This window comes from Xenopus laevis, chromosome 3L, assembly GCF_017654675.1.
Source record: "Xenopus laevis strain J_2021 chromosome 3L, Xenopus_laevis_v10.1, whole genome shotgun sequence".
NCBI lineage: Eukaryota > Metazoa > Chordata > Amphibia > Anura > Pipidae > Xenopus > Xenopus laevis.
This window is the reverse complement of record NC_054375.1, coordinates 134,877,847-134,981,947: the sequence shown is the minus strand read 5'-3', so window position 1 is coordinate 134,981,947 and position 104,101 is coordinate 134,877,847. Positions and strand designations below refer to the sequence as shown.

At 42.2% G+C, this 104,101-nt stretch overlaps 4 protein-coding genes and 1 pseudogene across 12 annotated transcripts; 2 read left to right on the top strand and 3 right to left on the bottom strand.

Annotated features, from left to right (window-relative positions):
- Positions 1-20,668: 20,668 nt before the first annotated feature.
- Positions 20,669-21,808, bottom strand: tcim.L (transcriptional and immune response regulator L homeolog). The gene has a single exon (XM_018253471.2). It carries the CDS (start codon positions 21,724-21,726, stop codon positions 21,436-21,438), a length of 291 nt encoding a protein of 96 aa, XP_018108960.1. The 5' UTR covers positions 21,727-21,808; the 3' UTR covers positions 20,669-21,435.
- Positions 21,809-37,869: 16,061 nt separating this feature from the next.
- ido1.L (indoleamine 2,3-dioxygenase 1 L homeolog) lies at positions 37,870-57,133 on the bottom strand. 3 transcript variants are annotated; one of them, XM_018250523.2, is made up of 11 exons: positions 56,720-57,133; positions 53,789-54,306; positions 50,697-50,792; positions 48,504-48,623; positions 48,021-48,139; positions 45,662-45,676; positions 43,969-44,068; positions 43,735-43,852; positions 41,363-41,414; positions 39,582-39,730; positions 37,872-38,577 (listed from the first exon to the last, which is right to left on the bottom strand). In XM_018250523.2, exons 2-11 carry the CDS (start codon positions 53,861-53,863, stop codon positions 38,225-38,227), a joined length of 1,197 nt encoding a protein of 398 aa, XP_018106012.1. In that variant the 5' UTR covers positions 53,864-54,306; positions 56,720-57,133; the 3' UTR covers positions 37,872-38,224.
- Positions 57,134-58,211: 1,078 nt separating this feature from the next.
- Positions 58,212-76,826, bottom strand: stambp.L (STAM binding protein L homeolog). Its single transcript, NM_001094609.1, is given in 10 exon segments — positions 58,212-58,896; positions 60,625-60,724; positions 62,133-62,245; positions 64,314-64,451; positions 66,177-66,301; positions 68,857-69,199; positions 70,751-70,846; positions 70,918-70,993; positions 73,826-74,073; positions 76,715-76,826. Coding segments are annotated over 9 exon segments (1,251 nt in total). The 5' UTR covers positions 74,029-74,073; positions 76,715-76,826; the 3' UTR covers positions 58,212-58,839.
- Positions 63,240-63,314, top strand: LOC121401744 (annotated as a pseudogene).
- A 42-nt stretch (positions 76,827-76,868) lies between the features above and the next one.
- retsat.L (retinol saturase (all-trans-retinol 13,14-reductase) L homeolog) lies at positions 76,869-99,626 on the top strand. Of its 7 annotated transcripts, none has more exons than XM_041585186.1 (13): positions 76,869-77,004; positions 80,229-80,321; positions 80,633-80,911; positions 84,730-84,912; positions 86,134-86,375; positions 87,173-87,374; positions 93,886-94,083; positions 95,184-95,306; positions 95,680-95,818; positions 97,606-97,715; positions 98,327-98,493; positions 98,792-98,951; positions 99,214-99,626. In XM_041585186.1, exons 3-13 carry the CDS (start codon positions 80,755-80,757, stop codon positions 99,357-99,359), a joined length of 1,827 nt encoding a protein of 608 aa, XP_041441120.1. In that variant the 5' UTR covers positions 76,869-77,004; positions 80,229-80,321; positions 80,633-80,754; the 3' UTR covers positions 99,360-99,626.
- The last annotated feature ends 4,475 nt before the right edge of the window (positions 99,627-104,101 follow it).

Sequence of the window (104,101 nt, the reverse complement as noted above, 5' to 3'; positions counted from 1 at the left end):
TTTATATCTGTGGGCTGATGAAGTGATGAGGTACAGAGTCCGATGCCATCTGGTGCCTGTCTACTTGGCAATTCTGAAGTGCCAAAGATTCTCCCACACGAAACAGGGGAGGACACTAGACAAGTGGAGCTCTGCTGTGCAGTGACTAGGGAACAGTGGGAGTGGATTTTGGGCATCACAAGGCTGTGGAACAATACCAATTTGATTTTATTGTGACTTTTGTGAATGCTGCCACCATAGTTGTGAACTCCCCCATTGCTGTAAATTGCCTCCCACCCCACTACACACCTCATGCCGCAACTGTCCCAAATTTGTACCTTCGGCTCACTCTAAAATCAAATTGGGGCCCAGAAAGGCAGCAGTCCTGGGTCTGTGCGGCCCATGAGGCTGGGGCCCACCAGGTTTCTCCCGGTGCCCCAGCAGTCCATCAGATCTTCTTCTGGTGCCAGTCCTTCACCCCATATTTTTAAAGATCAGTATTTAAATCTGTGGCACACAAGGCATATTATCTGCCATTTTTTAGGCAAGCAGAAAAGCACCTGATTGCGGCATTGCAGCCTGTCCATCATTTTAAAGGACAAGGAAAAGGTAATACAGTTGGTGGTGTCAAAATTGCTAACCTTTTTCCCCATCTTCTGTTTGAAAAAAATTGCAAAACCCAGTGGATCTTAACTGGTGCCATGCCACCATCTTACCCATATTTCCCAAGGCTCCCCTGTGGCTTCTTCTGACTCTCTGACTTGCACATAAACAGGAGCACTGCTTCAGACAGGCCTAGACTGGTAATCGGTAGATGCTGGCAAATGCCAAAGGGGCTGCCGTAAGATGCCATAGTCACTAGTTTTGGTCCTGTGGTAGGTTGTTTGGGCCTGTCTGTTACTGATATGCCATAGCCAACTTTGAATCCCAGTCCTGGGTCAAGTGAAAAAAGTTAGTGTTCAATTACACTAGGGGGTGCCTAACTTTTTTGCACATCCAAGTGTATTACCCTTTCCGTCTCCTTTAATGGAACTCACCTGTTAGTATTGGTGCAAAATATTTCCCAGTTTCATTAGGCCATAGAAACAATCTCATTATCACAGGGCTGGTTTTCGGCAATTCAATAATAATACAAACTGGCACATTACTAAATTGTGTAACCGTTTTTAAATTATCTTTACTGTTGAAATAAGGAACACCCGGTGGTGTAACACTGTTACCCCATCCCCAAACCCTCTTAACTGCTGGGAATCCTGCCAAGGAGCATTGTTAATGTGAGTTCAGACTTGGCTTAGCCAATCTCCTTGCAAGAAATAGGGATCTTATCAAGAGTCCAGCACACAGGTAAGTGGGGCCAGCAGCTGAATCCAGGCAATTTGCAACCTGTGAGCTAAAGGAGGTGCCTGTGTTTGCTCACACCACTCCCTGAAATTGTATAGCTGGGTGGCATAAGAACTGTGTAAATAGTGTTCAGATTTAGCAGCATGGATTCCGTTGTTTGGAACTTAAAGCTACTTAAGTTATAAGGGTGAACAATTATCTAAAGTTTGAATACACAGTTGCTTTATAAGATAACAAATTACGTAATTTTTTTGCAGTTAAAGTGACATTGTCTCTGATGTGAAAAGATTTTATGTTAAGCTCATGTATAGTAACAAGTGTAATCAAAGTACAATTACCTTCATCAGCAGCACACAGACATATGATTGGAGAGAGGTTTGTGAGTCCAGCTGGACAAAAGCGTAACTAGAGGGGGGCGGGCCCTGGTGCAGGACGCGCAGCCGGGCCCCTGCCCCCCTCCGTACACCCGGAAACTGTCCGGGATATGCGCAGCGCAGCGGACTGCCGGGGGGCCCTGGCCCGCTCGCACCCCCTTCTCCCCCGGTAGTTCCGCCACTGCAACTGGAGTCAGTACCACTGACATTGACATGTTTCTAGGAGAATGGGGAGCCCATAAGCTTGCAACAGTTTGGTGTCACATCAAGGCATACCGAGCCACTATAGTTAGGCCCTTCTTCCTCGCTTAGATTCAATATTCAGGATTCAATATTATAATAGGTTCCACAACAAGGTTGTAACCATAGTAACCATCCAAAAGAGCACATGTTCCATAAATCTATATAAATCTCATCACTGGAGGACCACTCACCCCAGCACCCACTCCTCAGTGGTGCCAAAGCTGCCCATCTACACATAAGATCAAACATTTATCTAGTTAATTGTCATTCATGCCCTTGCCTAGATAGGGGCTCTCATTGAGGCCTTCTGGCCGAAGTCACACATCTTAATGGGGTTGTATTCCATTCACCCCTCTAGCAGACACATCCACACCCATTCAAGAAAGAAGTATAGCTCTACCCTAGGCCTTTCTACTATCTGGGTGGACTCACCAGACACTTTTGTTCTAATTGGATTCAACCACTTTTCTCCCCTACATCGCCCCTTAAAAACACATTATAAAGCAACAACCCAAGCTCTGTAGACTACACAACAAGATCCCATCCCTTTCAGACTACACAACAAGATCCCATCCACCGTAGACTACATAATGAGATCCAATCCCCTGTAGACTAAACAACAAGATCCCATCCCCTGTAGACTACACAACAAGATTCCGTCCCCTGTAGATTACACAACAAGATCCCAACCACTGTAAGTTACACAACAAGATCCCTTCCCAAAAAGGCAGCAGTCCTGGGTCTGTGGGAGGGCTGGGGCCCACCAGGTTTTTCTTCCGGTGCCCTGGCAACTCAGTCCAACCCTGGCTCCACCCTCATATCCCCTGTAGGCTACACAACAAGATCCCAACCAATGTAGACTACACAACAATATCCCATCCTCTGTGGACTACACAACAATATCCCAACCAATATAGACTACACAACAAGATCCAATCCCCTGTAGGCTAAACAACAAGATCCCATGCCCAGATGGCTGAAATCAATTTACAAACTGCAACTCTCCATTGCTTAGTTATCAAAGCAGTTGGTTAGCCAGTAGGGTGCAGGCTATATTACCCATTCTGCATCAATCGATTAAGAGTTATAGACAAGTTACCCCAGTAAAAGGCCCCATGTGGCACTCGCACCATGCCAAAGGAAAATTAAATTTTGGATTGCTCATAAACCTATTTCCTTTAATGCAATGAAAGCTGGCAATGATATTTACACAGGCTGACCATATGAGAGCCATACAGATTGCCACAGAAAAGCAGGGTGTATAAATGATTTTGTTCATTAAATATGATTTTGTAATTGGCAGCTATAATCTGGTTTCAATCTTATCTTAGCACTGACTCGCAACTTGACATCTGCTTCAGCTTTTGTCCCAGTTGGCAGTGCACCAGTTCAGTCGGAAAGTCAACTTGGTCACCAACAATGTCTGCTTTTCTTCGAATGACATTAAGAAGCATAGTAAGAAGATTCAGTCCATTTATTTTATGGTTAACTATTGGCTGATTTATTTTCTGAAGAAATCTTTAATTTCCTCAATGACTAAACAATCTATAGTCAAGCACATTCAGTACCGGATGGAGAAACAGACCAAGTATGCTGCTACGGGTTAGGTCTCTTGTATGACATTTGATTTTTCTATATGTCCAAGGCTGAAATACTGTACATTCCAAGGAACACTGAATGTACCATATTTAACAGCAGTCATTTCCTACAGGGGGTTCGGGAGGTGGCATTCTGGGATCTGAGTGATTATGGGATGATGTTATTTCTGATGTCCTGGAAAGCTGAGATGTTTTTGAGGAGCCTACTATGGAATTTTTGTTGAAACTGGGACCCAGCCAATATCTTTCCACTTGGGACCCCCTATTGTCCTGTTCCCCCAGTGTGACACTGACTAATCTAAACCCTTGAACTGAACATGTTGTACTCTATCACTCATGCAAATACTGAACTGAACATATCCTGGTCAAAACAGAATGTTGGTATCCCACTCAATGGGAATCATTAAACTGGGTTCCTAGTGAAGTAGAACATTAAAAGGCCGATGGTTTGTGTGGATGGCGGAAAGACCTTACTGCATCCTGTTGGGGACATGTGCTTCTAATTAAACATTACTCTGTTTGGGAACTAAAATAACTAAGATGCTGGGAAGCATTTGTGATTTCCCAACTCAAGGAATGGCTTATGAATCCTACCCTTGTTTGTTAATGTATTGCAAGGCCCCTGTTAGGTTGAATGTTACTGTAAAGCTCTGCATAGCTTGTTGGTGCCATAAAAATAAACAATGATGATAATGTTAGTAGGTGGTTATAATTTAGTCCCAAAACAGAACTCTCCACTCCGAAATGTTTATGGATCCCTCAACATAAGAGATAAATAAAGATTATGCATAACATTATGCTTCAAAACTCCATAACACTTAGCGATAACACGTGCCCCTAGTTACCACTGGTCTGTGCATCCTGAATTCAATACCTCCATCAACCTGTTATTCCCTCACATATAATATCATATAAAAAGTATTAAATCTTAACTTACTGAGAGAAAAACACATCTTGCTCTGAGAGCACCCTAGTCAAGTTAGAAAGTGGGTTAGAAAGACTGTGTCTCTTAGGGCCAATCAGAAAACCTAATACCCTGAACCAACTCTTGCAGCAATTGGATATCAATAGTGCCACATGGTATAGGTTTTTATATAGGCCTGTTCTGATAATACAGATGGGCTGATGGGAACTGCACAAGCTGGAGCCCACTAGGTGTCAGGGCCCACTAGGAGATCTTGTGATACTTCAAACCCTGGTGACCCTGATTATTTGTTCATTTTATAATCTACATGGAAGGCCCTGACACCTAGTGGGCTCTAGCCATGAAGGCCCCTTAACTATGGAGGCAAGGGTTTGTTTACAGAAGTGACTTGGAGAGCGTCATAACCCAGTGCAAGGTGTTGTAGAACTGGAAGAATACTGACAGAGATGCCAGACTGCAGGGTAAAAGTCATCTTTATTCCTGGCTGCTCTTTCCACACTGTTTGCTCCTCCCCTTCACTTCTCCTGCCTGTGTCCATAACCAGGCCTGGACTGCCAGTCTGTGGGTTCTGGCAAATGCCAGAGGGCTGCTGGAAGTTGCCATAGACAGTCACTATTTATTGGGCTGGTGTGGGCTTTTGTGTAGCCTGTTTGGGCCTCTGTGTACCTGAAATGCCAGGGCCTATTTTGATTTGCAGTCCACCCCGTGTTAAGCTGCTAATACATATTAAAATAAACATTTAACATAACAGGAATGGACAGAGCAGCATTACAGAGAGAAAGGGAATTATTAATAGTTTCCTGTACATACATATATGGAGCTGGCATTTATAGACTATATTAAATCATTTTTATCAGCCCCTATCTCCACTGAAACTGATTTCCCTATCAAAGTCACACAAAATAGTATATGTAGAATACAGTCAATCTATAAGAATGGCTTTGGAATGTGTATGTGTGATCAGGACCGTAGGGTTGCAAGGCAGCAGTTCTTTGTGCCACCGCACCATCCAGATGAGAATGGAGGTCTTAGAAATATTTGATGAGAATGAATCAGTTTTAGTAATTAAAAAGGGCTGTCCAACTTGAGGCCTATGTATGCCAGATGTGGCCCTCTAAATAGCTCATAGCTCAGGTCACCAACAGGATTGAAGAGTTTTAAAAATAGTGTTAGCAACCAGGGAGCCAAAACATGTTCTGCTGGCCCTGTCAAGCTCAAATAAAATGACAGCTAACCAAAACAATTCTCCGTCACAATAGCTCCCATCCCTTCCCTTCTCATCTTTATATTTACTCCCAATCCCGGGACTGCTGACTGTAATGTTTTACTCGAAATAACTGTATCAGCAGTAGGTTATTTTTAAAAGAGTTTACGCAAAGGTAAGAGATACAAATAGAACTAAGGCAAAAAAAGTCATACATTTATGCTTTATGCTATGAATTTATGTGTTATGTTATAGTATATTATTAGAGGCACAGGCATAGGACATTGTTGGGGGCAATAATTCTAAACAGCCTGGCCAACAGCATACTTTGTGGCCAGACATAAACTGGAGTTTCTTATGGTGGCCATACATGTAGAGAGCTGCTCATTTGGTCACCTTGCGAAACAAGCAAAGCTCTCCCCGATATGCCCACCTTGAGGTGGGCAATATTGGGCTGATCCGATCATGGGCCCTAGGTCCCAATGACCAGATCACAATGTTGAGCATACGGGTTGTCGGATTGAGGACCACATCAACAAACCAATGCAGTTCTCGATCCGACGGGATTTTTAAACCTACCAATTGAGATCTGGCTTTTGGCCAGATATCGATTGGAGACGCCGTCGGAGGGCCCCATACAATGCCCAGTAAGCTGCCGACATAATCTGACCCCTCATTTTGATCGTCTTTCATTTTCATATTCCTTGCAAGGGCTGGAGTCATTATTCCTTTGGCCCTCGGCTGCACCCTAGCTCCACTCCTGATCTGCTCTAGCAGAGAAATGTATCAGTAAGTATTGCAGCCACCTTACTTAACAAAATGACCATTGTCCAGTGGGATCAAATCTTTACCGTCAAACATGGGTTACCAAGGTAAATCGTCTAGTTTACACCTGGCAAGACTGTCTTTGGTTGTGGTGAATCCTCAAAATGTTGTAGATTCATGTAGAAACAACTCTACTCTGTTATTTTCTCCTTGCAGTCACTGAGAAGTGACCAGTATCAGTTCCCACCAGCAACCACAACACCCCATGTCCCATTGCCCCAATGGTCCTGAGTATTTCTCTTTACTAATATGTACATTAAACATTCTCAGAGATGTACATCCTATAATTTGGGCCCATGTATGCGCTGATGGCCTCAATGCAATAACAACTACATATTGATGAAAATCAAATAACATTTCAAGATTCTCTTTTCAGCCCTTTGCCAACCCATTCTCTCTAATAATGAAATTCTGTTTAACAATAATCTTGGGTAACCCTGCTATTGAAAATTCTGCATTGTACTATGGCTACAGACATCTCACCCAGTGGCCTTGTGCCTTCATATGGACATGGAAAACCTCTGTGCATTCTAACATCCTTTATTCTTTCAGCAGTGAGTACAATATTCCCTATATATGGCATATCTTAATAATGCAGTGCATAATGTCCCCAGAGATTCCAGAGGAGAATAATTATGTTCATTATCGCTATATATATCTTGGCATGCCCTGCTTCATTTTTAAGGGTTACATGAAGCTGAGAACAAAGGGGAGCTGGTCAGTCTGTCACTTGGCGTCTGCCTGGGACAATATCTGCTCCAGTGACAATAGAGCAGGGAGCTGAGCCAGGAAGCTCGGAGAGTGCACATTCTTCCTCTCTTTGTTTCGCACAAATACAGAGGGAAGGAGACCCTCCCTCCCGCCCGCCTACCCCTCCAAACCTAGATAAATGGGGGGACATCGTTATTAATAGAGCCAGAATGTGACAGTAGATAAGGATGCTTTGTCTGGCCCAGTACCTGCTGTAAATCCTCACACCCTGTCTTATGTTTAATTTCCAAATCAGTGTCTATCAGCTCTCCTGGGAGCCGCTTGTCATATGTGAGTGTGCAAGAGAAATTATCTATTGTCCTGGCCAAGTGATGGTACAATGCAAGTACAGCTGTTATTAGCAATATATCAGAGTCATCTGCTATTACTGAACCAAACAACATATTTGCTGCCCCTGGGCACAAACTGATAATGTCACTGTTCTGGTCAAAGCCTGTGGGCCTGCGCACTCCAAAGGACTGGTCTGTGTTTGCAGTCGCTTGTAAAGCACCCACCACCAGAACTGGCTGTACTGATTGTTTTGCCAAGCCTTCCAGCAACACTATTGTTACGTTCGTTCATTCCATCTTACTCCCAATTTGTACACATTAAAGGTCAGTCTCACAAACTGCTTGCGGTCATGTGACGCTGGGACAGAATTGACTCTGAATGGGCCGATGCTGGGAGTGAAATGCTCCACTGTATGAAAAGTCATTCATTATATTTACTGGTCTCAGCAAGTTACTATACACTCACCATGTCCCTGGCAGTAGGAATTACACCAGTTTGTGGACTACTGCGTATGTAATTTCTGTTACAAGAGACAAAAATAAAACCATGGGAAGGTCTGGGGGAGCAAAGATGGATTAAGATAGATAGATTAGTTAGATAGATAGATAGATAGATAGATGATAGATAGATAGATAGATAGATAGATAGATAGATAGATAGATAGATAGATAGACAGACAGACAGATAAATAGATAGATAGATGATAGATAGACAGACTAACCTGCTTAAAAGAGAAGAACTAAAAACATCAATAGCTGCAGGTAAAAAAGATCTCTGATATCAGTAGTACATCTCGGTAAAATTAATCGACTATTAAAGGAGCTACGATATGACTCCAAACTTTAATGTAAAGGATGAGAATCATTTCCCAGGATACTCAAGACCAATGGTCCCCAACCAGTAGCTCGTGAGCAACATGTGGCTCTCCAGCCCCTTGGATGTTGCTCTCAGTGGCCTCAAAGCAGGTGCTAATTTTTGAGTTCCTAGCTTGGAGGCAAGTTTTAGTTGTATAAAAACCAGATGTACTGCCAAACAGAACCTCAATGTAGGTTGACAATCCACATAGGAGCTACTAAATGGCCAATCACAGCACTTATTTGGCACCCCAAGAACATTTTTCATGCTAGTGTTGCTCCCCAACTCCTTTTACTTCTGAATGTTACTCACGGGTTCAAAAGGTTGGGGATCCCTGCTCAAGACCAACCCTGTCCAATGGCAGATACATTTTTGCTCTTCTTCTGCACTCTGACTTATGCAGACGCACACCACATATATATGTAAATAGATATCTGTATATGTGTATCTCTCATTTCTATTAACTACAGATACATTACTATAAAAAATATATAGGCATCTAAATGTCACCATGTCTATCTCTTTATCCGTTCAAGCATTTATTTCTACCAACGACAAACACTGGTTTGTCTTCTTACAGCGAGGGATTCGCTAGTTACAGTGCAATCCTGTCTGCTGGTAGATCATTATTTCTAGGAAATTAGCATAAATCTAAAATCTTATTTCCTGTCTCTTCATATTGTATCACCTGCCCTGAGGCTCCCTCCTATTGCCACATGCATACGCATCCTTCTTCCTTTTACTGTCAATGTCTCACACCTTTGTTGTGGAGCAGAAACTGATATGAATTTCCTTCATTCGGGGCACTATTTTCTGCAGCCAAAAATGGTTTTACTTGTTTATCTTGTCAGTACAAAAGGAATCGTATGGGCCATTTCCTACTGGCAACCACTGGACTGCCAGGCTCATTCATTTTCCTCTTTTCTCTTTTCCATTGTTCCCTCCCTGTGCCAAAACAGCATTTCCAACTGCTCTCAACAATAACTGACTTTGATAGGGGGGCCACACATGAGTCCTATGTCAGATCAGTTATAGAATATGTCATTTACAGTGGAGGCAACTAAATCAATATGGGGTCCCAATCTCAGCCATTGGCCAGTGATGCCAATACACATGGCAATTGTGGTCATCAGCCAATCAATGTTTCTGTTTCGAGTGATCATTTTTTATACTAATGCTTCCGAAGGAGACATTTAAAATACATTCATGTTTACACCCAAAAATGAAGTGTTTTAAAGGGGTGGTTCACCCTTAAGGTAACTATTAATATGTTATAGAATGGCTAATTATAAGCAACTTTTCACTTGGCCTTCATTTTTTTCTTTTATTATAGTTTTTGAATTTTTTGCCTTTTTCTCTCTTGACTCTTTCCAGCATTCAAATGGGGTCACATACCCCATCTGAGAAATACAAATGTATTGTTATTGCTACTTTTTATTACTCATATTTCTATTCAGGCCTCTCTATTCATATTCCCGTCTCTTATTGAAATCAATGCATAGTTACTAGGGTAATTTGGATTCTAGCAACTGGATTGCTGAAATTGCAAATTGGAGAGCTGCTGAATAAAAAAAATACTAAATAACTCAAAAACCTCATATAAATAAAAATGAAAACCAACTGCAAATTGTCTCAGAATACCACTCTCTACATTATACTAAAAGTGGATTTAAAGGTGAACAACCCCTTTAAAGTAATTACAATACAATTTACTGGTGTGTTTGCTACAGAAAGGCTACTATAGTTTATATAAATAGGCTGCTGTGTAGCCATGAGGGCAGCCAACCAAGTTATAATATTATAATATCATAATAATATTACATTTAACTTGGCTTAGGGCAGAGACAGACGAGAAGATTGAGGAGATTTAGTCGCCCGGCGACAAATCGCCTCTTCTTCGGGCGACTAATCTTCCCGAACTTCCTCCCTGTCGGCTAGAATCGAAATCACCGGCGGAGTGACACTCTGAGTGCTTCATTTTCCGAAGTCGCCCAAAGTTTCCTCATGAGGCAACTTCAGGCGACTTCGGAGAAGAGAAGGCACTAAACCACTGATCTCTGAATATGAGCCTTATATGGGCCAGTTGGGATCCATTATTTGCCTTAGTTCCTCAGCAAATATGGAATATATAAGGAAAAACAATGGAGTCTGGGGGATTCTAGAGTAGTTCCAACAGCTGAAGGGCTGAATATTAGACATCATGGTCTTATGTAATTGCCTGTGGCCCCATCTTGTTTAACATAAGTTCTTTACCTAATGTGCCAAATTCTAGGGAGGATGAAATTTTGCACACATAAAAGCCCACCGCCCTCATGGGACCCTCTGGACTCCTAACCCACAGCAGTACCTGTATCAGCTGTTTCTTTTGTTACATCCCTGAGCCCTTGCAAAGAATGTTGCCTTTTTAACCTCTGTCCATCCCTGCAATCATGAACCTTCTATAACAGTCTCCCGTACACAAAATGCGCAATTAATAAGTAATACTTGGGTGTATTATGTATCTCCAAGACCATCTGTCTGTGTTCTGATTTTGTGCTGATCCTTTGCACCAGCAGCTGTTTCCCCTGTGGATACACGGAAGAGATTCCTACAGACAGGAGTCCTGGGCTAGAGATCCCTGAGTAACATTGTTTAATCTGTGCATCTTGAATATTTCCCAACATGTTCGTCATGCCTTTGTTAACAAGTCGGCTCTTGTTAGTGGCTTCATGCTGTGCTAAAAGGCAGAAAATGTCAGCAGCGCTTCCCACGGCTATTGAGTAAGCACAGGATGTAAAGATCCCGGAACTTAACATTACCAAAAATGGGGAGAAAGGCTCCCTTTTTGGAGAGTTGGCTGTACTGATCTAGCGGCCCGGCTACAGAGCAGTGTATGCACAGAGTAAATGGATTTATTCTTTTTTTTGCAGCGGGGATAGGGGGGGGGAGCTTCAAAACTGTAAATTAAAGGAATTCTGACATGGGAAAACATTTTTTTTTTCAAAAGCATCAGTTAATAGTGCTGCTATTTAAATCTGACATGGGGCTAGACATATTGTCAGTTTCCCAGGTGCCCCCAGTCATGTGATTTGTGCTCTGATAAGAAAATTGGTAGCCAGGGCCCCTTAAACATCCATGCCTTCCCAAAGTCAGCAGCTCTCAGAAAGATGGGGGGCTGGCTAATCAAGTAAGTGTAGCGTGGCCGGGGCCCCTCTTACCCTCGGGCCCCCTACAACAAACCCCACTGCCCCCCCTGATGGCTGCCTCCAGCAGCTCATCAGCAAAACAATGAGAAGGTAACCAGATAGCAGCTCCCTTGTAGATATAAGTACAGCACTCAATAGTAAATATCCGTGTCCCACTGTGACTCTTTTAGTTACATTGAGTAGGATAATCAACAGCCTGTCAAAAAGCAGTTCCATAGTGCAGCACTGGCTCTTTCTGAAAGCACATGACCAAGCAAAATGAGGCTGCAGTTTAGAAGAAAAGTAGTTCCAATAGGCTCCATCATTTTTTCCCAGAGATCCTAGGGCTTAACAGTATCAGTCTCCCCTTGTTCACAACAAAGAGAAAATGTGGACGTAATGGATTGTTGGCCAAACAAGTGGAAACTCTACAGGGGTCAAACGAGTACAACCTCGTTCCATCGGGGATGTAGCTCTCTGCTAAACAGAATGCAGAGGCCTGTACATATTTGCACAATGCCCCATGCAGTGAGCAAAGCGCCAAAAAATTGCCAATTGCTGCCTTTGTAAGACACTTCCTATTATATGATTTTAGCTGTACATATATGGTCAGCTGTACTAGTACTGTGGCACAATGTGTTTGTACTGCCATGGTTCAACATGCCCTTCCTCACCTGCAGTAAATGTGAAAAAGTGTGAGCATGGCAGACGGTGGCTACATCACATGGGAATGGTTTGGTAAGCAGAAATTAAATTCATCTAAATATTGCTTAAGTGCACTTTGGGGACCTGCCCAACTGATATGTTACTGGTCATAAGCTTGATATCCATTAGGCAGGTTTGAATATTCCAATGGGTGAGGACTGCATCAACCTTTTCATGTAGTAGTCTCCTGAATGGCTTTGACAGACATCTATTATGAACTGATTGTTGGCCTGGGGACCAGCCTAATTTGTCCCACCATATGGGCGGTTAAATTGGGCAATGATCTGCTTATTTGGCAACTCTTGTGCATATAAATGTGGCATGCCAAGTAAAAACCTGAAAACTCTAAATTTTATCTGCTAAAAACTTATCACATGAATAACATGGCTATAGTTGACGTCCCTGAGCTGCGTTCTTCATAACTGACCCCAATGTACAATGGAAAGGGGCTTCATAATCTAAGAACTGGCACATATATGAAAGCAGTGACATAATTACATATCAGCAGACCACGAGAATGCAGTAGGTTCAGGATGGGAAGGGCAGAGGGTCCAAAAAGGACCCTAATTCCCTGGGATATTCTGTCCTGCCTCTAATGCTGTGAGATCCATTCACTTTTGTGTGTGGGAGAAGTGGGGTCAAAGTAACATGACTTGAAGGAGGGGGACCCAAAAATTTCTTGGAAGGGGGTTCCTGGAAAGTGAAGTTATACCACTGCATAATAATTTCTAGCAAACACAGCACCAGCAAACAATATAGTGGAGCTCTGAGATGCCTAAAGAAATACATTTGGGTCCCAAGGCATCTGGCAACAGAGGAGTAAAAAGAATGGCCTTGGGGCACGGACACAGCTGGACAGATCTATTTTGAGCACTCATTAAACAAACAGATTTATAAATAAAATACATGGAATGTAAGAAATGTTCTGCATTCTCTGTCATATTCCATTGTGGCCTAATAGCATGACATCATGGAGAATGGCCTGAGAACTGTGAATCTTTTATTGCCCTATGTACGCTGTCTCCCAGAAACCCTAAATCACTATTCAGTAACGCAAACCCCCAGCTTGTCATCCCGACGAGACAGTGTAAGGTGGCAACAGCAGTAAAGTGTTCTCTGAGTATATTTTCCCTCTCCAAGTCACTTGTAAATGTTATTGTAAAAATGTTACTGCTGCTGTCAAACCTAACTGCAGTGATCAGATTGGCATAGTTGTAGTGGGACCCATTAGCCACTAGCCTTTGGTAATGGGGAATGTAGTTTAACAGCAGCTGAATGCAACCTTACAATAAAAGCAATCCCATTGTTGCAGCACCATATGAGAAAAGATATGAATACAAGGGAGACAATGAAGGTTCTTTATTTCTTTATTTAATAGCAAAAATTGTGCATGCGTTGTTATCCAGAATGCTTAGGACCTGGGGTATGCCATATATTGGATTTTTCCATAATTTGGCTCTCCATACCTTAAGTCTACTAGAAAATCATGTAAACATTAAATAAACCCAATAGGCAGGTTTTGCTTCCAATAAGGATTAATGATATCTTAGTTTGGATCAAGTACAAGGAACTGTTTTACAGAGAAAAGGAAAATATTTAAAAAAGAATTTGGATTATTTGGATAAAATGGAGTGTATGGTACACAGCGTTTCCATAATTCTGGAGCTTTCTGGATAATGGGTTTCCAGATAACAGATTCTATAACCGTACATACATACTTATATATCCAGTTTTCCTAAAATTGCACAGGTATGTGATCCAAAAAGCTCTGCATTATGGGAAAGCCGTATCCCATCGACTCCATTCATGGGCATCACTACAAAGGAAGCAGACCCTGCAGATGCAATTCTGGATACAAGGTCCTATACCTGTACTGTGGAGTTGTGCTTTTTGCCTTGCTAAACTTTCTTCCATCTGTCAATGTGCTTTATGGTTCAATGCAGTGAAATATACAGAAGGTTTTAGGATTGGAATCACTTGGTCTGAAGGGTCTTTTCTAAAAATAGCCAGAATCTCAGCCAGGCCCGGATTTGTGGAAAGGCCACCTAGGCCCGAGCCTAGGGTGGCTGGACTTTAGGGGGGCTCATGCTGTCCAACCACACCCACATTGATTCAAAAACACAGGGGATACGCTGGATATACAATCATTTTTTAAATTTCACATGCGCCAATCCCCATTTGCATGAATAAAGGGAAGGGAACAGGGGCGATGAACGGCAGTGGGCCTAGGGGCGCCCAGTATGTAAATCTGGCATTGATCTCAGCCATAAAGCAGGGAAGAACTGCTGCTTACAATGGAAACCAGTTAGGATCTGTGCCATTTTGACAGATTGTTCTGCTGTGAAGAGCCAGAACCTCAGCCATAAAGCAGGACAGGACTGCTGTTTACAATGGGAATCAGTTAGGATCTGTGACAGAATGTTCTGCTGTAAAGAGCCAGAACCTCAGCCATAAAGCAGGATAGGACTGCTGTTTACAATGGGAATCAGTTAGGATCTGTGACAGAATGTTCTGCTGTAAAGAGCCAGAATCTCAGCCATAAAGCAGGACAGGACTGCTGTTTTCAATGGGAATCAGTTAGGATCGGTGCCATTTTGACAGAATGTTCTGCTGTAAAGAGTCAGAATCTCAGCCATAAAGCAGGACAGGACTGCTGTTTACAATGAGAATAAGCTAGTATCTGTGCCATTTTGACAGAATGCTCTGCTGTGAAGAGCCACAATCTCAGCCATAAAGCAGGACAGAACTGCTGTTTACAATGGGAACCAGCTAGTATCTGTGCCATTTTGACAGAATGCTCTGCTATGAAGAGCCAGAACCTCAGCCATAAAGCAGGACAGAACTGCTGTTTACAATGGGAATCAGTTAGGATCTGTGACAGAATGTTCTGCTGTAAAGAGCCAGAACCTCAGCCATAAAGCAGGATAGGAGTGCTGTTTACAATGGGAATCAGTTAGGATCTGTGACAGAATGTTCTGCTGTAAAGAGCCAGAATCTCAGCCATAAAGCAGGACAGGACTGCTGTTTTCAATGGGAATCAGTTAGGATCGGTGCCATTTTGACAGAATGTTCTGCTGTAAAGAGTCAGAATCTCAGCCATAAAGCAGGACAGGACTGCTGTTTACAATGAGAATCAGCTAGTATCTGTGCCATTTTGACAGAATGCTCTGCTGTGAAGAGCCACAATCTCAGCCATAAAGCAGGACAGAACTGCTGTTTACAATGGGAACCAGCTAGTATCTGTGCCATTTTGACAGAATGCTCTGCTATGAAGAGCCAGAATCTCAGCCATAAAGCAGGACAGGACTGCTGCTTTATGATGCTGATTTGCTGGTTTAACACACACTCTCCCCACACAAGCTGACTCAAATGGCATCACTAAGCACCAGTTATAAGTGATGAAATAACAAAGCACCACTTTTGTGCATTAGACATGATATAGTGCAGCCCTGTCTGTACCATACTTCTATACAGTAGCCTGCTGTGTTACTATTTATAGCTGAGCTTGCTGTTCTATATATAGAAAGGAAAAAACAGCACACCCAGTGAAACCACCTGAAAAGAACCAATGAGCCATTAAATTGGCTGCTCTCTCTGTGGTGTGTTCAAGGTTCCCTCCAGCTACTGCTTATTAAGCTGGCCATAGATGTTGAGATTTTTAAAAGATCAGATCCTGATCGTGAGACCACGATCTTCTCAGAATGATCGTACGATGGTACGAATCTACCATCAACTAAAAAGACCAATTTACCAGGAAAACAAAGGGGAGCTGCCTGCTTGGCCCTGCAAACATAGAGAGATTGCACTGGGACCGACAAAGATTTTTTGACCTGGCCGATCAATTTCCCGACAGATGTCGGCCGAAAAATCGTAAGATGTACGATCGTTCGAATACCACTAACCGCACGATAATTTCGAAGGATTGGTCGGGCTTCCCTAAAATCGGTCGTTCGGCAAGAAGAATCGTCGCGTCTATGGGGACCTTAACCCAGTGTGCTGTGTGAGCTCATGAGCTGCTGGTTTAAATGGCCGCCCCTTCCCTCACACCTGAGGGAGTCTCCTGTCAGGAAGAGCAGGAAGTGGTGCAGGGCAGGGAGCTGCTGTGGGACATTTCTTTGAAGCAAAGACACCATAATGTGGGGCGACTTAAATGCCATGAGATGCCTCTGTAAACAATAAACCCCACACAGCCCAGAGAAACAATGTCCTTGTGTTCCCACAAACCATCTTGTGCCTAAAAGTACAGCTCAATGATAGGGAATTTTTCTTTCTCAGAACATGTTTTGACGTCACAGTCTGTGTTCACACATGTAACTATGTTATACCAACGGGAATTCTAGGGTTCTAAAACTCATTTTATTATGAATGTAGCGGCAACAAAATGACTGTATACTCATACTATTTATGGTTAAAACTGTCTTGTATGGTTAAATCTCTTACAGCGTTGCGTGTTTATAGAATGCAATATATATATTTGCCAATATACAAAGCCCTTAGTTCCTCTGCTCCTCACTATACTTCCTTGCTTGATACACGGCACATTGTAACTGCTGATTTGGTCTGAGTCAGCGGCTTACCTATAAGGGGCCCTCCGATGGGCCCTGACCAGCGATATCTGAAAATAGGGCAGATATCATCAGCCAGGTTTGAAAATGTTGTTGGAACTATGACTGAATCTTCTTGTTGAAGCAGTCCTCATCCTGACAGCCTGTATTACCTCATTGTGATGCAATCATTCGGCCCTAGGGCCACCCTAAAGCCAAATGATCATCCTAGCCAAACAATCAGATCAGCCTGATATTGCCAACCTTAAGGTGGGCATATCCACTCGTTTGGCAACCTCACCAAGTGGATCTTTCAAATATGGCAGATTTATTGTATATTCCTCCCAGCCGCTTCCTTCTTACCAGGCCCAGATTTATTTGTGGCAAGGCCACAAAGGGCCGGTCCTAGGGCAGCAAACTACTAGGGGCGGTATGCCGCCCAGCCGCTTTATGGGGAGCTGCGCGTCCCCAGAGCTCTGGTGCTTACACACATGTGCTCATGACGGGGGTCCCCACCGAGCGATAGGACTATGCGGCCTAGGGGCGCCGGCCCGCGAAATCCGGCCCTGCTTATAAAGTCTATAAGCTGGTGTAATGAAAGGTGAATGAAGTGGTGAATAAAGGACACTTCAGCAGCAGTTCTCTGCGCTTCCTGGTGCCATGCCAAAAGATGTGCTGCTGGTTTTCACTTACCTTTGGGTCTCTGTGCACAGGTGCCATGACTCCGGCAGGCCCTACTAGGAGGGGGGACGCAGGTGCAGTCGCTTTGTGCCTGTACGTTATCCACCTGTTTAGATTGTAAGCTCTATGGGACAGGGACTGCCTTTCCACTGTGTGTCGGTATAGTTTATACTTATTTATTACCATGCTTGTTACTTATTCATTATTGTGCTTGTCCTCCCTGTGTGCACTTTTCTATTTTCAAAAGTGTGCAGCGCTGCGTATACATGTTGCACTTTATACGTAATATACATACACAGGGCCGCTATTAGAAATTACGGGGCCCCCCCACCCCAGCCCTCAAGCCCCACCCAAGAACCACCCCAGCCCCCAAGCTGCACCCCAGATCCCACACCACAGTTAAAAGAACACACAGATATCAGTGCCAAAAGCTGTAAACCCCCCCCCCCCACACACACACACACAAAAACACAAGTTATAAAAATCCATTGATGATCAGGGCCCCATTATAAGTTAAAAAAAACTGGCGCCAGGGGCCCCCCATAAAGCAGACCCTGTGGCTGCAGGGGGGACAAGGAGGTATAGGGGGCTCCATGAGGCCCTAATTAATTAGTAATTTTAATATATATTGGTAAAACAGGACAACCTTTGGATATTTTGGGGGCCCTAAAATTATTTGCTGTGGGTGCCCAAAAACATCTAGTTATGCCACTGCGTACATATACCTGGGTTTGAAATTCCTACACACATATGGGGTTACTTATTAAAGAACTTGTTCACCTTAACTTTTAGTATGAAGTAGAGACACATTTCTGAGACAATTTGCTTTTGGTTTTGCTATTTTATTATTTGTGGTTTCTGAGTTATTTAGCTTTTTATTCAGCAGCTCTCCAATTTCAGCAATCTGAATGCTAGGGTACTTTTTATTACTCATCTTTTATTCAGGCCTCTCCTATTCATATTCCAGTCTCTTATTCAAATCAGTGCATAGTTGCTAGGGTAATCCTAGCAACCAGATTGCTGGTCTTGCAAACGGGAGAGCTGCTGAATAAAAAGCTAAATAATTCAAAAACCACAGCAATTAAAACGAATTGCAAATTATCTCAGAATATCACTCTCTACATGATACTAAAAGTTAATATAAAGGTGAGCAAACCCCTGAAAGAAATAATACGGATATTGTCAAAGCACTAGCCGGCACCTGCGGGGGTCATTCAGTTGAATTGTAGGATTTAATCTATAAACCAGTGTAGATAAATGTGCCAGTATGGATTCAACATGATTCTTTGTAGGGAATGTGCATCATATGAAGAGAAAGAACACTCTGTATAGCATGCTGTTAGTGGCAATGCCCTTGGTTATGGCTTAGTATGAATGTACTGCTCAGGCCTTGACTTTTTGTTCTACTGTACCATTTTACTGAAATATTCTTCCTCCTTACAATAGTCCATCATCCCCACCTGCACCAAAGCCCATGTATGGACACACAGACAGGATGGAGGGGACACAGATGTGCATGAGGTCAGAAGAGAAAGACAAGAGAAAGTAGAATATAATGGGTTTCCTTATTGATAAAGGGATGTCCTCCCAAATAAAACGTTCATGCATAATGAAAAGAAAATGTCATGCTCAGCAAATAAAGGTATGGGCAATAAATTAGCCCAGGTATTTCCAAGGACAGAAAGGCAGTAGGTATGGGACCCGTTATCCAGAACACTCGGGACCTGGGGTTTTCTGGATAACGGATCTTTCTGTAATTTGGATCTTCATACTTTAAGTCTACTAGAAAATCATTTAAACAATAATTAAACCCCAAAAGGCTGGTTTTGCTTCCAATAAGAATGAATTATATCTTAGTTTGGATCAAGTAAAAGCTACTGTTTTACTATTACAGAGAAAAAGAATCCTTTTTTAAAATTTTGGATTATTTGAATAAAATGGAATCTATGGGTGACGGCCTTTCAATAATTCTGAGCTTTCTGGATAACGGGTTTCCAGATAATGGATCCCATACCTGTGAATAAAAATGAAAGTTTCTGTCTGTCCTCTCCTCTGTTTGCCTGACTACAGAACCAAATTAGCTCTACTTCACCCAACACTCAAATTCCCACAATGCCTTGCACGCTTCTCTGCTTCTCCTTCTCAGCTCTGCCAATCACACAACCTGCAAGGTATTGGGGCAACTGGCATCTGGGCTGGAGGAGATAGAAGAGCCGGCTACCAATATCAATATTATTAGTAGTCAGGGAAAACAGAGGAGGGGAATCATTTCCTCAAGTAACACAAGGCAGCAGAAAGTTGCGGTGACAGCAATAAATTATTAACCCGTGTATTTGTTCAACTCCCATTATAACAACTTGCAACACTTGATTTCAATGGCAGGAATAGCAGTTTGTGGTGTCCTTTTTTTATCTCCAGTCCCTGAAGAACTACAACTCCCATAATCCCCAGCTCACCCTGCAGATAACCATTACCTATGACCATGGGACCAACTGCAATTTCTATAACAGTCCCCAGATGTGTGTGCACAGAGTTGTACCACTTTTTATTTTACATTATAACACACTTATAATATATATATATATATATATATATATATATATATAATATATATATATATATATATATATATATAATATAATACTGACCTTTAACATCTGACTGTTTTACCACTAAACGTATAACAAATATAGGGGATTTTTAATGTGCACAACTCCCAGATTCCTCTACTTGCCTTGGCAAGTGACTGGGACTATAACCTGAGATGCCTGCGACTTTCTGTTGTGCAGGGAATTATAGTATACGTTGCAGCACACTTTACTCCAACTAAGGATTATGGGACTAAAGTGGGTAATGTAAAAAAGTAGCAAAGGTTGCAGCAGATCTTGTAACCCCTAGCAACCAGATGTCTGCTTTCAATCAGACAACCAGGAAATGCCACCTGACTATTGTTGCCATGGATGGCACAACTGTATAATGTGCTAGAACACTGGTTTGTAACTGATATTGGTTTGCACAGTACATAGCAATTTAGAGAGATTAAGGACCATTTCAAGACCCATTTATAGAAACCCTTTATCAGAGTATAGTGAGGGTTGAGCTGATTATGACTCTGATACAGTGTATTGGATCTATAGCATATTTATAACACCCTTTGTTCAGTTGAAACACAAACGAGAGAGGCCAGAGTTAAAATAATAACAATAATATGAATTTATTCAGGAGATAACACAGTGGAATAAATATCATCACTGATTGAGTTTATAGCACCAGAAGAAGAAAAGTCAATGCGCAGCATCAAGCCACACAGTGCTCTGCTACATATCTGTCTTATTAGTTCTTGTGGGCTGTGCCCCATCCCCCCATAGCCTTCTAATGGGGGGTTCTCCTTTCTCTGCCCGATGCAGCCCTGGGGCATCTCCACCTGCCGTGATGGGCACCAGTCTCTGCAGCTTCTTGAAACAGTCTGGATCTTTAGCTTTAGTGGTACAGTCTGTCAGAGTGTAAGCTCTCTGGCCAAGCATCTCCAAGCTGGAGTGTGAGCTCTTTACTCTGGATCTTTAGCTTTAGTGGTACAGTCTGTCAGGAGTGTAAGCTCACCTAACAAAGCTGGAGTGTGGGATCTCTGGACTCTGGATCTTCAGCTTTTGTGGCACAGGCTGTCAGGAGTGTAAGCTCTTTGGCCAAGCATCTCCATGGGGTGTGTGCTCTCTGGACCTTTAGCTTGTGGCACGGTCTGTCAGGAGTGTGAGCTCTCTGGCCAAGCATTTCCTAGCTGAAGTGTGCCTCTCTGGACTCTGGATCTTAAGCTTTAGTGGCACAGTCTGTTGGAGTGTAAGCTCTCTGGCCAAGCATCTCCAAGCTGGAGCGTGAGCTCTTGGAGCTAGTCTCTGAATACTGGAGCATCATATATCAGGATGCCTGCGGTTAGAGTGTCAGTTCCGCGGGCCAGCCCTTCAGGTGATGACCTTGAGAGGAATCTTGCGGAGCTTGAGGAACTGGAGGATCTTGTCCCTGGTCCTTTGTCTGAGAGCCTGTAGCGCCCGGCCTTTCTCCTCGCTGTCCTGATCGATGCAGAAGATGATGCGAGCTCTGGCTTCGGCTTTTTTGTCGCCGGATTTTTTGAAGAGTCGCTGGAGGGAGTCCTGGTCGACCCCCTGGAAGATGTTGTGCGCGGCCGCCTTGCGGGAGGCGGTGTCGAAGTGATAACCGTGCACGGACGGACTGACTCTCAGAGACACGGACATGACTGACGCTAGTGCTGCTGCTAGTTCTGCACACGACTCCTATGAAACGATAGCACAAGTGCTTGTGAATTGCTCCGTGAGCTCTGCCCGCTTTTATATCCTGTCCGAGCCTTTATGGCTCCGCCCACTCTCCTCCCGGGGAGGGGCCGGGGATCTGGCAGTAACCCTTTCCTCTCCCCAGGGAGTTCTGGATACAATTCTGCGCAAACTCCCAGTATCTTGTGCGAGTAAGAATTTGGAACATTCTTCATCTGCGTTCTTCTTGGGGTGCACAGTTGGTCTCTTCTACTCTTTGCTCTACATTGTCTGTTACATTAAGTATCCCTATGGCAGTTATTACCGCTGTAATATTCCTTATATTGCATTGTATACCTCTCTGTAACATTAGTCTGCCCATTCAATTGCCCCTGTGTATGTGTGTAATATATATATATATATATGTGTGTGTAAACCAAGCTTTACTTGTTATCTATAGAACTCCCAGGGTAATGCTTGTATTGTATTTCTATAGTACTATAGCCTTGCAATATTACTATACTTCTACATAATGCCTATACTTAAGCTCTTCAGGCTAGGATTCATCTGTTGGGTATATGATATTGGAGTGTAAGCTGTGCAGGCTAGGATTCATCTGTTGGGTATATGATATTGGAGTGTAAGCTGTGCAGGCTAGGATTCATCTGTTTGGTATATGATATTGGATTGTAAGATGTGCAGGCTAGGAGTCATCTGTTGGGTATATGATATTGGAGTGTAAGCTGTGCAGGCTAGGATTCATCTGTTTGGTATATGATATTGGATTGTAAACTGTGCAGGCTAGGATTCATCTGTTGGGTATATGATATTGGAGTGTAAGCTGTGCAGGCTAGGATTCATCTTTTGGGTATATGATATAGGAATCTGTTTATTTTGGGAATATAATATTTATAAGTATCTGTTTATATTGAATTGTGAGCTTTGCAAACTAGGATTTTATCTGTTGTTTATCTACACAGAAAGCAGACCCTGCAACTGCAGGGGGGCCCAGGAGAAATAGAGAGGCCCCATGAGCCCCTAAATTATTAGCAGTGTCAATATATTGGTATAACAGGTCACCTCTGGAGATTTTGGGGGCCCTACAATTAATTTGCGTAGGGGCCCCGTAACCTCTAGTTACACCACCACATATGACCCTGCATCAACACATCAATGCAGTCCTTCTTGGACAAGATTTTCAAACCTTCCTAATTGGCATCTGATCAATTTTCAGCCATATGACAGTTGGAGAGGTCCACCAGTGTGTCCTTTACATGGCCAATAAGCTGTCAACACAGGTACCAAGTTATCATCTTTTATTGGACCATGCAAGGCCCCCTTTATACCAATATATCTCCAGATACTTGTACAGTTACTCACAGTCAGCTGCAATTTTAGCCAAGTGTTATCCGTGTAGTGGTTCCCAGGATACTCCATCCTAGGCATCCAATTAAATCTATCAAATCATCATAGAGGGTTGGGAATCATACACTAGGCAGATAATTAACTGCTATTACGCTTTTATTTTTGTCCACACAACATGTTTTGGGCGTTAAAGACCCTTTCTCACTGAGATTTGGGCATATCGGGGAAAGATCCCAAACAAGCGGATCTCCCTGTGTATGACCACCTTTAGGCAATTTATGGGAGGAGCCAAATTGCACTAATCTGATCTCACTTAACTATAGAAGAAACAGACCCTGTAACTTTTTGGGGCACCATCAGACTGGGGGGTCTGACACTGCCACCTCTCCCCCCCTACACACACACCCCCCCCCCCCAATGCGTTCCTTATTTTCTGTACTGTTCTTGATTGGCGCATGGAGGAGATCAGAGGCCGCACAGTCTTATGTGGCCATGGATGAAAGTCTGGACTAGCGGGGCCCACCAGGTTTTTTCCCGGTGTCCCGGTATCCTGGCCCAGTCCTACCCTTGCGTGCGGCCCAGGGAGGTGCTGTCTGATAAGATCATTTTAGTGACATGGATATGCAATGTTAAAATCAGGAACATTAGAACAGGGAACAGACCCTTTGCTGGGGATCTCAGGAGGAATAGGGGACTCAGTATCATTAACTGATAAACACTTTATTTATGACAAATGTATCATTCACAAAATGAATTTGCTGCAGGGCCCAGTTACTTTACTGTAATCCAGAGACTCTCCTGTGTCAAATAAAAAAACATGCTTCAAACCCCCAAATGTTTGACTCTCATCCCGGCAGAAACCACCCTCTCCCGGCAACTTGTTATCAGCCTCACTGGAAACATCTGCTGAGCTTTACTGGTCGGGGTAACGTGTTTAGCAATGTTGAACAAGCAGAAGCTCTCCACTCTACCTTGGCATTCAGCGAATGTAAACTGGCTGCAGTGATTCAATGTGTGTGTACAGTGATTCAACCTGTAACTAAGGAAAACAGGGGAAAAGGAAAAAGATTTAGTAGAAACAGCTGCCATGCTTCATCGCCTGGTCGTCTTGGGGCTGCAAATAAAGAGAAGCAGCGAATAGAGCAGCGGCGTAGGGAAGGTGAGGGGGTGTGGGGAATAAATTCGGTTGGACAGAGCTGCTCCTGTGTATAGGAAATGGCACAACAGCACTAGAAGACCAACTGTATGGGTCCCTGATCATTTTAGTCTTCAGGGTTACAATAAATTGCATCTATATGCTAGAGCTTTCCCTTAAAGGGATACTGTCATGGAAATAACAAATCTTTTTTAAAACGCATCAGTTAATAGTGCTGCTCCAGCAGCATTTTGCACTGAAATCCATTTTTCAAAAGAGCAAACAGATTTTTTTATATATTCAATTTTGAAATCTGACATGGGGCTATTCATATTGTCAATTTCCCAGTTTCCCCCAGTCATGTGACTTGTGCTCTGATAAATTTTAGTCACTCTTTACTGTTGTACTGCACATTGGAGTGATATCACCCCCCCCCCTTCCTCCCCCAGCAGCCTAACAAAAGAACATTGGGAAGGTAACCAGATGGCAGCTCCCTAACACAAGATAACAGCTGCCTGTTAAGGTGGCCATAGACTCAAAGATCCGCTCGTTTGGCGACAACGCCAAACGAGCAGATCTTTCCCCGATATGCCACTAACGGCATGGCTATATCGGGGGTAATTCGAACGTTTGGCCGTATGGCCGAACGATCGAATTACGATGCGCCAAGTGGCTCCGACGGGTCGGTCGGTTAAAAATCAAACCTTCCCGATCGATATCGTGGCCAGATATCGATCGGGAAGACCCGTCGGAAGCCCCAATACACGGGCAGATAAGCTGTCAAATTGGTCCAAACGACCGATATCGGCAGCTTTATCTGCCCGTGTATGGCCACCTTTAGATCTAAAAACAACACTCAATAGTAAAAGCCAAGTCCCACTGAGACTGATTCAGTTACATTAATTTGTTGAAATTCTATCCTAAAGTGTAGGCACAAGTCACATGATTGGGGCAGCTGGGAAATTGACAATATGTCTAGCCCGATGTCAGATTTCGTCAGTGATTTACACTCTAGCCGGCAGGGAGGCAGTTCAGGGAGATTAGTCGCCCGAAGAAGAAGTGATTTGTCGCTGGGCGACTAATCTTCCCAAGTAGCTTTGTGTGTCTCTGCCTTTACACTTCAATATTAGAAAAACGATCAAACATATGTATATATTCATTAGATTGTAAGCTGTATTGAATAACAGGGCTCTCTATACCATCTGTATCGGCCTGTAATTGTACAGTGCTGCAGACTATGTTGGTACTATATAAATACCTGTTAATAATAATAATGATAATGGTATGGGACCTTTAATCCAAAATTCTCGGGACCTGGGTTTTTCCACATAACGGATCTTTCTGTAATACGAACCTCCATATGTTAAGTCTACTAGAAAATCACTTAAACTTTAAATAAACCCAATTGGTTTTGCTTCCAATAAGGATTAATTATATCTTAGTTTGGATCAAGTACAAGCTGCTGTTTTATTATTACAGAAAAAAAGGAAATAATTTTTTCAAAAATTAGAATTTTGATAAAATTGAGTCTACGGGAGACGGCCTTCCTGTAATTCTGAGCTTTCTGGATAACGGGTCCCATACCTGTAACAATAGGGATGTTCATAGTCAGTATATACAATGTGATTTTTCTACTTCAAACAGGGCCCCACCTTACAGTGTTGATCGTGATCTCTAATTTCAGCCCCAGGTGAGAGAGAGTATGTCTTTAAGATGTTACCGAGCTACAAATAGCAGCCTGGCTCTATTGTCCACTTGATGGGAGTGTGAGTAGAAATTAGTGCTTTTTCTTAGAAACTCATTCTGTCTGTAATTGTTACATTTTACCCCAAGAGAACAATAAAAAGAGAGGAGCTCAGTTACGATTTCCTAAAGTAAATAGACATCCCAGGGCCAGCACTTTGATGTATTTTAATCCTACTGAAACAGACCTTTCTGTTGGAATTTAAAGGGTAACTATATTGGCCACTAAATATTGCTAGGAGCTCATGAACATGATAAATGAATGGACATCACAATGGTTTGGGGATTAATCATTTCAGCCTGCTGCTTTAAATGGTTGAAAACTATGCAGTCTATGTCCTTTTGTGTGTGACTGAAGAATATGATTTGGTACAAAATTCGGTCGCGGTTTCCCGTATTTAAAGCCCCAGCGCAGCATTTTTTCCAGAATTTCACAGGCATGTTGCGGTGCCCAATTTCTGCCCCAATGTTGTCACTTCTGTCATGCAGCATCAATAACAGCATCAGCACCGGATTCACGTAGCACAAGTCAGTTGCATAATAAGGCAGTGTTAAAGAAGGATGAAAACCCCCTGATTGATTTTTAGGGCCCCATCCAGAAACACATTTAATGCACCACCTATAAGCTGCCCCCCTTGCCCCCGTCCTGGCCTGAAAAAGCAAAGTAGCACCCAGGCTGGTGGTCTTCATGTCTGGTATAAAGATTCACAGGCTTTCATCTCATGAAGGAGCATTTGCAGTGATTGTTTACCTTTAAGTTAACTTTTAGTATATTATAGACTGGCCAGTTCTAAGCAACTTTTCAATTGGTCTTCATTATTTATTTTTATAGTCTTTTTGAATTATTTGCCTTTTTCTTCTTTTTCTTCAGCTTTCAAATGGGGGTCACTGACCCCAGCTAAAAAACGTATGCTCTGTAAGGCTACAAAGTTATTGTTGTTGCTAATTTTGTATTACTCATCTTTCTATTCACACCATCTCCTATTCATATTCCAGGCTCTTATTCAAATCAGTGCATGGTTGCTAAAGCTATTTGGATCCTAGCAACCAGATTGCTGAAATTGCAAACTTGAGAGGTGCAGAATAAAAAGCTAAAGAACTAGTGATGGGCGAATTTGTTTCGCATCGCCACAAATTCGCAAAGGGCGATTTTGACGCCATCGCCCATTAAAGTCAATGGGTTCCGCTAATCGTCAAAGTTCACGCCGGCATCAGAACGATTGGCGCCATCGAAAAATCTTTGACGCTGGCGTCAGAACCGCCAAAATGTTTCCGACGCAACAAATTCACGCCTGGCGAATAAATTCGCCCATCACTATAAATAACTCAAAAAACACAAATAATAAAAATCAATTGCAAATTGTCTCCGAGAATCTACATCATGCTAAAAGTTAACGTAAAGGTGAACAACCCCTTTAATAATGTACATGCTCCTGGTTGGTGATCAGAACCAGGGAGTTTTCACAATGGACCTGACATGGCCAGAAATAGCAGCCACCAACCTTCTGCTTTACTCTGCTGCTTTACTCTGCTTTCTCTGCCCAGGCATGGGGCATGGGGGCAGTTGATGCGGGAGTATTAGATGCAGTTTAGGAATGGGAAGGTGGCCCATTTATTAATCACCTTTAATACCAGGGTTCCCTTCATAATTAGGCTGGACCAGCCCATTGGCACTCACTTCTGGAAGCTGTAGTCAAACAAAGATGCCGGGACATGCAGTACAAAAGCTGGCGGTCATAGGTTGGACATCCCTGATGTATATAATGGAAATATAGGTAAGCAATGGTTATAATGGGGTGATTCTGGGGACCCAGGGCAAATGCTGTCTCTGCCCTACCCTATAAGCAATTATCCCCGGGGGACTCCTTTCTATATTCCTAATGCCTCATGCAGATAACACGTTTGCCAAAATATTCTGGGCGACGGGTGGGGAGAGAGACTAAATATAGAACAAAGAGGTGGATCAGGATGCAGTGTATATAAAGTGTTTACACACCACGAGGGATGGGAGTAGTTATGTTTAACAAGAACATCAACAATAACACAGGCCTCTCTGTCCTCACGTATAGTCAGCACAAGCGCAGGCACTATGGCGTCTGTAAGGAGCACTCAGATCTTTTATACATCATATATATATACTGTATATATATTTCACACCACAGTGAATAGGTACAGAAGAAAGATGTTGGCACGTTGCACTTTTTGCCGCTCGTTTAAGCCATTTTCTGCTATAAAACTGGTGGATTCTTTGTTGCTGAATTGTGCAAGCAATGTTTAAAGGGGCCCTTCACCTTTAAGTTAACATTTAGCATATTATAGATTAGCCAAGCAACTTTAAGCAACTTTTCAATTGGTCGTCATTATTGTTTATAGTTTTTTTTTATAATGAGGGTCATTGACCCCATCTAAAGTATAAATGCTTTGTAAGGCTACACATAAATTGTTATTGCTACTTTTTAAGACTCATCTTTTTATTCAGATCCTCTGCTATTCATATTTGAGTGTCTTATCCAAATCGGGTGCAATTGCTAGGGTCATGTTGACCTTTGCAGCCAGATTGTTGAAACTGCAAACGGAAGAACTGCTAAATAACTCAAAAACTACACATAATAAAAAACTAAAACCAATTGCAAATTGTCTCAGAATATCACCCTCTACATCATACTAAAAGTTAAATCAAAGGCGAACAACCCCTTTAATTCTTCCATTTTGTATCTTGCTTTACATAGTACGGATCTGATAACAGCTGGATACATATCGGTGCCGCAGAGATTTTGTGATTATGGAAGTCGTTGAAATTTAGTAATAATAGTTTGGGTATTTGTTTTCGCATTAATTTTGGAGCAATAGACTTTTGGCATTTTAGCACTTTAACCCAGGCATTTTAACCCTTCTGTATTATACTGCTACACTGGATCTCTGGGCACCTTAAAGGAATACTGTCATGGGAAAAAAAAATTTTTCAAAATGAATCTGTTAATAGTGCAGTTCCAGCAGAATTCTGCGCTGAAATCCATTTCTCAAAAGAGCAAACAGATTTTTTTATATTTAATTTTAAAATCTGACATGGGGCTAGACATTTTGTCAATTTCCCAGCTGCCCCAAGTCATGTGACGTGGGCCTGCACTTCAGGAGAGAAATGCTTTCTGGCAGGCTGCTGTTTTTCCTTCTCAATGTAACTGAATGTGTCTCAGTGGGACATGGGTTTTTACTATTGAGTGTTGTTCTTAGATCTACCAGGCAGCTGTTATCTTGTGTTAGGGAGCTGTTATCTGGTTACCTTCCCATTGTTCTTTTGTTTGGGTGCTGGGGGGAAAAAGGGAGGGGTGATATCACTCTAACTTGCAGTATAGCAGTAAAGAGTGATTGAAGTTTATCAGAGCACAAGTCATATGACTTGGGGCAGCTGGGAAATTGACAATATGTCTAGCCCCATGTCAGATTTCAAAATTGAATATAAAAAAATCTGTTTGCTCTTTTGAGAAATGGAGTTCAGTGCAGAATTCTGCTGGAGCAGCACTATTAACTGATTCATTTTGAAAACATTTTTTTTTACCCATGACAGTATCCCTTTAAGCTTCCCAACATGCTTTGTAATGAGAGCACCATGGTTCCTGCACTGGCAAATGGCATCTCTTTTGGCACAGACATGCACACGCTACCTGACTATAGGCCACCATGCCCATTTTAGGTAATTACTGGCACATGGGGTGTTTTCAAGAATTTTGATGACTGCATTTCGAAGTAACCCAATAGTAGGGCAACAAAAAAAACATTTCTAAGCAACTATGTTATAAAAAGTGCCCTTAAAATAACCAAGGGTAGCTGTTTGGCCACCCCTAGGAATGAATAGAACACGGGTGAGTTTTTATCCATTAAAATCTAAACTCGCATTTTGATTAATCTGTCTCTCAATATATGATAGACAAAGTTGTGGGTGTATCTGTATTATACACAGAGCAGTGAATGCATATTAAATACAGAGCAGTGTATCAGTATTATACACAGAGTAGTGATGTAAATAAATAATACACAGAGAAGTGAGTATATACATATTATACACAAAGTAGGATGTGTTTCTTTATACACAGAGTAGTGATGTAAACACATGATACAGTGAGCAGTGAATCTATGTGTATTATACACAAAGTAGTAGGTTTATTATAGACCAAGCAGTGAGAGTTTATTATACACACAGAAGTTTCTGTATCATGCACAGATGAGCCAGTCTGGGTACTCTCATTATTCTTTGTGTAACTGGTGCCAGCTCCTATTATTCTCCATGGAGTGTGTACGTGTGTGCCAGCAGTGAGCGGGTTAGGGGTTGTTGAGTGGTGAATTGTACTGGCAGCTGCTGATCAGGAAGGGCAGAGTGGATTCCCTGACAGAAAGACCTTGGACACAGGGAGCTTCCTCAATTGTATTGTGGATGGAGACGCCAAGCTGGGGGGGAGACAGACTATAAACAGACAGATGGATATACTCCTACACTTATCAGACTCTTGGACGGCTTGTTCTAAAATACAGGAAAGCCTTGCAGCAATAAGACTTGAAAGTGCAGGAAAATTTAGTACTACGAATGGGCACCGCGTTTGAACGGGCACAGCTCCTGGCACAGATATACTTACTGGAAACCCCCTTGCGCAGGCCTGTCATGTTTGCATATACTGTATACAAATGCATGGCATTTAAGTTAGTTAATGTCAGAGGCTACTGTGTGCAATGAACTTTTTTCCATGTGTGTGAAAGCTGTTATAAAGATTACTTCATTCTCTATAGATCTCTCCTAAACAGCTGCCATAGGTTGCATATATTGTGCTTTTCTGTTAAGGGGTGGGGGGTGATCATCTTATAATTAATTATGATGTAGTGTAGACAGGGTTGATGATTTGCAGTGGGTCTTCATTTTTACTTTTTATAGTTTTTGAATTATTTACATTTTTCTGTGCAGCTGCCAGTTTTGAGATTTTTAACAGCTATCTGGTAGCTTAATCCACTCAGCAGCCAGGCAGCAGTTGGGAAGTCAGAATGGAAGATAAATACTAGAGGGTCTGAAAACAGATATAAGCAAACCAACAAAAGAATAGTTTTAAAATTGAAGTCTTGTACGCAGTAGCAGTGGGAATATTAGCCTCTGGGAAGGACCGTGGCTGTGGGATAGCAGGTATAGTAGGGGGAGATGGTGCCTATAGTAACAGTGGGATAATAGTCTCTGGGAAGGGAGTGTGACTGTGGGATAGCAGGTATAGTAGGGAGAGATGGTGTCTATAGTAACAGTGGGATAATAGTCTCTGGGAAGGGAGTGTGACTGTGGGATAGCAGGTATAGTAGGGAGATATGGTGCCTATAGTAACAGTGGATAATAGTCTCTGGGAAGGGAGTGTGACTGTGGGATAGCATGTATAGTAGGGAGAGATGGTGCCTATAGTAACAGTGGGATAATAGTCTCTGGGAAGGGACTGTGGATGTGGGATAGCAGGTATAGTAGGGAGAGATGGTGCCTATAGTAACAGTGGGGATAATAGTCTCTGGGAAGGGAGTGTGACTGTGGGATAGCAGGTATAGTAAGGAGAGATGGTGCCTATAGTAGCAGTGGGATAATAGTATCTGGGAAGGGACTGTGACTGTGGGATAGCAGGTATAGTAGGGAGAGATGGTGCCTATAGTAACAGTGGGATAATAGTCTCTGGGAAGGGAGTGTGGCTGTGGGATAGCAGGTATAGTAGGAAGAGATGGTGCCTATAGTAACAGTGGGATAATAGTCTCTGGGAAGGGAGTGTGACTGTGGGATAGCAGATATAGTAGGGAGAGATGGTGCCTATAGTAACAGTGGGATAATAGTCTCTGGGAAGGGAGTGTGACTGTGGGATAGCAGGTATAGTAGGGAGAGATGGTGCCTATAGTAACAGTGGGATAATAGTCTCTGGGAAGGGACTGTGGCTGTGGGATAGCAGGTATAGTAGGGAGAGATGGTGCCTATAGTAACAGTGGGATAATAGTCTCTGGGAAGGGAGTGTGACTGTGGGATAGCAGGTATAGTAGGGAGAGATGGTGTCTATAGTAACAGTGGGATAATAGTCTCTGGGAAGGGAGTGTGACTGTGGGATAGCAGGTATAGTAGGAAGAGATGGTGCCTATAGTAACAGTGGGATAATAGTCTCTGGGAAGGGAGTGTGACTGTGGGATAGCAGATATAGTAGGGAGAGATGGTGCCTATAGTAACAGTGGATAATAGTCTCTGGGAAGGGAGTGTGACTGTGGGATAGCAGGTATAGTAGGGAGAGATGGTGTCTATAGTAACAGTGGGATAATAGTCTCTGGGAAGGGAGTGTGACTGTGGGATAGCAGGTATAGTAGGAAGAGATGGTGCCTATAGTAACAGTGGGATAATAGTCTCTGGGAAGGGAGTGTGACTGTGGGATAGCAGATATAGTAGGGAGAGATGGTGCCTATAGTAACAGTGGATAATAGTCTCTGGGAAGGGAGTGTGACTGTGGGATAGCAGGTATAGTAGGGAGAGATGGTGTCTATAGTAACAGTGGGATAATATTTATACCTCATTGGCTGTGAGTGGCGTCTAATGTGAGAAACTTAGCACTGATACTATGGGACCAATTGTAAAATCTGTGATAATTTGAACCCCATCTGTTATATGATCATTTCACCATTTCATTAGTTCCTCCTGAAATTGGTAACTTCATGTGCAAGGCTTGCGCCAGGTTATTCAATTAGTAATTTACCAAGAAAAAAGAATGGTTTTGCCCTTGCAATCTACCCTATATTACTTGGAAAACCAATTTGTCTTATTTACTGCTAGTTTAGTTTTCCTTGCATACGCCTTGGTTTGGGCTTCGTGTGTTTGTTAATTTAATAATCTGTCAGTTCCAAGAATCTTCCCCATAAGCCGTCCCTAGAATGGTCCCTATCACGTAGCACTTATCAAATCCAGCCATTCTCTCAGAGTTGTCATGATTAGCCCCCTGAGAATAGCTGATTGGTCCGCCAGCCAATATTCCACGCTCAATTGTTATGCTGCTTCTTCTGCACAATGTGGTTTGGTTAAAGGAACATAGTCACCATAATAGAAACATTTCACATTTACCTGAAGTCCTTAAGGTGGATGGACTCATGATGATTCTTTGTTTATTCAACTCACATCACTCCAACATATACAATTTGGCAAAACTGTTTCAAGTGTTCTGATCCACAGATCTCTAGAGAGGTGGGAGGAAGATGTAGCCCCAGCATTTCTAGGTCTGCACCCATACGCATGTGATGATAGGAGCCATCAACAGGCTGAAGTTTTCATCTGGGCTGAGAGACTGATATTTTCAGGCACTAAGCCGTCCAAAATGCTTGACCACATTCCTCCATGGAGGACCATCTTGAGGTGGACAAGTCCCATTCTGATTCCCAGTTTTTTTGCCCACTGGGAAAACTTTGGTTTCTGCATGTGTGGGGGGTTTTGGTCTTCCTTTGTGTTTCAGCATTTGGTTAACCAAATGGGAATGGAAAGTGGAAATTACTAGGGTCTCAAATATCAGTATATATAATGATGCCTGTTTTTTCATTTAGCCAACGACTGAGAGTACTTTGGGCCTCTAAGCAATCAGCCCCACAGTTTGGGGTACCAGTTGCTTAATGCATTAGGATGAATATTACATTTTGTTAAGGTAGCCATAAGATGGCCATACATGAAGAGATCCGCTCGTCTGGCGACATTGCCAAAGGAGTGGATCTTTCACCAATATGCCCACCAACGGCAGGGCTATATCGGGGTAATCCGAACATTCGGCCCTTGGTCTCGGATTACAACAAGGAGCAATGTGCTCCGACGGGTCGTTGACGGAAAAATTAAACCTTCCCCATCGATAACGTGGCCAGATATCGGTCGGGAAGACCCGTCGGAAGCCCCCATACACGGGCAGATAAATTGCAGAATTGGTCTAAAGGACCGATATTTGCAGCTTTATCTGCCGTGTATTGCCACCTATAGACTGAATGGGCAACTCTTGGGTTATTTGGATACATAGCAAAAGAGGGGTTGTAAAAGTCAGTATTTTTAATGATACAGAACAGTGTACCAACCTGGCCCAGGCCCTCCCCACAAAAAACTCTAGAGCAGTGATCCCCAACCAGTGGCTCGTGAGTAACATGTTGCTCTCCAACCCCTTGGATGTTGCTCCCAGTGGCCTCAAAGCAGGTGCTTAATTTTGAATTCCTGGCTTGGAGGCAAGTTTAAGTTGCATAAAAAACAATTGTACTGCCAAACAGAGTCTCAATGAAGGTTGACAATCCACAGGGGCTACCAAATAGCCAATCACGGCCCTTGTTTGGCAGCCCAAGAACATTTTTCATGCTGGTGTTGCTCCCCAACTCCTTTTACTTCTGAATGTTGCTCACGGGTTCAAAAGGTTGGGGATCCCTGCTCTAGAGGGACCTGGAATGTGTGCAGCAATCTACCCACCCCATGCACACTGACAAGCATGCACACATCTGATTGCTGCAGGCGCCCGTGAATTTCCAGGGAAGAGAGCTGCTATAGAGGAAGCAGACCTTGTGCTCCAGGCCCTCCTGCAATTACAGGGTCTGCTTCCAATATAGTTGCACCACTGGAACAAGAAATCATACTACAGAACAATGCAAAGTGATATACAATATGGAATGCCAATAACATAAATGCGTGTTTTTTTTTTGCTGACAGTGGTTTACTTAGGAATCAATTATTTTTCCTAAGTGATATTAGCTAACAGAGCTAAACACAAAGGCTGGAATTCCAGAGAGTATAACAATAACAAGATTGAATTCTGCAGAACTCACTCCCTTTTGGCCAGAAGCTTTTATTAACTTTACCTGTCACGTCCTGGGATGGTGGGAATGGGAGTAAAAATAAAAATAGGATCAATATTCCCTAAAGGCTGCAGTGAAACCCTCATGAACCCAAACTGCCGGACTCTATTACAGTGCAGTGTTGTGTTTACTGGAAGGGGGGAGGCTTTAAAAGCAACACATTTAGTGTACGCTCTATTTTATTGATTTAAACAAAAAAAAAAGGCTCTTAAAAACATCATTAGCTATGTTTATATATTCCAGGCTCTTGAAAACATCATTAGCTATGTTTATATATTCCACTCTTCCCAGGACTTCTGAAAAATATATAGGTAAAAATATCCCCTTAAATAAAGGTTATTTAGAAATAAAAAAAATTCCTAGAAGGAAGGATTGTGTTTGTTTTGACTATCTTTGTAATCGGGCAAAAAATGCCCCTATCCACCTGTCACCTGTTCCCTAGAGCGCTATGGGATAGGCACTGCCTAAAGCGCATGTGGCATTTGCAGTCTTTTTTTAGCCATAACTATTAATGCCTCTCTGTTGCCAAAGTCTATTGTAAGCCATAAGTTGGCCTTATGGAGGCACACTTAATAAATTGATTCGATATTTTGCTAATTGTACTGAGACAAGATCATTTTTGGGGGGCTGTGCTCAGCCAATAAGATGTTCCAACCTGCCTGATCAGTAAGAGACCGATCCCATGTCACTTATCAGTCTATGAGGCATTATTTTGCACTTAAAGAGTCAAAAGGCTGCTGACTGAATTGGCAATCAATATCTGCCTGTTAATGACACCCTTTACTCATTCTACAATGGAAAGCCTTCCTATGCAAGTCAGCACAACTATCTCTAAATAAACCTTGTGAATAAATCAGACCAGGCAGCACTTGTACAGTTTGGATGTCAATGTTGGACGGGGCTTATTTGGGCTCAGCAGTCGGAGAACTGGACTTCAGTGTTCCTCATAATGTATAACAGAAACAAGAAATGATGGAAATTGCCCTTAGCTGTGGCCCAATACGACAGGGGCCATCCGATAAATCCTCTGATACACTGGAAGGCCAGTCCAACCTTGACCGCTACAATAAATGCCATTCCCTGCTTATGTGTCTCATCCATGCCCTGCCAATCAGACTGCAGAGCTCAGCCAGTTGCTTTGATTTTACTGGATATATAACAATTTAATGTTTTGAATGGAAACATATGGAAAGCACTATGGACCCGGGACTCCCTCTACTGGCGACTGAAAACAGCAAATGAAACAGCATGGCAGCTTTAATCTTACTATACAGAATAAAACCTACAGTAACAGGGTACAGAACAAACAAACAAATATATAGAATACATAAAATTAAGTTCAACATATTACAATATTATAATATTACATTATTTCATAATTTTTCTTTCTCATTCTCTATTAGATTACAATGTTATCCTTCAAGTAAAGTGTTAAGTGAGAAAATAATATGTACTAAACAAAAAAAACAAAAAAAACAAAAAAAACAAATACAGGTATCTGTTTTTCAGAGACCTATTATCCAGAAAGCTCTGAATTACAGAATGACCCTCTGCCATAGACTCCATGTCATCCAAATAATCCACATTTTGAAAAAATTATTTCCTTTTTCTCTGTAATAATAAAACAGTAGCTTGTACTCGATCCGAACTGAGATATAATTAAGTAGGAAGATCTAAATTACGCAAAGATATGTTATCCAGAAAACCCCAGGTCCCGAGTAATTCTGGATAAAAGGTCCCATACTTGTACTGGTATATTACCTATAGAATAAAACATTCATTAACAACAATTAGAAATAGAGATCTGAACAGAAAAAAAACAATAAAAAGACTATAGATGAATCATAAGCATCAGGCCCTGACTGGCAATCTGTGGCTTCTGGCAAATGCCAGAGGGGCTGCTATAAGGTCCCATAGAAAGTCAGTATTTAGTGGGCTGGTGGGGGGCTGTTTGGGCCTCTGTGTGGGCTGATTGGGCCTTGTACATGAAATGCCAGGGCCTATTTTGATTCTCATCCAGACATGATAAGCATTATATATTATACTGTGAAACTATATATATATATATATATATATATATATATTTATATTTATTTATTTATATTTAGTAATAGTCCTGTACACTGGAGCTGTTTGTTGGTTGCAGAATATGCAGCTATTTCTTGTTATCAAACATACAAGGATAAAACAAATAAAGTTTTAGGCTGTTTTTGCCTATGTAAAATATTAGGTAACCTGGGCGTCAGCCTTGCAGGAACTGCAATTGGGATGGCATAGCATCAACAGAAGAAATCCCACTATTCTTAATTCTAAGCTCCAGCATGCCCCATATTTATATATACAGATGGGTCTGGTGCTATGATGTAGATCTGTTGCCTGAGTAGCTCTCTCTATAAAAGTTAGAATTTCCAAGGAATACTCCTAATGTGAAGCTGCAGGGATTAATGCACAGCCCTGTACAGTATATGTATTTACCCATAGGTTTCATTTTTACAAGAAGTAATGGACTGATACATCAGCAGCAATGTTACTACACGTTGTTGGTAATCACAACAAAGACTTATGGCTGCCACTGGCACTTGTAGATGGGCATTTTGTCTGCCATTTTTTTTCTCCAGGCATATGCAACATTATGATTCTGAAATTTTCATTTTCATAGAAGAATCATTTTACAATCATCCATTGTGGTGTCTATTTTGAATTCCTAGTGTCATGGTGGGGAGACCATAAGTATGACGGCTCCTAGAGCAATTTTGGACATTATAACACTCATTAGCGTGTGCTGTGGGCCTAGAGTCAGTGGTCTCGGTCAGTGTGGTGTTATACAGGTATGGGAACCTATTATCCATGATGCCTGAAGTTTTCCAGATACTGGGTCTTTACTTAATGTCAAGCACCATAAAAATCTATGCAGTGAATCCCAGGTTTGGTTCAGGAATAAGCCAAATCTATCCAACCCTTTTTTTTCTAGGATTCAGCAGTGCCTGGTTGAACTAAATTCCAATCCCTCAAATCTAATGACTTTACATCACATGACTATAGAAAGTGTCATCTTTTATTCGGTGTGCAGCTTTCCCCCTAGGTCTTCACAAATTGCCATATGCAAACTAGGATTTGGATACAGTTCAGGATTCGGCTGAATCCTTTGTTGAAGATTTGTTGATCAGATGCAAAAAAGTAGATTCGGTGCATCACTATAAAAAAACAGCAAAATGATTTTGCCATTGGCATGGATGTATGCTAAATAGAGAATCAGTCAACAATGAGGAATTGTTTGTTTAAATAGGAAATCATGGGGAAATGCCATATACATTTTTTTCAGAGCTTTCTGGATCATGTAATTATGGATAATAGATCCTACAAATGTGCATGGATTTTGGAATCATGGTGTCAGCAGTCCTCTTGTGTGTCATTATTCAGAACACCCTCCTTGCAGGTGCCCCTGACATTCTTTAGAAAGGACATGATGTTGGACCCTCCTGTGCCCCTCTCATGTAAATGTTGCTCCATCTTTCCTAACATCTTGGAGCGGTTTCCTGCTGCGCTCACATACTTGCAGACTATGCGAATATGGAGGGAGCGGAAGTCTGTGAGGGACAAGACGCATTCATTAAAGGCAGAGAGGAGTTCAGGGTCCCCGCTTTCTTGAACGTATCCCGGGAGAGAAGGTGCCTTGCCAATCCTCTCTACAAAGTGGCGGTGTGCCGGGGGCATGTACTCTCGCATCCGCAGTAGGAAGTCGGCTGTTGGAGGAGAAGAAAAAATGAGTTGTCATATCCCCAAGGCTGGTGACACAGAAGAAGGGCCCCATTCATCAGAGAAGGCTGAATAAGTGCATTGATGCTATGTGCTCACTATGGGAGTTATTTAATAAACCTTGAGCTTTTCTGATCAAGCTTTTGGCAAAAAAATTTTTTGTGGAAAAATTAACTAATATTTTTCAAGATTATACCCCGATGCTGCAAAAAGCCCAAATCCGAAAATCTGCCATCTCCGACCTGTCAAGGTCCTATAAATCAATTGGAGAGGCACCTATCTCAATTTGAATTTATCATGGTTTGCACTGGGTTTAGCCCAAAATGCCAACTTTTTCACGGTTTTCAGGCAAAAACTCAAGCAATTTGGTAAAAAAGCCCAAAAAATTAGAACAATTAGATTTTTCGCACGATTTTATGCAAGATTTTATCCCACGATCAGATTAATTCGGGTTATTTTATTAAAAAATAAGGTCAAATCAGACATGGGAGTGTGGTTGTGGTTTTATTTAATATAATATGAGAAAAATTTGGATTTTAGTATATAACCCCTTGTATGTTGCGTGTATGGAAGCCCATCCTTTCCAATCCCATCTTTCCAGTCCAGAGACAGACTGAACCTATGGAGGGCCCCAGTATAATATTGTGATTTGGGAACTTCCTTTTGTCATTGTCTATAAGAAAAAAACATTCCTCCAACAAATCATAAGCAAAGGTCCCATATGAGCCGGCATTTGCACTCATGGTGTTTAGCCATCACAACCCCACCATGCCAGCTGAAAGGAAACACCATGAGAAAACACCAGGTCTGTCATTACCCTATAAGAAAGGCCTAATCTCACAACTGTGTGTGTGCCACAAATTTGAGAAGTACTGTATATAGACTGGACTGGATAAATAAAAGTGCAGTGTATTTTTGTCTGATGGTATGAACAATTCTCCATTTTTGGGGAAACCATTAAAGAGAACAATAGTCATGGTTTGTGTCTTACCGCTGTCTGATCTGTGCTTAATTCCCAACAGTTCATCAAAGGCCTGAAATACAGAACTCTGTGCCGCACTGCCTCCTGAGAAAGAGAACGGGGTTTCTGCTACCCCTTCATATAGCAGCCCCTCTGGCATGGACGGGTTGTCCTTCCACCTGTGTGGGGGGACAGGACATTCAGAGACACACAATGATATATATATATACATACACAGAATCATTATTATGCCTTATCCCAGCAGGGCACAGGTTGTCTATATCAGGGATAACTACCCTGGGCCTCTAGTTGGACTACAGCCAGGGCCGACATCAGGGGGGACAGGGGGGACAAATGTCCCGGGAAGGGGGGCCCGGCAGTGCTGCAGTTTTGAAAGAGCCGGGCCCCCCTTGAGTGCTCCGCAGCCGTGCGGCCATCCCGAACAACTGAAATGCAGAAGTGCCAAAAAGCGGAACAGCCGAAGGACCCGAAGCCACGAAAACAGCCGAAGTCCCGAAGTGGCAAAAAGACCCGAAGTTACGAAAACAGTCGAAAATTGAAGTCCTGAAGCAGAGAAAAGACCCAAAGTCACAAAAACAGCCGGAATTGAAGTCCAGAAGCGGTGAAAAGACCCGAAGTCACGAAAGGAGGCGAAGTTGAAGTCCTGAAGCCACGAGTTCAATTCTACTGAACAGCAATTTGTGTTTTTTTGTTTTTTTTAATCCCCTGGCCACCAATGTATTATTTTAATATTCTGTAGGCCCCTGCCACCAATGTTTTTTTTGAAAAATATTTTTTGGGGCCCCAATTTTTTTTAACTTGTAAGGGGACATCCCAAAGGTGTGTAAAAAAAAGAAATTGTTAGCCATTTCTACTTTCAGCAGCAATGAATGTGCCAGCTCAGAGAGGGTTAAACAGCGCTATCAGCTGAAGAAAATGTTTAAACCCAGGATGTTCCCTGAAAAAATATTTTCAATATCCGGGGAACTTAAGGGAAGAAGAAGGAGAGCTAAATTTATCCTGGGAAAACAAACTGAAAGACGGCAAAGCAGGGAGCGAGAGTGAGGGTGGGGCAATGGGAGCGTGCAGGATAGGTGGGTGGGAGAGGGGGACCTGAGAGTGGTGTAAAGGCAGAATTTCCAGTTCAACAGTGAGACTACAGACTGTAAAGGAGAACAGTAGTTTCTTTTCACTAAATGTATTTTCTACAATGTGCCAATTTATTTCACAATTGTGGAAATTTGGGGAATGAAAAGATTGCACAGATTGATCCGTAATGTAATGCTGGCTGGGGTGATGGGAATCCTAGTTCAACATATCTAGAGGGGGATATTTGATGTTATTTTACAGTAAGTAATAATGTAAGAGTTTTGGGGAGGGAAAGGAGCCTGCTGAGAGTCATTCATGAGGCTTTGGCTAAAGAAGAGAGTCGGTGTGAGAATCAATGGGATTCTGGTCACCAGTAGGGCAGCTCCTCACCTTACAATAGGGATTCACCGGATCCACAATTGTGGACTCGGCCGAACCCCTCACAAAAGATTTGACCGAATACCGAACCCTAATTTGCATATGCAAATTATTCTTACAATGGGAAGGGGAAAACATTTTTTACTTCCTTGTTTTGTGATAAAAAGTCATGCGATTTCCCTCCCCATCCCTTATTTGCATATGCAAATTAGGACTCTGATTCTGTTCGGCTGGGCAGAAGGATTCGGCCGAATCCTGCAGAAAAAGGCCGAATCCCGAACTGAATCCTGGAATCGGTGCATCCCTACCTTACACAGTAAGACTCCTTGCTAGCTGCTACTTACCCGGACAGAAATAGGCGAATTGTGTTGTAAAATATGTCAGAATCCACATAATCTGCAGAAGAAAAAAAAAAATCAGTATAGATCACTAAACGTTAACTGCTGATTGGTTGCTATGAGTTGCATCTCCCATTATGTTCTTGTGTGCAGGAATAATTGTACATATATCAGTAGATAAGCATGCTGGTGAAATTTAAAGCTAATAAGTATTGTTGCCCACCTCATCTACCTTACGGATGCCCAGTGTTGGACTGGGATGCCAGGGGCCCAACATAAAACCTTAGGCTGAGGGCCCACTTTCTGAATCCTCTCTTCACTCAACCACGTTATTCTCCTAGTCTCTTTTCTCTACATATTTTACTCTGTTCTTCCATTATTGAGCCTCTTTGTTCCCATAAAGAAATAGGGAATGACCATGAAAAAGGCCAAATTGTTAGAAGCAAGAGACCCAGCGGGAGTTTTCTTGGTATCCCTGTGGGCCAGTCCGACACTGGGGATGCCACAGAAAAAATAGCAGCCCCATTGGCACGAGCTTCCATTAGAGCAGGGCTGTTCAAGTAGAGGCCTTTGGGCTGGATTTCTATGGCTCCAGGCTGACTGATGGCCCCCACACATTTCTTTGTATGATATCAACATTTTACTGCCTCTACCCCCCCAGCTTGTGGTTAATATGGTTAACACTAAAAGAATTGGATAGCACTAGGGCAGGGATCCCCAACCTTTTGAACCCGTGAGCAACATTCAGAAGTAAAAGGAGTTAGGGAGCAACACAAGCATGAAAAATGTTCTTGGGGTGCCAAATAACTGCTGTGATTGGCCATTTGGTAGCCCCTATGTGGATTGTTAACCTATATTGAGGTTCTGTTTGACAGTACACCTGGTTTTTATGCAACCAAAACTTCTCCTCCAGGCCTCCAAGCCTGGAACTCAAAAATAAGCACCTGCTTTGAGGCCACTGAGAGCAACATCCAAGGGGTTGGAGAGCAACATGTTACTCACAAGCTACTGGTTGGGGACCACTGCACTAGGTGATAGAGAGCAAAAATGAATGTATGCAGAATCCCCTGTGTAGCCCCCTGATTTATGTTCTCATGCTAACCTTGGTCACTACTACACTGGTCTTGATTGAAAAGCGGATAAGGACCGCACATGCTCACCGCTCTCCCCTCAATTCAGGTGCACAGTCAAACAGTGTCCCCACTGTAAGTACGACAAAGACTCGAAAGGCAGACGGCACTTCTGAAAATGGGGTTTATTGGAGTTCCTGCTGGAAAAACCTAACGCGTTTCGGGAGTTATCCCTTAGTCATAGGTTAGCAGGAAATCCTTTTAACTGTTTTATTTTAATTGTTTCACTTTGTTTCAGTTTTTAATTGATTTAAATAAAGATGCAATTTTATTAAGAGCCCACTAGAGGGCATTATCACCTTGTGTATAAAAAACCCAGATGTAGCAAGTGAACTGCTAACCTATGACTAAGGGATAACTCCCGAAACGCGTTAGGTTTTTCCAGCAGGAACTCCAATAAACCCCATTTTCAGAAGTGCCGTCTGCCTTTCGAGTCTTTACCCTGGTCTTGAGGGCAGATCCACCCGGTTGGCTGTAACAGCAGTTCTTTTACACGCGTTTACTCTCTAAAACTGCTTGTTACATTTGCAGTGCAGTGCTAAAGATGGCCATACATGTACAGTTTGGCAACCTCACCAAACGAGCGGGTCTCTCCTTGGGATGATCTGATCATGGGTCTATCGATCGGATCACAACGTTGAGCATACAGGCAGTTGGATCAAGGACCACACCAACAAACATGCGGTCCTTGAACCTGCCCGATAAAGATCTGGATGACTTTTGTCCAGATATCGATCAGGGAAGCCGTCAGAGGGCCCCTTACAATGTCCAATAAGCTTCCGATTTAAGGTGGCCATACACAGCCAGATATATGCGGACGATTCGAGTCCTTTAGACCGATTTGGCAGATCATCTGCCAGTGTATGGGAGTTCCTACAAGCCTCCCCGACCGATATCTGTCCAAAAATCAGCCAAATATCGATCGGCAGGTTTGAGTTTACCCTGTGATCTAGAACCTCATTGGCTAGTTGATGCGATCCTTGTCCCATTGTCGCTTATTCCCATCGTTGTAATCTGATCATTAGGGCCGAACGATTGGATTAGCCAATATCTCCCTGCCTGTGGTGGGAAAGAGGTCGCCAAATGAGCGGATCTTATATAGTGTATGGCCACCTTTAATCTGTCGGCATCTTATATCTGCTAGTGTATGGGGACCTTTAGAATGGAGAGCTGCGGGGTGGAACCTCACAGAGAAGGAGACAAGACGACATAATAGGGGTGTAATGGTAAAATGGCTCACTCACTGACCGTGCATGAGTTTCAGAGCATCGCTCATCCTGTTGATGGATTCAGTCAGATCCTTCAGTGCTTGCAGAAGCCTCGGCTCATCCTGACAGACTAGCGAATTCACTGCCTGACAAACGGCCTACAAAACAATACACAAGTCATAAACTGGCTGACAAATTCATCCCTTTGCCTATGCCTTTAGAACCTGTTTGTCTCATTTTACAGTACTATAGCTGGATATTACTCATTACTCACCTGCACCCCTGGGATAGCAGCGACCTCCACCATCAGCGTTACTAGCGCAAAGCCCTGCAGACTGTCCCCTCCTGGCAAGGACACTATGGTTGTCAGGTTCCTAAAGGAAAAAGAGCAGTTAAGAAAAACAGCCCTTCCCTTCCAAGAACTGTAATATTCTCATATTTTAAGAGGTGGTTCACCTTTAAGTCATATTTTAGAATGTTACAGAATGGCCAATTTTAAGCTACTTTTCATTGATCTTCATTATTTTTTTAAAGTTTTTAAATTATTTGCCTTCTTCTTCTGACCCTTTTTAGCTTTCAGATTGGGGGTCAATGACCCCATCTAGAAAACATGCTCTGTAAGGCTACACATTTATTGTTATTGCTACTTTTTATTATTCATCTTTCTACTCAGGCCTCTACTACTCCAGTCTCTTGTAATTTGGACCTTAGCAACCAGAATGCTGAAATTGCAAACTAGAGAGCTGCTGAATAAAAAGCTAAACAAATAAAAAAAAATAGAAATAATAAAAAATGAAAACCAATTTCAACTGTCTCAGAATATTACTCTCTACTTCATACTAAAAGTTAAATTGAAGGTGAACCACCCCTTTAACTTCTTCTTTGCCGGGGGCCTGCACTACTCAATTCTGCAATTACCCAATATCAGTTCACAGAGAGACACTTAGGGGCAAATGTTGCGTCAGCGTTGGCTTCACTAAAATCCGATGTTGCGCTCAGGGAGGCGAAAGGTAGCGAAGTTGCGCTAGCGTTAATTCGTCAAGCAAAGCGAAGTTACGCCAGCGATGCCTAATTTGCATACAGCGCCAAGTTAAAGTACAATGGACGTATATGTAGCAGCAAATACATTACACTACACAAGCCCAGGGAACCTTAATAAAATAAAATAGAGTTGTTATATTGCCCTACACATGTGCCCACTGTATAGTTTAGGTGCCATATGTTAGGAAATGTAGGGGGGAAGGAGGGTACCCCCAAAAAAATTTACGATCTTTTTCAGCCTGTCAGCCTTAAAAAAGTAAAAGACGCCAGTGTTTTTTGTGACTTAGAAAAAAATGTCAACTTTTCTTGAAGCAATCCCTATCTACTCTATTGCACTTTGCCTGGTCTGAGGTGGCGAAGGCAAGTCTGGCGCAAGAGGTAACGTTCAGTAAAATGCGCAAGTTAGTGAATTAGCGTAGTTACGTCCCTTCGCCATAGCGCAACTTCGCCTGGCGTAAGTGTGCGAAGTAGCGATAGAGTAGGGCCCGTTAGTAAATCAGCGAAGTAACTTCACACTGGCGAATTTTCGCTAGCGTTACCCACTTCACCCTTTAGTAAATTTGCCCCTAAGATTTCTGCCATTTTATCCCATGCTGCTGCTAGAGTCAGTGATCCAAGCAACCAGAAAGCAGATAGTGAGAATAATATTGTGTTTTTAATTGTTCGTGGCCACATGCTCAGTTTCTAAACTCATTTAGAAACTTTTAGTGACAAAGTCTAAATTCAGACAGAATAAAACAAATTCAAATGCTTTTGAATTTACAATTTTGGGGTTGGACAGGGCCAGCTGGACAATAGGAGAAACCCTGGTGGGCCCAAAAACTAGTGGAAACTTTACTTCTCCTTTAATTGTAGAGTGAACTTTCCATTGACCCTCTATTAGGCTGTGCATATAGTAAAGCAATAGTAAAGCAAAAGTTACTCACTCCATGGTCAGAGGTCTGCGCAGGATTCCACATATGGCAAAGAAAAAGTAAAAAGAGACAATTAGTTTGGTGACTCACCACTAACCTGTTATAAACATTTAGGTGTCAGCAACAAAGCAGCTAAAATGCCAGGGAAGTGACACCATATTTTTCTCTTAATCCTAATCAGTCTGAGAAGTGCTACCATTAGAGTGTAATCCCTTGTGACTAGGACCCATTCTGAAATATATGTTTTTGTCTGTATGTCAGTTATTTTGTACCCTTATGTACAGCTCTGCAGAATAGGTTGATGCTTTATAATTGAATGCAATAATAATAATTATACTGGTGTGATCTACAGCTGATCTTATTATTGTGGCAGTGTGGCTAAGGCAGCGTCGGACTGGGGGGCCCCCAACACCATCCCAGGGCCCCCCAGCCACAAAGTCCTATCTGGACGCCCCCAACCCTCCGGGGTGCACAAGTATAACTCTTTCCATCATGTCAGTACTCAGAGAGGGAGTGCAGGGAGCGGGTCTGCGCCTACCAGGTTTTTTTCTGGTGTCCTGCCAGCCCAGTTCTACCCTGGGCTCAGGGTATCTATTTGGGCTAGGCTTAGATCATTTGAAAATTCAGGGACATAGCTAAAAAATCCATGGGCTGCACCAAATGCAATTTAATTTAAATGCAGCACTGCCAATGTCGGACTGGCCCACTGGGATACCAGGAAAACTCCCGGTGGGAACAGGTGTTAGTGGACCCTCTTGTTTAAAACATCATTGTCATTCCCTACTTCTTTATGGGAAAAATGCTTATTAATGGAATATAGTAAATGGATATGAAAGACTAGGAGAATAAAGAGGTTGAGTGAGTAGAGGAGGAATAATAGTTTGGAAAGGTCCACTGTCTAAGGTTTTCTGGTGGGTTCACAGTTTTAGGTTTTCTGTTAGGCCCAAGGTCTAAGGATTTCTGGTGGGTCCCTGGCATCCCAGTCCGACACTGAGCACTGCAATATGCCCTACTATACCTGCTATCCCACAGCTACACTCCCTTCTCAGAGACTATTATCCCACTGTTACTATAGGCACCATCTCTCCCTACTATACCTGCTATCCCACAGCCACACTCCCTTCCCAGAGACTATTATCCACTGTTACTTTAGGCACCATCTCTCCCTACTATACCTGCTATCCCACAGTCACACTCCCTTCCCAGAGACTATTATCCAACTGTTACTATAGACACCATCTCTCCCTACTATACCTGCTATCCCACAGTCACACTCCCTTCCCAGAGACTATTATCCACTGTTACTATAGGCACCATCTCTCCCTACTATACCTGCTATCCCACAGTCACACTCCCTTCCCAGAGACTATTATCCCACTGTTACTATAGGCACCATCTCTCCCTACTATATCTGCTATCCCACAGTCACACTCCCTTCCCAGAGACTATTATCCCACTGTTACTATAGGCACCATCTCTCCCTACTATATCTGCTATCCCACAGTCACACTCCCTTCCCAGAGACTATTATCCACTGTTACTATAGGCACCATCTCTCCCTACTATACCTGCTATCCAACAGTCACACTCCCTTCCCAGAGACTATTATCCCACTGTTACTATAGGCACCATCTCTCCCTACTATATCTGCTATCCCACAGTCACACTCCCTTCCCAGAGACTATTATCCCACTGTTACTATAGGCACCATCTCTCCCTACTATATCTGCTATCCCACAGTCACACTCCCTTCCCAGAGACTATTATCCCACTGCTACTATAGGCACCATCTCTCCCTACTATACCTGCTATCCCACAGTCACACTCCCTTCCCAGAGACTATTATCCCACTGTTACTATAGGCACCATCTCTCCCTACAATACCTGCTATCCCACAGTCACACTCCCTTCCCAGAGACTATTATCCCACTGTTACTATAGGCACCATCTCTCCCTACTATACCTGCTATCCCACAGTCACACTCCCTTCCCAGAGACTATTATCCCACTGCTACTATAGGCACCATCTCTCCCTACCGAAAAATTGCTAGAAGTGGAGAATCTACATAGGATAGTAAATGGATTTCAAAGTAATATACATTTCTAATTATTATTTTTTCACTTGTACTGATCCTCTCCATTAAAATCAAGCGCATGAACATTATTTACATAACAGATCATGTTTGAGCAGCATTATTGCCATGAACTATTCAGTTAATTATCCTGATTTTAAGTAACTAAAGGTCCTAAAAAACCAAGGATCTAGAGCTTAATGTTGTACATGGTATGTGACACTGCACCTCTACCACTTAATATGGATACAATGAATATTAAAAATTTATGTAAAAAGTTTCATAAAAGCCGGCCTTACCCATGAGGGTTTTTACGCCGCCAGTTGGCCAACACGAGATCAGCATGGACCAAGATGGGTGGCATGCCAAGCACTTCTGACAGAGTGAAGTAGGGCACAGCCAGGCACCGGGGCAGAACCTGAAAGGGCACAGTTAGTAAATGAGAATTGCCCCACCCTCTGGCTGAGAAAGATCATTTTGCAAGTGCAAAAAAACACAAACAAGAAATGATGTTAAGAAGTATGTATGAAGAGTTTCTAAGTAACCAAACAAGCTCTTTATTATTACATTCCTGTTGTATTATTACATCTCCTGGTGATTACTAATAGTCAGCAATCAGTAACACTGTCTGATTCTGAACGGTAATAGTCTGTCCGTCATCATTGGCATTGACACAGTTCAAGAAACTGCTTGGATACACTTGAGAGTCCTAATGGGGACACGGCCTCAATATTGCTGCACACCTGGTGTGTTTTATAAAGTAGCGAATTTCAGGTTCTCACCTTTACAGCCCCTTGCTCTCCATCTTGCCACACGTAGCCCATGACAATGTGACCCAGAATCAGACGGGCGAGGCGCTGCTCTCTGTGCCCTGAGAGGTACTTTAGGGACAGCTCTGGCATCTAGGAGCACAATGCAGAAATTTTAGGAGCAAAGTTCAGTGATAGAAGAACTGGGAAGACAGGTTTCCACTATACTAAATGAATGACCATCTGAAACAGGTAGGAATTAGGGGTAGGCAACAGTGGCACCTGCCTAGGGAGCAACCATTAGAAAGGGGGGTGCAGACCATGTTTTTTGTAGTCAGGCCCGACTTGCAATCAGTTGATTCTGTATTCAAATAACAGAGGGGCTGCTGTAAGATTCCATAGATAGTTATTATTACTGGGCCTGTAGGGGGAGGCTGTTTGGGCTTCTGTGTATTTGCAATGCCAGGGCATTCTGTATCCCAATCTGGGCCTGATTGCACTTTATTGCCCAGATCTACTGAACTATCAAAAGCTCATTGTCTCTTCTTTCTTTCCTATTTATATTGATCCTATTTACTGTATATTGATCTGCCACAAACTCAGCTAGATAGCATGTGGTAGTATCACTGGGCACAAAGACTGCCACCCTTGCCTTGGCACCAAAGCTATTTGGCCTGTCTCGAAAGGTCAGGAGAGACCTGATGCTGAACATACTGCAATATACTGTGCTACTCTCGCGCCCTCATGTGTTTAAAGCTTGCATTACAACTTTTCTTATTTATATTTCTTGTTCTTCAGCAATTTACACTTTTTGTACAGCATCAGTATTCTTTAGTACTGTGCAGAATAACCATGAAACACTAACCTGAATTTCAACCTGCTTAAATATAACATCAGGATCAGGTGCCCTGAGGGATGGAACTATAACTATGAGCCATGTCCCCCTTCACCTTGTCTGAGACTTCTGCAACAGCCCTGTTCCCATTCATCTTTACTGCACATGCCTCTAGAATGAAAGGGTCCTGCTCATTAACAGACATAGCTGAAACCAAGGGGGATTTTTTACGTATGCAGCCAGCAACCGCTAAAAGCGAAATACACACACAGCAGAAATATGTATGTGCCACTGCCACTAATGCCAATGTAAATGGGCACAAAGCAATATAGTTATTAAATGGCTGCTGAAAGCTTGTACATTCAATGCTTTTTTCATAATTGTGCCACTTAATGACATATATCTTAACTCAATGGATCTAAAGCCAACAACCAATACTCACTACTTATACTTCCTGATCTCTCAGCAGCATTTGACACTGTGGATCACCCTCTCCTCCTCCAGTCCAGGCCCGGACTGGCAATCTGTGGGTTCTGGCAAATGCCAGAGGGGCTGTTATAAGGTGCCATAGAAAGTCACTATTTAGTTGGCTGGTGGGGGCTGTTTGGGTCTCTGTGTGGGCTGATTGGGCCTCTTTGTACCTGAAATGCCAGGGCCTATTTCAATTCTCAGTCCGGACCTGCTCCAGTCCCTCCATTCACTTGGCCTTTGTGACACGGCCCTGTCCTGGTTCTCTTCTTACCTCACTAATCGTTCCTTTAGTGTCTTAGAGTATCATCTTCTCCCCTACCTCTTTCTTATGGGGTTCCTCAAGGCTCTGCCCCGGGCTCATTATTTTATCTCTATGCTTCCTTCATTGGCAAACTAATCAACTCTTATGATTTCCATTACCACCTCTATGCTGACAGTACTCATAGTTATCTCTCCTTTCCTGATCTTGGGTCTCTTCCTGCCTGTCTGCTAAAGCTACCTTAAATTAAACGTTTCCTAATCATATTCCAGTCTCTTGTTCCAATCAATGCATGGTTGCTTGGGTAATTTGGACCCTAGCAACCTGATTTTTGAATTGCCAAATTGGAGAGCTGCTGAATTAAAAAACGAAATTAAACAAAAACCACACATAATAAGCAATGAAACCCAATTGCAAATTTTATCAGAATATCACTCTCTACATCATACTAAAAGTTAATCTAAAGGCGAAACAAACCTTTTAACTTTTGATAGAATCCATTGAGAGAGCAGGGCTATCAATGCAGCGAGAGTGAAAAGCTAGAAACAATAGGAGGAGTGCAAGCTGGCTGGGAGCCTCACACAATCATCAGCTGATATAAATTGTTTGCCTGTGGGAAGTTTGCATTCACATATCCCCTAGGCTCACTGCTGACACTCACCTGTCTGACTGCTTCCCGAATCTGTTTATTCTTGATGAGGTTGCACAGATCTCCAGCAATGGTCATCCAAGGCTTGTAGTATTCAGGGAGCTTCTCCTTAAAGAAAAACAGACACATCTAGTAGATTAGGAGGGTGTTTGGTATTTTACAGCTCTGTCTCAGTTGGGATTCCAACATTACTACTGTCCCTCTGTGATGGGATCTAGATTTCATTGTACCTCTCTTCAGGGTGAGATCCTAACACTATACATAACTAGATATTATTACTAGTGATGGGCGAATAAATTAGACTGGTGCAAGTTTGTGGTGAATGTCTCGCAGAGGACAAAATTTGCAAAACTCCTGGGAAAATTTGGCGGCATCAAAAAAAAATTGGATGTGCGTCGGAAAAGTCGCTTGCGTCAAAATCGTTGTGCATCAATACTATATGAACGTCCATTGACTTTAACGCCCATGTCAAAATTGACGCAGGCGTCAATTTTTGAGTTTCCTGAATTTTTGGCCCATCACTAATTATTGCAACTCTTTTTAGGGTGGGATCCTAATATTGTCACAGTTCCCTCTGGGGTGGGAAACTGACATTAGTATAGTCCCCTCTGTGGCAGGATCTGGATATTATTGTACCTTTCTGTAGGGTTGGATCCTAACATTGGCACAGTCTGGCGTGGACCACTATCAGAAATAATGAGGCTCTATGGGACGATATTGTCTTGCACTCTTTTGACCAGTGAACTGACAACACAGCATGTTTATATAAACGATTGTAGTCTTTCTAAAATAAACACATAACGTTTACCAGTTCAGGGCAACAGTACATTATATCTGAATTACACTTATTTTTTTGCTGTTACTGTCCCTTTAATGTAGCAGCATCGGGATGGGATCCTCAGGGGTGGTCCTAAATTCAGTGTTATCATAAATGTGAATTCTGGGATTTGCACAAATTACTGGGGCGGGGTATGATAATAGTTCTCTGATATATGCTGGTGCTAGAACCCTGCTGTATGGATCAGTGGCCAGAGCATGGTGGGTCTGCAGTAATGTGGAGCCAATTCTCGTAGTCCTACAGTAGCATGACTTACTGCTGGGATTAATTCTATGCAAAAGGCAGAAAGCAGATAAACATATGTCTTGTCTTTGGTAGCTGTAAATCTGTTTTTGTCCCTGACTTCTGGTCTGGAGTCCTCTGACCAATCCATGTTGTGCTTAAACAATTCAGTCCCTCTGTTCTGTGCCCTAACCAAGCAAAGTTTAAGCTTTTTATCCTCACTATCCATGTTACGGTGCAGCAAGTTAATGATTTATCCTAATCAAACAGGAATTTGCAGCTTGTTTTTGCTCTTAAAATCCTAAAATTGTGTTAGGCTAAAGGCACATAGGTCATTCATTTTCTGTCCCGGTGTTTTCAGGCTGAGAACGGGCCAGTACTAGCAGTCCTCATTGAAGGGAGGTGGCAAGGGAGTTTCTCCACCCGACGACTCAAATACCTGTTAGAGAAAATACCCCATGTGCCCTAAGCAGTTTATTTAGATTGATAGCACTGGCTTCTGTCATTAACTGCTGCTGTGCGCACAAAAAGCGTAAGGCTATTCTGTATCTTCCATGAGTTTAAAATAAAATTTTACATTGTCTGATCATGTAATCCAGGCCGGGACTGAAACTTGGCATTTCAAAAAAACCGGGCCCAAACAGTCCCTGCGTGCCCAATAAATAGTGACTGTCTATGGCGTCTTACAGCAGCCCCTCTGGTATTTCCCAGAAACTGTCTGAGCCTGGCATTGGGATCTATAAGTGGTGTCTGTTATTTATTTGTCTGTACAGCCATTTTCTAGCTGTCATAGGCTCTAATAATAATGTAACTATCAGGTCCAGGTGCAGGCAGAGCAGCCAGGTCCCCCACCCGCATCTAATTCTCATTGGTGCAAGTGTCCAGATAACCTCATGGGGGTGCAGGCCCGGGTGCAGTCTCACAGCCCTGGTAGTTCTGCCCCCAGGGGTCTAATTTATATTTCATAATGCAGCTGAATGTGGGACCAGGGAGGAGCAGTCGTTTTCCATAAGAGGAAATGAAAGAGGCTTTACTGGCCCTTTAATATATAATTCACACACTATAGATGAAAAGGTTTTCCCTTGAATGAGGAAATCTTTATTTCTCAGGAATGAGGAAACACTATGTTCAGACACCTGTCTCCTTAGTATGATTAGCCAATAGCTGGGTCATTAAGGGTCAGGACACACACTCAGATTCAGGGAGATTAATCGCCCAGAGACAAATCTCTGTTTCTTTGGGGCGATTAATCTCCCCAAACTGCCTCCCCTGCCTTGCCGCCAGCTAAAATGTAAATCGCCGGCGTGATGGCACTCGGCGCGATTCGTTTTCCGACGTCGCCCGAAGTTGCTAATGAGTGACATTCACCCTGGTAACTACTGGAGGGTGCTAGGAGCTTTAATTGTACAATAGCAGGAGGGATGCCAACAGGAGATACACTTTCAGTAATTAATCTAGCTCAACATGCACACATAATACCATGTGAAAATAAAATCAGCATATCTAACCTTTCTCTAGGAATACATTATTACCCTATGAGAACCAGTTCTTTAATATCCATAGATTTATAAAAGGGGTGGTTCTCCTTTAAGTTAACTTTTATTTAGTTATAGAATGGCCAAATCTAAGAAACTTAACTCATCTTCATTATTAGTTTTTTTATATTTTTTCATTCTATGCCTTCTTCCACTGTCTCTTTCCAGCTTTCAAACAGGGGTCACTCATCCTTCTATTTGGGCCCTCTCCTATTCATATTCCAGTCCCTTATTCAAATCAGTCCCTGGTTGTTATGGTACTTTGAACCCTAGCAACCACATAGTTAAAATTGCAAACTGGAGAGCTGCTGAATAAAAATCTAAATAACTAAAAAAAAATGTATGATGTATAGTTACAGCAGAAAAACTGACTTAATAATTCGTTTTAAATTAAAAAAAAAGAGTATAAAAAAACAAAAACAGAACAATCAAGTCAGTGGATAAAAAAAAAAATTAAAAATTGTGTTTCCATAGATTTTAAATGAGTTTGATAGTTTGATAGTTCTCACCAGTGGGTCCTGGAGAATAAATCCATATTGTTCAGACACATAGAACTCCTTGGGATTAATATCTTGATTCTCCATTCAGGCACAGAATGTGACAGAGTGTCTTGTGTCCCCAGTCCAATGTTATAGAGCAGATCCCTCAAGCCTTTATATACAGACCAGGTGCTGCCTGAGGGGCAGAGTCAAAAGAGTCAGAGTGATAGGCCCGGAGCAGATGGGCCGTCCCAATTTAGTTATTAAATCCAGGGATTTCTGAGACATGTAAATACGACTCCAGGTTATTAGTAAATGTTGACAAAAGGCAGAAAAGAGAAGTAATGTCTGTTCCACTCTGTGCTCTTGTGAGCTTATAACCACATGATGACAAGGACATAGTGGAGTTTCCCAGTGGTCATTTGGGTTCTTCTCTGCTTAGAAAATGTCAAGATTTCTAGCAGATACGTGATGGTATCACTGCCCGACCCATCGCCATGTAGAAGTGAAACTGGGCATTTTTTCAGGGCCACAAAGGCATTTGCTTCCTGGAAACCACAAAAACAAAAACATTATCTGAAATGCCAACAAAGTAACAGCATTATGTTACTAATGATATCTTATTATGCCTAAAATTGATACGTCCCCCTTTACATCCGACTACTGATCTGACAAAAAGGTGAACCTACTAAAAACAGCCAATTTAGCCATTTTTACACTTCATGACTGTGGCTCTGGGATAACAAGTGTAGTAGTTCCTATAGTAGCAGTGAGATAGTAGTGTGACTGTGGGATAGCAGGTATAGTAGGCAGAGATGGTGCCTATAGTAACAGTGGGATAATAGTCTCTGGGAAGGGAGTGTGACTGTGGGATAGCAGGTATAGTAGGGAGAGATGGTGTCTATAGTAACAGTGGGATAATAGTCTCTGGGAAGGGAGTGTGACTGTGGGATAGCAGGTATAGTAGGGAGAGATGGTGCCTATAGTAACAGTTGATAATAGTCTCTGGGAAGGGAGTGTGACTGTGGGATAGCAGGTATAGTAGGGAGAGATGGTGCCTATAGTAACAGTGGATAATAGTCTCTGGGAAGGGAGTGTGACTGTGGGATAGCAGGTATAGTAGGGAGAGATGGTGTCTATAGTAACAGTAGGATAATAGTCTCTGGGAAGGGAGTGTGACTGTGGGATAGCAGGTATAGTAGGGAGAGATGGTGCCTATAGTAACAGTGGGATAATAGTCTCTGGGAAAAACACATGAAGCTTGGTAAATAACTGATAAGTGACTGTGTGTTAAAGAGCTGTTTTCAAAGCCAGGCAAAGTACAAAGACTTAAAGTAAACTGTAACCATGATTGAAGTGCTCTTGTCAAAGCTTAACCTTTGCTCTAATCCCCCAAATAATAAGAAGTAGTAATAACAATAGATATGTAGCCTTACAGAGTATTTGCTTTTAGATAGGGTCAGTGACCCCCCATTTGAAAGCTGAGGAAGGTAAATAATTAAAAAACGGAAAAAAAAATGAAGACCAATTGAAAAGTTGTTTAGAATTGGCCTTTGGATATCATATAGAAGTTAACTGTAAGGGCTGATGAGTTAAACATAAGGAGAGGCTGAAGCTGGACATTTTTGTAACTGTTACACAGTCAGCTGATAAATTCTATAAGCGGAAACTCTTCTGGCTTGTGACTGAATTGCACATTATTGGGGAATTCTGAAGTGATAACAGAACTAAAACAATGAGATTTTTATCATCTATAACAGTGATCCCCAAACAGTGGCTCACAAGCAACATGTTGCTCATCAATTCTTTGGATTCTTTGCTTTCTCAAAAGAACCGAAACCCTAGTAAGACGGGTGAATAACAATATTATCAAAAATGTTACATGTGCCAGTAACCCTAAATATTATTTTGGCAAAAACGATTAACTGGTTGGTGCCAGGGTAAGGACTACAATAAGCATTTGAGGTCTTGCTGGGGAAGACACTGAGAATACTGGTTCTTCGAGACCCCCATATACAGGCTGATAAAAGCTGCCGACAGCTTATTGACCTCCGACGAGCGTCCCCGTTTGACATCTGCCCGAAAGTCGGCCAGATGCTGATCGGGCAGGGTAAAAAAAAAAACGTAGGATCACGTCCTCATCTGTTCATTGATGTGGTCCAACGATCCGACCACCCGGATCACCTCCATTCTGATCCGATTGTTGGGCCCTAGGGCCCACGATCGGATGAGCCCGATATCGCCCACTTCAATGTGGGCTTATCGGGGAGAGATCCGCTCATTTGGTGATATGTCCACCTTTAGAAAATTGTTTATCCCAGGTGCTCCAGTGAAGAACAAGATATGTAAAGCAAAGTACTCAAAGCAACTGGCTGGCATGGGGCACTGGCAAACAGCGGAGTCACATCCTGCTCAGTAGGACTGGAGTCTGCCCAGTAGGACTGGAGTCTGAACACATCCTGTGTTCTTGGATGTTTTCCAACCAAAACAGATCTCAGGGCATAGCTGCTTCTTTTTTAAAGAAGGAGTCATTTTAAAGGAGAAGGAAAGATATTGCCAATAGATTAGTCACAATAGTGCAAGCTATAAGACTATTTATTCTGCAGAATGCTTTACCATATCTGAGTAACAGCTCTAGAAGCTCTCTCTGTTTGTTTAGTATAGCAGCAGCCATATTAGCTTGCTGTGACATCACTTCCTGTCCAAGTCTCTCCCTGCTTGGTTATAGCTCTGGGCTCAGATTACAGCAGGGAGGGAGAGAGGAGCAAACTGAGCATGCTCAAGCCCTACCCTAGAGGTTTAAGCTGGAAACAGGAATGTGGTGTTTCTTTTGACAGAGGACTCAGAGCAGCATTACTTTGAGGGTTTACCGATATATTTATATAGACCTTTCTGATAAAGCTTAATTTTAGCCTTTCCTTCTCCTTTAACTTGGGGTGCCAAGTGGTTATATTTACTTACCTGATCCCCAGGCTGGTGCTCCTATCAGCAGAAACTGGCACCGACCCGTGATTCATCCAACGAGTACCACGGAGAGATCCTCTTCCTGCTACTTTGCTCTTCAAAATTTCCCAGGGCTGACGCCGGGGCAGTAGAACTAAATAACCCGACTTCTTCGTTAAAGTTTGCCTTTTCACTCTACTGTGCACATTGGCGTTTCAGTGGAAAACATTCGTTTCTGGAGGGGGGGGTGGGGTGGACTGGAGTATCGGCAAGAGGTTCAACATTTTGTTCAGAACCTCACCTATGAAGGTCCAACTTTTGTTCAGGGCCCCCTTAGCTTATAGAAACATAGCGTATCAGTCACTCGGCCATAATTCCAAAACTATTTAGGGCAACAAATACACAGTCACCCCAAATCTCACCCTGACCTTCAAAACTGAAAAACAACTGGCTGGCATGGGGCACTGGCAAACAGCGGAGTCACATCCTGCTCAGTAGGACTGGAGTCTGCCCATGGCTGTGTTCTTGGATGTTTTCCAACCAAAAAAGATCTCAGGGCATAGCTGCTTCTTTTTTAAAGAAGGAAAGTCATTTTAAAGGAGAAGGAAAGCTATTGCCAATAGATTAGTCACAATAGTGCAAGCTATAAGACTATTTATTCTGCAGAATGCTTTACCATATCTGAGTAACAGCTCTAGAAGCTCTCACTGTTTGTTTAGTATAGCAGCAGCCATATTAGCTTGCCGTGACATCACTTCCTGTCTGAGTCTCTCCCTGCTTGCTTATAGCTCTGGGCTCAGATTACAGCAGGGAGGGAGAGAGGAGCAAACTGAGCATGCTCAAGCCCTAGCGCTGGAGGTTTAAGCTGAAAACAGGAAGTCTGATACAGAAGCCCATGAGTACACAATAGAAGGAAAGAAATGTGGTGTTTCTTTTGACAGAGGACTCAGAGCAGCATTACTTTGAGGGTTTACTGATATATTTATATAGACCTTTCTGATAAAGCTTACTTAATTTTAGCCTTTCCTTCTCTTTTAACTTGGGGTGCCAAGTGGTTATATTTACTTACCTGACCCCCAGGCTGGTGCTCCTATCAGAAGAATTGTGATTTGGGGTGAAAACTTAAGCAATGTCTTAGATATTGTTAGAATCGGGCCTGTATCTGTAACACTTATGTGGGAAGGGAAAGGATCCCTGAACAAAGGTTGGATCTCCAAGGAGGACTTGAGTGGAGAAAGGCAGACAGGCATCATGAATTTTTTATTGTAGGGTTGAGGGTGCAGGTGTCCTTAGCGAGACATTATCACAGTCAGATGTTAGCGGCCATATGTCAGAGGGGCTTCTGGAAGTTGCCATAGACTACTTATTGGGCTGGTGGGGGTCTATCTAGGTCTCTGTAGTTGAAATGCCAGGGTCCCATAATTTGAATATAGGAAGTTTGTGGGTACATTTTACTCTCAGCAAGACCCTATCAGAGGCGTGTAATGACCACTGCAAAGCAAGGATCAGGTAGCATTGGCAATGTTTAATGCTAGGAGAAAATAAAGAGCAAAACATTTTCTTCTATCATCAAAACGGCACAAGATCATTTTCCCAACCTGCTGCTAAAAAGCAGATCAAATAAATTAACATATGTACAATTCCTTTTACTAAAATAACATTTTCCATTTAAGGGGTCAATAGGATTATTAAAGCGTGGATTAAAAATAGACTTTATCTGTGTCGGAGTTAAGGTAAAACAGTATTTCTATAGCCTAGGATGCCATTTACAGAGTAATCGGACTGTATTTATACAAACAAAAGGGGTCCATAATCTCAAGCAACACGAGACGTCAGACAACTCAGAAGTTTAGTGTTCAGCACATGTTCTTAGCAGGGAAGTTGAGATCAGATGTGGTGGCTGAAGGTGCACTGCAGAGGTTCATACACAGCATAAAACTGATGGAATCCATCTTTAACTGCACAGTAGACTTCTCCCACTGATTAGTCTGAGTCCTGTCCCAAACGCCACAGGAGAAATAACACAACGACAGGTGTGCACTGTGCTGTACAGATTTGCATTCAACTCTTAATAGTGCATTTTTGGCACTTGAGGGTTAGGAGGATGGAGTGCAGAATTGGCACATTCCCTGCTGGAATTATCTTAGATCCATCATGGTGACATCCTGCTCCGTCACTGAAACATGGCCCCCGGCCTGTGGGAGGAAAAAAACAAACAAACAAAAAAAAAAAAAGACGAGTGATTAAAGCAACGGTGACGTTTACAGACTGGCCAAAATAGGAGAGATCATTTCTCCCGTGCCAACTGCAGGAACCAATAAATACCATATTTGCGAGGCTACAACAATCCAAACTCCTAGTCTGAATTACTGAGCAGTGCTCTATAGTTACCAGGGCCTAGATGCTTGAGAACTGTTGCACCTTTAAAAGGGGAAGTTCACCTAAAATAAAAGGCTTTATTTCTCTGGTCTATTAATTCATAGCATATCCACTGCACCCGCAGCTGGACTTTGATGCTCACAGAGATAATAATAAATAGACATCACTGTTGCCACTATAGTCTATAGAGCATTTTTTTTGATTTACACTCACAGCTGCCCTTTAAAAGATAAATCCAGTCTCATGTTTATGCTCAAGCTAAGCAGTCTTATTGGGGTTGTCAGACCACCAACAGGAGCACCAAGGATGAGCTTAAATGGCACCTATCACAGCCAAAATCAAACACATATTAACAATCTTTATATAAAGAATGATGCGATCCGCATCGGAGCTCACCCAGTAGCGCTGTGCTTTCCTGGTCGCAGCCCGTACGAGACGCCGGCCACTTCCCGCCGGTATTCAGTGTAGAGTAGACAGTATTCTCGTCACTATCGGCGCTGATCCAGGACACGGCACACAGACAACAGCGTCAATGCAAAAGGTTGGCTTTATTTGAACACACACATGCGGTTGTGGATTACAGCGGTGGATACACAAGGCTGTCTGACTTACGCGTTTCTTGCCGGATCCCCCGGCACTTCCTCAGAGTGAGGAAGTGCCGGGGGATCCGGCAAGAAACGCGTAAGTCAGACAGCCTTGTGTATCCACCGCTGTAATCCACAACCGCATGTGTGTGTTCAAATAAAGCCAACCTTTTGCATTGACGCTGTTGTCTGTGTGCCGTGTCCTGGATCAGCGCCGATAGTGACGAGAATACTGTCTACTCTACATATTAACAATCTGACCAGTACAACCTAAACACGTTTAATCAAACCACATATTAGTTTTTTGAAAAAAACTGCAGGTTTTAAAAAAAATCCCTTACTTTGTCAAATGGGTTCTTTCACTGAGGGAGGCCATACTGTGACTATAACAGAGACTCTAATATGCAAATTTCAGGAGCATTGTCAGATTGTAACACTGCTTTGAGTATTCTACCCAGAATGCCTTGTTTAAGTAAAGTCCCCCACTAGAAGTATCAGGAGATTTCCCTATCTTGTCCCCTGCTGGTAAAGTCATTATGCAAATGAAGGGCACACAGTAACTTCCAGCAGGTGGCAGCACTACTGAACAGCAGCTAACACAGAGGTTTGGTTGATTTGAAAATAGCTTAGAAGGGTTGATAAGCAACAAGGAATTTCAACTGAGCATGTGCGAGATTTCAGAGCTACAGTTGGCTGGGAAGATATAGGTAGGAGGAGCCAGTGAAATCCAAGATGGCTGCCTCAGCTAGAACTGCAGGGGAGATAGGGGAGATCTTGCAGAAGGAACAGTGAGCTGATCATTTACATTATACAAACAATTCTGTTTTAAAAATCGGATTTCTTGAACTTTCACATAGTGTATTTACTTAGTAAATGATTTTGGTCATGATTGGTGCCCTTTAACCTTCCCGATTTTGGCACTAGTCTCACGTCTTTCATGCAACACATAAAAATACTCACAGAAAACAGAGGCGGCTCTTTGCAGTGGGGGTGAAATCCCTTCTGCCGGCACTCGCCGATCTCCTTCATGCCGTAATCTGTCAGTTTAAAGAATCCCGTTCTGTAGAACGAATCCAAAATCTTTATTATAGAGGGAAAGCTCTCTCAAATGCACAAAAACAAACAAAAAAACCTTCCAGTTTCTGTCAATTACTACCCCCCCCTCCCCAAGAGGATGATGGCTCTTTTTTTTAGCCTCAAAATGGCCTTGGATTTGGCATTACCCCTAAATCTATATCACCCACTGCATTAAGGGGCACATGCTCCGCAGTCTAAAGACCCTCACAGCACGAGGCCAGAAAACGATGTAATAAGCAACTGCCTTTTATTGTTCCACAGAACCAGAACAATATATCAGTGTACAATCCGGGATGCTTTAGAGAAGTGCTGCCCAACTGTTTCCATCTAGTGAAGGAATGAGGCGGTATCCTGACATTATAATAAAAATCTCTTTGAAGGCAATTGTTGGCTTGTGGACCCTTCAGTTGGACATCCCTGCATTATGGCACCATCTTATAAAAAAAGAAAGAAAGATCTGCTAGTTTGTCAAAGGTCCCTAAAAAAGCAGATCTTTGCCTGATTTTCTTTGCCTGATTTTCTTTGCCTGATTTTCTTTGCCTGATTTTCTTTGCCTGATTTTCTTTGCCTGATTTTCTTTGCCTGATTTTCTTTGCCTGATTTTCTTTGCCTGATTTTCTTTGCCTGATTTTCTTTGCCTGATTTGGTCACCTATATAGAGCGGGCCAAAAGGCCTCTGTTATAATCAAATTGTTTCATAGATCATAAAGGCCTGCATCAACACACATCGTTTTTCAAACCTGCCCAGATATTTATCGGGGAGTCTGCTAGGAAGGGCCCATACATGGGCAGAGAAACGGACAAATTGGTCTGAAGGGAAGCAATTTGGGAGCTTAAATCTCTATGACCAGTTTTATGGAGAATCTGCTTTTCCAATGCATCAATGTGAGCAGCTCGCTGCGCTGCAATTCGGAGCAGTTATCTAGGTCTCCATCTTCCCACCAGGTAATAAAAGGGGAGACAGCAGGACTAATGGCACCTTTGTCACGTACATAATAGCACCAAGGACACAGTCTCAGCCCTCAAGAGCCTAATTGTAAACATAAAAATAACCTTGGCATCTCTTCTAGATCAGTTAATAACACAGTCTGCGACAGATAAAGAAATTTCCTCTTTTGTAGCTTTCCACTTAAAATATCTAACCAGCATCTATTGTTCTTATTTAAAGTGGAAAGTCACAAAAATGGAAATGTCCCTATCTGTAGCAGACTGTGTTAGTAACTGATCTAAATGGCAACTAACATAGCAGTGATCCCCTTATGAGTGATAAACAGTTATGCAATTATATATATCTGACCCCAAGCAGGTTCTTCGGAGAAATGGAAACCCAGAGAGACGCGTGTGGTTTAGGAATACTGCCAAGAAAAGCCTACGTAGAGGCCTATACATACTCTTGGAATTTGGGCGAGCAAACAATGGCGATGGATTCTGGAAGCATCATCTGATAAGAGCAGTGAGTGTGAAGGTCCACGCTGGAGAGGAAGGCGGTTTGGGTGGGATGGGTCTGCACAGGGAGAAGAAATACATTGCTCAGTCATTGTTGCTTCATTCTGCTTAAAGGGGAACTAAACCCTTAAAATTAATATGGGTATAAATGAATATGGCTAAACATGCCATATTTTGTATTTTGAACTTATTGCACCAGCCTAAAGTTTCAGCTTTTCATTAGCAGCAATGATCCAGGACTTAAAACTTGTCACAGGGGGTCACCATCTTGGAAAGTGTCTGTGACGCTCACATGCTCAGTGGGCTCTGAGCAGCTGTTGAGAAGCTAAACACAATAATGCTTTTCTACAAGCTCTTGTAATGACCAAGGTGGCTTTAAAGATTAGGTTCCACTGTACGACCTGATCATGAGAGGCTGCTGTTTTTGGTTTTTTTTCTTGAAGATACTAACAATTACATTTATTGAGAAGTCCCATTTTATTCCGCTGCATTCTCTGTAGCATCTACACAAGTACATATAACACTCAGGGCTTGGGCTGCTAACCTCTTCCTCAGCAATGGTTATTGCAGCTTTTGGGAATATCTTTGTACATGTTTCTCATGCGCAAGTATCACATAGAGCCAATATTACGAGTGTAACCTGTTTTAAATTAGGGGTGGGAAGGGGACAACATTTTTTACGTCCTTTTGTGACAAAAAGTCACGCAATTTGCCTCCCCATCCCTAATTTGCATATGCAAATTAGGATTCAGTTCAGATGGGCAGAAGGACTCGACCGAATCCTGCTGAAAAGGGCGAATCCCTAACCGAATCCTGGATTCGGTGCATCCCTACTTAACGGTGTCTCCTACCTACACCACTTCAGCCATGCTGCAATAAAGAAAGGTGGTCTTGTGGATGGAGCAAGGACAAAAAAAGCTGGGACACAGCTTATTGGGTTTTTTCCCTGTCCCCCAGCTCAGCATCACTAGGGATAAGAGACGCTACTAAGAGACCAAGTTGAATAATGGGTGGGAAAACTATGACTGTCACTTTACAATGCAGCATCTGTGATCGCTTCTCGGCCTTTTGGCTAAGATCAAGTGTAGTACCTTCTTATGATCCTATGTGAGGATGTGGAAACACTTGGTCTTTGGACCACTAAGATCATGTGTAGTCAGATCCGCTTTATCCGATGGAATAGGCCGACGAAGTGGAAGCTTGACCAAAGCGATGCACAGTGATCCTTTATGGAGAAGTGCTTGACCCACTTATTTTTGGGTCTTGCATAATACACACCCACACTTAATCTTGCTTCACTTCCCATATCCCCAGCTGCTTGGCTAAGGGGGGAAATCTTCTCTCCACTACTCCTATCCTCTTCTTTCTTTTTGCCGGCCGCCAGCCGGAGCTCTAACAAGGCAATCAATGGCATTTCACCGCTCTCTCCAGCACCCTTTTTGTGTCTGGTTTGAGCACCCTGGATGGGGTCATAGTCCCTTTGGCTAGACTCGCAGGCCATTACATGCCCTGGGGGAAGCTTCGGCAGAACCCAGGGTAGACGGGACTCCCCCTAGCTTCAACGAAGGGGAGTCCAAACGAACCCAATCCCCTTTGGGGGGCGGGGATGGTGGGCCCTCCCTAGCTTCGGCGAAGGGGGACCCACCCTCTCAAGCTGTCCGTGGGCGGTGCCTGGGACACTTGGGCAACAGAGCCCATGCCTTCGGGTAGGACCTCGGAAGGATGATTCAATATCATATGTGATTCCTCTACTGATCTGAATTGTCCACTCCAACAACTCTCTCCTTTTATCCTGTCACTACAGAAAATACAAGAAATACATCTTCTGTCACTACTACACCTGTATGTTCCTGCACCAGCCATTGCAGTTAGGACTGGACAAACTGAATACAAAAGATCCTAGGACGACTTTTCATTACGAGGAAGTCAAAAAATGTTTATGCAGTTTTCTTCCCCCTCTTGTTTCCATAATTTACATATGCAAATTAGAGTTCAGAGTCAGTTCAGTTCAGGATTAGCTGAATCCTAAAATAGTGGATTTGGTGCATCCCTAGTTGCAGTATAGTCAGCTATAGCAGCAGGATCATAGATGAAGGGGGAAGAGGAAAGAAAAAGTAATGCCATACGTGTATCCAGCCGAGTGTGATGAGTCCTTGTTGGTCCTGTATTAGAAACAGTTCCTCTTCGCTCTCTGTGTTGCAGTAATCAGGGCCCCCTGACTGTTTGGGTACAATGACGTGTGTGACTGTGAATTCATTCTGCATCTGGTATGAGAGAAACAGTGTGTGGTTAACTCTGCATGGGGTACGTATAAAGGGCCTGAGAAAGGAAAATTGTTGTACCCTTAAATATTAAATGCATTAGGGACGAAAAACATTTGCACGACTTGGCTAAACCTACTTTGAAACTAGATGTGGATTATTAAATGAAATGCAGGAGAAATCAGGATTGTGCATATGTACAGTTACAAGCAGAATTGAGTCCCCACAATGGCTAACAGTGACTTATGTCAACAATGTTTTAGTCTTTACTGGTACCTTGATACCGCAGGCTCAGAATGCACATTCCTCCTGCGCAAAGGGTGAATCCAAAGGACACCACCTTGCAAATAAGGGTGCAAGATATGGTCATGCTTAAAGGAGAGGGAAAGGTTTAAATTAAGTAAGCTTTATCAGAAAGGTCTATATAAATCCACCAGTAAACCGTCAAAGTAATGCTGCTCTGAGTCCTCTGTTAAACAAAACACCATATTTCTTTCCTTCTATTGTGTACACATGGGCTTCTGTATCAGACTTTCTGTTCTCAGCTGAAACCTCCAGGGCAGGGCTTGAGCATGCTCAGTTTGCTCCTTTCTCCTCCCTCTCTGCTGTAACCTGAGCCCAGAGCCACCTGCCTCCCATATATATATCTATCTGAGCAGCCTTAGATCATGACAGAAAAACTAAATCTAGCAAATGTAAAAAGAAGCAATATATTGCACAGCAACCAGTTGCAAAGCACTAGGCTGAGGCAAGGCACAATGCATCAGGATGGAGACGCCTATTGGTGACACGGTATATTGCACTTTGTATAACTTTTAAGCACTGTGCGCCAGTTAATTATAAATTTTTTTTAAGATTTAATTTTGCATGTTTTTAAAATTAACAAACTGTTGAGACAGTACTAAAGGAGAGAGAAAGGAAAGGAAGGAAAGCAATACAAAGTGAGGCAAAGGCACCAAATTAAAGAATTTAAGAAGGAGATGTTAAACAATCAGATATTTTGCAGTTCAAGCCAAGTACCCCATATAGCATTACATTTCTCTGGACAACCTCGTGCTAGGTAAGTAAATTTTTGACTTGTAAGGGAATCATTTTCATAGCCAAATTTTGCCTAAATCGTATGGGAGGAGGGGTCAAGAGATTTCCAGTGCATTAGGATAGCCTTTTTGGCATTATATAGCATATTCTGGAATAGGCCCCCCTTGACTGCGCTGAAGCGTGCCGCACCTGCCATAGTCCCGACGAGCTGAAGTCCCAAAGCCACAAAAAAAGACCCGAAGCAATGGAAGCAGCCCAAGTTGAAATCCTGAAGCCACGAGTTCAATTCTACTGAACACCAATGTGTGTTTTTTTTAATTTTATTAAACCCCTGGCCACCAATGTATTATTTTAATACTCTATAGGCCCCTGCCACCAATGTTTTTTTAAAAAAATATTCTCTGGGGCCTCAATGTTACTTTTTTAACTTGTAAACTAAGACCCTGGTGCCAAAGTTTTTTTTAAAAAACAAAACCCGTTACCATTTTTAGCACTGATGTCTGTGTGGTCGTTTAATTATGGTGTGGGGAGGCCCCCGAAAAATTTGTTGTAAGGGGCCCCGTGATTTCTAATGGCGACACGGACCACAAAATACAACACAGTGCCTAAAGTCAGCTAAAAGAAGGTTGCCAAGAAAGTGGACAAACAAAAAGCAGAGGACAGGCAGTAACAACGTGTCCAAGTTCCTACCAATTTCCCACAGAGAATGCCACAGGTCTCCACCCCTCTCTGCGTGTTATTCTCCGACAGTTGCAGGAACTTGCAGCACACATCTCGTGGTATCTTTACATGGCGCAGCCCATCGCTGGTAACCCCTAAACACAAACATGATGTTATTACAAAAGGCTATTTATGCTTATATACATCCAACTCCCTTTTCCAAAACGTACTCCTACCACAAGCTTAAGAGGCAGGCTCTTTCTTCACAAGTATATGTACCATTAAAGGGTATGTAAAGGCATAAAATCCCATTTTTTACTTTCTTTAATGAAAAAGAAACCTATCTTAATATGCTTTAATTAAAAAATGTGTACCGTTTTTATAAGAAACCTGACTGTATGCAGTGAAATTCTCCCTTCATTTACTGCTGTGGATAGGAATTGTCAGATGGTCCCTAACTGCTGAGCAGGGAAACAATCATACTTATGAACAGCAGGGGGAGCCCCCGCCTTACTTCCCAGCCATGCAGAACTCAAGCAGCTTTGTTTGTTTCCCTTTAGAGCAGTCGGCGACTTTGTATTGGATTTTATTTTTGCCTTTACATCCCCTTTACTGTTTCCAGCTCCAGCTGCATGGAGCCAGATTTAACAGATAAACTGGGATTCTATTTGGAGGATTATTTTGCTGCAGCCACTGGTTCTGCAAAGTTGGAGAAAGTTTGTATTAAACAATACAAAATAATTTATGATGATCCCTAAGCAGCCCAGACCACACGGAGCATGTGCACAGTCTTGGTCTTGCAAAGATGTTTAACAAAGTTACAAGATGGTGACCCCCTGTGGCCAACATTGAAAGCATAATCATTTGTTTGATTAGTCTTGTGGTGCAGTAAGTTCACGTTTATGTTTAGTATACAAAATACAGCATTTCTAGCCTTATTCTATTTTAGACTTTACTTCCCCTTTAAATTAATTATTTACATTTCTATTCTGCATCTCTTCCTATCTGGTTGCTGGAGTCAGTGATGTCCATAAACCCGCAAGCAGTTCCATTGTGAGGCAAGATATTAAATGTCATCATAATATGTTATGTATTAATTTTCTTTTTATTCACGCACTCTCCGGTCCATCTTTAGACCTGTAATTTAAACTACTGTCTGGTTGCTAGTGGATGTAAAGCCCTAGCAACTACTTTAATTAATTAAGTGCCATAGTCCCACTTTTGCTTGCACAGGAGAGTGCCATACCTGGTACTCACAATATAGCCCTGTTATATTATACATTGATTAACTAAAATAGAATCAGATGCACAATCTTATGGGTAATGGAAGACAGTGTGTTTTGTCAGCAGAGCGATTTCCAGCTCTGCAGGAAGGGATTAAATGCTCCAGATCAGCCCCATAATTAATTTGTGTGACAATCACCTGGGACCACAGGAGCACTTGTGTCAGGCAATTGTCACTGCTCTGTCAGCTGCATATTTGAGTACACCTGCAGGTCCAGACAATAGCCATAGAAAATAATTGGAGGGCTTTGTTCATTGACTGCTGACCTGATCATACCTTGAGTGCCAAAACAACAGGAATCGTTCCTTCTATTACCCGAAAATATATTTTTAAATAACATACCCAATACTAGTTAAAGGGATGTTCACCTTTAAGTTAACTTTTAGTGTGTCATGCAACTCTAAGCAACTTTTCAATTGGTTTTCATTATTTTTTATATTTTTTGAATTATTTGCCTTCTTCTTCGTCTTCTGACTTTTTCCAAGTTTTGAATGGGGGGTCACTGGTACCTCCATCTAAAAACAAATGCTCTGCAAGGCTACAAATGTATTGTTATTGCTACTTTGTATTAGTCATTTCTATTCATGTCCTCTACTAATCATATTCCAGTCTCTTAATCAAAACAGTGCATGGTTGCTAGGGTAATTCGAACCCTGGCAACCAGATTGCTGAAATTGTAAAACGGAGAGCTGCTGAATAAAAAGCTAAATAACTGAATAACCATACATAATGAAAAATAAAATAGTCTCAGAATATAACTTTCTACATCAGAGATCCCCAACCTTTAGAACCCATGAGCAACATTCAGAAGTAAAAGGAGATGGGAGCAACACTAGCATGAAAAATGTTCCTGGGTGCCACATAAGGGCTGTGGTTGGCCATTTGGTAGCCCCTATGTGGATTGTCAACCTACATTGAGGCTCTGTTTGGCAGTGCACCTGGTTTTTAAGCAGCCAAAACTTGCCTGGAATTCAAAAATAAGCTCCTGCTTTGAGGCCACTGAGAGCAACATCCAAGGGGTTGGAGAGCAACATGTTGCTCACAAACTACTGGTTGGGGATCACTGCTCTACATCATGCGAAAAGTTAACTCTAAGGTGAACAACGCCTTTAAGGTTAAGGCCAAACAGGGCCGAACTGAGCCTGCTGAAATCCACAGGCCGATTTCAACCTCTCACCACAAGCAGTATCGTCATCTTCTTCTTCTTTTTGTGTTAGCTCCAGCGCAAACACACTCTATGGATTTCATAGAAGAAAAGTGAGACTGCATTTCACACCAAAATCTGCAGAGAGTAGATACAGCTCATAGTGAGTGGGTGAAATTGGCCTGCGGATTTGAGCAGGCTGATTTCAGCCCTGACACAATTACTGATTCAGTAATCTCTCTGGTTGTAAGATCTCCAGGATGAAAACAGTCATTACTTACCACTACTATTACTGCCATAAGAGGAAGGTTTCAATGATCGGTCTACAGCAGGTGGATGTGGCTGTACAGTTCCATATGAAGGGAGCAGTGGAGTGACAGGGGGCTCATTCACGCCAGGTATGAGAGGGCTCCCAAGTGGCTCAGCTTCAGGCTCATCTTTAGAAAACTGATGTAAGATTCGGAGTCGCTCGGCTTCCAGCTCCTTCCTGCGCATCATTTCCTCAAAGGCCTGAACCTGTTCCTGCTGCTCCTGTTGCTGCTTCAGGAGAGCCACTCGTTGCTTTTCTGCATCAAGTTGCTGCTGCAGAGCTAGACGGCGGGCGCGTTCTTCCTCTTCCTTCCTCTGATCAGAGCACAAGAACAACACATGGTCACTTCATGCCAAATGCGAAATCTTTAGAGTTGTGAACAAACAAAATAAAACTTGCAGCACAGCATCTGCAGTTTGGAGCCTGTTTGTTCACAACTCTAAAGATTTCGCATTTGCACCAGCCTCTACCTGGGACAGAGGCCGTGACACGGGCATTCACCGTGACCGAAAGGTACAAAAATCTCTCCCCACTTCATGCCAAACACCAGATCAGTAAAGTATAATTTTAGGGGTAACAGCATACAGGGCGTTTTACCCGCCACTGTCATCCAACAGAAAACAGTGAAGGACAAAAGGCCACTGTCCTTCATCTTGATACTAATACATGAAAAGTTACTAATTAAATGGACACAAAGCAGTGACCAGTGGATTCGCCAGCAAAATGCACCATGTATTTAATAAAGCACTTTAAATTCAATATTATCAGGGCAGTGATAGACAGGGGCACTTTGATCACCGCTGTGCTTTAATGGAGAGAGATGGTGGTCAAAATGCAAATGGGTCATTAGCCTTAGAGTATTTTATATACACTATAATTAGGATTTACTTGAAAACGTATTGAAATGTTCTTTACAGAAGCTTTTTTTCCCTCTGTGTGAGAGCTGCCATATTTGCTGCACTGATGAGGAATGATGAAATCTCATCACTGGACTATGGCTATGGCAGAATGCTTTATCAGCGTCACAGACTTTCAGTCATGAAAGTAATTTGATCTAAAGTAACAGTAACATCAAAAAATGAAAGTCTTTTAAAGTGATAAAAATATAATGCAGTGTTGCTTTGCGCTGATAAAACTGGGGTGTTTGCTTCAGAAACACTTCTATTGTTTATATAAATAAGCTGCTGTGTAGCAATGGGGGCAGCCATTCAAAGGAGAAAAGGCTCAGGTTACACAGCAGATAAGCTCTGTAGAACATAATGGTGTTATCTGTTATCCACTATTTAACCTGTGCCATAAAGCCTTTTTTCAAGGGGTTGACCCCTAAAGCTTGTGCCAACTCTGCTGGAATAAATGTTCTAAAAGGCAAAGCCCAGTGTCTGGTGTGCTTCCTCCCTATGGGAATTCTTGATTTAAAGTAATAGTAACATCAAAAAATGAAAGTCTTTTAAAGTGATAAAAATATAATGCAGTGTTGCTTTGCGCTGATAAAACTGGTGTGCTTCAGAAACTGTTATCCACTATTTAACCTGTGCCATATAGCCTTTTTTCAATTTCCACCATTGCTACACAGCAGCTTGTTTATATGAACTAAAGTAGTGTTTCTGAAGCAAACACATCAGTTTTACCAGTGCAGGGCCAAATTACATGATATTTCCATTACTTTCCTTTTTTGGTGTTGCTGTTCCTTTAAACCGTCTGCATGGGCCAACTCTGTGGATGGTCAATAATCAAACAGACCAATCTGAACATTAACATCCATGCCAATAACTTAACTTAGGTTAAAACCAGCCTAATCACATCAGTACAAGTATGGCCACCTTTGCTCACAACCATACTGATTATTTAACGGATCTGTACTTCACCTGTTTCTCCGAGTATTCATCATATTCTTTTTTGTATCTTTTATGAAGTTCCTTCTTCAGTTCCTCTGCCTTGGGGAAGGCAATTTCCTTCAGTTTCTGGAAGAGAGAAAGAAAGTGAGCAAGAGAGTGAAATAAGCAGGGACCCTGTCCCCCAATCAGGGTCTTACCTTTAGGGTCTCTTTCTTCTCGGGTACATTGGCTGTTTTGTAATCCCGATGTTTTGGCAGCTTTTCAATGAAGAGCCTGAGGGGAAAAGCCAAACAGTCAGTGCTTTCAGTCTTTTCTCTTGTTATAACATGATGAATCCCGTATAGGAATGAAGCTTCCTATCAAGCCCAGAGGCTGTGTGATATGCTTACACTGACCTATAATACCTATATAGAAGCACTCTGATTACGGAGGGATTTCCCTGGCTTCAGCCTATGGACCTCCAGGTGGGCAGAGCAGTTTACAGGGTGTCTGTCCCATTTACTTGTACGACGTAATACCAGTTTAAAACACTTACCACCAATAAGGTCCAAGCGAAGACCCATAAGATCCAAGCAAAGATTCTGAGCAGTGCTGTTAAAATTCTGCAGAGAGCAAGAGAACTGGGCTCTGTATAAAATGCCTCCAGCAAGGGGCCATATAATCCCCACCCCCTGCCTCAGGCTTGAAAGCCACTCATACAAAAATAGCAGCGCTCAGAGTACAACGCAAGGGTAAGCAATGGGTGATTCTCATGTGATACACGAAGCAGCTGCACCATGTGTACATATTATATTCTTCATTCATATAGTGCAAAGCTTTACAATACACTGACAATCAGACCAAAGCTTTTTCTGTCCCACGGTTCATTGTCTAAGCAACTTTCCAGTATACAGTAATCGCACATTTATTTCTAAAGGAAGTTTTAACTGAATGCTTATGTGTTGATCTCGCTCTGTTCTCTGCACTGGTTCCTGGTTCTGACTCTTGAAACAATGTAGCGGAAACCCATTCCTTCACAGATCAGTTAACCAGCCAGCTTCTGTAACATTGTTTCAGGTGTCAGAACTAGTACAGGAAATATAAACATATAGGGGTATATTTATCAAAGAGTGAAGGTAGAGTTCACCACAGTCCGCTAGAGTGAAATTCCGACACTCTCCATTCTTTTTTTATGGGATTTGTAAAGGCGTATTTATCAAAAGGGTGAACTTTCACCCACTGATAAATACACTTTTAAAAATCCCATAGAAAAGAACAGAGAGTGGTGGAATTTCACTCTAGCGGACTGTGGTGAACTCTAACTTCACTCTTTAATAAATATACCCCATAGAGAGATGCTGATTTCAGTGCTCCTTGTCTATGCCCTCTGCAGGCACATATAGGGTATATATGAGTCAATCATTCTGCTGAAGGCCAGTACAACCAGTTTAGTTGCCTCCATACAGTTACTGAATGCCAGCTATGCATACATAGCCTGCCCATAGGGCAAATGGCCTAAAATTTGGGCACTAATAAGCAGTCAAATAAACGCACAGATGCTATATTTAGGGCTCATTTACCAATGCCAGGAGCAACATATGCCTTTATCCCACACACGTGGCATATTTGCATGCATAGATTTTGAGCCAGTTTGCATTGGGAGCAGTTATGGTCTTGTTCTGGAAAATAATGGCAAATGAGCCCTTGTATCTCTATTAAAAAAAAAAATTTAAAGGAAAAGGAAAGGCTTGCAGCACTTGGGGTGCCAAATGTTAGGCACCCCCAAGTGATTGTATTGACTTACCTGAAACCACGGGCTGGTGCTTACCAGTGAGAAATCTTCTTCCACCTTCGTCACGTGGCTCCGCATGCGCAGTAGAATGAAAAGCCGAACTTCTAACTAAAAAGTCGGCTATTTCATTCAACTGCACATGCGTTTGCCCCGGGAAATTTGAAGAAAGAAGAAGCCGTAAGAGAATCGCTCTGTGGTGCTCACTGGTATAACCCCGGGCCGGTGCAGTTTTCTGCTGATAGGAGCACCGGCCCAGGGTTTCAGGTAAGTAAATACAATCACTTGGGGTGCCTAACATTTGGCAGCCCCAAATGCACAAAGACTTTCCTTTTCCTTTAAATAAATTTAAACACTGCAAACAAAAAAGAAGACTGCTCCAAGCTCCCCCTTGTTCCAGGCAGCTCCTAGGGGCCAGGTGCTCAGTCCACAGCGTCCCTACTGTAGCAATAGCGAAACAATAAAAATCGGCTGGACGGCACACTGGTTAAAAATTTATTGTAGCAGGCTGGGGATATATAACATGTTTATTTATTAAAGAGTGAAGTTAGAGGTCACCACAGTCCTCAAATGAAATTCCACCACTCTCCATTTTGAAAGGCGTATTTATCAAAGGATGAACTTTCACCCATTGATAAATACTCCCACAAAAATGGAGAGTGGCGGAATCTCACTCTAGAGGACGGTGGCGATCTCTAACTTCACTATATGATAAATATACCCCAATGGCTATCCCGAAATACGTTAAATATCCGTAACCTGCTACAATAAATTTTTATCCAGAGTGTCGTCCAGTTGTTTTTTTTTTTGTTTTGCTAAAAACATTTAAACCTTTGTGTGGGAATAATAAAATATTTACACGTAGTCAGCACATGATAGATCCCTTTTCAGTGTACAGATAAGATGTTAAGGGCAGAGACACACGGTCAGATTTGGGGAGATTAGTTGCCTGGCGACTATTCTTCTCTTCTTCTGGCGACTAATCTCCCCAAACTGCCTTCCCCTGCCTTCTGGTGGCACTCGGAGCACTTTGTTTTCCCGTAGTCACCCAAAGTTTCCTCGTGAGACACATGGTCCGATTCGGGGAGATTAGAGGAGATTTGTCGCCGGGCAACTAATCTCTCCAAATCTGACTGTGTCTCTCTGCCCTTAATGTTTTGCAAAAAACACAAACAAATGTCTGTCCTCAGAATATACTTGTTGCTTCAAGCCAGTCACCCCACTTCCTAACTATAATTGATATTAAAAACCAATGCTTAATCAAGTGGAATGTCTATTCTTGGCTCACAAATTAGACGTCACAAAGAGAAAACACATGCCAAAAACTGGGGTCTTACGTGATATATTTGTTGTACAAGATAAAGGCGTTCTCTATGCTGCCCTCCCCAGAGTACACGTTGGCCATCCTGATCAATTCCACTCCGGACCTGTAGTAGCGCTTGGGAGGAATGTCATCATTCACCTCTACGGATGTTCCCTTCAGCACGAGGGCTCGGATCCTCTCTTCAGGGGGCAGACTGGCATCACTGTGTTCAGGCATGGTGTGTGTATATATATATTTATATATCAGCACTGCAGTGAAAACCTGTACCAACCAAAGCAAAGAAATGCTTATTTCATGGCTGACAGCATTTTAAAGAAGGAAAGGTTAAAATTAAGTTAGCTTTATCAGAAAGATCTATATAAATACACCAGTAAACCCTCAAAGTAACCTATTTTCCAAAAAGCTTGGGACTTGGGGATTTCCAGATAAAGGATCTTTCTGTAATGTGGATCATCATACCTTAAGCCTACTAGAAAAACTTGCAAATATTAAATAAACCCAATAGGCTGGTTTTGCCTCCAATAAGGATTCACCTTTAAGTTAACATTTAATATATTATAGAATGGCTAATGCGAAGCAACTTTTCAATTGGCCAGCGTGGTTTCTTTTATTATAGTTTTTTTAAAAAAAAAAAATAATTGCCTTTTTCTTAGGACCAATTGCAAATTGTCTCCGAATACTAAAAGTTAGTTTAAAGGCGAACAACCCATTTGACTATATCTTAGTTGGGATCAAGTACAAGGTAATATTTTATTATTACAGAGAAAAAGTTAATAATTTATTTTAAACATCTGGATTGTTTAAATAAAATGGACTCTATGGGAGACAGCCTTTCCGAAACTTTCCGAGAGCATTCTGGATAACGGATCCTGTACCTGTAATGGAGGGCAGCCTGAAGCAATCATCAAACTGATGGCCAATAGGTCTATCTAGTGTTACTAATGCAGGCTCGCTGTGATTGGTTGCTTGCCAATGTGCCAGAGCAAGCCCTAGGCTGCAGCTCTAATGTGGTGGGTGGTGGCACCCCTTTAATTATAAATGGATATATACAGCTGAATAGATGTCTACAGAGCCCTGTAAACTCCATTGCAGGGTGTAACATTAGCCTTTCACCCATCTCCATCACTGGGTGGCTCTTTGTGCAGAAATCACCTGATTCATGGTATTACTTTACACATACACACCCATTAATTGCCAACCTTCCCGTGTTCAGTTCTAGGAGGCTCCCTTTATTTGCCACATCACTCCTAAACACCTTAGTTGCCCGGCTGGCTTCCATATCAGCAATTCTCAGGTCACATGTTTATTTAAGCAAAATCATCTTGCCCAGAGCACTGTACCCCCAGCAACACATCATAGCAACAAGCTGCAGCCTGTTAAACAGTTGTGTCCTACCAAAACATATCTGCAGTGAGCACTGAACCCCCTCGACAGAACATCTTGTTGGCTTTAGCTAGATCAATAGCCTTTTGGCTAAGATCCACCCTACCACTTGGTCCTCTGGCTGGCAAGACCAAAGAGGAGTATCTGTTCTAATGATCCTATCTGAAGAACGGAGAAACCATTGGTCCTCTGGACTAGGCTGACAAGCGGAAGCTTGATGAAAGCTGGGCCGCTGTGCTCCCATGAGGGTGGCCCCTGACTTGCATTTTGAGTCCGGGGAGATGCACATGCACCCATGCTTAATCAAGCTTCACTTCCTTTGCCCTTGCCATTAGGTGGGCGGGAAGTCTTTTCTTTTTCTGGCTGCCAACCAGAGCCTTGCAAAAGGCAACCAATGGCCTTGCACCACCCACTCCAGCACCCTTTTTGTGTCTGGTTTGAGCACCCTGGATGGGGTCACGGTCTTTTGGCTGGACTCGCAGGCCATGACACGCCCTGGGGGAAGCTTCGGCAGAACCCAGGGTAGACGGGACTCCCCCTAGCTTCGGCGAAGGGGAGTCCAAACGTCCCCAAACCCCTTCGGGGGGGCGGGGTGGTGGGCCCTCCCTAGCTTCGGCGAAGGGGGACCCACCCGTTCGAGCTGTTCGCTGGCGGTAGCTGGGAACAGCTTGGGCAACGGAGCCCATGCCTTCGGGTAGGACTCGGAAGGATGATTAAAAAAAAAAAAAAAGCTTTTCTTGGTGCGGTTATTGGGACTCCCAGCACCTCTCCAGGGCCAAAGGATTTGATAGAGGATGTACTTCAAATTCAATAGAATTCTAGAGGATAATGGGGGCAGGTATGGAATTACTAGAGATTATATGACATCGGGAAATAGTTACTATTGTGAGTGAAGGCACATTAGAGTTATATAACAATCTGCAACAAACATACTGGTAGTTACTTTCCAATGGGCCAGAAATAACACTGGGAATTGTGTGTCCACAAACATACTGGGAATTACATGCCAATAGAAATACTGGGCAGTATGAGAAAATATACCCTTCCGATATATTTATATTTTTCCCTATTAATAACATTGGGATCAGCCATCATTTTTACCGGCCAGGCCTGTAAAATACCTGCCAGATGGCAACCCTTCCACTCCCAGCTACCCTCGCCTCCACCCTTCCACTCCCAGCTACCCTCGCCTCCACCCTTCCACTCCCAGTTACCCTCGCCTCCACCCTCAGCTACCCTCCCCTCCACCCTTCCACTCCCAGCAACCCTCCCCTCCACCCTTCCACTCCCAGCAACCCTCCCCTCCACCCTTCCACTCCCAGCAACCCTCCCCTCCACCCTTCCACTCCCAGCAACCCTCCCCTCCACCCTTCCACTCCCAGCAACCCTCCCCTCCCTGCTATCCTCCCCTCCACCATTCCACTCTCAGCAACCTTCCCCTCCACCATTCCACTCCCTGCAACCCTCACCTCGACTATTCCCATCAACCCTCACCTCGACTATTCCCAGCAACCCTCACCTGTTGGAAAGCCTTCCTTGTAGAGGGGAGCACCAGTCTGACATTTATATCGGGTGGCAGCCCAGTCCTACATTGAGTTTTCCTGCTTCCTACTCCGGGCGGGTTGCAGCAGCTCCATAGAAGCTTTCAGGAAGTCCTGGTGTCTCAGCCAGACACTCCCCTCTGAAACAATAATCTCCTCCCACAACTTGCTCACATGGCTGTGACTTCACTACATTTAAAGCTACAGAACTGCTGCTGCCGATACAGAGAGGAGCCCGAGATCTCTATATAGAACAGCAGTGAAAGAGGTGAGGGCAAGTGAGTAGTAAACAAAGCGGGCTGTTACATGCAATGAGAACTCTCAGCCAGCTGCTTTATTCACTCTACAGGTACGTCCAGCACCTTTACAATCAACATTCCAATCTCTACCGTCTCATTCCAGCAACTACACCAACGTCACGTGACGGCTTAGCTCACGCCGCCACGTGACTCAGACGTGGTTATGTCGCTGCCGCCGTACAAGGATTACTTTCATAGCGCTCTATTACCAAAGTAAAAAACTACTTCTAGGTAACAATGTATCCGGAAGTGAAAAAATGAGCAGGTGTGCCGACACTCGAAACCACGCCCACTTCCCAATAACTAAAGGTCACTTGTGTGAACTCACTCACATTGTATTAAAGGAACAGTAACAACAAAAAATTAAGGAGCATAAAGTGCTTGTTCACTTTTAGTCTGATGTAGAGAGTGATATTCTGAGACAATTTGCAATTGGTTTTCACTTATTTTTGTTTGTGTTTTTTTGAGTTATTTCGCTTTTTATTCTGCGGCTCTCCAGTTTGTAATTTCAGCAATCTGGTTGCTAGGGTCCAAATTACCCTAGCAACCATGCACTGATTTAAATAAGAGACTGGAATATAAATAGAAAGAGGAGTAATAAAAAGTAGCAATAATACAGAGCGTTTTTTTTTTTTTTTTTAGAAGGGGTCAGTGACCCCCATTTGAAAGCTAAAAAGTGTAAGAAGAAAAAGGCAAATAATTCAAAAACGATAAAAAAATAAATAATAAAGGCCTAACGAAAAGTTGCTTAGAATTAGCCATTCTATAATATCCGAAAAGTTAACGTAAAGGTGAACCACTTTAAAGTAATGAAAATATAATGTACTGCTGTGCTGCACTGGTGTGTTGGCTTCAGAAACTCTACTTATTGTTTAAATACATTTTATTTAATGTTTCCATTAAGGCCCACACTATACCTTGTCCTTGCTCTTTTGCTCTTGACTTTGAATTGAACATTGGCAGGAGCAAGGTACAAAAGGCAGCTCATAGGCAGGTGTGGGCATACTTTTGGGCTCCCTCACATGACTCTCAAACTGCATCTGGAGTAGTGATGTGCGGACCAGCCCAATACCCGCAGGACCAGCGGGTCAGGCAGGTTCGGGCCGACCTCGCACACCTGTTTGCGGGTCTCAGGTGGGTGCGGGTTGAGCTCTTCTGACTGCTCTCCCTGCCCCCACCCTTACAAATGCCGACTTCCGGGTTGAACCTTTATAGACGCACGCCTCTCACCCCGCCCCTTTTGTGACAACATCGGCGAGGCGGGTCAGCGCAGGTCTATAAAAGGAAGCTGGGTGCGGGTCAGGAAAATCCACTCCCGAACATCACTAATCTGGAGCCCTGTAATTTAAAGGAGAATTAAAGACTAAAAATGAATATGGCTAAAAATGGCATATTTTATATACTGAACTTATTGCACCAGCCTAAAGTTTCAGCTTGTCAATAGCAGCAATGATCCAGGACTTCAAACTTGTCACAGGGGGTCACCATCTTGGAAAGTGTCTGTGACACTCACATGCTCAGTGGGCTCTGAGCAGCTGTTGAGCAGCGAAGTTTATTGGTCGTTACAAATTATCAAGCAGAAAATAAGGTTGGCCTGTAATATAAGCTGATGCTACAGGGCTGATTATTAAATTCTGATGCTGGTTGTACTGGTTTCTGTGCTGCCATGTAGTAATTATCTGTATTAATTACTAAACATTAATTACTAGACATTTCTATTCTATGTGTACTGTATATTGTGAGTGGGTCCCTATGCTCAGTAAGTGACAGCAGCACAGAGCATGTGCAGTGAATCAGCAGAAAAGAAGATGGGGAGCTACTGGGGCATCTTTGGATACACAGATCTTTACTGCTAAAGGGCCGTGGTTGCCTTGTACAAAATGGGGGTGTGTAAGCACTCTAAAGGCTAAGTAATAGTATATTTAAGTATAATGAAAGTGCTAGTTTTAATGCACATTCCCTAGTCCCCTGTCTCAAAAGTAAGTTTACAAAACAAGGATTTTTAGTTACAAAGTTATGATCATAAAGTTGAAGAGCCACCATACCACGTCAAGGTAAACCCCATATGTCGGGCCTTAACTTGTTTGCCTTTCAGCCATAGTAGAAAAAGTCTTACTTCTCTGCATAGTATCCGTGAATCAGTGTATGTTGAACCTTGGTTTCAGTGTGAAGGATCTATCCTCCCCCGCCAGCATGTGGTTTTTAAGGGAGAGGAATTGTCCAAACCAATTTTTAAAAGTATAGGGCCCCATTAGTTTAGTGGTTTCCTTAGGCTGGTACAGAAGCCCAAAACAGAATGTACAGCCTTTATAGATACTTCTTTAGTGAACTTTTAGTATGTTATGCAATGGCCAATTCTAAGCAACTTTTCAGTTGGACTTCATTTTTTTCTTTTTTTATATACCGTATTTTCTTTTTTACTATTTGCCTTTTTCTTCTCCAGTTTGCAATTTCAACAGGTATCTTGTTGCTAGAGTCCAAATTACCCTAGCAACCAGAAAGTGGCTTGAATGAGAGACTGGAATATAAATAGTAGAGGGGCTGGAAGAGAAAGTTGAGTAAAAAAAGGAACAATAGTGTTGGCTGATGGGGTCCAAACCCCTCTTTTGGAAGCTGGAAAGAGTCAAAAGAAGGCAAATAAATTAAAAGAATAAAACAATTAATATAAATTGAAAATGTACCATTCTGTAACATACTAAAAGTTGGCATGAAGGTGAACAGTTGTTGAAAAGTTACTCTTGGGCCAGAGGTCCCTAAAAGTCAAGTGTATGGCACTCTCTTTATGGGGTACAATATTGTGCCCCTTAGTGTGCCAGCTCTTGTTTCTATCCAAACAAGTATTTATGTATCTTATTTTAATCACCTTATTAAATGGATGCATTACTATAATTATCCTGTGATAGCAACTATAAACTATATCTGGAAATTGTTCGTAGAATGATTTTTTGAGGCAGGAATTTAGTTCCAAATTACTAAGCTTCAAAGCTTCTATGTATATATTTTATATGGACATGAAAACAAATAAAGGGGAACTTTAGGCCAAAATTAACTTTACATAATAACTTTTAAGGCATAGGGCTGTGGTACTGCCCTCACTCTGTTCTTTTTTTGGTGAAATTCGTAATTGTTTTACAAAACTGGGGAATCGGGGTACTGGTGTGCATTTGCTTCATCGTTCTCTTGTCATTGGCAGGTGACTGTGGGACCCAGTGTAGGGAAACTCTACTATGGAGTAAGTTTTAGCTGTTGTGAAACTACAACTTCCAGAACTCTTCGACAGCTGAAGGTCAGAAGTTACAACAGGTCGTACATCCCTGTCCTGATCTCTAAATGACTGTAATAATATGTAATTTTATCCAGAGATCTTTGTTGCGAATGGAACTTTGGGGGATGTAGGAGGAACCCCAGGGCAAATTCCTTCTTTGCCCTAACCTGAAACCAGTCCTGAAATGTTTAGAAGTAGGAGGAGCTTGGAGCTGTCCCCAGCCTTGTGTAACTTGTGTAGTATCCACGGGCGCCTGTGCAGATGAAACTGGAGCATTACAGGTGTCGGTGATATAACTCACCCCTCCTATTTTTATTTTGTTTAACGTGCAGCCCCATCAGTGACTGAGACAAGGGAAGCGGTGTGACTCAGGCAAGTCCAGCCCAGAATTCGTGTGTACAAAAAGCAGAAGGAGGAGACCGCAGAGCAGCACAGAAGTGCAGAGGGCACAGACATGTGGCTGTACGTGGTTGCAGCTCTCCTGCTGATCTTTATCCTTTTCAAGTCATGGACAGCGAACCGGGGTCCCAACCCCTTTGCTGCGGATACCAGGAGACCCCCGAAACCCTTCGTTAACGACAAGGCTGAGCGGAGAAAGGTGATTAAGAATGGTAATGCAACACTCTATTCATTTAGCAACCTGTAAACTAGTGACTGCCTTCTGCTTATATATAACAGGCATGTTGTTGGACAAAAACCTCTCAACATCCTATTGACAGCCAAAGACTATTGATTGGTTTCTGAGAATTAGACTAAACTACATTTAATGTTAATATTATGACACCTACAGGGGTTTAGGGAGGCTTGTTGCAATCTGTACACTCAATAAAACGTTCTCTTCTGTTATTTAACCTGCACTAGATCGTTAAAAGCTTATTGGGTTATGTCACAAAGTTTGCATCTGGTCTAGTAACCTATAGCAACCAGCAGCAGGAAGCATTTACTGATCACCAGTTTGAAAGCAAATCTGGTTGCTGCTTCTTAATAGATGAGGTGCAAAACTTTTAAAGAGGATCTATATCTCACTGAAATAAGACACTTTTTCTAAGTACGATCTATTACATTTTCTGTTCCGTTTAAGAAATAATCAAGTTACTCTTTAGTATTTCACTCTCCACAGCCTGTCAGTCACTCTTCATGCTGAGCTCTGGGTCAGATTTTGATTGACAGGTAGGCCACTTCTTTTTAAAGAGTGAGCACTTAGGTTAAGGGTGCACCCCCCCCCCCAAAGGATGTATTAGACCTGTCAATCAAGAACTGACTCCACCTACTGCATGAAGACAGAATGAAGAGAGACAGGTTGCTCAGAGGGGGAGAGTAAAGATTAACTTAATTATTTCATAAATGATACAGAATTTTTTATTGATAATATTTAGAAAGTTTCTTATTTGAGCAAGATGAAGCTTATATTAAAATTTTGTTTTTGCTATAGATCCCCTTTAACTTTTACTAATTAACCCACATCACCCCTGATGATTCAGTGCATGCCAACCATACATAATGTACAGACCGGCAATGGATGGAGCAGTGCAATTGGGCTATGCTGTGCCCATTTTACATATTGTAATATTTGGTTATTTGCCCAATGTGATGATTTGTCAGATACCTGCACCTCAGCAGATATGTGGCCGGCTTAAAGGAGAATTCAACCCTTAACTTAAAAAAACCCTACCCTACGTATACGCCACTCCCTCCTCCCCTCCCCCAGCCTAGTTGCTACCCTGGGGAAATGCCCCTAACTTTTAACTTACCCCTGTGTGCAGATTCAGGGATCGGAGTTCACGACAGCCATTTTCTTGGTCTTTGCTAATCTGAGACTGAGACCAGCGAATCGGCAACTTGCGCAGTTGGAGCAATTTCCCAGTTTGCGACAACTGCGCGTGCGCCGATATTGACGGAAATTGCAGAAGCGCCGGAAGAAGACACTAAGGGGCAGATTTACATATGTAACGAATGTAATTCCTTTGACTTCCAATATCGAAGTAGAAGCATTTATTGCAAATAGTTCGATCGAACGATTAAATCCTTCGAATCGTTCGAAGTTTTTTTTATTCTATTCCTTCACTCGAGCTAAGTAAATGGGCCCCTAAGACCTGGAAGATGCGATCCCTGAATTTGCACCGAAGGAGAAGTAAAAAGTTAGGGGCAATACCCCCCGGGGGGGCAGCTAGGCTGGGGGGAGGAGGGAGGGTGGTCTACGTGGGGTGGGGGGTAGGGTTTTTTTTTAGTTAAGGGTTGAAGTCTCTTTAAAGGGGAACGGTCATTTACATAAACATCTGCCCACAATGTATCAGACGCTTAGTCTTTTTTTTTTCACAAACCGGTCTGATTTTTTTCAATTGTTTTTATTTAGATATAAACGGTTTATAGTTTATAACGTTTTAGTTTTCCCACTACAAACAACCAGCCATGCTGTGTATCAGTAGAGTACGGCAAATTGCTGACTCATGATGGGATCAGCCAGTTAGAGCAGGGGAGATGTGTCTGTGATATACATAAATAACAACAGAGCGGAGACAGGTAGACGTTTCATACAAGCTGACTGTCATTTTCCTAAAGTTTAGGGACTTTTAAAATGATTTTGAAGTAGGACCCTTAAAATGATTTTGCTGTGGGGCCCATTCAATTTTAATTACTCCACAGGTTTCTCTATTTCCCACATTTAGAGCAGGGAAATTAAACCTTTAGCCCAATCTGACAGGGAGTGCTGGGAGTCTCCTTTTGGCAAGCCTTCAAAGGTTTCCTAAACCTCCTCTGAATCATAAGCTATTTTTCTGCTTCAACCTTGTTGGCTTCCGCAACCACTATGGGGGCGTCTGTAGTAGTCACATGACAAGGTGAGGGTGACATAAGGACAACATTCTTATGCTTTCATGCCTGGGCATTGTGGGCACAGGGGTTAATTCAGCTTGTGTGACTGCTGCACTCTGGCCTAGAAATTCTTTGACTGCCAAAGAGGTAATGTGTGCTGTGATACAATCATAGCCATATAAATATAATAAATATCTAACATCTACTGATAGGGTGCCCTTTCACCCATTTTCTCATACAGGCACATCTGCAACTGGGTGCTGTTATACAGAGGCAGTGATAGCCATATAAATACAATAAATATCTAAAATCTATTGCCTAAGGTAATGTTATGTAAATTGTTCTTTTGTCAAGGACGTTTCTAGGGTTTGGGTCTGTACAGAGGCTCTTTCACCAATTTTCTCATATTGGCACATCTGCTTCTGGATTCTAATTAATCCCCTGGTTGTGCAGTGTATAGAGGGGAATCAGTCTGGGTATGGTTGGGACAGCTCTTTCCAGTGGGGGAGCTTTCTGGCTGTGTTGTGTTTCTTTGTTTTGAGCAAATTAAAGTCACATTAAAGGGATACTGTCATGGGGAAAAATTGGATCAGTTAATGGTGCTGCAGCAGAATTCTGCACTGAAATCCATTTCTCAAAAGAGCAAACAGATTTTTTTATATTCAATTTTGAAATCTGACATGGGGCTAGACATATTGCCAATTTCCCAGCTGCCCCAAGTCATGTGACTTGTGCTCTGATAAACTTCAATCACTCTTTACTGCAGTGATCCCCAACCAGTAGCTCGTGAGCAACATGTTGCTCTCCAACCTCTTGGATGTTGCTCCCAGTGGCCTCAAAGCAGATGCTTGTTTTTGAATTTCAGGCTTGGAGGCAAGTTTTGGTTGCATAAAAACCAGGTGTACTGCCCAACAGAGCCTCAATGTAGGTTGACAATCCACATAGGGGCTACTAAATGGCCAATCACAGCCCTTATTTGGCAGCCCAAGAACATTTCTCATGCATGTGTTGCTCCCCAACTCCTTTTACTTCTAAATGTTGCTCACGGGTTCAAAAGGTTAGGGATTCCTGCTTTACTGCTCTACTGCAAGTTGGAGTGATATCACCCCCCTCCCTCCCCCCCCCCAGCAGCCAAACAAAAGAACAATGGGAAGGTAACCAGATAACAGCTCCCTAACACAAGATAACAGTAGCCTGGTAGATCTAAGAACAACACTCAATAGTAAAAACCCATGTCTCACTGAGACACATTCAGTTACATTGAGAAGGAAAAACAGCAGCCTGCCAGAAAGCATTTCTCTCCTAAAGTGCAGGCACAAGTCACATGACCAGGGGCAGCTGGGAAATTGACAAAATGTCTAGCCCCATATCAGATTTCAAAATTGAATATATAAAAATCAGTGGATTTGGAAATGGATTTCAGTGCAGAATTCTGCTGGAATAGCACTATTAACTTGTGCGTTTTGAGAAAAACATGTTTTCCGATGACAGGATCCCTTTAATACTGTTAAGTTTGGATATTATTTGTCCCATTGCTCTTACCATCTCCATTCATCCCTTCGCCCATATTCCTTCTCTGCTCATTTTATCTCTCTCTTTTCTCGCCCTGTGTTATCAGCTTTCTCGCCAGATAAAGTGCCTCAAAACCTGGACGCCATCATCATCGGCAGTGGCATTGGGGGCCAGTCAACAGCTGCTATCCTTGCCAAGGCTGGTAAACGGGTGCTGGTCCTGGAGCAACTGGGCAAACTGGGAGGCTGTTGTCATACATTCAACGAGAAAGGCTATGAGTTTGATGTGGGTGAGTTTGCAGCATGGGGGTGCGATACACTGGGAACAGGTATTGGACTTAGAGGGTCCCAAACTTTGAGGCTGAACCCCTTCCCAAGGGGACCCCAAACAGATGATTAGAGAGGCCGTTCTGAACATCTTTTAGCATGAGGTTGAACTGTCCGGAATACCCTGGGAACTATTATAAACATTTATACACTACTATATATCCACTGGTTTGGTGCATATAGGAAAATTACATTTAAAGGGCTGATGGGTATCAATAGAGAGCAACAAGTTCAATGGCATGGAATTTCAGTACAGGTATGGGACCTGTTATTCAGGATGATTGAATATGCTATTAGAAAATCATTTAAACATTAAGTGGGTTATTTACTAAACCTCGAATTTATCTGGTTGGGCTTTTTGGGGCAAAAACTGAAATTTTTCATGTGAAAAAAAACTGGAAATGTTCGAGATTTATTATACCCCGATGCTGCAAAAAGCCCGAATCCAAAAATCCGCCATCTTAGGCCTGTCGAGGTCTTGTATAAGTCAGTGAGAGAGGCACCTATCTCAATTTGAAGTTGTTGTGGTTTGTGCTGGGTTCAGCCTGAAAATACTACTTTTTTGGGATTTTTGGGCAAAAACTTGAAAAAATCTAACCATTCTGGAAAAGAGCTAAAACTAAAATTGTTCATGGAAAAAAAACCTGGAATTCGGGAAAAGAGCCTAAAAAATTTGTGGGATTCGGGTTTTCGCTCAATTTTATTGAGTTTTTCCACAGTCAGATTCATTTGGGTTATTTTTATTAATAAATTAAGTCAAAATCGAGCCTGGGAATTTGGTCCTGGTGTTTTTTAAATAAAATATGAGAAATTGGGATCAAGTACAAGGTACCTTTTTTTGCAATTGCAGAGAAAAAAAGGAAATATATTTTAAAAATGTCAATTATTTGATTAAAATGGAGTCTATAGGAGATGGCCTTCTAATAATTCGGAGCTTTCTGGATAAAAGGTTTTTGGATAACGGATCCCATACCTGTAATATTTATTGATATAATGTCATTACCTTTATATAACATATTACCTTACAGGGTATGCACAGGACCAAACTCATTACCAAGTATACTGAGCCCAGGTATATGGACTGATAAACATATGATCTGACAGCTTCCTGTCCCGTAGAGCTAGCAATCTGCCTTAGGACTATTGCATTTTAGGATTTTTGAACATGTTTCTTTCCTTTTTAGGGATTCATTACATTGGCCAGATGAACGAGCTCTCCCCTACGCGAATCTTGATAGATCAGCTGACAGAGGGGCAACTTCAATGGGCACCCACGGGCGATCCTTTTGATGTGGTGCTGCTGGGGGACACGTCAAACGGACGTCGATACAACATGCGTGCTGGCACTCAGCAATACACAGATGAGCTTAAAAAGGCTTTTCCGGGGGAGGAGAAAGCCATTGACACTTTTATTCAGCTGGTGAAGGTGAGTCTGCGGTGACGATAGCACATTCATTTTCCCATCTTGTTCATCTTCTCAAGTAAAAGTTTGAAAGGAGGACATAAAACTGATTGGACACATTTTGTAGCAACCATGCTTCAATCAAATGCCGCTCCACACAATGCAGTGATTAAGAAACTATATCTAACTTGATGGGGGGGGCATAGGAATCGGCAACAATGTAGTTTGTAGTAGAAAGAGTGGTTTGTTCTGCTCTGTTGGCAGGATATAAAAAGGAGCCTGTGTTACTGCCCACTTAGTGCATAAACATTGATAAGATAATTTCCCAGGATGTGATTAGTTACTTTATGTGCTGACACTTGATAAGATTCAATTCATTGTCTATGTTAGGTTTGGTTTTAGGGTTAGTTCACACAAGGAGATTCGGGGAGATTTTGTCACCTGGCGACTAATCACTTTACAGGGGATCAAACCCGGCTCTAAAACTTAGCTTAAATCTTACGAATAAAACAATTTTGCGGGTATTGATTTTAGCTATTTAGCTTAATACTGACTAAACCCTGCTCACCGTAAACATCGGTTGGTCCAGGTGCAAATTGCCCCGGACCCCACTCTTAGATATAAACACCGGGTTTTCCAAGTCTGTTGTGCATATATTCAAACGGTGAAAATAGAGCTGAAAGTCTTACCCTGCAAAAGTAGTGACCCGGGTGCGACTAATCACCTCTTCTGGGCGACAATCTCCCCGAAACTGCCTTTGCGTGTCTTCCCATCCGCTGTAATGAAAAGTACAACCCATTAATCACGGCGTTATCTTACAGAAAGTCTCTGGTCGGATACAAGACATGGTTATCCTGAAGATGCTGCCGTTGCCCATTGCCCGCTTCCTGTGCCGCACTGGACTGGTCAAACGCTTCTCCCCATTCTTCAACTACGCCGGGCGGAGCGTGTCAGAGGTTGTGAATGGATTGACTGAAAACAAGGAGCTGCGGACTGTGCTGTGTTACATTTTTGGCACATACGGTACATAGAGTCATATTCATTGGCACTCGATTGGCGCTGTCTTTTTTTGTGTTATTAGTTAGAAAGTGTGACCCCTTCCACAACAGCCAGATGTCGAGAACATACATATGATTTGGTCTTACAGGAATAGTTTATAGGCTTATTGTGCCTTTAGAAAACACACAGGGGCTCAATTATAAACACTGGGCAAATTTGCTCCTGGGCTATACCCCATAACAACCAATCTGGGATTAGCTTTTTTCAGCCAGTTGCAGGTTGAAAACTGAAAGCAATCATCTGACTGGTTGCCACAGGTTACTGCCCAGGTGCAAATTTGCCCAATGTTTATAAATGACACAGTGTTTTTAAAGGGTTTATTGCCAAGTAAAACATTTTACACATTTTCATTGCAAAGTTATTTTCCTGAGGAACAAACCAAACTATTCCTCCATTGAATTCCAGTCTTTGGATATGGTTACCTTGTCAGTAGGGTTGCCACCTGGCCGGTATTTTACTGGTAAAAATGATGGTTGATGCCAATGTTATTAATAGGGAAAAAAGATAAATATATAGGAAGGCCGGTATTTCTTTTCCAGAAAAGGTGGCAACCCTATCTACACCACCTTTTCTGGAAAAAAATACCGACCTTCGTATATACAGTATTTCTCTTTTTTCCCATTGGGATCAACCATCATTTTTACCAGTAAAATACCGGCCAGGTGGCAACCCTACCTACAAGTCACATGGGTCAAAATATAACGGGACTAATACTAAAATCTCTTGTGTAAACTACATGGTATATTGTCTATCCGATACAACGCGTCGGATAGGAACGCAGCATGCATGCACTCGACCGGATAAAAATCTGATGAGGTCTGACCAACTTTTTTTTCCATCAAAATACATTGAGGAGCAGATTTATTAAGGGGCTGATTCATTAAGGGTCGAATATCGAGGGTTAATTAACCCTCGATATTCGACTAGGAATTGAAATCCTTCGAATATCGAAGTCGAAGGATTTAGCGCAAATTCTGCGATCGTACGATCGAACGATTAAATCGTTCGAATCGAACGATTCGAAGGATTTTAATCCAACGATCGAAGGAATATCCTTCGATCAAAAAAACTTAGGAAAGCCTATGGGGACCTTCCCCATAGGCTAACATTGTCTTCGGTAGCTTTTAGATGGCAAACTAGGGGGTCGAAGTTTTTTTTAAAGAGACAGTACTTCGACTATCGAATGGTCGAATAGTCGAACGATTTTTAGTTCGAATCCTTCGATTGGAAGTCATAGTCGAAGGTCGAAGTAGCCCATTCGATGGTCAAAGTAGCCCAAAAAATACTTCGAAATTCGAAGTTTTTTTACTTCGAATCCTTCACTCGAATTTAGTGAATCGGCCCCTTAGTGTCGAGTTGCGTTTTCCAAAAAAAAAAAATTCGTTTTTCGAGTCAAAAATCTATTTTTCGGGTTAAAAAACCTTGAATTTTTTAAGATTTCAAGGAATAGCCTGGAAATAGCTTGAATCCAAAATACACCATCTAAAACCTGTCAAGGTCATGTAGGAGTCAATGGCAGAGGTCTCATGAAACATTTGTAGATGTTAATGGCCTTCATGATGTTTTTTTCTATGTGTTTCGCTCGAAATGTGATCAATTCGAGCAATCCGAGTTTTATTTCCCCTAAAATTCGATAATTTAAGTTTTCGAGTTGTTAACCCCAAATTCAGTGATTCGAGTTTTGTAAATTCAAGTTTTTTCTTAAAGGGGAACTCTGGCTTCCAAATTCCACATAACACAGAGGACCCCAAATAACCCCTAATATACCCTTTTCTTCAAAAAGTATGAATAAAAGTATGTCATAAAAACAATAAATGTGTAGCCTTACAGAGCATTTGTTTTTTAGATGGGGTCAGAAGAAGAAGGCAAATAAAAAACTATAAAAAAGAAAAAAAACAAGACCAATTGTGAAGTTGCTTAGAATTAGCTATGTAACATACTAAAAGTTAACTTAAAGGTGAACCACCCCATTAAGTGATCACAGCAGAGGCACCCAAAGTCTCAAATAATAAGGTTCTGATCAGATTTTGTGGGTCTGATTTTATCTGATCTTGCCATGCAACTGAACGAGATTTTGGAGATTTTGTAGGATGCTATGAAATTTGTTTCCACCCACAGCTGCAATGCAAATCAGATAAAGTTAAATGGAGTCTTTTGTTCACACGTTTACATCCGACAGAATGTATTTCAACGATAAAAAAAAAAAGACTTTCCAACACCATCAGTTTTATCTTGTCGATGAAGACGCAACATGCTGTGCTCCCGCACGACAGGGGTGTTGTGTGACAGATCTTACATGTAGTTTGCACATCAGATTTTTGTATCAGTCCTGTTATTTTTTAACCCATACGACCACATCCGACTTGTAGGGGCAGATTTATTAAGGGTATAATAGTAAATTCGAATTTTCATATAGTTTTATGGTGTCAAAATTCACACATCCGAATTTTAATCCCCCAATTCGGTGAGATTTATCACATCTCGACCATGGAAAACTCGATTCAAATTCGGGTCGGGACTATTCGATCGAATATTAGACATTCAGATTTTTTCTTAAATAATCTCCTATATCACCCGAACTGCAGGCGACTAAATCTCCCCTAAAAGGCTTCATCTGATTAGTTGCCGCAGGTTACTGTCTCACGAGGAAACTTCGGGCAACTTCGGAAAACAAATCGCTCAGAGTTCCATCCTGCCAGCAATTTAAATTCTAGTCGGTGGAAAAGCTTTTTTTTTTTAGTCGCCCGAAGAAGAGTCGATTTGTCGCCGGGTGATTAAATCTCCACAATCTTAGAGTGTGCTCTTACCCTTAAAGATCCACTTATTTGTCGAGCTACATAAATGAGCAAATCTTTGCACAATTTTGCCACCCACTAAAGGTGGCCATACATGGGCCGATAAAAGCTGCCGACAGACTGTGTCGGCAGCTTATTGGCCCGTGTATGGGGGCCCCCGACGGGCTTCCCCGATCGAGATCTGGCCGAAAGTCGGCCAGATCTCGATCGGATGGGACAGAAAATCCCGTCGGATCGCGGCCGCATCTGTTCCTTGATGCGGTCCCGCGATCCGACCGCCCGTTTGCCGATTGCTAGGATCCGACATCGCCAAACGAGCGGATCTATCCATGTATGGCCACCTTTACTGGGGCAAATCAGGCTGAACAAATTGTTGGCTTGAGGATTTAGACCAATGGGGATCTGTTGGACGAGTTCTGTGCCAAAGTGCCCATGAAGTCCTCACCAAATATACATATTGTTCCAGTTTTCAGACAGATAACGATCGGGCAGACCTCCACAAGATCCCCACACATAGATCAATAAACTTCTGTCTGGGTCTGGTGGGACTGACTGACTCTGTAGCTTATCTCAGCTTGACGCCTTGCTCATTGCTCCTGGCTTAGTAAATAAGCCCTACTTTTACTTAATGAATCTTAATTTTATCTTTCTTTCATAAAGTAAGGTTCAAGAATCAGGCTTACCCTATGGTATGTCACCTTACCGTATGAATGAACCTCACAATCATCATGAAAAACACTTTGCCGGAGACCTGCTTTGTTTGAGAACAATAAACACCCCCAGGACTTTGGTTCCTGGTATTTTACTGGGCTAAAGGTCCTGGAGTCTTTAACAGCTTGTACATCAAATACTGGCAATAAAAAAAACTATTGTATTTGTGCAGCTCACAAAAAGGCCACTGCTCATTTTTATTGTACAGGTATTGGATCCGTTATCCAGAAAGCTCCAAATTATAGAAAGGCTGTCTCCAATAGACTCCATTTTATCCAAATAATCCAAATTTTTCTCTGTAATATTAAAACAGTAGCTTGTTCTTGATCCCAATTAAGATATAATTAATCCTTATTGGAAGCAGAACCAGCCTATTGGGTTTATTTAATGTATGAAGATCCAAATTACAGAAAGATCCATTATGCGGAATACCTGAGGTTCCGAGCACACTTTATTGGATAACAGGTTCCATACTTGTAGTACCTTGAAGGGATTGTTCACCATTAAATTAACTTTTAGTTTGATTTAGAGTGTGATATTCTAAGACAATTTGCTTTTGGTTTAATTTTCTATTATTTGTGTTTTTTTTAAATACTTTGCTTTTTCTTCAACTTCTTTTTAGCTTGTAATTTCAACAGCTATCTGATTGCTAGGTAGTGGTTTAAATGTGAAATTGGAATATGAATAGGAGAGGAGCTTGTTGGAAAGATAAGTACAGGTATGTGACCTGTTATCCAGAATACTCAGGACCTGGGTTTTTCCGGATAAGTGATCTTTCTGTAATTTGGATCTGAATACCTTAAGTCTACTAGAAAATCATGGAAACATGAAATAAACCCAATAGGCTGGTTTTGCTTCCAGCAAGGATTAATTATATCTTAGTTGGGATCAAGTACAAGCTACTGTTTAATTATTACAGAGAAAAGGAAATTATTTTTAAAAATTTGGATAAAATGAAGTCTATGGGAAACAACCTTTCTGTAATTCGGAGCTTTCTGGATAATGGGTTTTCTGCATAACGGATCTTATACCTGTAATAATAAGAAAAATAAAATTGCAGCCTCAGAAAGAAACTGTTTATGGACTACCAGGATCGGCGGGAGAAAGGAAAATAATTCAAAAACTATAAAGAATAAAAAAATTAAGACAAATTGGAAAGTTACTTAGAATTGGCAATTCTATAACATACTAAGGGGTAAATTTATCAAAGAGTGAAGTTCCGCCACTAGAGTGAAATTCCGCAGCTCTCAATTCATTTCTACTGGATTTTGAAAGGCGTATTTATCAATGGGTGAAGTGAAAGTTCATCCTTTGATAAATACGCCTATAAAAATCCCATAGAAATGAATGGAGAGTGGCGGAATTTCACTCTAGTGGTGGAACTTCATTATTAACTTCACTTTTTGATAAATATACCCCTAAAAATTCTCTTGAAGGTGAACCACCCATTTAACTGTAGATGAGCAGAATTTGGCGTGCTGATTTAAATTGGTAACTAAACTGCAGTAAAAAGTTTATGTAAGGACTTTGGCCTTAGGTGTGTGACTAGTTCTGGCACTGCTCATCCAGTGCTGACTGTTATCATATAAAGCTGGCGAGGAGCTGCTGACATGCTCATATATACAGAACCTTTCTGCCATACAGATATAGAGTTTCACTATGTTGAGGAAGCAGGGAACTTGGGAGAGAAGAGAAATATAATTGAGTAGGTAAAAAATGAAAGTAACTATGGGGGCAATCACTCATTGATATATGTGCATTTATTTGCTGCAGACTCAGAGTAAAGAAACATATTAATACCAGGGAAGGTAATATTGCCACATTCTCTAAATCATTGTATGGAAGGGTGTTTGTATCTGGATGAGATTAATAGTCACACAATAATAATAGGGGCCATTACGATTTCCATCAAGTACGAGGAGAAGAGTACAGCTTAGCCTGGGATGAAAGTGAATATTAAGGGGTGTACTCTTGCACCCTTAGCGCTCTAGCACTTGCACACGGGGTCATGTAAATGATCCCTAATATATCTGCCTGCTGTTTAGGAATTAAGGGTTTGGGGCAACTAATCTCCCTTATTGCCTTCCCGCCGGCTAGAATGTAAATCGCCAGCGGGATGGCACTCAGAGCACTTTTCCGTAGTCGTCTGAAACTTCAGGCAGCATCGGAAAATGAAGCGATCTGAGTGCCATCCCGCGGCGATTTACATTCTAGCCGGCAGGAAGGCAGTTGGGGAAGATAAGTCGCCCCGAAGAAGAGGAGATTTGTTCCCGGACGACTAATCTCCCCGAATCTTACCGTGTGTCTCTGCCCTTAAAGGGAAACTGTACTTCTCTTCTCTTTTTATTTTCCCTTTGTGTTTGTCTAATAGACATAAGAGTTAACGTATTATTTTATCTTTGCTATCCTCCCCACCTTCAAATCTTTGAAAGGTCTGGCTGAGGTGGCCGTTCCAGTCTTATATCAGTTTCTGTTGCCCGGCTGTAGCTGTTGTGTTACTATATCCTAGCCTACAATGGGCTTTTTCTTTATTTTCTTTCTTTTCTTTCTTTTCTTTTTGATTGTCTCTACATCCACTGGCTTAGTTAGTTTTTGATAGTTTATCTTTGTATTTCTTCATTGAATGCTATTAATAACATGCCATTGCATAATTGCAGCATATCTTTTTAGTCTGCATAATATTTGCTGTCATACTGATTTCTTTTGTTAAAATATTTTAACCGCTTTAACCTAACCTAGTAGCCCAGATGGTTTTATGTAATGTCAGGGGGGAAGGGATGGGTAAATGTAAAGATATAATGTAAGGTAAGTGCAGGAAGTAGTTGGTGCAGTATAAGCAGGGCGAGGTTAGGTGGAGTTGTAGAAGTGTCAGACTGAATTATCCAGCGGCACATTATATCTGATCTGAGAGAAGAGGGGGTGAGGGTTATTCTGCACTTGACAATATGCACTATGGTTCCTGTTTGCAGGTGTGTTTCCAGACAAAGCCAGCTTTGCTCTACATGCCATTCTGATTGATCATTACCTGCGGGGGGCTTGGTACCCTAGTGGGGGCGCCAGTGAGATCACCTTCCATCTGGTACCTGTGATTGAGAAGAGTGGAGGAGCAGTGCTAGCAAAAGCAACTGTGGAGAAAATCCTGGTGAACAGTGACAAGCAAGCTTGCGGTAAGGAATGTGGAATGATTTGGATCTAATGTGCCTCCTAATTGTATAGGCAATGGTCAGTGCCTCAGGTGTTGCACAGCTAGAATTTCCAGTATTTGACCAGTAACTCAGTTAAAGGAGAAGGAAATTCCCTGGGTGCATTAAAATATATTAATATGAATATAAAACAGTCACTAGACTGGCAAGTAGAAATAAATAAATATACTTTGAATCTCACTGGTGCAGCAGGCTTCCCTGTGCTATTTCTGAGGATCAGGGCACACAGTCAGATTCAGGGAGATTAGTCGCCTGGCGACAAATCTCCTCTTCTTCGGAATGATTAATCTCCCCGAAGTGGCTTCCCGCCGGCTAAAATGCAAATCACTGGCAGGATGGCACTCGGTGCGATTTGTCTTCTGAAGTCGCCTCACAAGGAAACTTCGGGCGTCTTCAGAAAATGAATCGCACCCTAAGACACACAGGGCTATTAGTTGGCTTTGCTAAGACACTACATGTTTTTAGCAGAGGCAATTCTCAGTATTGTCAATGGCAGGGTATCTTGTAGCCACAACGAGTAGCTGCTACTAGTAGCACTGTAGCTATTAGTTTCAGCTACAAAATGAAAAATACCCGGCCATAGACAATATGGAGAATTGCCTCTGCTAAAACACATGTAGTGTCTTAGCAAAGCCAATTATCACTATTTTCAATTTTGTAGCTGTGACAAGTAGTTGCTACCAGTAGCTCTGTGTGTCTACTGCGGGCAACTAATCTCCCCAAATGCCTTCCCGCTGACAAGAATATGAATCGCCAGCTGAAGTCGCCTAAAGTTGCCTCACAAGGAAACTTCAGCCGACTTTGGAATTCCGAAGCAATTCGAATACCATCCTGCCGGCGATTCATATTCTTGCCAATAGGAAGGCATTTTGGGGAGATTAGTTGCAGAAGTAGAGAAGATTTGTCGATGGGCGACTAAACTCCCCGTCTGTCCCTGCCCTAATGCAGCAGGGTAGCACTCAAGGCAAGGCACAAATCTTTCTCCCTCATTGTTAGTGCACTAACACACCTTAGTTGTATCTCTCTTGACTGTTTCTGACGTCCTGCACTTTTGCTTTTGACAGGAGTTGTTGTAAGAGGCAAGGGGCAGGATCCTGTCAATATTTTCGCTCCTGTTGTGATTTCTGGTGCTGGAATCTTCAATACATATGAGAAGCTTCTCCCTCCTGAAATAAGAGCCATGCCTGGTAAGCAAAGCCTGTTGCTAATGGATATAGTAGGACACAATCAGGGCTGGATGGTGTTTTCCTATAATAAAGGGAGATTGTTTAATCCTAAACCAAAATATAGTTTTCTTGGAAGTACCATGCTCTATTAGGAAGGATGGAGTTCCCCTGTGTATGGCTGGTTTATGGAGCTTTGAGACACAGACAGCAGTGACTGTTTTAAGAAGGAAGTGAAGGATGAACTATAGGGAAGGGGGTGTATCTCCCTATTCTTCCTCTCTTTCTGTAATGTTTTTCATATATTCTGCTCTTTCCTTCATTTGTTGTTCTTTAATCCTCTCCTCTCTTACTAATGTTGCCGTCATTATCTAACACCCACTGCTTCTCCCTGCAGAGATCCAGTCCCAGCTGGGCATGATGCGGCATGGTGATGGTGGATTTAGCCTCTTTATTGGATTAAAAGGCACAAAGGAAGAGCTCAATCTCGTAGGTGCCAATTACATCTACTTCCCAGACACCAACCTGGAAATGCTGTAAGTAGGTCCTTTTAACCAAAATCTAAAGCGTATTTACCAGAAAGTTTGTTTCAGTATTGGCAACCATCAGTCATTGCTTTCATTTTGCTTATTACTAGACAATTTCAACTAATTGCTGACTGGAGTAAATTTAACCTACTGTAGTAATTGTGTGTTCCCTGAATGAGCCAAAAGGGATCATTTAATGCAGGGATCCCCAACCTTTTGAACATTCAGAAGTAAAAGGAGTTGGGGAGCAACACTAGCATGAAAAATGTTCTTGGGGTGCCAAATAAGGACTTTTGGTAGTCCCTATGTGGATTGCCCACCTACATTGAGGCTCTGTTTAGCAGTAGACCTGGTTTTTATACAACCAAAACTTTCCTCCAAGCCTGGAATTCAAAAATAAGCCCCTGCTTTGAGGCCACTGGGAGCAACATCCCAGGGGTTGGGGAGCAACATGTTGCTCACGAGCTACTGGTTGGGGATCACTGATTTAATGAAACCCCAGACACAAGTAACAAAGAGTAATCGTGGGTGCTGCTGGTTCTAACCCATGTTGTACAGTTGCCCAGCTGCTATTTTTTTACAGCGTCTGAGCTAACCAGCATTCTGGAGTTATTAACTTACCCTTGGTACTCAGAAGCAATAGCGGCATATTTAAACATTGAGCCCCCACCAACAATGTGCATTAAGTGCAACTAATTGGAAAAACAATATTCACTTACTAGCAAGGGAATCCCAGCTAATTGAGATATCAAATGATAACCATCTCAGTAGCAAAAAGGTGGCCATAGACGCAAAGATCTGCTTGTTTGGCATCATCGACAAACGAGTGGATCTTTCCCCGATATTCCATTAATGAGCATGGCTATATCGGGGGTAATCTGATTGTTCGGCCGAACGATCCGATTACGATGCGCAATGGGCTCTGGCGGGATCGGTCGGGTCAAAATCAACCCTGACCGATCGACCAAACGACCGATCTCCGCCGGACGAAAGATGTCGGCACATGCCACACACAATCCGAAAATCGTACGAATCCTCGATTCGTACGATAGGATTTGTGTGTCTATGGCCACCTAGGCTATGGGCACACAGGCTAGAGGCTCTGGCTGTTGTCAGTGGCAGTTGTCAGTCTGCGTAATTTTACAGGCTGAGAGAAGCAGATCTGCTCAGTGTCCTTGCTCCATTGATTTGAATCTGATTGGCTCATATACACATACAGCGGAGCTGAGGTCAGCCAGGAGATGCCTCCTTTGGTATATATGGATTGACCTGAGCTTCAGCTCTGCTGTGTGTGAGTGCTCACAGGCCAATCAGATTCAAATCAATGGAGCAGGGGCATTGAGCAGATCTGCTTCCCTCAGCCTACAAACATATGCAGACTGACAACAAATGGAGCCTTCAGCCTGTGTGCCAATAGCCTAAGAGCCACAAAAAGTATTTGTCTCCGGGGTCAGGCTGCAAATAAAAAATCTGGCTCAAAGTGCAGGGCACAGAGCTGGCAGGCACAAAGTAGCCCTGTCCTCACCTGGCAGTAAAAACCAGAGTCAATTGTGGCCTGTGCCAGCTGGTGCCCCCCCACCAACCCCTTATGAATAGAGCTCTGCCAAATTCATGTGCCATGGTGCAAAGTTAGGTCTCTGCATTCAATTTTACTACACGCAGAACAGTGTGTTCTTTACAAAGTGCAGAAAATGAGGAAAATTGAGCCCTGCATATGCAAACAGTAAATTACTCCTATTGTCTATAAATCTAGTAAATATAAAGATTCAACATCAGGCATCTCCTTTATTTTACAGAGAGAAACGTTTTGTCAGTGCTTCACCAGAGGACGCTCCAGCTTACATTCCAATGTTGTATATAGCTTCCGCTTCTGCTAAAGATCCCACCCATGAGGATCGATGTCCAGGTATGACTCCTGATCTAATAAACATGATGTGCCTGTGTGAAGTCTTGTCTTATCTAAGATGCCCAGGTTGTACCATACCATTAATTCTACCCGTATAAACTGCTCAGGTTAAATCATCCGCTAGTGAGTCTGGCTCTACTACAACCCACAGACGCATTAATAGGTTGTATGTTTTTCCATTGCTCTGCATTCGGATGCATCAAAGAAAATGTAATATTTGGCGCTTGTGTGGGAGTGGGAGAGTTTTCCCATCATTGGGCCAGGTAGATCAGGGACATGACTCATTTTGAAAGGACCATTTTTTCCATTGCTCTGTTTTACTCCTAGGCGGAGGCTATATCCCAGGGGCCCAAGTAAGCAATGGGGTAATAATTTGGGGAGGGCTCTGCTAGTTTAGTAGTATGGAGCCCCATGATTACTGATGTGGTTATGCTGGTGAAGACTGCAGCATTTAGCCAGATATTCGATTCTGTAAATTCCTTGGCATAGTTCTGCCCCACTGCTCAACATTTACAAAACATCCTTTTTTGCACTTTGGGATACACTTTATGGGTATTATTAGGGTTGTTATGTTTTATTTAAAAACCAACGTTCGTTACATGATTTCACAGGCAAGTCAACCCTGACTGTCCTTTCCTTCACCCCATACGAGTGGTTTGAGGAGTGGAAGGATAAGAAGGTGCAGAAACGAGGCTCAGATTATGAGAGTCTGAAGAGCGGCTTTGCTGACGCCATGCTGGAGACCACCATTCAGATCTTCCCTCAGATCAAGGACAAGGTGAGAGCTCAGCTGTTACTGGGAAAGGGGCAGAGTCAGGAACTCAATAACAATTACAGGGGAAGTGTCAGAGAAAGGTTCCATAAAGAGCTACACAGATGGGCATTTCCCAGCTTGCTTGAGTCAAGAATGGGTCACAGTGGTAAGATGCAAAATGAAGGTTTAGTGTCCGGATTCTGATATTGATGCCACCCTGTGCTTGGTGACTGCAGACTGATGATACGCATTTAGTCCCCCAAGTTAGGTGACTTTGGATCATTGTGTGAAGTAGTTTACGCATGATTTTGTGTCTTTGCAGATTGATTGCTACACCAGCGGCTCGCCTGTCACCAACCAGCACTACCTAGGTGCCCCACGGGGTGAGTTTTATGGAGCACAACACGATATTGCCAGGATGCAGCCCGATACCGTGACAGCAATGAGAGCTAAAACACCAATAAAAGGACTTTATCTTACAGGTTAGTGGCATTGGGGGGGGGTTTCACCTCCTCAAATATCTTTTGTATGTAATGAATAAGGCTTTAAGAATGGCCAGCATTCCTCTTAAATTCGTATTCTCTACAAAGACATATAGTTTATTGCTTACTTACAGGATTGATGGTGTTAAATATTTATCTTGCCTCTTATCTTCATATGTATTTGTTTGTGTAGTTAAGCTGACGCTCTGTTTTTGGGTTTTGTGGCTTAGTATTTGAACTGACAACATATTCTGTCTTCTAGGCCAGGATATCCTCCTGTGTGGGTTTGCAGGTGCTTTGACCGGAGGGATGATCTGCGCATCTGAAATTTTGGGGAGAAATCTTTATCTTGATCTGCAGAAACTCCGTCGGCAGATAATACAAGAGAAGGCCAAAAAGTTGGAGTAGTCTCCATCCATAGGGACGTGTCTGAAGGGAAAAGAATAAATGCACTGAAGAAGAGAAGGATGGAAATGAAGGTCCAAATCCAATCACTGTATATTTTAAGGGATGATGGCAGCTGGAGTCCACGGATCAGTCACAGAATGGCACACTGGACAGACTAGTTTAAATGAATAACAATTATGAAATGGATTTTATCCCCAATGTAGATTCAAGGGCATCGTTAATAAAATCAATTTTGGTGGCTTTCAACCACTAGACTTTTCTTTTCCACATCCGACTCCTGTTGTCTTTCCATTAATCCCAGGAACATTTATTCACTTTTCACCCCCCCGGTGCTGCCAGGTATGATTTTAGTTTTAGATCCTAACCAGTTTTAGGCCACAAGTTGGATATTCTACTTTATCCAAACCATTCTTGACAGACAGAATTGGGGTCAGTTATTACAGCCGTGCATTGCTCAAAATTGCCACAAATGATGCTTCTAGGCCACCAAAGCACTCTCATTCTGCCATAATTACTTTGATAAATTTGTAAAATCTATGTAAACATAGTAACATTATCAGCATGCCAGCTGTGCCTTCCTGGGTGACACTGATGTGTAAAGAGGGTGTTTTTTAGATAAAGTGCTGAGCCAATATACTACCACCAGCTGCTCTCTACTGAATCCTACATTTCTTGTGAGATACAAGCAGAACTCACAGGGTCCCCTTTTACTTGGCAAGGCGGAACAATCCTGTGTGCATCAGCCAAACATGGAAGACATTAAAGGGCAAGTAAAGTCTAAACTAGAATAATTAATATTTTGTATACTAAACATAAACATGAACTTACTTCACCACAAGCCTAATCAAATAAATGATTTATGTTTTCAAAGTTGGCTACAGGGGGTCACCATCTTGTAACTTTGTTAAACATCTTTGCAAGACCAAGACTGTGCACATGCTCAGTGTGGTCTGGGCTGCTTAGGGATCATCATAAATTATCAAAACAGCACAAGTCAAAAAATATCTGCCAGAAGCCGATACAGCAAGACTGATTAATAATCAGAATATACAGACTGCACTGGGTCCTGTGTTGTCATGTAATCTAATGTGGATTTTATAGTTTTTGTATTGTTTAATACAAACTTTCTCCAACCCTGCAGAACTGGTGGCTACAGTAAAATAATCCTCCAAATAGAATGTCAATGTATCTGTTTAAATCTGGCTCCATCTTTGTTCCTGCAGCTGGAGTTGGAAACAGTAAATGCAAAAATAAAATCCAATACAAATCTCTGCACAGTCGCCGACTGCTCTACGGGGAAAAACAAAGCTGCTTGAGTTCTGCATGGCTGGGAAGTAAGATGGGGGTTCCCCCTGCTGTTCATAAATATGATTGTTTCCCTGCAGAGCAGTTAGGGACCATCTGACAATTCCTATCCACAGCAGTAAATGAAGCAAGAATTTCACTGCATACAGTCAGGTTTCTTATAAAAACGGTACACATTTCTTAATTACAGTATATTGGAGATAGGTTTCTTTTTCATTAAAGAAAGTAAAAATGGGATTTTATTTATTTGTATTTACATGCCCTTTAAGCAGGTGGTAACACAATGTTTGGGGATCCATCACATGTGCTGAGTTGAGTATTGCATTGTAGCAACTACTGGTAAAGCCAGGACTTGCCTCTTGGGGGAGCTATGTTTTTTCTGCACTCTATTGTAAATGGGCCCTAATGTTCCTAAGAGGTAACATACCATATATTACAGTCTTTGGCTTCATTGATGTCTCTAGATGGTTATACACAAGGACACAATACACCAAACCACAACAATGTCCCATCTTTTATTTCAATGGAATACACTGTGATAACAATCATTATAATTGGGGTGAGACATCTGAGCTAGCAATCAAATGCCTAGATAGTATGTTCCTTTTGTGTGCAGTGCGTTATTACTATTATATCAAGATTAGTGTGGTTCTGCTGGGGGAACAGAACTGGCTGTGCACTGTTGACTTAAAGGGCAAGTCAACCCCAAAATAAATACAAAATTAGAAAATAAATTGGCTTATAAAAGAAAACATAATTCTAAGCAACTTTGCAATACTTTAACTAAGACTGTTGCCACGTTGTTTAAAAAGTAACCAGGGAGTTCAGCAAATGCTGCTTTCAATAACAATTGTTTTTACTGAAAACTTTAAAAGCACTGACCTTTTTGTAATAAATGTATAATGGAAAGTTGCTTAGAATTATATTTTTTTTATTAGTCAAATCTTTATTTTGAGGTTGACTTTCCCCTCGGGTTCCTGTGGCGCCGTTACTATGGACCAATGTGTCTGATGCTGGAAATATAAATCATTTTCCAAATACAAATGTCAACTTTTCCAGAAATTTTATTGTCATATTAAAGTATGACCAGAAGGTGGAGATAATGTTTAAGCTTGCAGGTGTCAGCAGCCTAACAGCTTAAGATGGCCATAGACACACAGATCCTATCGTACGAATCGAGGATTCGTAAAATTTTCGGATTGTGTGTGGAGAGTGCCGACAGCTTTCGCCCGGAGAAGATCGGTCGTTTGGTCGATTGGTCAGGTTTGATTTTGACCCGACAGATCCCGCCGGAGCCCATTGTACATCGTAATCGGATCGTTCGGCCATACAATCAGATTACCCCCCATATAGCCATGTTTGTTAATGGCATATCGGGGAAAGATCCGCTCGTTTGACGATGTTGCCAAACGAGCGGATCTTTGCGTCTATGGCCACCTTTAGTCTGTTAGATATTGATTGGTGGCAATTACAGATATCACACAATCATGTGACTTTATTTTATGAAGGCTCACTTTTTCTCAGCTCACAACAAATAAAAAGGTCTTTAAATTTGTTTTTAAATTGAGACCTGTTAATTTAGAGTGGGACATTTTCCAGGTTGTGTTAAAAAATTAAGGAACAGTAGCATCTAAATATAAAAATGTAATGTTGTGTTGCTCTGCACTGGTAAAGCCATGTGTTTGCTTTGGCAACACTGCTATAGTTTATATAAACAAGCTGCTGTGTAGTAATGGGGGCAGCCATTCATAAACAGTAAGCAGTAGATAACAACAGATAAGCTGTGTAGTATACAATGGGATTCTATAGAACTTATCTGTTATCTACTGTGTATTCTGTGCTTGAATAGCTGCCCCCATGGAGACACAGCAGCTTGTTTATATAATATAGTAGAGTTTTTTCAAACACACCAGTTTTACCAGCGCAGAGCAACAGTACATTACATTTTCTTGACTTTAAAACACTTTCAATGTTTGGTGTTACTGTTCCTTTAAATCACAAGGTGATGATGTGTCATACATATAAATAGCCCTGGTCATTGCAGTAGTTATGGAAGTTGCACACTGGCTCCAGGCTTCAGAATGGCAATTTTACTCACTGGGGCAAAATATGGACAAATGATTAAACCTGTACTTTTTCTTTAACACATTGTTATTTAAAGCCCAGGGTAATTTGATTGAGTTGGCATATTTTTTTTGGTTATTATCTTTTTCCCCCCAACCCCTTGGAAAATTTCCTATGGGCGCCTACGGCTGACTCTCTTCGGAATCATGGAATTTTATCAAAATAGATGTAATCCTGTTAATTACCCTTTATTTATACAATATCAAAAGATTGGAAGTAGGAGACACGTGTCCGTTGGTACTGCTGATTGGCCGAGTCACGTTCCTTTTCAAGACAGTTTCATTTGCTTATAAATGAAATCAGCAGAAAAATAAAGCAGCGACTATAAGTGCTGACAATCCATCATTTGTCTTTAAAGGGCATGTAAAGAAAAAAAAATAAAATCCCATTTTTACTTTCTTTAATGAAAAAGAAACCTATCTCCAATATACTTTAATTAAAGAATGTGTACTGTTTTTATAAGAAACCTGACTGTATGCAGTGAAATTCTCCCTTCATTTACTGCTGAGGATAGGAATTGTCAGACAGTCCCTAACTGCTGAGCAGGGAAACAATCATACTTATGAACAGCAGGGGGAGCCCTCGCCTTACTTCCCAGCCATGCAGAACTCAAGCAGCTTTGTTTATGACGATCCCTAAGCAGCCCAGACCACACTGAGCATGTGCACAGTCTTAGTCTTGCAAAGATGTTTAACAAAGTTACAAGATGGTGACCCCCTGTAGATAACTTTGAAAGTATAAATTATTAGTTTGATTAGGCTTGTGGTGCAGTAAATTCATGTTTATATTTAGTATACAAAATACAGCATCTCTAGCCTTATTCTATTTTAGACTTTACATACCCTTTAAAGGGGTTGTTCATATTTGAGTTAACTTTTAGTATGATGTAAAAAAAAGTGCTCATTTTTTACTATTTGTGGTTATTTTGTTTTTTACTCACCAGCTCTCCAGATTATAATTTCAGTACTCTGGTTGCTAGGGTCCAAATTCCCCTAGCAATCATGCCTTGATTTGAATAAGAGACTGGAATATGAATAGGAGAGGCCTGAATAGAAAGATGAGTAATAAAAAGTAGCAATAACAATAAATTTGTAATCTTACAGAGCATTTGTTTTTTTAGATGGGGTCATCGACCCCCATTTGAAAGCTGGAAAGAGTCAGAAGAAGGGGGCAAATTATTTTGAAAAACTATGACAAAGAAAAAATGAAGGCCAATTGGAAAGTGGCTTAGAATTAGCCATTCTATAACATACTAAATTTTAACTTAAAGATGAACCACCCCTTTTAAATGCAAAGGCCTATTTTGAATGTTG

Excerpts from the sequence above, each read along its gene's own strand:
- tcim.L (XM_018253471.2), bottom strand. The coding sequence starts at position 21,726 with ATGTCCGTGTCTCTGAGAGTCAGTCCGTCCGTGCACGGTTATCACTTC.
- ido1.L (XM_041584781.1), bottom strand. The coding sequence starts at position 51,973 with ATGGATAGTGAGGATAAAAAGCTTAAACTTTGCTTGGTTAGGGCACAG. Across the intron at positions 48,624-50,696 it reads TTCGGGAAGCAGTCAGACAG|ATGCCAGAGCTGTCCCTAAA; the intron begins GTGAGTGTCAGC and ends TTGTGCTCCTAG. Across the intron at positions 38,578-39,581 it reads TAAGCACAGATCAGACAGCG|CCGACTTCCTACTGCGGATG; the intron begins GTAAGACACAAA and ends CTCCTCCAACAG.
- retsat.L (XM_041585186.1), top strand. The coding sequence starts at position 80,755 with ATGTGGCTGTACGTGGTTGCAGCTCTCCTGCTGATCTTTATCCTTTTC. Across the intron at positions 98,494-98,791 it reads TCCCTCAGATCAAGGACAAG|ATTGATTGCTACACCAGCGG; the intron begins GTGAGAGCTCAG and ends GTGTCTTTGCAG. Across the intron at positions 98,952-99,213 it reads AAAAGGACTTTATCTTACAG|GCCAGGATATCCTCCTGTGT; the intron begins GTTAGTGGCATT and ends TCTGTCTTCTAG.